This window comes from Pituophis catenifer, unplaced genomic scaffold, assembly GCF_029215685.1.
Source record: "Pituophis catenifer annectens isolate HBS135680 unplaced genomic scaffold, rPitCat1.0.hap2 SCAF_2, whole genome shotgun sequence".
Lineage (NCBI taxonomy): Eukaryota > Metazoa > Chordata > Lepidosauria > Squamata > Colubridae > Pituophis > Pituophis catenifer.
The window spans coordinates 108,735,885-108,854,900 of NW_027256882.1; the positions used below are offsets into that span (position 1 = coordinate 108,735,885).

Here is a 119,016-nt window from a genome sequence, read left to right on the forward strand (position 1 = left end):
TTAGGGACTCTATGTCAGTAGACTTTTTAGATTGAAAAGGATGTTTTAATGGTTATTTGGGCTCTTTAAGAGCATATATACAGATTACATTATTACTACCTGCTATTCTGATCTCACCACCACCAAATAATCTTCCCAGGAATAGAAACACAAAGTAAATGTAATATTTACAAGAGTAAATTATAAATACCAATTAATGTTCTTTTGGTTCAGTTAGATTTAGAAGGGCATCATTCTTTTCTTCTGATGGAAAGAGAATAGGGACAGAAACTTCCTTGTTCGTTAAAAATGTTAAGAAGTTGCTAATTAGAATGTTAAAAGTAGCATTTCCTCTCTTCCATGTTATAAATAAAGTTGGTTAGCCTTTCTGTAAGGGCCTTTTGCAGTGCACTAACCTTTTTCATTTTTTAAAGCCTCAAAATAAAGTTGTATTAACTCTTAGTTGCAGCTGTGCTCCATTGTATCCTATTTTTTCAAAGCTCGATTGATGGACAATAGGTTTTTACAGCCATAAAATTCTAGCATTTCAATGAACACTCTCCCCCCCCCCCCATTTTTAAAACAATGATCCACTCTTGTTTATCTGGTCCATAATGGAGAGGTTGATGCAAATTGTGACTCCAAACCCTGGGAAATTTCCTCTGCCGTCCCACTGTTTTAGATCTTGTTTAGATGCCAAGTCACACTAGGATATGCTCAGATTGTCTGATTTTCAAAGATTGATGTAAATTGCAGAGATAGTTATGACAGCGATTATCAGGATGGTAAATGTTTTAGATCCTGTTTAAATGCCAAGTCACAATGGAACATATTTGAATGAACCACATCAGCAATGATTTAGTCAGCCTTTATGATTACTTGAAGTAGGGTGACGGGAAAAATCCATGGAAAGGCAGCACTAAGCAGACCATTGGGAGTTCAGATTTTGGCAGTTGTTAAGCCATGACAATAATGTCTAATTCATGCTGTTTTGGTAGCAAAAATACTCCCAAATTGATCTTGTACTAGACAAGACCTGGACATTTTACATCTCTCCCTATCTGGCCCACATCAGGTCAATTGGAAATTAGAAATCAAATATAAAATATTAAAATAAAAAATAAAATGTATGCCATGCAGACAACACAACTACATTGTTTTTATTTTGAAGGCAACTATTTTTCAATTTACACATGCGTGTGCACCTTTATCGCCCTATTGGTTCGGTCCTCCATTACAGTCCATTTCCCATGTGGCCTCTTGGGAAAATTGTCCACCCGTTCTAAATTAATCCACTCTCTACTTCAAGTATGGCCTCTCTATTTGGGCAGCCAAAACCAAGAAATTAACCCACCCTGAGCCAATTCAACAGGCCCAATTGTGTTGGTTTGTTGAAACTGAACTTGCCACAGAATAAGACAATAAGCCTAAATAAATTCTGAATATTGTCAGAACATTAGAAAATCAAAATGTCAGAACATTAGGAAAAACAATGGAAAAGCCATAGAAAAGGCTGAAGGGCATATTTAGAGAGCATTTTATTGGAAACCTTTTAGAGCTTTCATTATAAACATTTTGTTTCATAAAAGCAGTATAGCTTGCATGTTAAGCCTCATCATGTATTTTGAATAGCAGTTTCCACTAAAAACATGAGCATTATTTACGTTGTGCAATTTTCCTTAGTAAAACTTCCATAGATTTTTACATATTTTTTTTCAGTAAAAACTCATTGCTGGGCACAGAAAACAATATCTCCTCCAGATAACAGAAAATCAGTTTATCTTTGTCACATAATTGCTCCAAACACACAGCTGTTTGAGATGAGAAAGTCCGATATTTGCTATCTGAATTTCAAAGAATATAAATACATATTTTCACCTTAGTTGTCCCTATCCCCATATTTTAGCAGACTGCTTTTATTTGTTGTTTGGCACCACCATGTGGCAACTTGAAAAATACACAAAAAATATTCCTAAACGATACAAAAACAAAAATAGAAATCTGAATAATTTGAAGTTACCTTAAAAATGGAATTTTCTCTGAAAGAAATGCATCTTTCTATTGAAGAATATTAACATTTACATTAAGTGCATTTGATTCTACAATACTTCTACAAACTAATTAGATTGAGTGGCAATTAAACATTTTTAACCATGTTGTTGCATGGTTGCATTAATTCTAGAACAATCCACAAGAGTAATATACCTGTATACCATTCACAATATAGGGATCAAAAGGAAAAAGTTCTCTTGCTGTGAAAGTAGCAGTAATTCCTTATAAAGTTACCTTACAGAAATAGCAGGAATGAGGCAGGTAAGATTGGGAACACAAGCTTTTCTCTTTTTTGACATCTGACCTTTGTATACAGGTCAGAGACATTCAAAAGATTTTGAAGAGATGTATTTGACAATATATACGACAATAGCCAGGTCTAGACAGTCCTAAGTGGGTGGATGAAAATCTACAGTTTTATTGTAATAGCATGCTTTCAAGCTTTTTTTTTTTTTTAAAGAACTCTTCCCTTCAAAGTGTTACTCTGATAATGGCAGGAAGAAATGAGAGAAAGTTGTTTTTACTTTGCTTGGTACTTGCTTACTTAAATGAAAGCAAGTGCTTTCCAAAATAAACACAATCTCTCAGAGCAAATTAAAAGTGTGTATTCCATTGCTGCAAAAATGATAATCATCAACTGATGGACAATGAAGATATACAAGGGAGGAAGGTAAGACTTGTTCTGCAGTAGACTATCTTTTCAAACTTTAAAACTGAAGTGGCAATTCAACTGATTTGAGAGCTCTGCAAAATCAAAGGCACCCAGGTTTCTCTTAACTCTCTCCACAGTTGGAGGGAGAAATGAAAATACTGAAAGTATCGCCATCAGGCCCTCCTGAGGAAAGAAGATGCTACAACTTCCTTGGGCGAGTCACTAATAACTTTATGTGATGTGAAAACAGACAGCATGGATGGACAGTAAATAAGTTAATGTAAATATCAATCCTAAACTAATTGGATGTGTTTTCCTGCAATCCACAATTGCATCCTTTTTTCCCAATCTGCTTTGTCTCAAAGGAACGGAAATGAAAGAGACACACATTACTTTGTCGAAGCAAGTCAATTAGAAAGAAAATGTCTTTCAATTTTTTATTCAATAAAATGTACGAAGTAATAAAATTTCTAACAAGAAAATGTGATACAACAGAGCCATTACAAAGATGATTTGAGTTTTCCAACAGCCTCATGATTGTTTTGAGGCATCTTTGTCTCATCAGCACTGAGTGGAAACAGAAGAACATGGACACAATACAAAGATCTACTGGCTCCCCCCTCCCCAAATCCACCTCCCACTACCTTGGCCCACCGTCTTCTGCCCCCCCTCCCCATTCTAAACTCCTGGGTTGATTCTGCACAAACACCCTGGCTAAAGAGCTTGCTCATGCCATTCCCTCTTTTCTCCAGCCCCTTTCTTACGAGTTCCTTGCACAAGCACTCACTGTGTACAATTACATATTTTTAACTTAATCACCTGTCAGATTTGCATGCATGTAAAAAAATGGGGAAAATATTAAGGCTATGAATAAACAAAAAAGAAAACCCGCAATATTTTTTTAAAGCTAGGTAGCGAGTAGCATTTTATGAAACATAAGGCTTGAGGCTTATTGATTCTTCAAAATCTGAATTCTCCATTGCTCTTTTTTTTTTTCTTAAATATCAAGGTACCATTGCTCTGTTTTCCCAAATAATGGTTTTCCATTTTCTTTCTTTTCCCAATGACTGGAAGCTTAACTTAGAGATGTTATATTGGAACGCCCCCCAGGAGGGGCTACTATGCGCTTGCTGGCCGAGCGAATACCTTCATCAATCTGAGTACCTGCGGAGCATATATAACAGGGGAAGAGGAAAAAAATATACAAGTTAGAAGACTATTAATATACTGCTAATAGACTATTAATATACGATTTCTCCAGCAGATTTTGAAAATCTGCTGGAGAAATAGTCCTTAGCTTATTATGTACAAACATGCATTTAAGCAAACTTGCTGGTCAGCTCTGGATACATCTGTGATCACCATGTAGAAAGAACTCTACATGTGTAATGTGGATTACACATGTAGAGGTGAGTCACCACTCTTGCTGTTCTTATGAATTGGCTTCCTCACATATCATTTGTTATGTAGGAACGAAATAGAAGGAATGTGATCTATGAGTAGTGTCAGCAATATGCTCCAGAAAGCCATAGCATGCATATAGTCCTCTTTTTCCAATATAACATTTGAGACCTACCAATGTGGCACAGAGGCAAAGATTTTGGAGTAACTAGGGGAAAATATACCAAATATTACTGGGACTTCTCTTCTTGGCTTCTGTTGCAATCAGTGCAATCTTGTCTTACTTACCTGATAAACTAAATCCAGACTGGTGAAGATTCCTTACAGGTGCTGTCTGCCTAGTAGGAGAACCCCGAGTAGAACCTGCAGGGGTACCTCCTTTAGGTGTGGTAGTCAAATCAAACACAGGCCCATCATACATGCCCCTTGGCACAGCATGCATTTCAGCCATCTGTCAGAAGTAATGAAAGGAAGCAAAATTTACAACTGTAATAATGATCCTGAACTTCATCTTATGAGCGATAGATGTTCAACATCTTGGATAGATTTTCACACAAAAATCTCTTATCACCATCTTATACACTTACATGTTTGGATATGGTGGAAAACAGCGTGTATGCAATTAAATATACAAAAGCCTTTTTAATGTCTATTTTGTTGTGATACCAGACATGTGATGGAGAGGGTGGGGTGGGGAGGGAGCAGGCTTATTGCGACAGCTTGCTTGTTGAGTTTCATTCTTATTTATAAAATGAAAAACAGCTAATATAATCCAGACGCTGTTGGACATCTAAACACAGAATCATGCTACCCTCTAAAAGCAATACAACAAGAAGAAAATGAAGTTTACAGAGGAAACTAAAGGTGTAATTAGCTTATGTCTTTCACTAACGATTTTTTTTCTTCTGCTCTTCCATTAAAATGTGTCTAATTGTAAGATTTTTGAAGCACTGATGTAAAGACTAGGGATTTATTAGTGGAGTCCCACTCCAATTTAGGAATCTCCCAAATGCTTTCAAATGAAATGATGAAATATTGCAACGGTCTGAATATTTTTCTTGTCCCTTTCCTTAACACTGTTTCAGACAGTAATTTCATATTACAATCCAGGTTTGTCTTACCTTCCTCCTTGCTTTGATGCGCTTGTAGACATAATCTGAAAATGGGATGCCAGGAATGAATCGTCCTGTCCCTTGTGTTATATGAAGGTTGCCATCTTCAAGCATGATCTTTCCCTGACATATGACAACCAGTGGGGCTCCACGGAGCTCCATTCCTTCAAATATGTTGTATTCAGCTGCCTACAACATACAACCGTCAGCATCATTATTATGCAGTTTATGAAAATCAGTGCCCAATCTTAATTTTATATTTAGGTGAGATGAAAATCTAAAATATCTGGAGCAAAAAGGATGGACTTTATTAGGAGTTAAAGAAATACTTAAATAATATCACATCAAATGTTTTTTTTAAAAAACTATTATCTAAGGGGGATTTTGGTTTTAAGGATTAAGAACACAAAGATTCAAGATCTTAATCTTTCAGGTAAAGAGCATTTTGTCCCCATGAATTAAGCAAGTGAGTCATGCAAAAAAACTTAAAAGTAATCAAATTACAAAATTATTACAGACTTAAAACAGTAATTGTTTCCCAAACTGGAAACTCTTACCACTAGCTTTTTTCCCCCAAAGAGAACCCATGTGAAACAGATGTTCACTTTACTCACAAATTTAGCCCCCGAGTTGTGAACTGAAATTCCAACAATTCACTTGTGGCAGTAAATTAACTGATTCAACCATTTAGACAATTACTGTACGAAAAAAACTTACTGACTGGTGGCTTTTAGCAGATACAATTTTCACTGCATCAGGATCCCAAATGACCAGGTCACTGTCTGACCCAACAGCAATCCTACCCTTCCTTGGATACATGTTGAAGATCTTGGCAGCATTGGTGCTTGTCACAGCCACAAACTGGTTTTCATCCATTTTCCCTGTAGCCTGTAAAAAATGACCCATAGAAAACAGATTGAAGCAGGCGTATGTCAGGAATGGGTAGGACTGAGGTTACATCCATCTGATGTTTCACCTATTCACATAAAGCTCTACACACCAGTTCTCACTTTTGTTTAATTACCTATCTTATGCAAGTGAGTCTCGGTGGACCACAATTAAAATAATAACCAAAAATAATCAATATGATGAATAAACAAAACCATTAACATGTAATTAAATATTCTTCCGTTTATTGATGTTTCTTCCCTTTTCTCATTGTAATCTCTCCTCAACAAACAATTAAAAATTATTTTAGTACAATTAGATATAAGAATTGGAAAAATATATTAACACGAAAGACCCTGCTACAATAGTGGAAGAGGGATCAAGGCAGGTATTATAACGGCATAGGCATAAAAACTGTACTAGGCACATCCATTCCTATATAAAGAAACCCTATCATAATTAAATATTTCAATTTTAAAGGAAGGGGAAAAGAAACAAAACCCAGAAAAATACTCGCTGTTGTTGTATGCAGCAGCTTCTTTTATTGTATCTTCATTTTTCATAGCTGAGTTAGTCTGAGCCAGTTGCCACAATTCACCTTTATTAAGGTCTCACGGGAATTTCCTGTCACATCATCCCAAGCTTAACTATGTGGCTGCCTTCCTCCCATAGCTTCTTTTTCTTACCACTGCTTTGTCCCATATAACAGACATCCGTTCTTCAATGCCATTGGTTCCCTCTGGAATGGCGGTGAAGTTGTCTTTCCCAATCGCTTTCTGTGCTGTACTGAATGTACAATGCGCACTTCCAGAGACTTGGAGGTCCCCGCTGGCTCAGAGACAAACCAAAAGGTTACATATGCCCTTGATCCATTCAGGGTTTTTATTTTGCTCTACAATTATTTGTAATCTGTTAAAAAGTTTTAATAACCACAAACAGGAGAGGCAATAGATAATTAATGTTTTTTAAAAAATACATATTGTTCCTTGATACAAAGTAATTATTATATTGAAATTTTACTCTTCATAGTAGGTAGCCACTTTGTGAAACAGATCCAATTAACTTACAAGGGTCACAATCAGGCAAGGGAAAACAAAAGCAAGAGATTCATAGAAAAGTATCAAGGAAATAACCTTGCTTTTTAAAAAGGAAAACAGGAGTCATAATTTCTTTCTTATTTTAACACTCAAAAAGAAAAAAAAAATGATACTGAACACTCCAGTATCTGAAACATTACAATATATTTTCTACTCATGGCACAATTCTTTTAAGAAAGTTTTTTTTTTGATGTTTTATGAAAGAAATCCTAATAGGAGGATTTATTCTTGCTTTGATTTCAATGACAAGAAATGTTAGGTGTGTGAAGTTGGAGAGGACCCTGTTTTTTTCTGAATCCATATCTAAGCCCCTGCATTGTAAAGAGCAGGCAGAACAGAATTGTTTTTGGTTGTTGCGTGTGAAAGAAAATCAGGATAGAGTGAATGGGGCAAGCTTGATACATGCTGCCCACTCCCTCTCCAAGTTCCATGGCAACTTATTGCACCAGCTCCCCAACCTGCCTAACAATCTTCACCCTGCTTTCCTCACTGCAGCCAAGTATGTCAGGACCCACCACTCCACTGGCTACTCTATCTTCTCAGGGCCTTTTCTCCCTCCCCACAAGTGTTGCTCCTGCTAATATCCCAGCACTGTATATTACACCATTTCACACTTGACCTTCCTGATGCTTCCCTTCCTTCCCCTCAGCCAGTAATGCCTCTTCCTCCTGCTTCTTCCCTAACCATAACAATTCCTGCCCAAAATAGTGCATTTAGATCTGTGCTCAGCACAAACTGACCCAATGCGTTTTATTTACAGATCAAAGATAAAAAGCACAGACATTTTGGTTTTGGCATCGACTCCCTAAACTAACTCTTCTAAACACAGAAGAGTTTCTCCACATAACATGTTGCATATCCCTTAAGTCAAAAAGCTGCATTTAATTTGTCCTTTAGAGTAAATTTACTCTAGTCACATGAGCAACATAACATGAAATGTTTGCATTTCCATGAAAACAAACAGAAAATAACAGTTTTCATATTCAAAAAAGAGGAGCTTCGGCCTATGCTACAGTAGTTCTTTGTTAAACTAGTCCTGCATGTTGACTATGCTGAAGAGCATGTCAAGAGCAGATACAATCATATTAAAACATTGGAGATCCTAAGACCTTGACTGTATCACACAGGTACTTCATAAGATTTATTTTATTTTCTTGAAAAGGAGTGACTCTGTAGTTCAAATAGTTAATAAGCAGAATGTTACACAAATGTTTTACTGTTTTTACCTTGACTTCAGAATGTTCTGAATTTTGTTTGTATCATAATTTCTATGTGGCAATGAAGGACAAGGCAAAGGACAATATCAGCACCACAGCGGAATTTTATAACAGCCACCGTAAGGATGATATGATATGTTCAAACCTTTGTACAGTTCAGTCAAAATAAATATATATATATATATATAACTCTGAAAATCTAGATGATTGTAACAAAATGCAACCACTTGAATTGTTTCAATGTTAGCAAAAGCAGTGGTCAGTTCTAGAGGTGAAGCAGGTTTAAAGCAAACCTTTCACAAAACTTTTCATATTGGTTCCCAAACCGTAAGTTCTTTCTTCTGATTCTCAATGAAGGGCACCATGTGCAGAAAGCAATTTTGAGCAGCCAGTGTTGAAAAACAGCAAAGGAAGCCAAAAATCTAACTATTCAAATGGCTAAAGGCATAATTAATTCTAACAAGCTGCACATCACATAACCATAAATATATAAGGCAAAGAACTAATCCTAACATCCATGACCCAGTTCAAGACGCCAGATGAACCTGTAATGCAAATTGATTTAATATATTTGCTCTTCACTCCCAGGAGCCAACCTGAAGATCTAACAGAAGCAATCCCCAGGGAATTATTTTCTAAATCTCAGCAAGAGATGCTCTTGATCTCTTATAGCGCAGCAGGATAGTGAATAATCCCTCAGTTTGATACTTTTCACAAAATGTTGGCAATAGTTTTCTCACAGGAAATATGGTAAAGTGGGAAGCAGAGCTGACGTGACACATACCTTTCACTGCAGGCTATCCCACCTGCAAAGGAGGACAGCTCAAGCTGGTTTCCTCATCTGATTTTTGCCAATTAGAATTGTGTTTAACTACTTCTGTCCCTATAAAGTGTGATTGGATGACTTTTGCTATTAACTTGCAGATAAAGAACCAGAGGCTTTTCTAACAATTCCCTATGTTGATGATTATCCCAAGCAATGACAAGTGTTTATCAGTGTTGCTATTTAAGTCCCCAAACAGAATTAAATCACCAAACAGAATTTTGAAGGAACTTCAGAAATAAGGTTGGTTTTGGAGTTCATGAAATCTTTGACATTAAATTAGGTCAAAGAATGGCATTCCATAGATACCAGTAGCAGGTCAAAAATACACCTGGGAAGGTCCCTACAGGATGACCCAAGTATAAACACTCCAAGATAATTATAGGATGACTCCCTTCAAGTGTAGACATGCAATTGCTGTGGCCATACATTTGCAAAAGCCATTTGGGATTGAAGAGCAAAAGGCAAAATATAAACAAAACAGTGCACAATAAAGCAGAGGTATTGGCATTGGCATTTTATATGATATGATAAAGATGTGAAAATTAGCATTATACAAATCAGCAGAGGCAAACCATTGATCTTTAAATGGAATTCACAAACTATAGCAAATGTGATGATCCAAAACAGAAAGAGGTCTGAAAAGAACTCAAGTAATGCAAGTTCCAATGTATCCAGTATATTTATTTTTCTTGGGAACAGTGAAGTTCCCTGAATAGAACTCAACAGAAAGCTTGTTATATGGGAAGCCAGTTCAAATGCCTTCCATGTATCTCCTGCTGGAAATGTTATGAAAGCAGCATATGATTCAGCAGAACAGTGAATTAAGAGAATTCAGAATGGTAACTTTTGAAATAATGGAAATGTCCCTCTGTGATTATGGCAAACACATGACAAAAGAAAGGTACAAATGCATGGTGAAAGCAATAGAACATCTGAGTCAACTGCTACTAATCTCTCTGAGGTATCCACAGCATGTTCTTAATCCCTAAAGGTATAACTGTGTCCAATCAGAGCACTTAAACCTGGCCCCACAGCATTGCATCTGGAAAAGAGAATCTTCAAAACAGTACAGTCAAGATAATTTGCAAAAGTTCAACTTCAAAGTTGAAAGTATGTTTAGGAAAATTAGCGGGGGGGGGGGGGGAAGGATGACAAAAGGAGTATTTTGGAGACTCTTTAATGCACTACCACTGTGGAGATCAAAGAAAAGCTGAAGTGATTTGTGGAAGAACATATGAAAACGAAGGTGGTGACGCTCTAACCAAACATACTGAATTCTGTATAGCCATAGAATTCCATACATGTGGATTACAGAGAACACAGCAGAGAAGCAAGACTTTAATCCAGCATTCGGTTTAAAAATCCATGTATTTCTTTAAAAACCAAGTAATAACAAGTGTCTAAGAATTATTTTTATTGACAATAGGGGGCAGCAAAAAATAGTAGTAATAAATTTAAAGGGTTGTGCACAGATTTTTATGGAAACTTCCTGTTTCCTGACATCTGTTAGTTGCCAAGGAATAAAGAACTGAAAGGATGTACTATTATTAAGAAAGGGGGGAAAAATTCTTAAAGCCTTATCTAAACAACAGGAAAATATAGAAAATCTTTGGCTTCCAGATGGACTATTTGTCTTATTTTTCTGAATCAAAGGGATGATTAAATCTGGATCTCTAAACCAAAATTTTAATCCAACAATAATCTTAATCTTTTCTTAATTATTTGGTACCAAATACATTTTCCTGCACAGAGAAATCTGTGTCAGTTAGACCATTTTACTAAATATAAACAGAAGCAAAGATTTCTGTCATAGAAATCTCCTGAGGGCTGTACCATAACAGAGAACAACAGAGTAATTTATCAGAAGCAGATGTAGCTTACTTCACATGCATTATCTAGATAAAATGTATTAGCAAAACTATGCATAGCACTCATTCAGACACAGGAATACATAAAATGTCCCGTGGTTCCCAAGTAACCATGGCCAAGGTTCCATGTGTAATTCCTATTACCAGAATGGCTATGTTTACTATGATAGTCAGTTTTAGCTCTGTTCAAAGAATGCAATGTATTTTAGTTGCCCATTTAATCCTGTGCCAGAATGCATTTCAGTTAAATATTATTCTGTTCTATTGGATTATTTTGCTTTTTGGTGATGTAGTGTTGATAAGGTGCTGGACTGCAACTGGGGAGACACAGGATCAAATCCATTTTCAACAAAGGAAACTCACTGGATGACTTTGGGTTAGTCACTCTGTCTCAGTATAACCTACATCACATAATAATTGTTAATGACGTTGTTGAGAAGGGAAAATCGCTGTCAGTTCTTGAAGACCGAATCCAAAATAATTGTTTCCCATTAATGAATCATTGTGGGGCTCACCACTGTCCTCCATTTATAATATAATACAATATAATGTATTATATTACTCTTTCATATCTAAATATACAGCTTTGTAATCAGGGATGTCTGTGTGTATGCTAGTGCCAAACTCTAGGCAGCAATACATTTTATTTTAATTTTTTTAAAGAAAGGTAGCAAAAGGAGGGCTTTCCCTTTCCTTGCCATTACCAACCTGGCCAATAAGGAGTTGATGTAATCTGGGGTTGTTGGATCTGGACTCAGAGGTGGGGAGGTCACAAATGCAGCAGCCTTCGCCCAGTTCTTACTCCAGTAATGGGTTCCATCTGTTCCAAGACTGGCTGTGATTGGCTCACCAAACACAACATTGCCTGGTGATTGTCATGGAGGAAAAGGGAGGGAAAAAAGGACAAAGAACATTACAGAGAAGGGAGCAGGAAACCAGATAACATATCTTTTTTTTAAAGACAGCAATCACTTATTTCTAATGCCTCTTTTGGTTCTGTTGATCCAAACCATGACAACCAGATTTCAAAGCCATGGACAAAGCACCTGGGCTTAAAAATTGATATGTCTTCCAGTTTGCTTTTAAACTCAGATCAGATAAATTTTTGCCTTTAAAGAAAATGAATTACAGACTGCTTTAAAGGAATGCTCTTAGCGTGAGACCTGCTAAATTGAACATTCTGTGTCAGGTAACTAGATACATCTGGGAACCTCGCAAATAAAAATGTAACTGGAACTAAGACTTACAAAAGTGACTCTACCATATTCTTTCTTACCCTCCTTAATACTCCTCCAAATTCAGTCATTTTTTTTCAGTTCTTCTTACCAACCTTACTGCTTGGCAGCTTCCAAGATTATGAAAAGCTTTTGCAACCTTTGAACAATTTCAGAGATGTTTTCTCGCTTTACCTATGCTCCTGTTCTGTAGAATGGGCAAGGGGCACTTAATTCAGGGTGCATTTTGAGGCTGAGGTATCAGATTGAGTGCAAGTTCTGATGAACAAGAAAATAAGATAGAGTTGAAGATACAAAGCTGAAGCAACATACCTTTTTTCCGGGCTTGTGATATCAGATCAGCTGCACTCTTGCTCATCACTTTAGTTATATACAAAGGGCAGTTGGTCTGGCTGGCAATGGTGATGGCACGGAAGACAGCTTCAGCCTCCAACTGAAAAAGAGGTTAGTGGCTTCATACACATTCATATAGGATAAATAATCTCATAGGACACAATGAATTCATTTTACTGCATAAGGTTTTGTTTTCAAGACCATAAAAAAGATGTCCAAAATTACCCATAATGTATAATTTGTATTTATTTATTTTATTTATTTTATTTGATTTCTATACCGCCCTACTCCGAAGGACTCAGGGCGGTGCAGAGCCGAACAATAAAACACATACATACAAAATTTAAAAGTAGAATAAAATCAAATTAAATAATTTTGGCCCCGTATATAAAACAGACATGATAAAAACAGGTCCAAAATTTTTCTAGCACAATATCAATCTGTACTAAGTGTTTCGTTTTCTCTGTAAATCTGGCACTACCTTGGTTTACAACCATCTGTGCATTTTTGTAATACAAACACAATGCATTACTATATACAGCAGAAGATTTTGGCTTTCAAGATGACACTGTATTTTTACATAATTGTATGAATTGTATGCTGTATGGATCTTGAATGTGTTACAGAGTAATTAAATGAGTTTGTTGGATGGAGAAAACATGGGTCCATAAAACTGCCAGTTATTTAAATCTGGAAAAGCAGTGAAATATTTATGAAAGTGAAAAAGTTTATTATGTTTAGAGAAATTGCACAATAAAGTGAATGGGCCTAAATTATGGAATGGTTTGTATAAATAAGGAGTTGAAGGTTGACTGTTGTACGAAGCAGAGCAGTTCACAATGGAAGCAAAGCATGGCTGAGAATAAATTGTATATTTAGTATATAGTTTCATACTGGGCAAGAAGCAAGGCAAGACAAATTAACTTCCCTGTGATTATTTTGCAATTATATGGCTAAATGTATCAGAAAAGTTTTTCTTAACAAAGTGTTGTTAGGAGATATAAAGGTTTGAACCTTCTGCAGAAAATGTTATGAAATCTGAAAACAAAAATTAATTGTAGTGTATTTTAGGCTGACTGTATGACATAACAAGGACAAATTATTTAAACATTACAGTATCATTGAAAATAGAGTACAAGTTATACATAAATTGTGAACAAGCAAATGAGTTCATTGGCTTGTTCAACAAGTATATTGGCTTATTTATTTATTTGTTTGTTTGTTTGTTTGTTTGTTTGTCGCATTTCTATGCCGCCCAACTCCCTGGGGACTCTGGGCATTTTACAACAAAAAATAATGCAAACAATATACCATTGTACCATCCTATGGTGGAAAAAGGATAGAAAGGTACAGACAGGTATAGTTAGTGAGGTTGGTGGATTTAGATTTTTCTTTCATATCCTCTTATCTTCTGCTTTTTAAATTCATTTTGCTTATTACTTTTTCCCGCAGCATTCTCCATAAGGTTGCTTAGCTTTCAGAGAATAAGTGATGGACATGAGTTTATATATGGAAAACAATATGAAGAATAAAAGAGGTATTATAAATGTAAACCTTGACCAAATGGAATAATATTAATTAATCTTTAATGTAACAGAACAAATTAGTAATTGCTTTTCTTTCTGACATCTAATTACTATATTAATACTTCTCTACTGAGCACACATTTCAATCTAACAAGTAATTTTTAAACAGCCTTTGCCAAGATGATGAAGACCAAAGTGCTAAACTCCCAGTGCTATAATTGCTAACCTGGAAAAAGCTGGATTAAAACACTTCTTCACTAATAAATTATGTATCTTGATTATTATTCTGTCAGAGACTGGGGAAATATTTGCACCTGGGTGTTTATATCTGTTGCGATTATAAGGGTTTTTCTTCCTTTCCTGTGAGCCTGTTGGCCACTTTGGCTTTCCATGACACAGTTGGTCTGTACTGCTAGAACTTTCAACACTTCATCAAGTCAGCTAACTTTGGAACATTACATCACTGACGAGTCAGCCTGACTTCAATGGAAATTGCCTTCTGGCTGGCCAAGTATTTAGCAGAACTGGCTAAATACTGTTACACAGGAAAGGGGAAAAACAAACAAAGAGTATCCTGAAAGGACACTGTCCTAAACACACTAATTATTCAAGGCTCCAAAAATGTGAGGCTTTTAAAAAGTTTAGCTTATAGCTCAGGCAGCTGTATATGAAGACTATGTTTTTCTCTCTTGAAGTATGAACTCTGGTGAAAGTAATCATTGAAACAAATTCTAGGTGGTTTTATTACACATGGTTATCAGTCAACTGGGGCAACATAGTGGAATGCTACAACTGCAATTGTTTTATTAAGCATGTAGACATACTCATACAGAACATGATAGCACAGAAGTCTGCTGTGACATCATCATGTGGCCTAGTTATTTAAATCAGTGAGATGTTTGCTTGAAAAGCTAGAGAACTTGAGAACATATAGATATTTCGGCATGAAGCTAAAAACACCAGCCTGAAGATGACGAATGAGACTTCGTCAAAACGTCGTCAAGACACTTCCAATTTTACGCGGGAGAAAACCCTAATAACCAAAGACCTACATACAAGACCCGCGAAAACCTCAGAAAACATTTAAATAGATATATCTATAAAAAACTTTACAAACCACCTGTGTTGAAATGCAGGTCATTTTTCTACCCTATGTTTTTTGTGTCCTTCTTAGGTTTTAGTTAAGATAGGCATCAGAGGAAATGTTCAACTCTTTTTTCCAATTACTTATTACAACATGTCTTTCACCTAGCATCTTAAATGTATCCAATAATAATATTTTGTGTAGCATTTCTCACAAGCAAAAGTGTGCATCTTCTACATGATTATTATTAGGTGATGGCTGAATTTCAAAACCACCTCTTATATACCATCAGTCTCTTTACTAACAAAGACATTTGCTAATCAATATAATTGTTTCACAAATAAGATTTGAATCAGGCACAATTATGCTACTAAAGAGATTCAGCATCTCTAAAATGGCAACAGTACCACATAAACCTGGGGTAACTATCTGAACAAATAATTTAAATTTCCATTCTTTTCCTTTCCTCCAAATCTTCAACATTAGCTACAAATGTTTAGCAAGAAGAGAAAATGTACAACACTGTACCAAGATGATTGGAGTAAAGTTTCTTTTAAAATCAATAGTAAAAATATGTTATCATTTAATGTCCTCTTAATTTCCTAGTTAGATAAAACTATTACTGTCAAACAATGAATTTTAATTCTTTGTGGATACATAATATTTTATTGTTATACATTGTAATTTTCATACTTCTTCGTGAAGCAGAATCATGTGGCCAGCATAATAAAAGAGCATTAAGAGTATTAACTCAATTTTAAAAAAACAGTATTGTCACAAAATGATTATCCATAAATTAAAATGTTCAGGAATTTACAGACCAAATAATAATACATTAATAATAATTAATCTAATTGACACGTTTATTTCTGCTGCATGAATTTTGATTTAAAGGAACTATGGCTCTTAAACTGAATTGAGAATTTAGCAAATTTCTAGCAACTATTTTTGCAAACATGTGCTCATGGAAGTTTTTTTTTTAAAATTATCCGAATTTTTAATACCCACTTCTCAAATCTAAGCTTTCTACTGCTCACAGGTACATGTAAAAAGTTAAAGGTTCATGAACAGATAATGGGATGTGCAGTATATATAGATCCTGTGGATTATTTTGAACACTATTCTGATTCATGTCTTTAACAGGAATTTGCACCACCTAGTTCTTCATATAGTTGTAAATTTGCATTTAAAAATGCATGCATATAGTGTATAATTTCCAACCAATTGTATAAACTATGCTTTTTCATCCATCAGCAATATATTACCTCTTCTGGTCTACTTAGCACATGACCCTCCGGGCCAGTTATTCCCATCTCCAACATCCTAGTTTGCTCCTAAAGAACAGAACAACATTGAGACCTGAATCAGAAACAAGTTTCATTATTTCTTGATTTAACTGTTAGCTAAATGTATTGTGAATAATTTAAAACAAATGTTTTACACCTACCTTTTTTTCTCTTAGTATTAGTTTTAAACATTTAAATAAGAAATTTGAAAAAATGATTTAAATGTATACATATAATTGAACTTTACATAGGTAGCATTCATTATCTATTGTTTTGTTTTTGTACAAATTAGCTTTTAGGAAATCATATGAAGGCAACATTAAAAGTGTGACCGAAGTGTAGCAACAAAGATTTCAAACAATTAATTAGTACAGGTAATCCTCGACTTATGACCACAATTGAGCCCAACATATTTGTTGTTAAGTGAAACATTTGTTAAGTGAGTTTTGCCCTATTTTACATCTTTTCTTGCCACAGCTGTTAAGTGAATCACTGAAATTGTAAAATTAGTAATACGGTTATTAAGTGAATCTGGTTTCCCCACTGACTTTCTTGTCAGAAGGTCACAGAAGGTGATCACATGACCCCAGGTCACTGCAACCGCCATAAATATGTACCAGTTGCCAAGTATCCAAATTTTGATCACATAACCACAGGGATGCTGCAACAGTCATAAGTGTGAAAAATGGTCATAAATCACTTTTTTCAATCCCATTGTAACTTTGAACAGTCACTAAATGAACTGTTGTAAATCGAGGACTACCTATATTTGAAAAATCTGGAGATGGTCAAGCTTGTGTATCTAGAAAGTGGACAGGCCTACAACATTAACTCAGAGATTGCTGCAGCTTTACTAGTTATTGGCAGTGAGAAAGCCCATATTTGAAGCTGAACTGATACAGAATTAAGGCTAAGCATACTGTACAACTCAAGCATTTATATTGTCCAGTTGCGATCGAAGGACTCACTTGACTTGTCAAATAAATATATTCAGGAGGCCCTCGATTTCCGACCACAATTTCCACTGCTAAGCAAGGCAGCTGTTAAATGAGCTGCACCTGATTTTACAGCCTTGTTTGCCATGGCGATTAAGTGAATCACTGCAGTTATTATTAAGTAAAGTAACACAGTCCATTAAGAAAATCTGGCTTCCCTCTTTGACTCTGCTTATTGGAAGCCTGCTGGGAAGATCACAAATGGCAATCAAAGGACTCCAGGATACTATAACCACCGGTTGCTAAGGGCCCAAATTTTGATCATGTGACTGAGCGGATGCTGTGGTGATTGTTAAATGCAAAGATTGGTCATAAGTCACTTTTTTCAATGTTGTTGTAACTTTGAACAGTCACTAAACAAACTGTTGTTAACTTGAGGGCTACCCATGAAATATGTCATAAGGTATTCTTTTCACACAGTACAATATTTCCATATATATCTTTATAGTGTTGCTTGCATGTTTATTTATTTATTTCATATGGCACAGCCAAATGTAGCATTAGTGCATAAAATTCACAGAAACCATGTATCAATTGCTTGCTTGCTGTTATTTGGTCAAGAAAAGGCAAAACATTACCTGTGCAATTATGTCCCCATTTTCAGCATGAACCTGAGCTACTGCACCAAGTTCTCCTAAGAAACTAAATATCTCATACAGCTGAAAAACAGGATGCAATAAGAAAGGCAGTATTAAAGGACTGAAAATTTTCTCTGTATAGTAATGTCTCAAATGAACACATTTTGTTAAAATTATGGGCTTTTAATAAATTAACCATTACCTGCTAGTAATAAAAAAAGAAACTGATGTTTATCCAATGCACTACTGACTAAATCTTACAATTTATAATTACAACTATATTATGTGCAGCATCTGCTTCATAATTAGATGTTTTGAAAAACATTTAAAAATTAATAACAAGATGATTGAATCATTGGGGTTGCAATGTGTTTAGGACTGGGCATGGACTGCAACCCAAAAACCAATAATCTTACTAAAATTGGTCCTTGAAACCAATTTTGGAACCAGTTTTCTGTTCCTGCTTCTCTAACTAATGAATGGAACTTGGGGTCCATCTTCTTTTTTGATTTACTATACTTATCAAGTGCCTCTTTAAAAATTTTAAAGTTATTTACAAAATATATAAATAACCATATAACACTGCAAATTATCATCAAAACTCATCTTCTAAGAGTGCATTGTTTCCACTCATCTTCTAAGAGTGCATTGTTTCCACTGAAGGTAGAAGTATCTTACAGCTCATTTTATCGCCAGAAACCTACCTATTAAATATTTAAAAATCTACCTTATATATTTTAATTGGAGGGCTTGGATAAACAACTTAATAGTTTTGGCATACATCATATTTTTATTAAGGGAAGTTAAATAATTGGAGCTATCGCATTCTGATAAAGTTATGTTGCTTTTGAATATGGGAGTATGATTTCTAATAACCAATAAAATGTCTTATTTTTATCAAGTGTGGCTACAAACCTCCCATGAGGGATTACATACATCATTAGTGTGGTTTTCTTTTCATTTATTTCTAATGCCACTTCTCTTGTTTTTAATTTCACATGGGATCACTAAAATAACATACAGCCTTCCAAATTAAAATACACTAAAAATCTGAATAATTTTTTTCAGACAAATGTTCAATTTTTTATACGAGTACAATAAACCATTTCTTACCTCTGTGTTTGACATCTGGTACAAATCCTTATAGGCCATGTAAACCAGGAAAGAGTTAACTCCTAAAGTACAGAAAGATTATACAACACAAGTATTGGCAAAGAAGTAATATAAAAATATTCTGTACACAGGGTGGAATGGAAGTCTTTTGCAAAAATATCTTAAATGTAATGAAACATATTGCTCACACTCTGAAAAACCAGGGTGTTGTGCAATCCACTGTTCCTTAGTTTATTATTTCTCGTAAGATTATAGAAATAATCCTCACATGATGAGGATCGCTTCTGAAAAGATGAAAACATTATCCACATTTGCATATTATGGTAAACTATAATTTATGTTTATGCAAAGAATCGGTTCCTTTGAGAAGTTCATAATGCTGGGAAAGGGGAAGAAAAGAGAAAAATCAATGGCGATGTGTGTTATTATTGGTAAAGAACCAGATTGATGAAAGAGCATTCTAGAGAAGATTATTAAGAGTCTGATCTGACTTGATGACAATAATTTAGCTTATAGGTTGCTCAAGGATGCTTTCCAAAGCATTGAGTCTATATATTCTCAGTTCTGTTCTCTTCAGATAATTAGGGAGGAAGTAAAACAGACTTATAATAGTTTCTGGTGTAGTAATTCCAGGTAAACCAGGAATTGTAATTTAAAATAAACTTTAGAATTAATTGACAGCCAATCAACTAATAAAAAATAGCCAATTGTTCAGTTAGTCAGTAAATTAAAATTTTAATTATCCAAAAAGCGGGGGACGGGACTTGTGGCTACCATTTATAAAGCTGTTTATGAAAAGATATAGTGATCTGGAATCACTATTTGGATCAAAATCAACATTTGGAATGGGGAATGCATTTGCAGTGCTAAACAATTGATATTGCTCTTTGTAAATAATTGTTTACACTTCATATATTATGAAGCTAAATTCACAGTGAAAAAAAGCTTTCATTTTTAAAATGAAGAAACTGCATTAATTGCAACTAAATCTGAATTGCAAGCTTTTGGTCCCTAAGTCACCCATCCAGAACAGTATTTTAACTCTTGCCACAAAGAACTGAAGATATTTTCCTTGAAGAATGACAAATAAGGAGTTTAAAAAATTGTTGCAAAAGTTATTTTGCACACATACTCAGACTAATAAATAGCAATTAAGTTTCACTCAAAGAAAGCATTAAGAAAACTGGCTGGAACAGAGTGTTAGTTTAGGTTCATTGTTGTATAACTTATTACTCAAGCAGAATAGCAATTAGAATGAGAAAAGCCAAGAGATCTTGGAACTAACAGACCTTTCTCTTTGATGAGTGTTTGCACTTCCTGCTTGACGCTGTCATTCCAGTGGGTGATGTCCACATGCAAGGAGTAGTCACAGCAAGCTTTCCCATCACCCCATTCTCTCCATTTCTCATAAGCTTCTACCAGGCTTGATTCAATTTCAGGTACAACATGGTCAACTGTGAAAAAGAGTAAGCTCTAGCAGAGAATCAAGAACAGATGTCCTTTCCTCCCGAGTTTGTCTGCTAAACTATGTCCTCAGTATCCCAAATCAAATGTCCATTCATTGTGAAACATTGTTACTCACAATGATTAAAATACTATGTCTGGCTAAAGGGTTAAAAAAAAACCTAAATACTTCAGAGATCAGCTAATTAAATTCTTATGGCTTCAGTGTCTTATTTAGAATATTGCTTTTGCAGTCTGAAGAACAGAAGAGGTATTATTTTAGTCCTCGTTCTTGTATAAAAATAAGAAAATTGTTTAGGTCAATTCAGTGAAACTCATTAATTCACTAATCTAAGGGGAAAATATTTGAAGTTAGAAACATTTTATAACTGTGCAGGATAAACTTTGCATTTTCATATTTATTAACTTTTATGCAGCAAACGAGCCAAAAATACATCTTATTCCTTGTAATCTCTCACATAAAATGAATTTGCTGGACAGGGATTAAAAAAATAAGGCCCTAATTTAATATTAGAAATATTCTAGAAGCTTCTACTAGATTTTTGTTGAGATTCCAGCCTTTCTATCCTCTACAATTACCCATTTAAAAAAGTATGTATAGCTTCCTAAGATGCAATCTAAACACTTTCTACTGTGACTGGTGTAATCTTCAATTTTCATTTCATTTTCGTGTGGCAAACAACTGCAACAAGCATTAGAATGGCAAACCAAGAAGGAAACTATTGCATCAACTGTTTATAATTGAAATTAATCCTGATTTTTTTAAATGCAGTAATTCAAAAGGCTTCAGCAAAAGGCTAAGCTGTGGACTAGACTTCAGTGGTGTTAAATTGACTTAAAATGTGAGTCAAGAATTTCTCTTCCATTTTAGTTTGCTCTGAGACATATTTGGCCAAGTGCCTATTTCTTTCTGCAGGCATTTACTATTTGTTAAGGACCATAGCAGCTGAAATCTAGGCATGGGCAGAAATATTTATTAGCTATTCTGAACTATTTAAGGTTATAGATTTTAACCAAAATATGCAGATGACTGAGTACTGTAACAACTGAAGATAATGGCCAGTTCCTAGACTTCTGAAGTAGTTTTCAGAAAATTCTGTCCCATGGACAAAGTGCACATGATCCTAAAAAGGGTTACAGGTGCATATTATATACCAGAAATTTAGCTTGAATAATAATAATAATAATAATAATAATAATAACAATAACAACAACAACAACAACAACAACAACAACAACGGGACTACTATCTAACAACATTGAAAGTGGATAGAAAAATCTTCCTTGCACTTACTGATCATGGTAGTTCCACCCGCCAGGGCTGCTTTTGTCCCCTGGAAGAAGTCATCCACAGCTGTCATTCCTTTGTATGGCATCTGCAAGTGAGTGTGGACATCAATTCCACCAGGGATAACCATCCTCCCATTGGCTTCTATAGTCTTCACTCCTCCAGGAACTATTAAGTTGTCACCAAGTTGCCTGATTGGGAAAAAAAATATCAAAATAGTTATAGATAGGCACATCCATTTATAATGAAAAATGAAAACCCTCTGTAGAATTTAAGCATCATTTTCTCATATATTTGTTATTTGCCTCAGTTTGTATCATTCAAATATTTATTTTTAATTTATTATTAAATGCACAACCCAACTGTTTGTGTAAACTCACAAGGCAGCTTACAAAAATATAAAACATTCAAAATATAAAATATATCCATGACCCCAAATTAACAGAAATAAAAATATAACACTGATATCATTAAAACAATGAACTTTTTAAAGTTTCTTGATAGAGATTCAGTTTTGGCAACAGGTTATCTGAGACCCACCTCTCCCTGATTATATCAGCCCACCCAGGGGTGAAATCCAGCAGGTTCTGACAGGTTCTGGAGAACTGGTAGTGGAAATTTTGAGCAGTTTGGTGAACCGGTAGTGGAAATTTTAAGTAGTTTGGAGAACTGGCGAATACCACCTCTGGCTGGCCCCAGAGTGGGGTGGGTATGGAGATTTTGCAATATCCTTCCCCAGGAGTGGGGAGGGAATGGGGATTTTGCAGTATTCTTCTCCTGGAGTGGGGTGGGAATGGAGATTTTGCAGTATTCTTTCCCTGGAGTGGGGAAGGAATGGAGATTTTGCAGTATCCTTCCCCTACCATTCCCAAGCCACGCCCACCAAACCACACCACGCCCACAGAACTAGTAGTAAAAAAAATATGATTTCACTACTGAGCCCACCTCATTAGTAGTCCTTGGTGCACTCTTCAACTCTGAGCCACAAATATTTTTCTTTACTGGCACCCTATTAGTTCTGGCAGAGAAGGTGTGCTGTGGACACTATCTGCCAGGGACCTACATTTGGACGGTTCCAGTAGGTGGACCTTCTCTACCCTCTGCTCATCCTATTGAACATCCTCCCCACCCCCAAAATTAAATTAGCTTCATCCCTCTTGGATGGCCTTGGAAGTCCGTCAATATCTGATTATGTCATCAGGCCTGGGAGCCCCAGGGAACCAGTGACTTATCTAGATGGCTCCATAATTGAGGGAATGTATTCATTTTCTCTTTGCCGGGGGCGGGGGGGGGGGGGCTTGTGTATATTTCACCTTTAATTAACTTTTTATTTTTAAATGTTAACTTTTTTATTTTCAAATGCCGGTCTGTATGTTATGATTTTATTTAATTATTGTACAATCGCCCCGAATCCCTGTTCTGAGATGTACAGCTTTATACATTTGTTTGATAAAGCAATGAATGAATGAATAAATAAATAAATACATAAAATTATTACTTTGCAGAAGCGCAAAGATATTTCATTCATGCTTTATTCTGCAAACAATGTGTGTCTCTTCAAGAAAAAGAATGTACTTTATTAAATAAAGATATAAACTTTTTTTTTTTACCAGAGGTGTTTTGTATATCGCAACAATAACGTTACACATTAGGTTGAAACCCAACAAAATCAGCAGATACAAAGCTTTTCTTCTGCTTCTTATTGTCTCAAGGAAAAGCAACAGGGAAAAACGTTATGGAATAGTTTGCTTTGGATTTCCCTAAATTGCAAAGTTGTGGGAGCAGGTAAAGGTTCAAGTAAGAAAGTTAGAAGGACCAAGTCAGATGGATGTCTTGACAAGCATTACAGAAGCAATAGAAATGCCAACTGCTCCTCCCTTTGAGAAGCAACTGGTTGTCAGTCTGTTTCAGCACACAGGTGGGAAAAAGATTTGAACTATGGAACTGATATGAATTCAAGCCTGTCGGCAGTTGCTTTTTTTCTTATTTAATTTCAGTTTTTTTAGAATCTGTAATATAATTAGCTTTTGAAAGATAATGTTTTTGAATCTGTGTTTGCTGTCTTCAAGCTCAAGTAACTATGTGGATAAAGCTTACCACTGGATTTTCAAAAACATTAGAAGTACAGGTATTCAATGTTTGGTTTCACCTTATCTAGAAAAACAGTAGGCAATTTTTAATACTGCAGCTGCCATTTGTTTACCTCTTAATTCATCCTTTTTTTGCTATATTGTCTTCCCTTATTTTACTTTATTTATTTGCTTGTATCCCGTCTTTATTATTACAAACAACTCAAGGCAGCAAATATACCCAACATAGCTTAGTTCTATTTTTCCCACAGTAACAAAAGTGAGGTGGCTTGGGTTGAAAGAGAGTGACTGGCCCAAGATTACCCAGACAACTTCCATGGCTAAGGTGGGACTTGAACTCACTGACTCCCGCTCTCTAGCCTGGTGCCTTAACCACTAGTCCAAATGTGGCTCCCCCCTCTTACTGATTGGAGAAGGAATAGCAACAATCCCCAAGTATACTTAGCAAGTCAGGGCTATGCCTAAGGGACACTGAGAGCTTCAAACATAAAATCCTACACTCAGATAAGTGCTCTTCCTCACTTTCAGATTCTTTCCTCCTTTGCATTCCTCTACATCCCTTGCAAGTGTGTTTAGAAGACTGGGCTGGAAGTACTATTGAGGTCTAAAGAGGGAGGGAGCACTGGCAAAACTCTGCTTTTCATAAGCAGGAGGATGCTGAACAAATTTCATTTAGAGCCAATCCAACATATTGAAGTCTTGTGATAATAGCACAACATACAATAGTGTGCACAGAAGCAATTTCCTACAACAAAATAATACCATTTCCCTGAAAATAAGCCCTATCCTGAAAATAAGCCCTATCATGTTTTTACATGTGCACATAATATAAGCCCTAGCCACAAAATAAGCCCTACTTAAGAACCTGTGCCGCTGCCTGCCCACTCCATCTGGTTTCTCGTGGTGACACAGCCACGAAGTGATGCTGGGGGGGGTGGAGTTGCCACATGTGCTCCGCACCAGCTTACCTCAAGGTCCCCGCAGCCAGGCCATCCACACCCCAACACTTGCCTTGTGGGCATGCGCAGCAAGAGCCCACATTGCCATCGGCCCACTTCTGCTTGCTCGTGGCTGCAACAGAGCCCGAGCCCGAGCGGTGTGTTGGTGCCACGGCCCATGAGGTGAGGCAGGTGTCGGGCATGGATGCCCTGGCTTTGGAGACCCTGAGGTAGGTTGGTGTAGGGTGTGTGGAACACACCAGCTGCCCACCTCGCCTCATGGCACATCACTTGGCTTCCTGATCCATTGCAGCTGCGAGCAAGCAGAAGAAGTGGGCCAATGGCCACTTGGGGTCCTGCTGGATGGGGCTGCTGGAGCTGCTGCCATGAGGTGAGGCAAATGTAGGGGTGTGGGTGGCCTGGCTGGGGGGGCCGTGAGGTAAGCAGGGGCTTGGGGTAGCTCCACTGTTCCTGCTTCGCAGTGGCCTCCTGCCCCACTGCAAACAAGCAGAAGTGGGCTTCCTATACATGGAAAAAATAAGACACCCTTGAAAAATAAGCCCTAGTTCTTATTTTGGGCCCCAAAATAATTTTTCCCCCAAAATAATTTTCGGGGAAACATGTATAATCACAATGAAATTTCATTAAATAAGCTGAACTGATAAAGGCATGGCATGACAAAATTGTCATCATCGAAAATAGATAATATCACCGTGAAAAATATTTTTAAAATGTGCATATTACATTTTCTGGAAAGTTGCCTAATATAATAATTCCTTGCTTCAAAATTCAACACCTTTTTTCTATTCAAATAAATAAACAAATTATACAATCATATTTGAACCAATGAAAGAATTTCTGTGGCATCTCAAAACAGTATTAATCTCAGTCAGCATACTATTTCCAACAGCAAGTTATAGTTTCTGAACTCATGACCAGGACTGTAGTGAGTCTGTAGCCCTGTTATTCCTTTATAGATAGTTCTCAGTTAATGACAATTCAAACAGTGACTGTTGAAGTTACAATAGCGCTGACCGAATGGTGGTTACAACTGTTCTGGCTATGCCAGCACCCCTGCAATCACATGATCATGATTTGTGACTTTGTGAATGTGCTTTATGCTTTCATCACTTGCAACAGAAATTCTGGTCCCAATTGCTGTCATAACTCTTAAAACTATCTCTGTCCAATATCAAGTAGCATAATACTTCTCAATACAGAGAAAAAGCTACTACAGACTACTTAATCTGCATAATCTTTCTTTATATTCGATCTGAGATGAAGTGAAACAAAGAGGGAGAATCAACTCATTCAAAGCTGAGCAGGGATATGAATTATGATATCCTTAATCCAAGTACGACACTACTTTACTGAAATTCTCTATAGGGTTAATGATCCTCAACTAAATATTAGGATAGTAAATTTTATTATTCTGTGTATGTATTACTTTACCTTAGTATGCACTATTTTCTACATCAGCATTCCCTATGCTATATTGCAATAAAAATACAATTTTTCTTTTTGAAATTTGTTTTTCTGTGAAACAAAGAATTTTGCTGAAAATATATCAAAACTGAACTATAATTTGTATGTTCTAAATGATAGAATTTTAGAAGATTAAATTTTTTCTTAATATTCTACATGAGACTACTTTTAAAGGGTTTTTTCAAATAATTCAATTAGTGTAAGAATCTTGTATTATAATAGAAACCAATTTTTGAAGATACAGTTTAGATGAAATTGCTTCAACTGAAGTTCTATGACCATTCTCTTTTTTTTAAATGATCTAATACATTATGCCATTAACAACTTTGACTTTCAGTTCACAATGAACTCCACTTTCAAATGCTAATTCTTATTCCAAGGTAGCATTTAAGAATGTTTTAAATACTAGATGGAAAATATGTCAATATTTGAAGCACTGAAAAATTATTTGTAAATTACTAAGTATAGTGTTGTTAGCACAACATTTTTTTTTGATAAACCAGCAGTTACTAAGTTACACTGGACAAACCAGCAGTTAATAAATTACATAAGAAACATGACAGACCTTAGATGTAAAACATTCCATAATGATATTGGGCTTTAATCCTAAATACATATATTTATAGATCAGAAAAATACACAGCTTTTAATCAGTATGTGATTATTAGGACTTGGCAAAGACAGACAGCAGTCAGATAAAAAAACATCAGATAATTGTAGCCTTACTTAAAAATTCCCCTTCAATTTATAATGAAATGGCAAGTCATAACCCTGACATAAATTAATCTTGTCCCCTGTTCTCTTCACCAAAGAATACTTCAATACTATGAGAGTTTAAATCCAGTAAGTATGAAGTAACAGTAGATGATCTAGGATGTTCAGTCAAAACCCAAACAGAAGCTGGTAACAAAGGATTGCTGGATTTCTCTCTTCAATTGTTTTTTTAACAAGCCTTGGAAACTTTATACTTACTTTATAAGACCATCCTCCATGTAAATGTCAGCATGGAATGACTGGTCATCATTGACTATTCTTCCTCCTTTAATAAGAAGACGGTCACTCTATGTGAAAGAAAAACAAAGAATATCTGTGTCATTTTCTATCAATCTATCCCTCTCCAGAGGGAGATATACAAAATTCAAATTTTGAGCTGAATTAAACCCTTCCAAACTTGATTTTCTAGTTTTCTAGATTTTCAGAAAGGATCATTTTACAGGACAGGAACTTCAGCTCATCCAATGGTGGATTTAGGATGACAAATGGAGCAAAATGGAGCAAAAGACAATCATACTGCCCTTAGAAATTTCAGCCATCAGAACTATTTCCTATAAGAGGTTTTCCATTTTGTGTTGCTTACAGTCAAAACAAAACTTTTGAGATATTTAAATTAACTTCATTTACAGTTTACGCATGGCATTGAGAGGTTGAAACATAACATGAAACTCTGAGAAAAAAGATTAATAGAACAATTTGTAGAAAAGAAAAATGACTTATTTTATAGACAGAAGACTTCCCTAGCATAAATATTCCCTGAAAAATATGCATAAAGGATGCTCAGACATGGTTTTGAGCACTGTAACTTCCTTTCTTGTCTACTACCTGTCTAGACCCAAGATTTGTTACTTCTGATATATTATGCGTTTTGGTGTGCATATTTTAATACATTGTTTTAATTAAGCACATTGTAAGCCGCCCTGAGTCTTCGGAGAAGGGCGGCATATAAATCAAATTAAAAAAAAAAAAAATTAGTTATAAATATACTTTGAGAAATCCTCCCATATTCTTTCTATACTCGGTATGGGATATTGGGTTACAAACTGCCCTTCCACTTTCTTTGTCTGTCTGAAGTATTCTCACCGCTGTTATGAACAATGTGTCTCATTGTGTTCCAACTGAAAATTCCTGTTAATTATTTTCTAACAACATTCTTTTTGAATGATGTGTCATCATTATATTAGTACCACATTTTAAAAAGTTAATCATATTCAGAGAATGTGTTACAGAAGCAAAAATCTGAACAACTGATAGACATTAAATCCTTTGCAGCAGAGTTATTGGTATTCATTTGGCAATAATCTCACCACTGAGTCACAATCTTATCTAATGCCACAACAGCAGCACTATATATAGCGAAGAATATAATGTACCGGTTCCCAAATGCATACTTGGACTGAAGGAGGAGCTCAGATTTGAGAAGTTAAAAAGATGATTACCATAGAACAACCAGGATAAGCCTCTGCATCTCATCCTATTGGTAGGCTTATGGCAGAACAATGCCAAAGTAGCGATCTGTTTATTCAGAAAAGTTTTGACTTGTCTTTAGTTGACAAAATGATGGAAGGATGTTCTATCTTTACCAAATATGCATTCAATATTAAAGTGTGGATATTTTGGAGGTTCAGAGTAAGTGTATTCAGATTAACACCAAAAACATATCCCAAGTGCTCTATTCGGCCTGGCTCAAGTATTGTTATAGTATATTTTCTTAAAAGCTTCACTTTCTAATCAGTTTGCTGATTGCTATAAATACATCTTATTTCTGAATAAACATGTATGATTAAATTATAAGACCCCAAGTATGTGAAATAGTATATTTGAATGAAATTTTCCTCAGAAAAAAATGCTATAAGACAGGGGTGCCCGATCTTTTGGGCGCCAGGGACAAGTTCTGTGGAGGGTATATTTTCCACGGACTGGGCGACCATGATTTTGCGCACTGCCTGGATCTTGCGCATGTGCAGATGGGGTTTCATTTGCTTGCATGGCCTGGTTACTAGCAGTCCGGAGTCCAGTACCAGCCCGTGGCCCGGAGGTTGGGGGCCCATGCTATAAGACATTGCTTTATATGTATAAAAGTAGTACAGGATTTGACTAATGTGCCTATACATCTCCCAATCACTTGAAAATATTTCATGAATATTTTGAAAAGATACACAAGGCATCATTTGTAATTAATAACATAACTAAATGATGACAAACCACTGTTTCTCTGAAATGTACCAATTTGCAAGAATCAATTCAGCTGTCCCTTATTTTTTCTTTAGCAAAGCATTCACTTGGGAAGGTTACATTTGGTTTTGTATTCCTTAACATTAAATCTCAATGCCACTATCAGATTTTTCACAAGAGCTAAGGCAATTTGCAAAAAAAATACCGTAGTAAACAAACCCCATTGTTTTATTACATGCCACAAAAAGTTGAAACGACATCAATCAATTCCCATTTCTTGGAAATGCTATTTTAGTTCTATGTAAGTCAAAGAGTCCTTGTTCATATATCATGCAAATTTCTGAATATGCTTTAATGCCAAAGTAAATAATGTAGGACCTCCTTACAAGGAATGCTGTGTGCACTGCAGAACTTCAACGATTACATTGAAAAGCCAAAATGACTGTGTGGTAGAAAAGCCTATTTATTTTAGTGTGAAACTAACCAACCTGAATTTGTTTAGGAACGTTAAATGATTGTGTTTTTTTCTATTTGCAATATCAAAAGTCATTCAGAATTTATAGTTAGAAAGCAATTAAGGTTGTTACCTGTAATTTGCAAGCAATTTAAGAGGTAAAGCCTTCTACTAATCTATCATTTATATACTATTGTGAACTCAGGGCTGAATTATTGGGTAATAAATCAGAGATCTATCATGCTTTGGTTTGTACAAAAAAGGGAAAAAATCTCAAGAGGAAAAAAAAAAGCCCCCCTCACCCATCCAAAAAAGTTTTGAATGAACTTGACAACTACAAATATTAACTCTCCAAAGAAGTTGGGATTGGGGAAAACCCACTAGGTGGTAATGAAAGGGTATATCCTAGAAGAGCCTGCAGATACAGCAGCCTAGCTAAAACAGGAATACTACACATAGCAATTCCTTTGGTGTGTCCCACATCCTATTATTCTTAAGAACCACATATCATTATGCTATAGCCTGGTTTTTAATTTATGGAAATTACACTCAAAAAAACTGTGAAAATGTTCTGAAGTTTGGATCCAGAGGGGTGTGGATAGGTAAGAAAAGGCTCATCCCTAAGAATATTCAGTGGTGATACACCTGTTTCCAGAGATCTCCCAATAAATTTTCAGTGGGACTGCACTATCCCAGGTGGAACTTGTCTGCATTGGGGGCGGGGGGGGGGGGAGGCAGGGAGGACTCCTGGATTTCTTGTTTTTGATCGATCAGCTAATAGCAGCTACAGATACATTTCATGTGCCAATTATATCCATTATGGCCATTTTCACAGTCACTCAAACCTGAGTCACCTCTTGTATTTGCTCTATATGGGGTTGCTCTTGAAAACCTCTCAGGAACTTCAGTTTATTCATAATGCAGTTGTGCAAAAAGTTTCACGTGTATCTTGTTTTGTCCATGTGACATTTGGCCTTCACAAGTGACCAATGCAGTTCAACGTGCTGGCTCTCATCTATATCCAAGCCCTCTTTAAAACCTAGCTACTTAAACAATTTTCCTTCTTGGATGTTTCTGTACATCTAGTTAGATATGGAAAGTATATGCTGGATCCCATCAGCGAAGTAAAGCCATCTTGAAGGACCCAGAGAGATCCCTTGTCTGTAGCTGCACCAGCCTTTGGAATACTGAGTCTGCATAGCCCTGGCACTATTGCCTTTTAGGAGAGCCTTGAAGACCTTGATTGACATATGGCATACAGACCTGTGATCCCACTTAGTCCTTGTTGTTTTGTACTATTGTTTCCTTGATATCAATGTATTAAAGTTTTATTATTGATGACTATGTTTATGCCTCTTTTACTGTGGATTACGTTATTCCAAAGGTTGACACAGCTATAGACAGGGAACCTCTGGGCTCCTTCAAGATAATGTTACTTCACTGATGGGACTCCAGAGCACCACAAACTTGCCAAATTTTACTAGATGTGCAGAAAGTCTTCAAGAAAGGAAGTTGTATAGATATCCAGTTATAAAAAGGGAGGAAAAGCAGTCTAGGCCAATCTAACAATATAATGTTATTGGGGATAGCTATGGGAAGGAAAGGAAAGGAAGGCACTGGTAAAATGTTGGATTATCCAGTGGGATATGCCATGAATGAAAGATCAAGAACAGCTAAGGGGAGGCACAAAAGGGATAGAAGGAAATGCAGGAAAGTCATTCATATATATTGCACATCAACTATTGTAGCGATTGTTGACAGGAGAAGGAAGGGAATGTGTTGGGAAGATTAGGGGTGGATAGACTGATGGGATACGCCATGCTGGAAGCTACTGAGGAAAAGCAGATGTTATGCACCAGCTTTTCTCTATTCTCTCTCTAAAATCATTCCAATACAGTCCTTGACTTATGACTTGTTCATTCAGTGACCATTTGAAATTACAATGGCATTAAACAAAGGGACTTGAAATCCTTGCCCAAAGTTCCAACTTCCCGAAGTTGTAGCACCAAATTGAACAAACGTTGGTGCTTGACAGGGCATCCACTCTTACATTATAGGAATGTTGCAATTTCCCCTCCCTGACTGTGGGCCAGGAGACCTTGGCCAGCTAGGTGTACTGGTGTGTGGAAACCTGCCAGGGGCTGGAAGGTTTGGCTAGCTAGGCCCAACGGCATGTGCGCTTCCTTTCTTTCCTCCACCATGGATTTCTCTTTACTTTGCCATGCCCGGAAGTCTCAGCAGGCCACTTGGTAGTGGTGGTGAGGCACAGAGAAGACCGGGCCTCTCAGGATTTGGAGGAGGGAGAGGCAAAGAGAAGGTCCACACACTCCTGGGCTAGCTGGGAGAGGCCTTCTGACCCATAGCAAGTTTCCACATGCCGGTAGGCACTGGGCCTCCCAAGACTCCCTTATTCTGAGGCACCTCTTCAGTTACTTAACAACCGCAATGTGGAGAGTTCAGTGATAATTGAGTGAGGCAGCCATGTGGGTGTGTCACTTAATGATCATAGTGAGTTATAAAAATTCTGGGCTCAATTGTGGTTGTAAATTGAGAACTACTTGTATTTGTGGGCTTTATTTCAGTCAAAACCTAGGAAAATGAAGGTACTCTGGATTTTGTTCCTGCCACTTGACACTTGAGAATGGTTCAGCAGAACTTCCAGAAGTTCAGGTGGTTATTTTGGCTAAAATCCATTGTATTACTTGTTTTATAAACAAAATGTAAGTTTTGGGTATGTCAGATTTATGCACAATCTCTGAATTGTTCTCAGAACTGGATTTTTAACATATTTTCAGCACCCAATCAATGGTGAGGTCTGCTCCTCTTAGTGGTGATACTGCCCGCTGAGCTGAACATAGACCAAACCGATGTCAGGCTCCGGCAACAAGCCAGTCAGGTTTTATTTTCATCACAACCAAATTGATCAACAGTCTCATACATCAAACTTGGTTGTTAGACGTTTCTCTCCCTGACCATGTCAGCAATCACACAGTTCAGAAGAAAATGGGAATTGTGCTAATATCAAAGAGAATGCTTAGATCGTGCAAAATGGAGCTTGTTGACCTGAAAAGTGGACCCCGCACCTGAAGAAAAAAATGCTAGGATGATCATGATGATGACTGACAGTACTGAACCATGGACAAACCCAGGAGGGTTCAACGCAACCTGGACTGTTTCCTATTCTTGCTTGTAACAAAACAAAAAAGGTCCATATTCCTCTTTTGTACAATAAGCTTATCTTTTTCCTTGAGGAAAGCTATCTGAACCTTTTTGCCCTTTCAAGAAAGGAGTAAATGATAATAATATGAAGCAGCAATAAAAGCTAAGGAGCGCATTTCCTTCTGTATTAAGATATGTACGCATTTTTCAGGTTTCTTTTTCTAAAAAGTGAATATGAGTTTATCACCATTAATAATTTCGAAAGCATAGTATGTACCAGATCAGGAACAAAGCATTCCCATTTTAAAAATATTGCAATTATAACATAAAGAGCTTGATTGTGAAATCAGATGTATTTATCCATTGAAATACAATGGATAATGGAGGAAAAAATCAGCATCAAACTCATCCCAAGCATTAACTGTGAAGCAGAAGGAGAGGATATGTAGAATGACATCATGTCTATTTTAAAATGGAACATCCTAGATACATTCATATACAAGAGGAACTGAAGAGGAAACTAAATCATTTAGAGGAAAAGGATTGAGTAAAGCAAGGACTTCAACTTGCTTATTGAGATCCTCTGGACTATTACAATAAACACACTGTTCATTCTGCCAAAACTCATTTAAGCTTCCCCACACCCAACCACGTTTTCCTGCCAACCCTGTGTCAGCTTGGATCATTAGCCATTATTAGCCTGAGACAAATACTAACTACAGAGTACAGATAATAAACTCATTCATGGAGTCTACATAACTAAAGCACAGCCTCCCCCAAGTCTTCTTGTGTTTTCCACTGACTTAAATAGGACTTAAACCTTCTAAATCCCCAGTATAAAATGTTATACTCTACTGTTACACAAAATTTTATTGCTTGTGAATTCCCACACAAAAGTAACAATATACTGTAAGTCAATTTTTTTTCCTAGAGAAAGGGAGAAGACTACCTTCAATACCAACAGGTTGTGAGATAATGTTCATGATTTAACATTGTAAGGTTCTACAATATGACTAGTGTTACTGTGTTATTAGTGTTTTCAAATACCTTGATTCTAAAATCATACAGGCCAACAACAGTTGAATGCCATCACTTCTAAATCATCCTAATATGAAGGTTGGTTATTTGTTCGTTTGTTTGTTTATTTATATCAAATTATATGGCTGCCCATCTCATATGCAAATATGGGTGGCTAAGAATTAAAACATCAATATAAAATAATAATTTAATAACACCTAAAAAAATCAATCTAGACCCGTGATGGCGAACCTATGGCACGCATGTCAGAGGTGGCATGCAGAGCCCTCTGTGGGCACGCGTTGCTCTTCTGGTTTCCGGCGTGCACATGTGCGCCACCCAGCTGAGCATCATTGATCTAGGTACTACAAGTAAGATTGCAAAAAATTAAGGCATTTGGATTTATTTTTTTGCTGGGGCAAAAAAGAACTCACAAAAAAAAGGTTCAGTCCAGAGATAAACAAAACAGACTTCCAAAAGAAATCCTATCTGATCCCAAAAGGAAGACTTCTACCAGATTCCTTAAAAGAGACAGCTTAATTGATCTCTATTAAAAAATAATATAGAACATATAGACCACTATTAGATTAATAAGAACAGATTAATGAAAATAAAAGTCATTTCAGAATATTTCAATTACTTAAGGTAGTTTAAACCTGAATTTACGATAAAGTAAATGCCTCTCTTCAATTCAAATTCCTTTGAATCAAAAGTAATTTTCTTGGCAACAACACAGCAGTGGCTTGTCATTGCCTTCTTCTGGGATATTCTTCTTTTTTTCAATTAATATTATTATTTGATTTCCCAGCCTAGCCTAAATCTCTGAAATCCCCTTGAGATCTCCTTTCCAAGTGTAAACAGGGACTGTCACTGCTTAGTTTGGGTTGGCTAGCAGCTAAGAAATACTAAGATACTGTAAATATGTTTAAAAAGAGAAAACATTTGATCTAAAACTAGATGCTTAAGATTAAAAAAATAACCTGAATTCTATATAAAGTATGAGCTAAGGACAAAATTATGCACAATGTATGATATACTTAGTTATGGTATGATATGAGATGATATAAGACAGATTTGTAAGGTTTCAGCATTTCCACATAACCAGGAGGAGGAATAAGCCCAAATTAATTTTCAATTGAGCAGATAACACTATCACTATATAAGCCAAAAATTATGGTTTAAAATAAACATTATTGTATTTATTTGTATCCTACCATTATTTTTACAAATAACTCAAAAGATGGTGAATATATCCAACATGGCTTCCTTATCTTATTTTCTTCACAACAGCGCTGTGAGGTTGGTTGGTCTGAAAGAGAGAGACTGGCCCAAAGTCCCCCAGCTGGCTTTCATGACTAAAGCGGGACTTAAAACACAGTCTCCTGCTTTCTAGCCTGGTGCCTTGATCACTGCTAAACAAAATATGAAAACAGCTTTCCAGGTTTGCTAGAAATGGTTCAAAGAGTTTATTTGCTGAATTTTATTTCGTACATAATGTCAAACCATGAAGCTGCTTTTGAAAACAAGATTGAATTTATGGGGCATGTGCAAGACTGGCATACTAAGCAGTCGTCTGCAGTGCTTCTCTTAACTGAAAACAAGCTAATTTAGTGCAGAAGTATGAGCAGCAAAGGCATTTTTATAGTTAGTATATTACATTTCAAGAGATAGCCAAAGTTGTGCCTCATGGACTACTGCTGCTGCTATATTGGCATGTAAATTGACTGGATGAACCATCGCTTGGCAGACCTGTGTAAACTGTCCTGGATGGGTACAGTAAAAATGCATCTCCTTGCACGCTGTCACTTCTCCGTAATTAATTTTCTTCTTATTTGAATTAAAAAAGGGAAGTCCTGATACACACCATATTTGAGCTCTTATAATTCTAGTAAGTAAATAAACCAATAAGTAAAGTTGATCCATATTCAATCCCTATGTCTGCAATATTTAGCATGTCATAAGACTGACACTCAAAAATAACTAGACACATATCTATATTGAGGTTGAGAAAAGAGATGATTTACCCTTGTCAAAGCCCCCCAGTACTTTCCATGTTTATAATACTCAAGGCACATTTGTTGGAAGAAAGTCAACGTTTTAAAAGTCATTCCTCTTACTGAAAGAAACATCAGAAAGATAACGCAATGACAGTATTTCTCTCTTTTGAGTTGTTGCATTTCCTCTTCTCAATAAGAATCACCACAGCTGACAACTATAGGGGCAAACAACTGCTGTTGTTCACAGTACACAGTGGTTTAGCCCCATGCGGTGTAATCTGGCAGGTGTGTACACTGCCAGAATGCTGCCCTTAGTCTGATCTAAGGAGTGTTTTTCCAATGTGTTCATATCTATTATAAATATAGTTCCCTTAAATCAAGATTAGACAATTAATAATCTTGCCTATCCCACAATATGTACCCCTAGCCATTTGACTTGGGATGGGTGGATGGCAGTTAATGCCAGACTTGCCTCATGGTAACTACATGGACAAGTCCATGCACTTTCCTAGGCAACATTTCCAGAAGAGGTTTGCCATTCTCTTCTTCCTTGGGTTGATTTGCTCCAAGTCCTTCATCTGACTTCCATACCTAAGGCAGGTCTATAACACAGATTTCCTGATTCTTTGTCCAGAATCTTAACCACTAGAGTTAATGAGAATTAATTTCAAAACAATTAAGGGGCACTGGGTTGCCTCTCCTGGTCTAAAGCTCCAGTAAGATGGTGCTTCTGAGGACGCCCCCCTTAGCAGGATCTCTGCACTTTCCCTTCCTATTCACCCTGAAAATGAAGTAATCTCAGCCTTGAAATATAGGTAAAGATGAGTTGAACTGTCAATGAAAAGTAGAGATGAGATAAGTGTTACTATCAGGTGCAATAAAACAGGAACCAGATTTGTTCAAATGAGTATCAGTTTATCCATGCTGCTCTAAACAAGAATCTGAACTACTATAGTCAAGGCAAATTGGTGGTAGATAAGAATCAATGGAATTCAAAGAAGGCTGGGATTAGATATCTTGTGAGCACTAAGGGACTCCAAACTGATGATGCGCCTGACCCCCCCCCCCCAGGCTTAGCCTGGTCATCTCCTACATCCACCCTACTTTTTCAGCTAGAGATGACCATCAAAGTAGATAAGTAGTAAACAATTATCAGAGAGTGAAAGCATCCTCCAAAACTGTTTTAACAATTAGATAATTCAAAAAGATAAAGCAAGTGTGATTGTAAAGCAGACAAATTAAGGAGACAAAGCAGTGCAATGGAAAATAGAAAACAAAGAGTAGGGTGTGCCTGTATTTTTTATCTCTAAGTCTAGGTGAATTGTTCTTCTTTCTCTGGATTTGTTCTTTTATTTTGACTATATTTAGATTTTATCTCTCACCTTCTAGATTTGGACCTGAAGATAAAGTGGGGGAAGAGGATATTAATCCCTCCAAAAAGGGCAAATCTTTTTGCCTTTTATGAACTAACACTCCGCTGGATTTAGAGGTCTGTGGTTCAAACCATGATTGCAACATGCCTTTAGTTTCCATAATTCAGTTTTACCAATTTCTGAAATGGCTATTTTGTGAATTATCATGTCAAAGGCAGCCATTTTGAGACAACACCCATAACAGTTTCACAAAATTCAAATATAAACTATGTTATAAAAGAAATTTAAAAATGTACAATAAAGTTACATTAGAAAGATTAATGTATGTTACATATCTTTCCAATTTCCTGAAAACATTTAAGCCAAAAGCAGTAACTAAGTGAGCCAATTGTCACAGTGATGCACTATGGTATTAATTTGATTAATACTCCCAAACACAATTTAGGAAAAAATATAATGTGCTTTTAGGGAGGCATAATACCATCTAAGAAATTAATTCTTAATAATTTTCTATAACCTTAAAGCGTACACAATGAGTTCCAAGATAATATGTTGAGTTAAAATCCCAGGTTCCTTTCCTATACTTTTTGGAGACTTTCAACAGAATCTACTGTTTTTAACATTTCTTCTTTTGAGAAGTTCTCTTGATTTTAATCATTTAACATTAAAATAATTTCCATCAACATTTTCTAGATTGTTAAGAACTCATGATCTTAAGAATAAATTACCACATATATCTGATCTGAAATCAAGCTGGAATTTGACATTATTTTATACAATATATCCTTGATGGCCAGCCTATTGAATAATGAGGATAATATGAATTGCTTTCAACCTGCATCATCTATGCAGCAATCTGCATGTACCTATATATAATCCTGATCCACAGTATTTCTTTCTTCTTTGTAAAATATGTTCCTTTATGGCAATAGGTGCAGAGGGATTTGAGAACTTTACTCAGAAGACACACCATTTGGTCTGCAGGGAATATACTTCTTTAAGGTGGTCCCAGTGTTCTTAAAGAAGCAACTTCTGAGCACTTCCCAGTAGAATTATAGATCCTTGTGTTTTGAGTAAGGAATATTTGCACAATAGTGTAACCTTTGTACATACCTATTACCAATTGTGCATAAGTGCATACACATATTTGATCTAGAAAATTAGTTTCTTTCTTCATCTGCCACCTCAAAATCTTTTTTTCAAATGACCTAATTTAACCCATCCAATCCTCAAAATTTTAAGATTACTTTCTCAGCAAGAATTATTTCTCTTCAGTTCTTCTAGAAAGATAGGCAAGCATTAAAAATTACACAAAGCTATATACACATAACTGCACTTAGAAGACAAGAGTATAAATCCTAAGGCCAAACTCACAAGACTTTTCTTGTTTTGAAGCAAAGGACACATTATTGCAATATGGACCCTGACAGAGGGGTTCTAGAATATGATTTCTAGATACTAGATAAGTGACCAAACCCTGGTGAAAATGGATTTCCCAGCATTTCAAAGAAAATGTTGGCTATGTCGAATACCAAAGTAGGTGTGGCAACTCTGCACAGATTATCAAAGAAGCAGAAGTACTGCAGTCAGGTGCAGCAGCACAAAAGAAAACAACATCATGGAATTTAGCTAATGGATGTGGATCACACCTTGAAGACCTAAGGGGAAAGAAAATGCATCGGTTTCCCAAGGCTGGTCCTTTGTATTACGCTCGGTACATTTGTCTGGTTTCTGGATTGCTCAAACTGAAAAACAGCAGATAAGACTGATTTAAATAGCAAACATATTGATCCATAGTGGGTACTTCATGGTAGTAAATCAATTATGTTCAAAATGATTTTTTGAAGAACTATGAGTGAAGATGTTATGCTTTCTTGAAATAACCAGGGAGTGGGATCCTCGATATTATTGCATCTTAAAATAAACAAACAATACCAACCCCAAGTCTGACCTAAGATTCTAGAAGAATCCTATTTTTATGGGATAAACAAACAAGCTAAAATGGCATATTTTATTCAGTAACTCAGTTATTTAAGATCACAGGGGAAAAACATGCTTCACTCACTGCAAAATAAATCTGTAACTTATATAATCATGCTTTTCAAACGAAAAAAACAAGGCACCCCGATTAACAGAAAATTTGTGACTTTTAACCAAAAACATTTTTTCAGGGAAATTATATATAGATGTTAAGCTTTCAGTCAAGTGTATGTTTTGTGTGTGTGTGTGTGTTTCATTGTGCTTCCTTTGTTTGCTACAAAGATGGAGTAGCCATCCATTCCCCCAATGCATATCCCATCCCACAAAAGATTTCATTAAAATGCATTAGAGACAAAGTACAGCTGCACTCCTTGTATCAGAAGCCAGTAACAAAAAAGCTCAGGCCTATTAAAAACCAAGGGGGTACCCCCAGTGCAAGGCGTTTCATTGCATCAACAATAAGTCAGGGTGGAGTATGAATCTACTGGAAAGGCATCTGCAGAGCACACGCCAAGAAAGATGCAAAATACTGCAATATTTCAGTCTCTCTCTCTCTCTCTCTTCCATGCTTCGCAGCGAATATATTTTTCTTCAGGTTAGCAAACATTGTATTATAAATGAACATTCCTTATATTAGTTCATAAATCTGACTTCTCTTTTTATAAAAGAACCAATTCCTTTTTCCCCTCTTTGGTAGTCAAAGCACATGACGCACCCAAATTTGCAAGAAATAAAAAAATATGCCGCAGACAGCTTGCAGATAACAGCATCTTTAAAAAAAATGAGAAGCAACAAAAAATAAAATGACATAAAATAAAGTGAGGAAGGATCAAGCATTTGGCTCAACTCCTCCCCAAAAAATAGGATCTCAAACTGAACATCTACTTCCCCTATGTAAGTTTGTAAATAGAATGTCTTCACTATGCTATAGACACTTCGGACAACAGGAAGTGGGGGGGGGTGTTTAGCTGATCAGAACAGTTTAAGTCTGTATTGCTAATAAACAACGGTGCTTTTCATAAGCACCCTACATTTTAATAAAACGATAATGTCAGAACACAAAATGAAATCCTTACAATCATCACTTGCGCAGATTAACAGAAATCCCCCATTTGTTTACTTGGGGGCCATTCCTGAAACACTCCCTTCCTTTTCTGCACGCTGACCAGCTACCTCCGTATTCCTACTAAAACGCATTCTAGCACCTCTGAAGCAACGCAGCTGGCCATATTGCTGACATAAACTGTAGCAAATATAAAAAGAATGCATAACAAAACCAAGAACAGAAGACAGGAGAGGTTAAGTCACTTACAGTTATCCTGGGGATATTCTTCTTGCCCTGGTAACCAGACATGATGTGTGGCTGTTGTTGCAGCAGCAGCAGTGCCGGCTCCTACCTTCCAATTCAGAAGCAACACTAGCTTGCAAAAAAGCTCGAGCTCAGGTAGAACAAATGCCGTTCCTCAATTTTCTCTTTTTCCTCTGTCTGTTCTGCCCCCTCCCTCTTGATTCACACAATAGTAAAATTCTCTTTCTCTCTCCCTCCCGCCTCCTTTCCCAGTGACAGCTGGGTCCCTGTAAGACAAGAATGGCTGATGAAGCGACTCCTCCCTTCTTCTTTCCAGTCTCGCTTTCTCTGTGCATTGATTTCTCTCTGCTTGCCTCTTTTGCCTCACCCACTCTTTTATTGCTGTCACTGCAATAAGGCGTGACGGCCACTAGAGGGTAGCAATGCAAAGACTCCAAACCTTCTATTCCAAAGGGAATATATGTACAAGGATCTGTAAACCCTTTTACAGGACTAAATGTCTTTGGAGATTCTCCGTCATCCAGGTCCCAAATATCCTTTTTCAAGAGGCAACTGGACTTTCTGGTTTTTCTTTGAAGACGTTTCGCTTCTCATCCAAGAAGCTTCTTCAGCTTTTGCAAGACATTGCTGGTTTCCAGGACAAATGCAAAGAACAGCTAGGTACACACTTCTAACAATATACGCAACTAGAAAATGGACCCAGGATTAGGCATTACTCATCATAATCCCACAGTGGGAAGTCATTCAGTAAATCCCAAGTAGAATTGAGTCTTGCTGGATCAACCCATAAGCCTAACCAGTTTGGTCTTTGATATAAAAACTCCTTATTTAAAAGAAAGTACATATAATTTGAAGAAAATTACTGAGCTAGCACTTAAAAGGTTAAAGTGAGAACTCTGTAAATACAGTTTAGCCAATTCTGAAATATATCAGTGATGTATTATCACTTTTTCTATTGTGCATTAGTCTTGTTAAATGTATTACTGCTAATATTGCACTCCTATTTTTTCTAAGTAGTTTTTCATACACCTTGAGAGTTTACAATTTTAATATATTTTGGAAAGAGGTAAATTCCAAGGAATTCATCCACATAGTTTTAAAAATCACTTGTAATTTAGGAAATAATGCCACTAGGGGACAATATGAACACAATCTCAAGATTATATTTTTTATGCTGTAAACCATCCAGAGTCGCTTTGAAATGAGATGGGCCGCAAATAAATCTAATAATAAATAAAAATAAAAATAAAAAAATACAGCTACAGTTAAATACAAAGATACATACTTCAATACATACTTTATGAAGGCTTTATTTGGAAATCCATACCTTAAGATTTTTGTCAGATTCCATTTAATCTTTCTATTAAAATATTTTCAATTCATACGCAAGATAAATTCTGTGACGGTATAACATATAAACATAAAATTGAGAAGATACAAAGCAAGTAAAAACCAAACTTTCTAGATATAATTTATTTATTCTATGAAATTTTATTCTATGATTAGCATGTCTATGATTACCAATATGCTCTGTGGACCATACAATGGGGACCCGGATTGTTGGAGGCAATTGAACATTGGACTTATCTTGAACGTTCTTTCTATGTGTGCTGCAGGAAAGTCCAAGCATGGGTTAAATTCGTCTGATTGGTCAGAGACTGAGTTGGAAATTCTTTGGCCATGCTTCTTTCTCCCGGTCGAGCCTGTGTCTTTTTCAATGAAACCAGGAACAGAAGACGATGCAGTCCAATCGAAGAATCGACCACTCCTGGACCCCGGACCACAACAAGCCAGGGTGGGATTGGACTCTCCTGCAGCGCACATAGAAAGAACGTTTAAGGTAAATCCAACGTTCATTCTCCTGTGCGTTGCTTGCTTGCTTGCATATATATATATGCCGCCCTTCTCCAGAAGGACGCAGGGTGGCGAACACAAGTTAAAAACATGTACAACAAAATCCCATTTTAAACCAAATTAACTAATAAATAATAAATAATAAAACCCAGAATCAGAGTCAGCCTATTTGCTTGAAAAGCCAAGTCTTCAGGTCCCGACGGAAGGAGCGGAGATCAGGAGCCGTCTGGAGCTCAGTAGGCAACTCATTCCAGAGAGTGGGAGCACCCACAGAAAACACCCTACCCCTGGGCGCCGCCAGACGACATTGGCTCGCCTTCGGAACCCTGAGGAGAGCAGCCCTATGTGAGTGAACAGGACGGTGAGAGGCAGGCAGGAGAAGGTCCTGCAAATATCCCGGACCTCATGTAGGGCCTTATAGGTGAGAACCAGCACCTTGAAGCGGACCCGGAGAACCACTGGTAACCAGTGCAGCTCACGCAGGAGAGGTGTTATATGGGAATAACGAGGGGCTCCCGTAACAACCTGTGCGGCTGCATTCTGGATCAGTTGGAGTCTCCGGGTGCATCTTAGGGCAGGCCCATGTAGAGGGAATTGCAGTAATCCAAGCGGGAAGTAACCAGGGAATGAGTGACAGTGTAAAGGTCATCTCAGTTCAGGAAAGGGTGCAACTGGCGCACCAAGCGAACATGTGCGAAGGCCCCCCTGATCACGGCCATCAGGTGGTCTTCTAGGGACAGCCGAGCATCCAGGAGGACATCCAAGTTGCGACCCCTATCAACGGGGGCAAGTTTTTCCCCACCCTTCAAAAGTAATGGGGTCTCTGAAACCTGAGATGCTGACATCCACAGCCACTCAGTCTTGGAGGGGTTGAGTCTGAGTCTGTTTCTAACCATCCAGGCCCGCACCGCCTCCAGGCAACGGGACATCACGGAAAGGGCATCTCTGGGGTGGAGATGTATAACTGGGTATCATCAGCATATTGATGATACCTCACCCCGAAGCCACGAATGATCTCACCCAGTGGCTTCATATAGATGTTAAAGAGCAGGGCGGAGAGAACCGACCCCCGAGGCACCCCACAATTTAGGGGCCTCGGGGTGGACCTTTGCCCCCCCCACCCATACAAACTGCAAGCGACCTGAGAGGTAGGAGAACCACTGTAAAACAGTGCCTCCCACCCCCAACCCCACAAGTCGTTGCAGTAGGATACCATGGTCGATGGTATCAAAAGCCGCTGAGAGGTCAAGTAGGACCAGGATGGAGGAACAACCACCATCCCGAGCCTTCCAGAGATCATTCACCAGAGCGCCCAATGCCGTTTCCGTGCTGTGCCCGCATCGGAAGCCTGATTGGTACGGGTCTAGGTATTCCGTTTCCTCCAAGAACTGTGGGAGCTGTTGCGCCACCACAGTCTCAACAACCTTCGCAATGAAGCGAAGGTTGGAGACGGGACGATAGTTATTAAGTGAGTCTGGATCCAGGGAAGGCTTTTTGAGGAGAGGTTGAACCATCGCCTCCTTAAAAGAGGCGGGGAAGACCCCCTCCTTCAATGAAGCGTTGACAATTGCCTGGATCCAGTCTCTAGTCACCTCCCTGGCAGCTGAAACCAACCAGGAGGGACAAAGATCCAATAAGCAAGTGGAGAAACCAAGTTTACCCATAATCCTGTCCACTTCCTTGACAGAAACAGGATCAAACTCAACCCAGATATTACTCTCAAGACCTACCCTAGTCTCCCCATTGTTACATTGTTACAAATTGTTACAGGGCGGGAGACAGATTGGTCCAGGGTCCCCTTGGCCGGCAGGACTCTCTGCAAAACATGTCTCCTGCTCAAGTGCCAAATGGCCAGCTTGAACCACTGGTGTTCTGGATGTTGGAGGGCCCCTTGACTGAGGGAGACCCTGTGTGGTGGTAATATCCAGGGACACGAGATGGACAGTGACATAGGTCCGCGAACCATGGACGTCGCGGCCAATGAGGTGCCACTAACAACACCTCCGCTTCTCCCTCCAAGGTTTTCCTGATTACTCTCTGGATCAGCGGAATGGGAGGAAAGGCATACAGCAGTTCGGTCGGCCATGGGCAACAAAGAGCGTTGGTCCCCTCAGCTGCTGGTGTCCAATTCCAGGAGAAAAACCGAGGCAGGTGGGTATTTTGTGGGCTGGCAAATAAGTCCATGACCAGAGTCCCGAAGCGAACCGTTATGAGGTGGAAGGGGTCTGGGTGGAGTCGCCATTCGGACTGGTCTATTGTTGTTCTGCTCAACCAGTCTGCCATGGAGTTGGACGTCCTGGTAATGTGTTCTGCCTGTAGTGACTGCAGCTGTTGCTCTGCCCAGAGACCCAACTTCCTCGCTTCGCGCATGAAAAGCTTGGAACGAGTGCCCCCTTGTCTGTTGACATGTGCCTTGGCGGTGACATTGTCCATCAACAAAAGGACATGCTGATTCGCCAACTCTTTTTGAAAGTGGCATAGTGCCAGATGGGCTGCTCTCAGCTTCAACCAATTGATGACGTTTAGCAAATCCTGCTGAGACCACCGCCCTTGAATCACATTGGAATTAAGATGAGCTCCCAACCGAAGAGGCTGGCGTCCGATGTTCCACCAGCCTGGGAGGGTCTCGAAATAAGCAGCCCTTGTCCATGGCTGCTGACTTCCACCAGCTCAGGTAATGAAGAACCTGTGGAGGAACCCTGACCTTGCACAGGGAGTTGCTGCATCCTGACCTCTGACTGGGCAGAAGTAGCCATTGCAAGGCCCTGGTATGTAACCAAGCCCACGGAACTATTGCTAAACAAGAAATCATTTTCCCTAATAGCTGGGAAAGAAGCAATAGGGGCACTAACGCCAAGGTCTACACCTGATCTACCATCTCCCTGATACTGTCCTTTTTCTCCTGAGATAGAAACACTTGTGATAACTGAGTATCGATCACTGCACCCAAATGGGTAAGCCTTGTGGACGGTGTCAGATGGCTTTTCTCCCAGTTCACGGAGAACCCGTAGTCCTGGAGTGTTTGGATTGTAACTCGCAAATCCCGTTCTGCCTGCCTGAGGGATGATGCCTGAATTAGAACATTGTCGAGATAACACTGTAGGCGTATGGAGTGCTCCCTCAGATGTGCTGCTACTACGTCCAGCAACTTGGTGAAGGTTCTCGGGGCTGAGGAGAGGCTGAAGGGAAGCGCCCGATATTGCCAATGGCGGCCTGCAAATGCAAATCTGAGGAACCTACTGTGGGCTAGCCTTATGGGAACATGGAGGTAAGCCTCTTTGAGAACTATAGATGTTAAAAAATCTCCCTGTCTGAGACAACCCAGGATTGAATAAAGGGATTGCATTTTGAACCACCTGTATTTTATATGAACGTTGAGTTCTTTCAGGTTCAAGATAGCTCTTTGGCCACCCAAACTTTTGGGAACTAGGAAGAGTATGGAGTAAAACCCCAACCCCCTCTGCCCCACTGGCACCAGCTCTATGGCCTTGAAATCCAGCAAGTGTTGAATCTCGGCCTCCATAATAGCTTTCTTGGTGAATCTCCGGTTATGGGACATTGGATAAATCGTCGTGGAGGACTGGAACAAAATTCCAGGGTCAGTCCAAGGTTTACAGTTTGTAAGGACCACGCATCTGTGGTTATCTCCCTCCACTGGTCGGCAAACATCTTTAACCTGCAACCAATAGGGATCTGAGTCCATGAGTCATTTCGAATGACGGTAAGGCTGTCCCCCGGATCCTCGATAAGGTCTGGATTGCGGCTGTCGAGATCTGTCTCGAAATCCTGACCTGTCTTGTGCCCTATCGAAACTGTGGGAATATTGTCTGTGGAATTGCGAGGCGGAGAATCCCGCCTCAGTATTCCGAAAGGGCTGCCTGCGGTAATAAGGAGTAGATCTCCTGTCTGATCTCCTAGCTGACTGAGGCAGGCCTTCCTTTTATCCTTACCTTCTACCAGGATAGGATCTAACACCTCCCTAAACAGCTGGCATCCTTTAAAGGCCATTTGGACCTCATGTCCGCTTGCCACTGGCGTAACCATAACAAACGTCTGGAGGTGATATTGGAAGCCAGAGCCCTAGAGGCAATTTTTTTTTTTAATTTGATTTATATGCTGCCCTTCTCCGAAGACTCAGGACGGCTTACAATGTGCTCAGCAATAGCCTTCATCCTTTTGTATATTTATACAAAGTCAGCTTATTGCCCCCACAAACTGGGTCCTCATTTCACCTACCTTAGAAAGGATGGAAGGCTGAGTCAACCTTGAGCCTTGGCGAGATTCGAACCCTGCAGTAATTGCAGGCAGCTGGTCTTAAGCAGCTTAATAACAGGGTGCCTTAAACCCTTGTACTACCAAGGCTCTTCAGGCAAATTTTGCCACATTAATGGTCGCATCAGCAGTTGCAGTGTCATGGGTGTTCAAGGATCGAGCCCAATAAATCCACTACATGGGTACTCTGTTGATCAGTAGTCTTTATTTACAGGTATCTCATTCTTGCAGGTACAATTCTGGAACTGAGCCTGGACGCATGGCTGGACCTTAAGTACCCCCTGGGCGTGGCTAAGGTAAGGAGGGGTCAGTGGGTTAGGGTGGACCCTGGGGGCCAGTCTGTCCAGCCCTCTTGCCTCCAGCCCTGGATCTGTGGTCAGTCATTTATCTGTGACGTGCAGCTATCAGTTTACTGATGTCTTGTTGGAGACTGGTATCCTCTGGAGAAGCCCTGGCCTGCATCTGTTTCAGCCATAAGACTGATGTTCTAGAAATGAAAGAAGCTGCTGTAGCAGATCGAATTGCCCAAGCTGCTGCCTGGTGAGTTTTGTGGGCAGCTAAATCCGCTTTCCTATCCTCAGTTTTCAACCCTTCCGCGTTATCAGAGGGGAGAATGGCTGCAGAAGCCAAATTGGCTAGAGGGGCGTCAACAGCTGGAATCTGGAGGAGCTCCTCAAGCTCCTTTTCAGCTGTGTACATACATTTTCTTATCCATGCCACTTGGTGCTGAGACCAAGGCAGGTTGTTCCCATTGCCTTTGAATTACATCAACAAAAATTTTTGGTGAAGGAATAACTTCCTGGGTGGTGACCTGCTCTGTAAATAGACTAGCACAAAGATCCTGAGATTCCATAGTATCTACAGTGGAACTCTCCATCCGCCCCATGTTAGCAGTCATTTTGGCCTTAAGTAATAAGATTTTAAAAAGATGGGGGCGGAACAAACCAGAATAGGTGGGTTTATCTGGGGCAATCCCCTCATCACCTGAAAATTCGAAATCCCCTAGTTCTTCCTCTCCTTCCAGTGAAGCCTCGCTGTGAACAGAAGCAGTGGCATGATGTGATTCCTCAAGATAACCTCTATTTCCATGCAAGGGGTGATGCAGAGTTCAGGCCTTAAGGGTCCTGAATGTAAAGGAGCCATCAACCCTCTTTGTGCCAGTGCCTCATCAGTGCCTTGAGCAGAGCTGTGGAGTCGGGAGATAAATGTTCCGTCTCTGACTCCGACTCCGACTCCTCAGTTTTTTGTACTTCCGACTCCGACTCCGACTCCCCGACTCCGACTCCTCTGTATTAATATGCGAATGTATTTTATACATTCCTTGAAGGAAAGAAAGGCAACATACATGTCATTACCACAGGACTACTGGCTGGGAAGCCAACAGTCTACTGTATTGAACAGTTTAAGCAAAAGACAAACACAATGAAAACAACAAAGTTTTATTAATTTTTTTTTATTAATTTAATTAATCAAGTTGCTGGATAGTAGCAGCAGGCATAAACATCAGGAACAGGAACTTTACCAGTTCAAAAATACAAACCACATTATTTGGTTGTTTTAGAACAAAAACAAAGCTTATCTATATGAACCAAAAACAAAATCTGTAAAACCTAGAAATGGTTTATATTAATCTTGAAATGTAGTTATAGGCTTAGCAAATGCAAATCAATTCAATGTAGAGTTCTAAGGAAGAGAATTGCCTCTGCCAGATCCTCTTTCATAGAGGCTCTTAAGTCAGACTTTATTATTTTTAGGGCTGAAAATAATCTTTCGACACTGACTTGGGTGGGTGGCATTGCAGTAACTATTCTGGCCACATCACTAACGATCTCTGGATAAACAAGGATGGCTTCTTCAACAGTAAGTTTTGATGAGCGATCATACTTTTCAACTTCTTTTAGTGCTTTATAAAACTCCTGTTGGAATTTTTTTATTTGGACATTTACTGGTTCTGTAACGCTTATGCGACGTCGCTTTCCTTTAGCAACTTCCATTTTGTTTAAGAAGGAATCAAAGTCTAATTCTTCGTTTGAAGAAGATGATTCTGAGTTACCACTATTGCTTAAAAGAACTCCATCCTCCTGTGGAGGTATTTCAGGTCGTAATCCCTTCATGCGAACTGCTACATCATAGAGGGCCTTTTTCCCAGTAGCAATCTGTTTACTGTTCAATAAAAGTCGGCTCATTGGGTCGACATAAATAGCCGCTAACAAGATTTCATTTTCCAGCAAAAGACTCTCTCTTTTCATCATTGAAGATGCAATGCCCTCAGCTATTAACCCTCCATTTTTGTTCAGGCGATATAACAGGCTCTTCCATTCCAAGAGGAATTTACCCGGGGTTAGATCATCACATTGCAACCTCTTGGTGACAGTGAAGGGGTGAGAAAGAAGGTTCTCCAGCTCTTTTGTTTGTGTCCACTGGCTTGCAGTTAATGCAAGATTTTCATTGTCCATTTCTTCTATGAAGTCTTTAAGTTCAAGCAAACGCTTCACCATTAAATAAGTGCTTCCCCAGCGAGTTGTTTGATCCAAAATGGCTCCTTTTCCTGCACGTCTTTTCAAAATTGCATCTGTTTTTGGGGCCCTGGCTGCAACAGTTACTTGCCGTAATTTGCCAATTAATGTAGCTGCATGGCGATCTTTTAATCCATCTCTTATGGCAAGTTGCAGTGTATGAACAGCACATCGCATATGATGAATAGTAGCAAGCTTCAATGCTTCTTCAACAAAGTTGTCTAAAAAAATGTCAGCATTCTCTTCAGTTTCTAAACTTTCTCTAATACTTGCAGAGCTGTCTTCCTCTAAGTCTAATATCTGTTTGATACCTTCTTCATCTGCCTTCATCTTCTCAATTGTGCTCAACATGTTAGAAGCGTTATCTGTCACAACACATAAAATCTGTTCCTTTTTAATTTCAAAATCTTCTAGAACACCCTCCACTAACTTCTGAAGGTAATCACTGGTGTGATGTGCCTGAGTGTCCTTTACTCCGAGGGTCCGTGTTATTGTTTTGTTATTTTCATCCACAAATCTAACATTAATAGCGAAATAATTGACTCTGTGACGTGTGCATGCATCCATTTTAAGGAAGACAAAACGTCCTTTCATAACTTTCTGTAGTTCTTCCTTTTTACATTTGGCCTCCTCAATTATAAGTTTCCTTATACTTTCTCTTTCCAGAGAAACACCAAGTTTTTTTGCCATTTCTCCATTTAGGCCTAAAAAGGCTGTCTGTGAAAAGAAGGATAGTGGTACACTATTCTTTACTACCATTTCAATAATGTGGTGTTTGAATTTTTCTGGTGTCATCCTTATGGTAACTTTGTCAGATATAAAGAATTTTCTTATTTGTGATTGTTCTCCAGTAGATTTCTGAACGTTTTTTGTCACAGAAGTAGATGCAATGTTTTCATTGCTATCTTTCTCATTCACGGCTTCTAACACTTTGGGATGAAAACGCTGTAAGTGTCTTTTCAAATTTGATGCTCTTGTAGGTGCATTTTTATCAGGCCCACTGAAACTGCTAATTTTTGCATCACATTGTTTTTCACCATCATCATCTTTTCTAATACATTGGCACACGTAATGTTTTCCATCACTTGATAATGCAAAGTGCTCATAAACAGTAGACTTTGTTGTGTTTGTTGTTAGCAGTCTTTTTGCCATTGTTTAGGATGCCTCTTTCCCTAAAATATAAAATATGTTATACTAACTGGCATATAATTAGATTTTTAATATCAACATACACAGTCTTGTAAGTTGTACGTACATGGCTTTATACAAACAAATAAGCTATATATCCCAGCACTAAACCTAGACATGATTTGTCCTATACAATATAAACACTTACAGTTGAATCCAAGAAGCTGTTCCACCAAGTTCTTCTAAGCCAGTGGTTCTCAACCTTCCTAATGCCGCGACCCTTTAATACAGTTCCTCATGTTGTGGTGACCCCCAACCAGGGGTGGGTTCTAAATTTTTTTACTACCGGTTCTGTGGGCGTGGCTTATTTTGTGGGCATGGCTTGGAGGTTATGTGACTGGGTGGGTGTGGCTAGCTGGTCATGTGACCGGGTGGCCATGGCTATGTGTATAGAGGGCTGAAAAAAGTCATTTCTGACAGGTCCTCGCACTTTTGACTGGTCCTCACACTTATGACCATCCTCACATTTATGCCCGTGCAGCATTTTTAACAACCATGTCACTCATTTCACAACTGCTTCTCTTCACCATGGTGACAAGATAGGGCAAAAACGTAAAATGTGAGGACAGTCGTAAGTTCGAGGACTGGTCAAAAGGGAGAGGACCAGTCAGAAATAACTTTTTCAGCCCTCTGAGTAGTCCATATACATAAAAGGATACAGCAATAGAGAGGGATGAAGGAAGGGAAGGGAAATTAGAGTAGGAGTGAGGGTAAGAGAGGGAGGAAGAGAGGAGGAGAAGGAGAAAGGAAGAGGAAGTAGGGAGGAGAAGAAGAGGGTGAGGAAGAGAAAGTAAGAAGGAAAGAAAAGAGAGAGGTGGTAGGTTTGAGGAGAAAGATTGCTGTACAATAAAAAAGATGAAAGGGAAGAAAGCCAACCCCAAACAAATATAAAGATATTAAGATAAAGAATGAATTGTTAAACTTTAAAGAATAAAAGAGAACAAATATGAATAAATAACAATAATTAGAAACACACATACAAACATACAATGTATTTTCTTTGAACAGAGTATTTGGCCGGTTCATAAATTTAAACAGTGTTTAGTCATGTTTAAAGTTTAAGCTAACAATCAGAGTTACAAGTTTTTATAGCCTTAGCTGAATGACAGCAGTTTTTCCAATGGTTTACAGCTTCAGTCTTGAACTATTGACCCTCCATTCCCTTCACTTATGCAAGTGTCTCTAGTCCTGCAAAAAACATATTTACTTAATCCCTTATCAGTGAGAGGCTAGGTTACCCATGGGCGCTGCGTTCCCTGTAACAGCAGAACACAACACTATGGAAAGTATAAGTATTGCCACTCCTAATTGTGCGTTGCGTGCCTTATAGTGAAGCACATGAAAAGCATGCTTCTTCACGGTCACTTAACGTGTTCATTTTGCGGTTACGTGAGGCACTGCATGCATTGGTCTTTATTCTTACAGTAGAGAAGTCATTAATTATAACTTTTTGTGAATTGGGACATTTAAACTTGCTTTTTTTAAAATTCCAATCTAAATTTAGTAGGAGTCGGAGTCGGAGTCGGTGCATTGTTTGCCGACTCCGACTCCGACTCCAGGTACCCAAAATTTCCTCCGACTCCGACTCCTCGACTCCGACTCCGACTCCGACTCCACAGCACTGGCCTTGAGTAATAGTTTGCACAATAGCATAACGTAACTCTGCAGATAATCCTTGATCTGCCACTTCCATGGGGCGAAGTCCAGCTGCTGTGGGTGTAAACGTGGCAGATGGCACAGAACACCCTTTGCCAGGACCCTGTAAGGAACCTGAAGTAGACTGAATAGGGGTCTGCTCAATCCCTTCCTGAAATGGAACAGCATGAAAACCTGACTCTTGAGGCACAGTAGGAGACCAGTTAGGCTGATCCTCCTGCACATTTGTGTTTGCAAATCCGGAGTTAAGGGCCCACTCTGACCCCTAGAAAGCTCTGGGCCCCCTAAATCCTCAGCAACACGGTTTGTTTGTGTGTGAAACTGCAAACAGTAACAGCAGCAGCAGCAGCAATAATAATCAGGGCACTTCCAGTGCTAAAACAGGCGCGAGACTGGCAACACAGTCACAAACGCCACAAAAACACACCTAAAAACTGGCAACACGGTTTACTTGCATGTAAAGTGCTCCTCAGCAATGTCCAGGCCCGTTAATGAAGACCACTTGCTCCAAATTGCTGGCAGGCTGATCGGTTTGCCCTTTCTAGCTGCTATAAAACTGCATACAATATGGCCATCGCCCACAAAATGGCGGCTATCAGCCTTCCAATCAGCGTGCTTCTCCTCAAGCCACAGGTCTCAGCTGGCACCCAATTGGGGAGAAACCAAAGCCTCAGTTCTCCCAAATGCCTATTATGCTAGCCTGCCTCTCCAAGCCTCAATTATATATCCAATTGCAGAGCCAACTCAAACAAGTCTCTCTCTTCTAGACTGAGTTGAATAAAACTGAGGCTTAGCCATGAGAAGGAGGCATGGCCACAGAATTTCCAACTAAGTATTTGACCAATCAGACGAATTTAACCCATGCTTAGACTCTCCAAGCAGTGCACAGGAGAAATGCTGACTCTGTAAACTGCTTAAAGAGGACCATAAAAGCACTATGAAGCGGTATATACGTCCAAGTGTTATTGCTATACTGTAGTTTACACTTGACAGTAATTTTTTCCATTTGCAAGTCAGGTATCTCCATTGTATATCGAGGTGAAAATATTTTGTATTCAGCTAAAATACATGAAAAAAAGCAAACCACTTTAATTGAATTCTAAAATTACTTTATAAACATCCAATCTATTAACCACTACTCTCATAATCTTGGGCCTAATGTAGCAAAACATTCATGACTGTAGGTGCAGAAAAGTACCACAAAGTTAGTTACATATATTAAGACAGCTGTGGCTCCTTGTAAATTGTTCACAACAGATATGGAAATAGTTAATTGCTTTTACTTTTGTGAAAAGAAAGATAACTTGGCCTGTCATTGCAGAAGCTGTCAGTCCTGGGAGCCATCTTTTACTTTGGATTTTCAGGCCTGCCACTTAAATTTAAATTAAATTAAATTAAATTAAATTAAAAGCTACTTATATTAATCTGCGAATTTGATTTGTGTAAAATAAAGCCCATTCTAATTGTTGAGCAATTAAGAGAAATATGAAATTGAGTCTTTTCACAGTCAACAACTTTTACATCTCATCAATTTGTATCACCCTGCAAAATTAAGAAGAAAACAAAACTCAATCCAGACATAAACTTTTTCCTTTTATGGATGCGTACATATTCCAATTATTCTTCATTCCTCTGCTATACCACTTCTTTTAATTTTACTCTCTCCACTACTTTTACATCCCTTCTCCAAATCTATATGGTGAAATTGCACATTACATTATAAAAAAACCAATCCTGATGTGAAGATTAAAAGTGAACCAAGGGCATCTGTCAACATTCTCAAGATAAGTTTATTCCTAGGGACTGGAAATTAAGAAAAATCTGCCTTCTTCACTCCTGAAGTTTGAGTAGATGGAAAGTTTGCCAAAATCACAAAAGATTATTACCATATAGCTGAAATGCATACTGAGGAATCTTAATACTGGATAAAGCTTCCTTAATTAGAAGAATTAATAAAGAAGAGCTGTGGTAATGCAGTGGTTAGAATGCAGTATTGCAAGCTAATTCTGCTGATTGTCAGAAGTTTGATTCTGACCAGCTCAAGGTTTATTCATCCTTCCAAGGTTGGTAAAATGAGGACCAAGATTGTTGGGGGCAAAATGCTGACTCTGTAAACCACTTAGAAAGGGCTCTAAAGTGGTACATAAGTCTAAGTTTTTATCAGGTTCGCCTGATTCGCCAGTTGCGTCCCTTTCTGGATCGGGACTCGTTACGCACGGTCACTCATGCCCTCATCACCTCCCGCCTGGACTATTGTAATGCTCTCTACATGGGGCTCCCTTGAGGAGCACCCGGAGGCTCCAACTGGCGCAGAGTGTGGCCGCACGGGTGGAAATGGGAGCGACATGGCGCTCCCATGTAACACCTCTCCTGCGCGAGCTGCACTGGCTCCCGGTGGTCTTCCGGGTGCGGTTCAAGGTTTTGGTTACCACCTTTAAAGCGCTCCATGGCTTAGGACCTGGTTATCTACGGGACCGCCTACTACCACCAATAGCCTCCCACCGGCCAGTACGCTCTCATAGAGAGGGACTCCTCCGGGTGCCGTCAGCCAAACAGTGTCGACTGGCGGCCCCTAGGGGGAGAGCCTTCTCTGTGGGGGCACCTACCATCTGGAATGAGCTCCCCCCGGAGATACGGAGGATCCCGGATCTGCGCAACTTCCGCCGCGCTGTGAAGACCTTTTTATTCCATCAGGCGGGCTTGGCCTAATCTCTTCCCTTTTTTAAATATGTAAAATTTAATCTGTTTTTAAATTATTGGGGTGTTTTAATCGGTCTGGGCCAAAATGATTTAATTTGATTTTATCTGGTTTTTAAATTTTTTGTATCTATGTATTTTATTGTTTGGCTGTTCACCACCCTGAGTCCTTCGGGGGTAGGGCGGTATACAAATCAAATAAACTAAACTAAACTAAACTAAGTCCTACTGCTATTAATTGAAGCAGTACTGATTAAATAAAACCTGACTTATGTACACTTTATGCAAAAGTTTCCATAAGTGATATCTTCCAATATGTACTACTTTGCATTATTTATGTAGCACAAATTAGATGAATATTTGGGATGCTCTGTGCTTGGTTCAATATGAACTTACAGAGAGCAGTTATAGAAGTTGGAGAATGAATGGATGAATGGAATTTGAACTCATGATAAAAGGTAAAAACTATTAACTCATTTTATTATTTAACGAGTGTTATTTTATAATTTGCCAGTGTTTTTCCTTGCATTCATAAACATTTGCTCGGAATCTCAAAGTGCATTAGAATGAAGCATACATACACTTCATTAGTCCCTTATTATGAATTATAAACTAAACCAGCTAACTGGAAATCAATTTGTGTAATGAGGGTTTTTTCCCCACTTGTGTTCCAAGTTCCCCCTTTCCAAAATATGTACTCCCCCCAATTACTAATAATCAGAGAATCCTCAGGTATGGAAATGAAATGATTATTGGTAAAATATGGACTGAAGCAGCTTCTAATTGAACAGTACAAAATTGTATTGTTAATTCTGCTGTGAAACAGATCTAGCCTATTAATCCCTCAGAGAGTTGATTTTCTATCTATTTCTAATCATACAGAGTAAAACTGACAAAAATAAATAAATTAGCAGTAAAATTAGAAATAACACTGTTTATGCAGCTTCTCAATCATCCAGGTCATGGTTTTCCCAAAGGTGCTTTTTCAGGAGGCAGCTGGACTTTCTTGTTTTTCCTTTGAAGACATTTGGCTTCTCAGCGAGTCGTTAAGGCAACCTGGAAGTTTATCTGTGTCATCAGGGTCACTACTTCTTTCTCACTTTTCATCTTTCCTATTACCTTCTCCTACTGGTATATTATGATTTATCAATTGTTGTTTATATTTTATGGTTTATGATCTATGACGTATCACAGTTGTTTGTATGTACACTGAGAGTTTATGCACCAGAGTCAAATTCCTTGTGTGTCCAATAAAGAATTGTATTCATAAAAAAAAATCTATTTTTTTTCTTTTCTTTTCTACAGCAACATTTACAACCTTTTTTCTGAGCTGATGAAGAACACACTCCTTCACAATAGGAGAAGCGGGAGAGGAGGAAGAAGCTAGGTGTGTGAACATATGCACCGGGAAAACATGCAGTCAGAGGATTATTACTCAAAGCAATGGTTCCAGTCAACTGAAGGTGAAATGCAGCGTGGGGGTGGGGCGGGGTGGCTCTTCATTTTCCAAAAGAAATAGAACAAGTAGCATTTGATGAGGATGTCAACCTTCCAATTTACCAGACTACAGTTTGTTCAAGCTGTACATTTTCCAAACATGCTATATTCATCAGCAAGGAAAGGAGACATTCTTTTCCACATAGAAGTTTAAGCATTAAGAGATTTTAAGGCAGTTTATGGTTATAACAGAACCCTGAAGTAACAACTGTTTACTCATTTACCTCTTTTTCCAAACTGTTTTGGGGCCTGTTATTACTCAATGTCCCATTTGCAAGGTCAATCATGAGGCTGCAAGGGGAAGGCCAAATACTTTTAACAGATTTCCTTTATATATCTCCACCCCGGACCATCCCAATGATGTCCTTGAAGTGATGTCCCGGTGCCTGGAGGCTGTACGGATCTGGATGGGGAGGAACAGACTCAGGCTCAACCCATCCAAGACCGAGTGGCTGTGGTTTCCGACATCCCGATATAGTCAGTTGGTGCCATCACTGACTATTGGGGGCGAGTCATTGGCCCCCATGGAGAGGGCTCGCAACTTGAGGGTCCTCCTAGACTCACAGCTATCTTTAGAAGAGCACTTGACGGCTGTGGCCGGGAGGGCATTTTATCAGGTTCACCTGATTCTCCAGTTACATCCCTTTCTGGATCGGGACTCGTTAAATACGGTCACTCCTGCCCTCATCACTTCCCGCCTGTACTGCAATGCTCTCTACATGGGGCTCCCCTTGAGGAGCACCCGGAGGCTCCAGCTGGTCCAGAATGCGGCCGCGCGGGTGGTTATGGGAATGACGGGGCGCTCCCATGTGACCCCCCGTACTGCGCGAGCTGCACTGGCTCCCGGTGGTCTTCCGGGTGCGCTTCAAGGTTTTGGTTACCACCTTTAGAACGCTCCATGGCTTAGGACCGGGGTATCTACGAGACCGCCTTCTGCCACCAGTAGCCTCTCACTGACCAGTACGCTCCCATAGAGAGGGGCTCCTCAGGGTGCCGTCGGCCAATGTCGACTGGCGGCCCCCAGGGGGAGAGCCCTCTTTGTGGGGGCACCCGCTATCTGGAACGAGCTCCCCCCGGAGATACGGAGGATCCCGGACCTGCGTGCTTTCCGCCGTGCCATCAAAACATTTCTTTTCCAGCAGGCCAGCCTGGCCTAACCTCTCTTTTAAACTTTTTAAAAAAATTTAAAATTTTTAAATTTTAAATTGTCTTATGAATTTGGGGTGTTTTAAATTTCATTTTCCGGGCCAATTATTTAATTGTATTTTAATGGTTTTTTAACATTTGTATTATATGTATTTTATTTGGCTGTTCACTGCCCTGAGTCCTTCGGGAGTAGGGCAGTATACAAATTCAATAAATAATAATAATAATAATAATAATAATAATAATAATAATAATAATAATGATAATGATAATGATAATGATAATAATATATAGAAAATACAGGGCTTTTGTACATTGTGCTATTTGTTATGTCCATATTATATGATACATAGGAGCAGTTATAAAGATACATGAAAACTTACTTACTTACTTATATATAGAAATATTGTGTTCTAAACATTTGAGAAGCATTGTACAAATTCAAATAATTTAAAATCATAATGTGTAAGCATATTAGTATAAACTATAACTCAGCAGAAAAGTAATATCATTTACACAGATGTCCAGGTAAAATCACAGGTTATTTTCTAAACTGGAGATGGAAACTGGCAGCATACTAATGTGAAATTCTCAAAGCTTTTTAAAAAAGAAAAAAATAATAAAGTATAATTTTGAGTAGCAAGAGTTTTTAATGAAAAGTGGGTTTTTTGAAGAACATTGAATTTTCTGTATTACTAATCCATCAGTTACAAAAGATCTGGGTTACTTCAAATCAAATCACACTCTTTTGTTAGCATTCAGAGTCTGTCCAGTGTATGGAAGAGAACAGTGTATCTATAAAGCAAGGATGCCTCCTTAGAATGAGTGTTTAACTGTTCATTCACATAAATGGGTTTGGTACAAAGTCTCACTGTACACTGAAGAGGTTTGGGTGGGAATCCCATTTTCTATTTTCAATGTGTATGCACATTGGCATGATTCCCGTTTTATTTTGCTCAGTTTTTGCTACCAATTTGTGGCCAGTGGGATCATAAACAAAAAAGGGTGGAAATTAGTACGTGTGAGTTCTCATGTCCTTTTCCTTCATAGGCTCCAATGCAAAATATACGAATGAGCTAAATTATTTAGAGCAGGGTGTCAAACTGGCGGCCTGCAGGCCAGATGCGTCACGAACAGGCCACACCCACCCCAGCTCCGCAAATGGGAAAATATCACGAAATGTCACGTGACGGCAATGTGACATGGTGAGTTTCATACCTGTGATTTAAAGGAAGGGCAAATAACTCATGATAACAGGCCAGAATATACAGGTAGTCTTTGGGTTACCATGATAATTGGGACTGGAATTTCTGTGCTAAGTGAGGTAAAGTGGAATGTCACATTACCACATTGCTTACTCATGGCAATCCTAACAGTCTCTGTTATTGTTAAGCAAGGATTGTGTGGGTTGTTACGTAAGGACCATCAACTGCAACATGAGTAGAGGTAGAAGTCCCTAAGTACTTGCTTATATGTCACTGAAACTGCATCCCAGGCAAGCAGGCAGGCGTTATGAAGTATGGGTGGGCGGGCACATGCTACAGAGTATGAGATCTCCTGCCAACTAGGGGCTCTTTGAGAGAAAAGCAGGATGGAAGTGTCTTGCAATCTCCTGCATTGACTGCTTGTGGGAAGTTAGCAGACGATAAAATAACCTGCAAATGGCAATGAAATAACTGTGGGACCCTAAATCCATTCTAATTCTTAGCTGACAAGCACCCAAATCATGATCACATGTTCACAAGGACACTGTGACAGCTGCAACTTTGAAGATGGTTTTAAATCTCCCTCAATCAGTGTTGTCATAACTTTGAACAATCACTGAACAAGTCATCACTAAGTGAGCATTGCCACTTGATAAAACAGTATGTATCTGTAATCATGGGAAGTAGAGTCTGACAAATATCCTGGAATTATATAGGAACACCCATTATAAAAGTTGTGAAATTATATGTTATCATTGGAATTAAAAGTTTTATCAATTTTGCAGCTTGGCTGGGGGGTCTATAGATGGATGGATGGATCACTAGGATGGATGACTTGGACAAACTGGTGTCAGTATGGAGCAAGAATAGATTTAGCTTTTTTAGCTGCCAATATTTTGCTGCAATGCTTACAGTGAGCAAAAATGAGTTTAGAAGGGAAAGTCAAGTAGAAGTGTGGTTTGCTTATTCATCAGAGGAACAAGAAGATGCAAGGAATTACTCTCACAATATGCAGGGATATATTTTTTTTCTGAAGACAAGAACTGCACATGCTGCAAATGTAGACCGATTCCCTTCCTTGAAAAGAATGAGAAGAAAAGTGAGGAGAAACTGTTCAGAATTCCGGAACTAAATACAGGGAATGCTTTCTAGAACAAAGTCAAGCAAAAGGAACTATAAATTGGAGAATTTAACCAGGAAATCCTAGTCTGCCAAGAAGAGCTCATTCTCTAAGAGCTTAAAAGATTTCAGGACCTCCACACTGGTGCTGTCTCTGGACTCCTGGGTGAAAAGCAACTGCTGCAAGAAGTAGCCGCAGAGAGACTCTATGGCTCTGCAAAGAGAAGGATTGTTGATTTTGCAATCAGCAAAGGAAGGAACTGAGAGCTCCTAAATGAGAACTGGGCATTTTATGGCCCCCAAGCCACATCCTGCCTTTTGGCTCTCCCTGTCCAGCCCATGTGAGGTCAATTGGAAATTAGAAATCAAATATAAATAAGTGTATGCTGTAAGACTAAGCTGAAGCTGCCATACCTAAAGATGAAGCAGGCACTTCAGCTGATGGACCAAAGCCAAGAAAAGATCCTTAGGGAGAGTAGTTAAGAAGGAACAAAGTTGTTAAGGAAACAAAGGAAAAATGTCACCTGAACCAGACAAAACAACTGGGCATGAACACATGAACAACCCTTCCCCAAATCCCATCAACAGCTACCAGTCTTGGGAATCAACAAAAGAAAGACTCTGGAGATAGAAGGGGTCCTGAAGCCCATCCATTCTGAGTTGTCTTTGGATACAGACTTGGTGGTTTCCCTACCAGCCTAGCTGAAAAGCGCATGGGTAAATGTGGATGAGCTTGCATATGCGCCTCTGAAAAAGAGCAAATATGTATCTTGTAACCAGTAAGGTTTTGCTGTTATTTTAAATTCACTGGATCTCTAAAGAACCAATTGTGCTTCAGTGTTTGGTTGAACGTGATTTCAGTGTGCCTATTTCCAGGATTGTGAGTGTGTGAGTGATAAGCCAAACCTAAGCATGTGTATAACACCATGCATGCAATATAACTACATTCCTTTTATTTTGAAGGCAACTGCTATTTTTTTTTCAAATTTCAATTTGAAAATTTATTTATAATTTATTTATAATTTATTTATGTCCCTACGCAACTTCACAGCCCTATTGGTTCAGCCATCCACAATAATCCTAGTTTCTCATGAGGCCCCTTGGGAAAATTAATTACCCACTTCTGTCCTAGACCAAAGCAATCCCCCTCATGATAGTTGATCAATATGAGAGCTACTTTTTAGGACAACAGAAGGCAGAAAATTGGTAGTGATCAATGGGTCAAGAAAATTAAACAACATTTTGGACTGATAAAAAAGCATGCTTCTGAGAATGCATTTAGAAGATGGCCTGCAACCCTGGAGACCTCCATGTGAAGAAAAAGACAACCCAGACAACAGATCAACACCAAGAAAGTAGGAATGGTGGGGAAGTTATGCTTACATGATGGGGAAGAGAGAGGTCCTGCTTTACTTTGGCCTTGTCCTTAAAAGAGAACTATGTTAAAATGGGTTTTAAACAGAACAATTGAGAAAAGGAAGGAGAAGCATCTCAAGGCAAGCAGGAGATGGCTAGAGAGCATCTGGGTACCATGAATGATTTTATAACTTCAGGACCACACTAATTATATACATCCAAGTGTTTGAAGGAGGGTGTAGATGTCATCTTAAAAGTCCCTTTCTGTGATCTTTGAGAAATAATAAGAGGCTGGGTATAGTATCAGAGGACAGGCGTTTAAATGTTCCTATCATTAAAAAAGAAGACTCAGATAAATACAAACACCTGGGCTAACCTCAACTTGGGACAGATTATATTGAAGAGGGCAAGTGCCATGGATGAAAAGGCTTCCCTCCTAGGTCCTGTCACATGGAACTCTTTTGGAGATGGGACCTACAGCATGTGTCTCCTGCGAGACCTTATGAGATGGGTAGATGTAATCAGGAAGAGGCAGTTTCTCAGATAACTTAAGATAACTTTAACATTAAGACTCAGTAAGTGCTGAAGTGAAATTTAGCTTTTGAAAAATAAGTTTAGTTTTCTTCCAGGCTATCCTCCTCGGCAGATCCAACAACCATATTAAATGTATTATAGTAACCAATGCAAGCAAATTATTTAGTTATTACTAGGTAATAGAAAATGCAATATTTTAATGCATTTTAGGGAACAATACAAATTAAAAAAATATTGAATACTAAAGTTGAGTATGGCTGTGAAAGAGCTAACAGTGTAATAGCTGGTGGGGGAGGGGAATTCTGTGGTGGCTCCCTTGCCTTGATGTCTTAAGCAAGTGCTTACTTTGTTTAATGGTTAATCCAGGGTTGGGTGAATGTGAGCCAATGGAGTGATGAAGCTAGCAAAATACAAGAAGTACATGAAGTAAAATAGTAAATCAACAGAAGAATAGAATTAGTATTGGAAGAAGTTAATGTCCCTCTCTATTTTGCACTGGTCAGACCATGGCTACATTCAATGAAACCTCAATTTAATGCACTGTAGATTCTGCCAAAAAAGAGCATTTTTCATTGCTCTGTGAAAACAGAAAGCACTGCATCCTGAATATGTTATCATGTGGACGAGCAAGGGCATCTGAGGATTTTGTGAATTGAGCCAACTCAAGGGAACCCCTCCCTGCTTCATAAAGTCATTTCCTAAATAACAGAGTGAGTAGTTTTTCAATTCTTGTCTGAATTACTGCAATGCACTCTACATGGATCTGCCCTGGAAGACCATTTGAAAGCTTCAGCTGTGCAGAATGCAGTTGTACGGATAGTAAAGTTTATCAAATATTTCATGCATATAACATCCCTACTGTGGTGAGCTGCATTGGTTCCCCACGTGTTGCTGGGTGCAATTAAATGTGCTGATTTTTGCCTTTAATGCCCTTCATGGCTTGGTACCAGGTTACCTGAGAGACCATTTCCTCCCTATTGTTCCTACCTTTCCAATTTTATCTCGCAAGTTGGGCATGCTATGAGTCCTATCAGTGGCAGGGATTACCTTCTCTAGCTCTCTGGAACATCCCCGCTCCAATGATCAGAATGGCTCTCACCCTCTTGGCCTGTCATATGGTCTTGAAGATCTGGTTATGTGCTCAGACTTGGGACCCCAAGTATATTAAGTATCCTGTTTCTTGGTTACATTGAAATCTATGGTTCTAATTTTTCTCAGCTTATATATTTCCCAAGCTTGATTTTAACTGATTTTATATTGGAATCATTTGTCTGAGATGGGCAGCTATAGAAATTGATTGAATGGATGGATGACAGATCTTTTTATAAAGTAAACTTTCTTTAAAAACAAAACAAAAGCAATCCTGACCTCCCTCCCATTGCCTGAAGAACTGGCAATGCAAACAGGAGCCATTTTTAGTGCTCAAGTCTGTCTTTTCATTCCAACTTTCTGATTGCTGTTGCTGTATTAAATGCACATAATAATAATTATTCTCCCAGGCAGTGGGAAAATGGGAAACTGTCCGCAGCAGCCTGAGCAGTTAAGTGGTGAGGAACAAGAGCCAATATTTTCTTGTTTTCTCAATTCAGGTCCAGGAAAAAAGACTAGATGTTTTGGGAGTCTTTTTAGATCATTCTTCTTTCTACCTATCTATAGCAATTGTACTGTCTTCTCCATCCATATGTACAGATTTTTGAAATGTATATAACAAAATATATTTATCCCATTTTAATCACTGGTAGTATATTTCCCTGAATTTGAAACTACTGTAGTGACAATTTCAATTAACAACACTTACCCTCAATTTAGAAATTGTATAATGTGCACAGACTGAATCTCATTAAAATCTGATTAAAAAATTTAAAAATCAGAGAATCATCACATTTGAAGAGCATCATACAAAGCACCTAACCCATGTCACTACTTCGTAAATGAGCAGTTTTTGACAGCCTATAACATAAAGCTTTTCTATGGAAATAGTTAGGTAGTCAAATATGACCATTTACCATATAATTTTCAATGTCAGTGAAACTTTCACCAGAGAAAGAATAGTATATGAGATGTGAACTTAAAATAGATTTTATTAGCAACATCATCCTTCATCCCATAATTATGATAGCCATAACTCTCTTTTCTGCCTAGGCAATGAATGAACTGAGTCCAGCCAAGGCAGCATAAAGGGTGGAGGATTTTGTTTATTCAGGCATGATAAGGGTAATGCAGTAGGTGATTTCTATGAAGGCTTCTCTTTTGTGACACTCTGGCATCCACACTCTGAAAAAGTCTGAACAAGCCCTGATGAAACAGCATAGCAGGATTTGAGGGAGATTACAAAATCTAGTTAGTTCTAAAACTGAAATGGATGGGGAAAGATACCTATGTAAGAGTATAAAGGGCAGTGGTGGGATTCTACCAGTTTAACAACTGGTTCACTGAGCGCCTGTGCAGTTTGAACTTCCGCATTGCTGAGAACAAGGAAAACAGCTGAGGAGCGGCAATCCACTCTGCCACTCCAATCAGCTGAGCTTTGGAAGCAGAAATATAGGTGAGTATAATGCAGGGGTGGGTGGGTGGCCCCCCTTCAAAGAAAGAGAGAACTGGTTCGCTCACGACTGAAAGTCGGAGTTAACGGTTCGCCTGAACCAGTAGAATCCCACCACTGATACAGGACCCTGAGGTGTTTCTATCCACTTACTGTAACAAATTTAATAAAAATTTGTTGTAGATCAGCCATCTAATGTTTATCAGTAGCAAAGATTGAAAAAACTCACTCTTGGAAATCTAAAACTATTCATAATCAAAAGCAAAGTCTTAGTCTAATTAAGTACTGTAACAATGTATTTATTAAAATATCAACATTCAAACATTCCCTTCCTTTCTGATTGAAGTGAACAGTACAGCTACAACTTCATAATCATTCTACAAGTATAAAGTGCCTTATTACTGATCATGATAGGCAGAAGATAAACAATTTCCCTATAAATGTTTAATTTCTAGTATTAATCCCATTACCTTTGCTCTCAATGTCTGTCATGAGTAGTGGCTTCAATTTGGTAAACACAAACTACTGGATGCAAGGACACAAGGAATAATCTAGTTCAGGGGTGTTAAACTGGCGGCCCATGGGCCGGATGTGTTACATGCAGGCCACCCCCACCCCAGCTCCACAAATGGGAAAGATGTTGTGAAACACCATGTGACAGCAATATGATGTGGTGAGTTTGACACCTGTGATTTAGTTGATAAAAAAAGGAACAAATCTGAAAGTCTAATTTAAGAAAATTAACTTGTACAGGCAAAGTGAGATTATGCTGCATGTCTTCACATAAACCTGCTGGTATGCATAGAATGACCTTGCTTTCACTGAATGTTTGCTTCATTGCCTCTGGGTACATACAGCAAAAACAAAAAAGTTTCAAGAGAATCATAAATTATCAATAAAGTTCCTTAACATATAAGCAAGCTAAAATTCTGAAATATGATCATGTAGCCTTAGAAGGGACGTTGGTCTTACCGTGATACGTTCCTTCTCGTAGTGTAAAATGGGAGGTGCCAGTCTGGGTATTCCTTGCTCTAGCTCTATGTCCTGAGCTGAAAAGTTCTGAAGATCCGCCTCCCTGGTGACGTCTCTTCAGTTTTGCCAGCGAAGCGAAAGCGAATGGTACGCAGTTCAAGCCAATGTACGCAGACTGAAAGATAGAAACAACATGCTCCACCAAGGGAGCCGGTCCAGGCAGCCTCAAGCAGGGTGGGGCTGGCACCTCCCATTTTACACTACGAGAAGGAACGTATCACGGTAAGACCAACGTCCCTTCTCCATAGTGTAGAAATGGGAGGTGCCAGTCTGGGATATACCAAAGACTGACCAGCCCTAAGGGAGGGAGCTGTCCTGGGCCGACGACCCCGGATCTTCATGAACCCGCTGCAGAACCCTTCTCCCAAAGGCCGCCTCCGCCGAAGCGAAGGAGTCAAGTCTATAGTGACGGATGAAGGGAGTGGGAGAAGTCCATGTGGCCGCCCTACAAATGTCTTCCACTGATGCCTGAGTAGACCAGGCCGCAGTCGTGGCAGCACTGCGGGTGGAGTGGGCCGTTATCCCTGAAGGCACCGGGAGAGCCTGAAGCTCATATGCAGATGAGATGCACGTCCTAATCCAGCGTCCCACCGTGGAGGAGGTCACCCTGTGGCCAAGAGTCGACGGCTGAAAAGAGACAAAGAGAGCCTCCGTCTTCCGGAAAGAAGAGGTTCTAAAAATGTAAATACGGAGGGCCCTCTTCACATCCAAGGTGTGCCAGCTCTGCTCCAAGGCGTGCCGAGGCCGAGGACAGAAGTCTGGCAGGATCAACTCCTGTGCTCGGTGGAACAATGAGTTGACCTTAGGAAGGAAGGCAGGGTCCAGCCGCAGAACCACCCTGTTGGGAAGAAAAATACAGAGGTCTTTCCGCACCGATAAAGCCGCCAACTCTGAGATCCGTCGGGCAGACGTGACGGCCACAAGGAAAGCAACCTTACACGAAAGGAGACGGAGACTAGTCTCCCTCAACGGTTCGAAAGGTGTCTTAGTCAAAGCCTGAAGAACCTTAGCGAGATCCCAAGTGGGATAACGGTGAAGGGGCGGCGGTCTTAAATTAGTCGCCCCACGCAGAAAGATCTTTACCCTCGGATGGTTAGCAAGGGAGCCCCACCTCCCAAATGTCAAGACAGTGCCTAGCGCAGCCACCTGTCGCCGTAGAGTGTTAGTGGAAAGTCCCATGTCCAACCCGTCCTGCAGGAACTCCAGCACCTCCACCACCGATGCTGAAGTCGGGCTCAACTGTCTGGAGGCACACCACCCGGCAAACCTGTTCCACGTTGCCTCATATATTCGCGTGGTGGAGGGCCGCCTGGCCACCTGCATAGTCCTGATGACCCTGGTCGGAAAGTTCTCCCGTCTCAAGAGGCCCCGCTCAACCTCCAAGCAGCTAACTGCAGTCTCTGTGGGTCCGGATGCTGAACCGGGCCCTGGCTGAGCGCGACTCTGTCCGGGGGAATCCGCCAGGGAGTGGCGACCGACAGGTCGACCAGGTCGGCGAACCAAGGGCGTCTGGGCCAATAAGGAGCCACTAAAACCAGTTCCGCCCCCTCCAGTATCAACTTCCGAATGACGGCTGGGACCAGGGGTAGGGGAGGGAATGCGTAAAGGAGGCCCCTGGGCCACGGGGTCCGCAGAGCGTCCACCCCCGCCGCTCCTGGGGCAGGAAACCGGGAGAAGAAAAGGTGGAGTTGTGCGTTCGCTGGGGAGGCGAAGAGGTCCACTACCGGGCGGCTGAACCGGTCGACTATCTCCGCAAACAAGTTGGGATGGAGCCTCCACTCCGAGGGATCCACAATGGCTCGGCTCAGCCAGTCGGCTTCTACGTTGTCCGTCCCTGCGATGTAGTCCGCCGTCAGGGACAAAAGGTGAGTCTCTGCCCAAAGACAGAGGGTCTCCGCCTCTCGCATTAGAGGCCCGGAACGAGTTCCCCCTTGCCTGTTGATATGGGCTTTCGTCGTCGTATTGTCTGTGAGAAGGAGCACATGCTGCCCCCTCACCTGCGGTAGAAAGGTCTGAAGAGACAGACGGGCAGCCCGGAGCTCCAACCAATTGATCTGATGGAATAGATCCTGGCAGGACCAGCGGCCCTGGGCCACCTGAGACCCGCAATGGCCCCCCCAGCCCGTCAGACTGGCATCCGACGTTACTATCACCCTGCAGGGTTCCCTGAAGAAGCACCCCTTCCGGATGGCCCCCGACGTCCACCAGGTCAGGGATCGTAGGACCCGTGGGGGAACCTGAACCCTCATCTTGGATGAGCTCGTTCCTGCCTTCTGAAAGGGGAGCAAGAACCACTGTAGTGGTCTCGCATGGAACCTGGCCCAGGGAACTATGTTCATACAAGAAATCATTTTCCCCAACAATTGGGATAGCTGGGCTACCTGAACTGTCTGGGATCCCTGAATGGACTGAATCAGCGCCCTGATACTGTCCTGTCTGTCCGGGGACAAGAAGACCTGCCCCGCTATCGTGTCTATCAGGGCCCCCAAGTGAACTAACCTTGTAGACGGTACGAGATGACACTTTGCCAGATTCACCGAGAACCCGTGGTCCCTCAATACCTGTATTGTCGTGGCCAAGTCCTGTTCCGCTCGCCGCTGGGAGGACCCTTGAATGAGCAGATCGTCGAGGTAACACTGAATTCTGATGGGAAGAGACCTGAGATACGCCGCCAAGGCAGAGAGAATCTTGGTAAACGTCCGGGGGGCGGAGGCCAGCCCGAACGGCAGGGCAAGATATTGAAAGTGACGGCCTGAATAGCAAAACCTCAGGTATTAACGATGCTCCGGCCGAATTGGGATGTGGAGGTAGGCTTCGGTCAAATCTATGGAGGCTAGGAAGTCTCCCTCCCTGATCCCGGCTAAAATGGAATGCAGGGAGTGCATTTTGAACCCCTGTAAACGATAAACTCGTTGAGGCCCTTCAAATTTAGAATTGCCCTCCACCCTCCCGAGGCCTTTGGGATGACAAATAGGATGGAATAGAACCCTCGCCCCCACTGCCCCCGTGGAACCGGCTGGATGGCCCGGATATCCAGCAAATGCTGGATAGCCGATTCCATGAGTTCCCGCCTGAGCGGGTCTCCAGAAACGGGGAAGTGGAGGAAACGCCTCGGAGGGGATGAAAGGAATTCGAGGGAGAGCCCTGCTCTTACTGTCTCCCTCACCCAATTGTCTGTAGTGAGGTCGTCCCAGCGGTCTGCAAACAGGCCGAGCCTGCCCCCAAGAGGATCCAGTGACGGATAGTCACTTAGATCTCCTGGCCCCTCTGCCACCGGAGCCCCTAAAGGGCTTGTTGGATGACTGTTGGCGACCCCGGGAAAAGGCTGATCTATCTGCCTGATAATTAGGTCTGGAGGAGTGAAAGGGCCGTTGCTGACGGGAAAAGCTTGGCCCAGCTCCCCCCTGGCGGAAGGAGGGCCGCCTATAGTAAGGGGATGAACGGAAATCCGTTCGCCTGCTCTGGGACGGGAGTACCTTCCTTTTATCCCTAGTCTCGATAAGTAGGGGATCTAAAGCTTGTCCAAAAAGAAACCCCCCTTCAAAGGGAGCGGAAGCCAACTTCCACTTGTTCTTCCCGTCCATACGCCAATGGCGTAGCCATAGCATACGTCTAGCGGTGACAGACGAAGCCATGGCCCTGGCAGAGAACCTGGCAGCTGCTAAGGTAGCGTCCGCCGTGTATTCAGCTGCAGCCAGAATCTTAGAAAGGTCTTGGTGGGCCCGAACATCATCTGGTGCCAAATGGCCTTGTAGCTGGCGAAGCCATCTGACCGACGCTCTGGTGAGAAAGGATGCTGCCGAGGAAGCTCTTACAGCCCAGGCGTCCGCCTGGTGCGCACGACGAAGTGCCGTCTCCTCTCGCCTATCTTCTGCCTTTAAGGCGTCCTCTGCATCAGGTGGTAAAACAGAAGAAGAGGTGAGAGCCGCCACCGGAGTGTCCACCTTTGGAACCTCCAGCAAGTTGATCATGTCCGCATCCACCGTAAACAACTGGTTGTCCAGCCCTGAGGCCCTGGAGGGAAGAGCTGGAGTCGCCCACTGTCTACGGATCATGTCCAGAAACATTCCCGGGATAGGAATAGTATCTGCCTCCACCGCCTGTTCTGTGAAAAGATAATCATCCTGCTCTCCAGCACCCAGGATACCAGAGAGTGCTGGGTCAGGACCCAATCGAGCAGTGGCCCTGGCCTTAATCAGAAGTGGTTTCAAAAGGGCTGGATTAAATAAACCTTTGAAAGCGGGCCTGGATGGTTGGATCTGATCCCCATCCGAAATCTCTCCCTCCTCCAGATAATCTTCTGCATAGTCAACAGGTTCAGAAGGGGAAGGAGAGACCTGTCCAAGGTAATCCTCAGAAGGGGCAAGATATCCCTGGGACTCCACCTCAGGTCTAAGGGCATACATTTGGGCAAACATCTGTGACTGAAGCTGCATCCCTTCTGCAATGCCCTGCCTAATAGCCTGCTCCACCCAAGACTTCATGGAATTCTGAACCTCCTGCTCCCCCCCTTCATCCTGGCGAAGGCCAGCCGCTGTGGGGGTATAGGTGGCTTCAGGGCGTTTGTTGGTACCAGAAGGCCCTGGACATTGCTGGGGCTCGGCCTGCAATTCTGGAGACCATGCCCTGGATGGCCCAGCCAAGGTAGGAGAATGGACAGTCTGAGGGACAGAATCTTCCACAGGCTGAACTGATGGCTGAAGCGCAGGCACAGTGGCTTGAGGGGGATCAGCAGCCATATTAATGGCAGCGGCCTTTGCAAATTCTCTGTCCAAAGCACGGTGCCTAACTTGAGCTGACTTTTCCTCAGCCTTGGAACGCCCGGGGCGAGCTCTAGCCTTGGCCTTAATTTTATTGGCTGCAGCAAGGCTGGCAGTTCGTGGCCTAGAGGCCCTACCCCTATCAGGTAGAGGTGACCAGGAGCCCTCAGCAGAGAAAGATGGTTGCCTGTCAGCATCCCCCATGATGGTAAGTCAGATGGCAGTCACAGGAAACCAAATTCCAAAGACTCTGCAAAAAAAAAAAAAAAAAAAAAAAAAACAAAAATACAAAATGGCTCCCAGGTCTCAAAATGGCCGCTCCTCAACTGCCCAGTTCAAAGAAAGGCTCTCTCTATAATCAGAAGCAATACCAGATCAGGCCGCCAAGCAAACCCGCAGATAAAGTTGCGCTGGTCAGAAATCCACTCTCTCCTCTGCCTCCCAAGGAAAGAAAAAAAAAAACACCAGCTCTGTATTCAAAGGTTGCCAGGGGATCACAGCCGGCTGGATTAATTCGCGCCAAAAAATGCGCGGGGACGAAGGCCGCCGCGACTTACAGGCCGCCATTGCCCGCCAGGGAGTAGCGTGGCCCAGCGCCCGGCCCACACTCCTCAGCCAAGGCACCTTCTTCCAAACCACCAGCCAATTCCGGCTGGTGCGGCTGCAGCAAGATAGAGAAGGCCTCAAACCGGCAAATAAGGCCCAAAAATGCCGCTCCGCCTCCCAGCTGACGAGCGGTGATCAAAGGGAGGCCGCGGCCCTTCAAAATGGCGCGCGCGGCTCCCGCGGCTGTCTGTGAAGCCTGAGAGGCTTCCGAAGAATTTTTGGAGGGACCGGGGCGAAAGCCAGCCGGCTAGCCCCTCACAGCCGCCCACACGATAAGGGAGATTGAGGGGAGAACAACAGCCACCCCCCCCACGCTCAATCCAAAACCGGAGAGCTTCCCTTTAAACAGTACCTGCAAGCAACGAGGAGAAAGCAGCTTCCAAAATAAAAAGAAAGTAAAAAGAAAGAAAATCCAGGGAAAAAAGAAATTATTTAAACTGGCTCAAAGCTCAGGAGCTAAAACTTTGCAACCATGAGCTGTGCTGAGCTGAAAAAAACTGAAGAGACGTCACCAGGGAGGCGGATCTTCAGAACTTTTCAGCTCAGGACATAGAGCTAGAGCAAGGAATACCCAGACTGGCACCTCCCATTTCTACACTATGGAGAAACAACCTTCCTAATAAAATATTTGGGACTTTTGGTCATAAATAAAATTGATTTTGTCAGAAAAGTATAATTTTTCTCTTCATATTTTGGCCTTTGGAATTACATATTTTTTTCTTTCACATCACAATTTATCTAGGTGCATGGAAATAGTGTACACTTTTAAAACTCAAACTATCTCAAGGGAAGTCTGGAAGTTGAGTCATGGCAACTGAACTGAAACATTTTGCTCTTATCCAAGTAAAAATAGATAAGTGTTTAAATATTGTTTAAAAATTCCTTATCTAATAACTTTGATAGGAACCATTTAGTATTATTTGCCAAATTATTAGATTTGGCTCAGCAAATCAGTAAAGGTCTCTTCTGAATCCATCTGTTTTTCCAACAAGTATCTCTTAAGTAGTGAGCACTCAACCCCTACAAGTAATGTCTAGATTTCTAGATTACCTCTATTATTAAACCATAACAAAACAAATATCTAATCCAAGAATGAAAATTAGTATCCCCATTTTGATTCTGTCAAAGACAGATAAATGCAGTGTCTATTTCTAAAACAGTGGAATTGTTCCGAAGCTTAGAATTACACAGAAAATTTAGTAACCTACAAAAATTTCCATCAAATCACCATATTTTCAAGGAATTTAATCCAGATAATAATTCAACTTCCTCTGTTTCATACATGGTGACATGCTTGGGAGCATGTGTTCAATGTCTTGAGAATTAACATAAGAATTCCTCACATTCCCTCAAAAAAAGAAAAAGAAATAAAGAAATAAAATGGCTCCTTAGCTATTTTCTCTTTGCTAATAAACAAAATAAAGAGCACTTTCATAATTGAGCCATTCTGAATCCACTATCTGTTTAATATAAGCCATTTTATGTTTACATTTACCTAGACTGATGCTATCTTAAAAGGCTTTTTTTCTTTTCAAGCTGCTTTCTATTTATCTTCCTAAATTGTATTTACTACCATACATTGAACAGAAAAATATCCTGAAGGATATTTTACGAAGAAGTGTGCCCACAGTACAAGGTAGGTTCATTTGACCATGTGCAAAATCTCAGTACCTATAAAATGGCCAACTAGATACTTATCCACTCCCCCCCCCCCCAAAAGTTAGGAAAGTAAAGATTGGAGAATGCAAGAAAATCTGGATTGTGTGCAGTGGTGAAATGTAAACTCGTTCTGTGAGCGTGGCTTGGTGGGGGGTAATGTGACTGGGTGGGCGTGGCCCTTTTTTTTTTTTTTTTTACTTTTAAAAGCATTTTTTCTACAATCTCTTCGGCTGAATCCCAGATGAGCCGCGCGAGGCTTTTTTTTAACTTTTAAAAGCATTTGTAGAAAAAATGCTTTTAAACATGAAAAAAAAAGCCTCTGACGATCGCGACTCATGGGGGGAGGGGCTGGAATTTCTGCTACCGGTTCTCCGAACCATCCACCACCATCGCTACTGGATTGGGTGATCCGGTCCAAACCGGGAGCATTTCACCCGGGTTGTGTCTGAGGGGATGATATGTATGTGTGTGTGTGCATGTATCTATCTGTGTGTGTGATCTTAAACAAGACAGAAAGTAAAATGTGGCTTCATGTTTATGGCTCTGTCCCCCCTTTTGTCCACACCTCAGAATCATAGGACTTACTGCTTTTTTCTATCTTATCAATTTTTCTGTAAGATTTAGTTGCAGCAATCATATTAGCTATTTATCATACTATTTACAGTATCTTAAAATTCCTAAAAATAAAAAGTTGGTGATATATATTTATTACTGATAAAATATCTTAAAATGAACTATCATATACTCCTGTGGGTATCTGCCACTTATTAAAAAAGAAACCCAGTCTATAAATAATAAATACAATTTTACTAACAGCTTTAAGCTTTCAATTTAATCTCTTTCAATATAATCAGACTGAGACCAAAGCTGCTCTTCCTCATTCTATGGGCACTCTTGGTATAAGAAATTACATATATTATTCTTCCCATAAATTAAGAACCCATGTATGTCTTTCTTGCTTCTGAAAGATATGCTTCATAGTAGTGTCTGTGCAAATCAATCATCTCTATTCAAACATTAAAGCAGCCACATCCTTTGCAAGGATTGGCCAGGCTATCTCCCACTATCTGTACTTGTGTGCATGGAGCTTGTTGAATCTTAAAAAGGATGAAGCTGCTTTTACAGTCTAGAGAGAAGTATTACAATGCAGGAACATGCTTTAAGGAACATCTCTTTCAAACATTTTGCACAGCCCTACTGTAAATTACTCAAGCCTCTGCAAATAAGATTATTTCTTGTAGTTTTAATTAAGTCTGTTTTATCAGTAATAGACATGTGAAATTTAAACATAAAGAAAAATGATAAAATTACATATTTGGATGATTAATGAACAATTTAAGTGTGGCAAATTGCAACAGATACTGTACTGGCAAAAGAATGGATTTATAAAGTATGGTAACTCTCATGTTAATGAAAGCTATACTTAGCAACCATTGTGTTTTGCTGACAAAGATAATTTGTCTCTACAAATTGGATCATTCCTGGGCTTAATACTATGAAAAGTAATTTGCATCTGTAATAAACCCATTTTGTAGCATAAAAACAGCTGTCATGGGGGGAAAAAACATTGTGCAGAAGAATTACATAAATTACATAAAGAAAAGGCCAAAAACAGATGTGGAAGAATAAATATTTCCCTGATTTGGTTTTGAAATAGAGAGGCAACACTCAATGTAATAATGCCAATTTTGTCATGTTTTCAAATATTTACTAACATTCTATTTACTATTCCAATTTCTAACAGTTACTCATTTAGATTAATAAGCCAGAATTATAGCTTAATATTAAAAAAAAACAAATATCCTTTGCATAATGCCCAATTCACTACTCTTGACTGTGGGAATGTTTAAATAAACTAGAGAACATCTATCTGTGATATTTTTGTGTTTTGTCTGAATTATGATTCCTAGATTTTTTGTACTAATACAACTGAACACGGAACAGGACAAAACTAAGAGAGTTCTGCTTATAGTACAATCCAGTATCAATTCAAATATAACACCATTTCCATAAAACTATCAGGAAAGTATATTTAGAACTTCTGCTTTAAATACTGTATTTATTTTGACCATTACATCAATTAAGCCATGTATTATTTATAATTCTAAATATTTATTTATTGGATTTAGACCACCTCTTCCAAATAGAATCACTGTTATTCAATAAATGAAACATACAAAGGTATTACATAAACACCTATAAAACAATTTAAAATAGTTTATTTAAAAGTTTAAGTGAAAACAATTAGTCTCTTGCTAGAGCTAAATTTTGCTTTTGAGTTCAGAAGCAAATCCTGTTCCTTACTGTGAAATATATGAACATAACAAATGTTTGTTAATTTTTTTCTTTGTGCAAAAAAGCCAATTATCTGTATTCTGGTATCATTATTGGTATTGATTAGTGATTTTATCATTTCTGATTCCTTGTTATATGATGGAACATTTCACTAGTTCTATAAGCTTATGTTTACAAGAATTGCCTCATCAGTGATGGTATCTGACTTTGTTATCCTCCTGGCTTCTTTATTGATTCCCTTTGATTTTTATGGATCAGAGTGTTCACCAAGATTCTTGCCTTCATATTATGTTAAAATTTAGCTTTATTATTGCTTTCAACAAATGAATCATCTTGAATTATTTAGCATTTGATTCATTATTCTTCTTGAGATCTAAGGTGTTCTCCTACTCCATTATTCAAAGGGACCATTATTTTAATTCAGTATTTCTGTCCTGCTTTTAGAGCTATGTTATGACCAAGAAAAACAATGAAATTGACTGTACATAGCTTTACTGTCAATATTATATGTTAATACTTTATCTAAAACAGTCAGAAATTATTTTTCAAGTATAAAATATATATTTCATAACAACTGTTACCATCTCTATGAATTTTTGAACCTAGGAAGATAAATAATTCTGTTATTACTTTGACAATATCTTTGCTTATTTGCACAGATTTGGCATTGCATGCTGACATTTTATTTTTTAATATTGAGGAAAGCTGACTTCTTTATTCTAACTTCCCACAGATTTCTTAAATCTTCCTTGTTTTCAGCCATCATATGGTATTATCAGCATATCCAACACTACTGGTGTTTCTTCCCACAACTTCTGATTTCAATTTCAATTTCTTGTAGTCCATCATTCCTCATCATATATTCTGCATGTAACATTATAAAGAGGGTGACAGTGTACAACTGTGTTCTTTTTTTCAGATTTTGAACCTCTGAATAGCTCCATATTGTTTTAATTGTTGTTTCTAGTCATGAAATAGCTTCTGTGGGTAGATAAGGCAATTCAAAACATTTTAAAGGGCTATTCACAACATCTCTTGATTTACAAAGTAAAATGTTAGTATAATCAATAAAGCACAAATAGACATATTTTGGAACTTTCATGCCATTTCCATTACCTATCATGTTAGCAATATAAACTCATGTGCCTCCCAAGCTTATCCACCTGACAGTTTTCATCCTATGTACTAATGAAGTCTAGACTGCAAAATCTTGCTTTGGTAAGGTTTGATCTTTTCCAGTCCCTTGACCACTGCTGCTTCCAAATCACATATATAACTCTAAATGCATTATCTGGTAAAAATTTAAATAGTTCATCAACTCCTCCAGGTTCATTAGCAGTGTTTTTATAATGCCGTTATAATAACACATCTGATTCTGGTTCAGTGATCAAATTTGAGGCAATTTTTTTCTTGTTTCTTCTTTTTTCAGTTTTTTTTCAATGTTATCATCAGATTGCCACTACATTTTTTTTTTACATTCCAGGATTTATTTTTAATCATGACACAAATTGCAGTCCAGAGTTTTTCAGTTATCCATTTATTCATTCAATATATTAATTTCCCCATGTAATCACTCAAAGTAATACTGAGATTGCAACTAGTTTGTATGGTAAGTTTTAATTTTACAGGAAGTTTACAATTTGAACCACAATCAATCTTGGCTTTGTTGAATGAACAGAGAGCTTCTCCATCTTTGTAAGAGTATATAAGAATACATATGTTACATATCACTGTAGAATACTATATTCAAACTTTGGAAAGTTACCAGAAACTTCAACTGATTTAGCAGAGGAGCAATTTAAAGGCCAAACATAACACAGTAATATCTTTTCATTTATTAAGGAACTACTATAGTGGCTGGCAGTTTGTTTTCAAACACAATTCAAAATGCTAGTGTTATCAAGTATTAAATCAAAAAGAGATAATCTGGTTTCCACCAAATATTTGGAAGTAAGAATGACATGGAGTAAAAAAAAGGTGCTGAAACAAGAACAGAGGCAGACTCAAGTCCTACCTTCACTAAAGAAACTCTCTTTGGGACTTCTGACAAGTCATTTTTTACCACGCCATCTACCTAGTTGTGACAGATACTTATTATTTTTTCATCCTGTTACAATAATCTTGTGACTCTTGTTAGTTCTATATGTGCTTCCTTGAGCTTCTTATAAAAAGTTATGATTTTCAAATCAAATACTTTTCCCATAATGCTACAGTATAATTACAATTTTTTTCTGTGATGAAATGATACAATACTTGCATTCTATTTAAATAAATTAAAGGTTAATTGGATATTTCCATGTAGGGAAAGCAGATAGAAATATAAGTACCTGGAGGCAGTTGACAAAATAAGAAAAATAAAAGCAGATAATCTATAAACACATGCACACATAAATAAAACAAACAGACAATCCCATTGATAGCCTTCATAATTGTTTTGCCAGGAAGCCTTGAGGGTTTCCTGACTCACGCCTAAACAGAAATACTACCTGTTCATCCTTTTATTGTTAAAGTATTAATTGTTCATAATCAACTGGTTCTCTAAGTAAATAAGAGACAGAATCTAATACCTTACCTCCATGTAAAGTATAGTAACACTTATAGAAGAATCAGCAAAAAAGATAACCTCAATATAAGAACTGTGGGAATGGTGGCTGTTTTAAAGTTTTAAAAAGGCATTCATCTCCAAATTAAAAACTGCCATTTCTGACTAAATAGATCTAATTTCACCATACTGTCCCTAAGCAATTTCATCCAATATCTTTCTCTTCCAGCTGGATGATTTTTACTCTTCTGTTGCAGTGATTTGAGCTCTTATTTCCTTTTTTTTAAACCCACAATCCAGAAACTATAGAATGCTTTTGATTTTCCACTCTAAGAGCTGAGAGAAAGTTCCATACTTAGATGAGAAAATTCTTTTTCCAATCTTCCTGCTTTTTTCCCCCATGATGTCAAAAAGGTGAGAAAGGAGGCACTGAGCAAAGGTCATTCAGAGAGACCATAGAGCCTACTGTTTCTAAGGCCACTGGCCTCTCTATAGTCCATCTGAATAGTATGGCTGTACAGAGCTTACAATGATTCAGTCTTTGTAATAGCTTTAAGAATATTTTTCACTGTTTTCTGACAGCCAAAGCTAAAATAGCTATTTAAAAAAAAAATGTGGACTGCAAACCCTGATACCCAGCAATACATTTGAGCCACAATCAACACCTGAAAAAGCTATCAAGAGTACTCAATCTGATCTTATGGTATGATATTTAAAACAAATCTATTTTAATGATATGAGCCTAAGGTCAAGAGTTCAGATTTGATTTTCAGGCCTGTGATTATATAGGAAGTCCATTGTCATTATGGAAAAAAAAATCCGACTTTAAAATAACCAAACCTGGCCAAGTTTATGCTACTGCCTTCTGGCAGTTAGTTATTTGACCATTCTTGGAAACTGGGCATGCAGCTTTTCAGTTAATCACTTGAAAAACCGCTGACACACTTTGTTACAAGCTGACAGCAAGGGGGGAAAGAGCCTTCTTCTTCTTCTCTTGAAAAGAAACAGAAGAAAGTTAAACAGAGCCTCTGTTCGGTTATTACTTCTCTCGATTAACCCCAATCCTACGGCAGTAAGGGAGAAAGGAAGGCGCAGCATAAGCCCGGCTAGTATGGAGTAACGGATTTATTCACAAGCCGATGGGGGTGAATAATTAGACCGGGGTCACGTGACCCTCCGTACCATTAAAGCCTGGGCCGCAGGAAACTTAATTGAAGGCGCTGCAACACGCGAGGGCGAATCTGGAAACTGCCAGGAGAAAACTCAACCCTGTACCACAAGATTCCTCTGAAACGCTGAACTTTTATTAAAAGATGCCTCAGAGCGTAAATTAAGTTATTGGGTTTTTTTTTTTTATGCGTCAAGAGGAAAGAATTTTAAACCTTGGAAAATAAGAGCGCCCTGCCCTTGCTTGTAACCGCCACTAAGCAGAGCCCCCCTTCGCCACCGCCACAACTTTGGGACAGGCGGGATAGAAGTGGAGGCCACATCTGACCCCGGCATCTTCTCCTCTCCCTCCCCCGCCCCCCTCGAACCACAAGCTCTTTTGCAGCTCTTTAGGAGGACGCGTCGTCGCCGTGGTCGGAAAGATGCTTTTTGGGGCGGAGCGCGCCAGTCTCTCCGCGCTCCCGTCTAGTGCACATCACCCCGGGGAGGGCGGGATTGACTCCCCGGCAAACGGCCCGAGCATCCCACCCCCCGTGCATCCGGAGCAAGGCGGCGTTTCTCCCTCTCCTACACCCCCCCCCCCGCCTTCAGCCACGCTTCCAAGGCCACCCACCTCCTCCTTCTCCTCCATCCCTCGCCGAGACCTCCGGGGGAGGCTCCCCTCCTCCGCCCCTTCTCTGACCTTGTAATCCTCGTGGTCGAGGTTTTGCAGCCGCTGTTTGCCTGAGGGGGGCCGGATTTCCACGCCGCCGGCCGGGGGCTCCTTCGGGGTTGCCTCCGCCTCCGCCGGAGATTGCTGCTGCTTCTGGGGCTCCTGGTCCCGTAATGGGGCGCGGCGGGCTCCACGCTGCCCCACGCTGAGAGCCCCGAAGTCCAACGTCTTGCTCTCGAAGGCGCCCTCCACGTTGCAGAACATCCCGCCATACTTCTGGCGGGGCACTTGGTCGGCGGTGCCCGGGCGCGCCAGGTAAACGGGGAGATCTTCCTCCCCCGCCGCCGCCGCCGCCGCGGGATCCGGCCGTTCTCGGCCTCTCCGGCCGCTGTGGGAAGCCATGGCCGAGGCCGGCAACCGCGTGAGTCACTGGGGTAAGTCAAGCCGGCGACTCCGTCTGCGAGGCAGAGAAAGAAGGGCGGGAGGGAGACTCCCCGGGCGCCGCTGGCTCGACTCAGGCGCGGAGTGACTGATGACTGAGAGAGAGAGAGAGAGAGAGAAAAGGAGCGCCTGCTGGGAGGGAGGGAGGGAGAGAGAGGGAGGGAGGGAGGCGGCGGCGGCGGCCACGAGGACTTTTCACACCCGCGCCGGCGCCGGCCGCAGATTTGGCTGGGGAAAGCTGCGCTCATGCACGCGCTGCGCTGCGCTGGGCAGCGGCGAGTCTCTTCCCTTCGAAATCCCGGGCGGGATAGGCTTGATTACTTTCGTTTTCCGCCCCTAGCGGATTCCTGTCGGCTGCCAAGAGAGGCCGACTCTCTATCCCATCGTCCCCGGGCCTCCCTGGCAACCGTTCGTAGTCCCCCCACACGTTAGGAGGGTGCTTGCTTAGATTGGGGAGAAGCTTTTGGGGACAGTGGGGACAATTCCACGTCAAGAAAACATGGTCTTTTTACTGCGTTGTTTTGCTTAGGTTATAAACTGGAGAGGGGTGGGAAATGAGAAGTAAAACGGCCATTTTAAGAAAAAAGAAAAAAACTTTGCCTGTATGCTTAAATATTTAACAGGAGGCGCGTTCCCAGAAGAAACATTATTTTCCCGGCTTTACCTGTGTGGTTGGGTCTTTGGTTCATTGGCAAAATCTACATTTAAAGAATAATCAGGTAAAAAGGTAAAAGCAGCAAAGTTCATGCCTAAAAGTTTTCATCAAGTTGAATTTCATTCCTTAGGACTATGTGGCGAGATTCCTGTGTTTCTTTGGCAGTCTATGGAAGTGATTTGCCATTGTCTTCATGATTTTTATTTTAACTTTCCAGTCTTCAATAATTATCTTCTGAACATGGGACCACAAGGAAGGCCTTAGGTCAAACAAAAGAAGATGAGCCCAAAGTCCCACACGGTTTTTAACTCCTTTTTTTATCAAACCTGTCCCTGACATCAGCAAATTTCATGGACAAAGAAACTTTTTGGATTATTAATTAGGGTACTCATGAGATTCACATTGTGCTGGTTTGGAGTCTAAAATGTAAATCATGATAATAGTTATGTGTTTCATAATAAAGTATGTGATTCAAATAAAAAAAGTTTGTTGGTTGGTTTAATTGCTAAATGTATATAGTTGCCAATCTCATCTAGGTGAACTTGGGCATTGTACTTTGTTAAACGGTGCCACAAATATAACAACCATAACAAAAAGCATTGTAAACATTAAAAGCATTAAAACCACAAAACATAATTTGTGGATGAGTGCAATCAGTTTCTTTAATAATATAACCAATTTAACAGATTCCATATCCACATTACTAGATCCCTAGGCCAGATGGCACAGCCATATTAACAGCAGTTCAAATGAAATCTCTACAAGTATGTCCAAGATGATTAACATTTTAAGGTACAGTCATTCCTAATTGAAAAAAGTTAATATTAACACTAATCATATCTTGGTAGATTCACATTCAAATTAGCACAACCTAAAAAATGTAGATTGTTCTTGAGCAGGGGTTCCCAAAATCCTTAGCTCATCAACACTTTCATGAAGTTTCAGATCGTTCACTGACCTGCCTCAAACATTTATTATATGTTATAATTTAATAAATACTGTTTTAACTAATAGCATTAAGAATCATAATATTAGCAACCCCAATGGCAGTCCTACCAATTCTTGTGCATTGATATTGACTACTTTGGGGAAGCTTGTTCTAAAGCAGGGGTGTCAAACTCAAAGCCCACGGGCCAGATTCGGCCCACAGAGTGCTTAGATCTGGCCCTCAGGGCCGCTCTGGAAACAGCTAAGGACCAGCCCGCGGTGCCTCTGCCAGTGAAAATGGAGCTCGAGAGGGCCGTGTGCAGCCCCAAGTTCTGTTTTTACTGGCAGTGGGTTGCAGGGGGCCGTCGCAGTCTAAAACGGAGCTCAGGCTGGCAAAGCAGTAGGGCCACCACAGGCGCCCCCCAACAGTGATGTTGAGCTGGCCACGCCTACCCCAGCCTACCCCCCCCCCCAATGTCAAACACAACCCTGATGTAGCCCTCAGTAAAATAGAGTTTGACACCCCTGTTCTAAAGCCCAGCAGCAGTTCACTTTCAATTCTAAAAAGATTATTTGAAATGCACAGAAAGGTAATTGTACCACAGGTTTGCCATTGTTTAAAGCAATTGTATTTTTCTAATGATTGCACAGTTGCCACATGATTCCAGAAAACTATGTGGCTACTTTAAAGAGTGGCACACTGATACTGCATTCAAACTCACATATTGCAAAGAATCTTCAGGGCCTGAAATCCGTAGGGCCTAGACTGTTCTTTATAGAGTAAGTAACTTTCTATAATTTAAAAGCTATTACTTGGCAGATTCTCATGAAATATGCTGATGCATAATTTAGGACTGCCATATAGAAATGTAATTACAGAATATGCAATAACAGCAAGATACTAAGCTGGAGCTAATATGTTAGGATGTTGGTTTTTTGTACAATTTTCTCCCTTGATTCCTATTTGGAAATGAGATAAGCGGATTTTGTTGTTGTGAGCCAGATACTTAATAAAATTGAATGTAGTATACTATGTATTCTAAGTGTGTAAAGAAATTAGGACAATTCAGAACAAAATAATCCACTTCATAATTGTTTTCAAGTCAATGGAAGAATGTTAAGAGCATGTGCTTCAATCTCCATCGTCTGGTTCAATCAGGCTCAACATGGTTAGAATAAAATTTTATTTTGTGCCCTACATTTCAAAGATGATCCTGTTACTCAAAGAGTGTTTGAAGTTTTGAAAATATGTACATAATTTTGCCATATGTTGTTAAAAAGACATATTTCATCCACAGAATTATCGAGTTTGTTTTTCCTCTTAGCAAAGATTACTGTCAACTTTGGAGAAATCTGCTGAGAGAAGGTAGCTTCAAGGGAAAATATATTTTGAGGTTGGATATAGCGCTTTTCCTAATTTTAAATTGTGCTCACTGTTTTATAGAAATTGAAAGCAATTCAGTTTTGACATAAATTGCACTATTATAATGCTTTCTAAGTGCTTAATACTAACCCTAACCCCCCAAAAAATCAATAGGTTTGGAAATCATGGAAGAAGCTAGGTTGAAAAAGTATCTGAGCACCAAACCAGATGAACATTAGCCATGTGTTTAGTCTGTATTATTTCTTTTTCTGTCTCCTGCCCCATATTTTTATAAACATAATACAAGCTATTTTAATAGGAGCAACCTGAGGGGGGTAGGTGCATAGCCTTTGGAACTGGCTCAGTATTTTACAGCTGATTTTTGAAAGGGAAGGGGAGAGGGAAAATTAAGACTGATTTATAGTGCTTTGGGGAAGGAGAAAGAGTTCTTTAGTAAATTAATTCCATGGAGAATGGAAATGAAACCAATGATTTCCAAAGCTGTGAAGAGGTTAGAAAATGAAGGAAAGACCTGTCTCTTAATTTAAAGAAAAGTGACCTATTTGGACTGTAACTAATAGAATATACTACCTCCAGGAAAGATCTTTCAATAGTTTCTTAGCCAAACTAGGCACACAAATCACAATAGAAAAGCTATGAACTATGTCATGTGGACAGTATGCAAATGTCACAATAATGAAATTCTGTGGTACTACTTAATACAATCATGCAGAACATACTTCTACCAGATAAAGGCACCATGGTTTTCAGATGTGACATTTTATATATATTCAAAAACTGGATTTTAATTGTGTCTATTTCCTGGCAGACATGGGAAGAGGAAGGTTACAAAAGGCATGTTTTTGTTCACTTTTTTCTTTTTCCCTATGTAGTACCAGCCTGCAGTCTATTATTTAGCTGTCTCTAACAGCTAAAGGTAAAGAAATATAATCTTCAATAGAAAAAAGTGGCCCTGTTACTGCACCTGATATTATCTATTTTGTTTATTTATTTGTTGGATTTATATTGTGCCTTTCTTTCAGGCACTCAAGTGGCATGCCTATTGTTCCTTTCTCCATTTCCCTCATCCTATAATATGTAACCTGAAAGAAAGTGACTAGCTCAAAATCATCCAATTTCTGTAGCTGAGGGTGATCTTGGGCCAAAACCTCAATCATATCTTACGTGACTGAACATTTTAATACAATAAGTATCTAAAATTCCTGTCTATAATTTTATCAGAAATATACCTAATTGTTACAGTAATGGGTAATATATTCATATTGTTAGAAATTCTGTAATTATGTTAACAACTTTCCTATTTAACTTTCTTTTTATATCAATGTAAATTTCCACTGTTGTCATGCTGTTTCTTTGATTGTTAATCAGACACCATATGCATGCCAAAAGTGCAGTCATCATTGTTCATTAATAATGGTAGATGATTTACTGAACTAATGTCACTCTCTAATTTGTGACTAAAATTCTTAACCATGGATGCTGATAGAGCAGGATAAGGCTTCAGTAGGTAGGCAGAATAAGGTTTCAGACATACATTTAGATTCAACAAATACTTGGATTGGACAGGCATATCCTTCACTGAATGATCTATTCAACTCAGGTTTTGCTATACAGTTCTGTGAATTTTGGACTTGTACTTTTATGGAGTCTTCATCTATGCCAAACAAAAGCTTCCCCATCAATAAATTCAGCAATAAAACACTCTTAGATTCCTAGACCAACTACTCCATCTCTGACTCTTATCAGTTTATTGATTATATATGAACATCTGCTTACTTGGCTCCATGACATAAAAGAATAGTCCATATCAGCTGCTAATGCAATTTTTATTTATCCGACAGTGCTGATATGCAGTAGCTTGTTTGGTTTTTCTTTTCCATTCCACTTGCTACCCTGTTTTCCCGAAAATAAGACCCTGTCATATTTTTTTGAACCCTGAAATAAGTGCTTGGCCTTATTTTTGGGGAGGCCTTATTACTTTGGGGTGCATGGACCAAGTTGGGGCTCCTCTTGCTGTCTTACTTGATTTCCAGCACTGTCTCTCTAAACCTAACCAGAGGAAATGGCAGGGATTGGCTGCATATATGTTTAAATATTTACGGGGAGGGCTTATTTTTGGGGAGGGCTTATTTTCATGGGGGGCTTATTTTAGCGCATACGCTCAAAAGCCCGATTGGGCTTATTATCAGGGGATGTCTTATTTTAGGAGAAACGGGGTACTAAAATGCCTGACTCATTTTTATGAATGAATCCTACCTGTAAAAGAGATGTCCAAATCCATAGTGAATTTTGGGTAAAAAAAATCTTAGTTATTGGGGTATGCTGAAGAAAGCTCACTGCAATAAAAGATTGCCCATCACTTTGAATGTATGCACACATACACATTAATTTATGTGACTAAATAAATCATAATTTTTAATGATTTTCATTTTTAACTATAAACTCCTTGCCAGCCAACTTCTACTTTTTATGAGTTTTTCAACCTCATTTCTGAAAAACTCTTAAACTAGCAAAAGTTAATATTAGCCTGAAGCATTTACTTTCTGAAAGAAAGTCATAATTTCAGTCTGTTCTGACTCCCTCTCAATAATGAATCCTGAACATACACTTCTGGAAGAGTTTGGAAGACAAACTCGGCATTCTTACTTTTTGCAGGACACTCAGAAATGTTAAAAGAAAGTGTCATGCACCACTTCAGTTTTGACTGAGTCCTCTAACATAAAAGAGAGTGATTTTTCTGTTGCTCAGCCTCATTTGCTGATCAAGTAGACACTTTAGAGACAGAAAGAAGGGAGCATTATACAGGATATGGAGTAGAATTAAATAGTGAATATTCCATAAGGGTTATTGAGTGGAATTTAGCAGGGAATATCCAGAACTAGCCATGATAAAGACAAAGAGCAGCATTTTAATTGAACAGACATGCTGAAGTTCCTAATGGCATTGCTTCAATGCTACATTATTTATTTACACTGCTGAGTAATGATAAAGCTCCAATTGCCTGTACAATAATTATTCCTGGCATACTAATAACATCCAAACTATATTACTCAATAGTGTATGATTCAATTGAGAGAAGCAAATATTTTTCAAAATTAGCCTCATTGTCAAATGGCTGAAAATTTGAGGATGTTATAGAATAATGCAAGAATGGAAAGCTGATAGGCTAATAATTAACCAACTAAATAAAAATTGTGCAGTCATGTCCTAACATTCGCAGATTAATTAGAAGTTTTAATAGAAATAATTATTAAATTATTACTTTTAAAATGGATTAATCTAATAATTAGTGATATTGAAAATGGAAACGAAAGTGTTAGTAATGTAAAATAATGATAATAATAGGAGAAGAAACAGTACCTCATATATTGATCTTGTGCAAGAAAATTTCCCAAACTTATTATAAACAGTGAGGTAATAGTCATCAAAACAATTCACGGAAAGACCTGTAATTATTATCATGTGCCAGTAATTTAAACATTGGTGGAAACTTAGAGTTGAAAAAGTAGTTGACAATGAGAAGGTTACAATATTGTGGGATTTCTGCATATAAACTGATAAAGACTTGTCTCATAGATTTACACCAGATTTAACTGTGGTTGAAAAGAAGAAAGTGTGGATAATTGATGTGAATAGCAGAAGGTAGTAGAATAAAAGACAAAGAATTGGAGAAGATCACAAAGTCCGAAAATCTGAAAAACGAAATTGAAAGATTGTGGCATAAACTAGCCATGGTAGTCCCAGTATTAGTATGCAGGGTGCCATACCAAAAACTCTTGGAGGGCACTAAAAAATATGTCTATTGATAACATTTCTATCTGTTAATTAAAAAAGACATTACTGCTTGGATCCACACATACACTATGCCTATATATTATGACATCCTAGGTTCTTGGGAAAAACTTGATGTATATGAAGGGCAATACCAGCTAAAGACCTGGCAGCTGTAATTTCACATTTTTGTGTAAATAATACTCATAGTAATACATTGTAAATGGACATATACAGTACATCATTTTTTCAGCCATGTATGATTAACAATTACAACAGAAATAGTAAATGCAACTGTATTTACTTAATTCCATTAAAATCAATTTACATAATGGTGAATTAAGTACATAGCATTGCTCTCAATTTACATAGCACATAGAACCTACCTGTAACATATACATATCTGGAGTAACAATAACTTGAAAGAAACCAACAACAAATAAAATAGTCCTATATGGATATAATGGAAGGGTTGAAAATCATATAGTCCAACCCCACAGCTTCATTTCTTGTTCTTCAAGTCCCTTTGGTTTCTTGTGGCTGTCCTTTGGACATGCTCCAGCTACTTAAAGGGCTGCTTAACTGTTGTGCTTGGTATTGCATACTGAATTCTAGATATGGTCCAACTAATTCAGAACTGAGAAGAATGATGGCTTCTCTTCATCTTGACATAACAGTTCTGTTAATACAACCTAAGATTGACTTGCTGTTTTTGCAGCTCAATATTGGCTTTTATCCAACCAGATTTCCAACAAGAACCCAGACTTTTCTAGATGTACTGCTGCCTAATATAGTTACTCCTGTTGTCGTCCCCAGCATATATTCATGCCTTTGATTTTTTTCTTTACAGATCTGTTTATACTGAGAGAGGATATCCAGTGGTATCTCTATTGTAGCTCAGTATTGTTTAAATCACCTGGCAGCGATTTTCAGAGTTTCAGGCAGAAGTTATTGTGAGAGAAAAAAAGAAGTCGTTTTGCAACGTGAATTATTATTTTGTGCCTTTGCACAATAGGGTTTTCCCCACAGAGACTATGATAATAACTTCGTTAGAGATTAAAAATAAACAACCGCCCCTCATTTTTGTGTTAATATTTACTGAATAAAGTTGTGGATAATCTTTTGCAGTTCTGCAAATCACAGAAATTAAGTTACTAGGATAATTACAATGTCCTACTACCTTAATTGTAGATTATCCCCTTGCCAAGGTAGGATAAATGCCACAAAATATTTTCTATTGTTTACTTTTAATTTCATTATCTTCCCCAAACATTTGGTTGGATGACTCATTCAAACACATGCTGTCAAACACCTTTTTATTTTTAGTATGCCTCTTTTTCCAAGATCTCCATGGAAAGAAAACTATATGATAAGAATTGAATGAACAATGGGAGGAAGTGGAAACACTGCAATCATCAGCCTTCATTTATTAAGCTTTCCTAACAACTGATGCATCTAGGTATACTGGGTATTCTGTGTATACACGTACAATGACAATAAAGTTATTTATTTATTATTTATCTAATGGAGTCCAGTCTTCTGCAACATTAAGCAATTAGAAAAGACTTTAAACCCCCTCCCTCCCTCCCCCCATCTCTCTGAAATACTTAAAAAATGCTTGCTTGGTCCTGTTAGTTACTGATTTCATCAAAAGCCTTCAAAATTGAGGTCGCTAGTAATACCAAATAAGCAGAGGTGGGCATCATTGTAACAACCCATTCGCCCAGAAACGAAAATGTGAGTGCACGCAGCATTGAAAAAACGGCCATTATATAGAATGAGATAGTGGGTGGATGGGCCCAGCCGCTGGTTGGAACTACCGATTCACCCGAACTGGTCTGAACCGGCAGCAGCCCACCTCTGCAAATAAGTTTTTTTCAACCAAGTTTGTGATTAAGTGAAATCAACTTTTATTTAATTGATTGCTATTTCAGTTCTCAACTTATCCTTAGCTTTTCTTCTCATTCTCCTTTTATTTCATATACATTAGATGATGTATATGAATAAAATACTTTATATTTCATCTAACTTATATATTATGGAAGACCCAATTTTGTGAAGTGATTAAAGCACTAGGCTAGAAGCTAGAAGACTATGATTTCTAGTCCCACCTAAAAGTGAAAACCACTCTTGGAACTTGTAGACTATTAATTCAAAGTTATTAATTTTTAAATGAATTTATTCCATTGTATGGTATCTTGTCTACACGAACCTTAGAATGATATGTAATACTTGCTATGAATATCAAGTAATACACTACCAGTAAAGACCAGCTCCTTTTATACAGTGCTGGTATCTATTATTTACTTCAAAATATGATAGGTTAGCTAGCCCTGTAATATTTGGGAGTCCTGCTTCACATTCTACAGCCCTAGACTTTGCCCTAAAATTTTTCAGCACTGCTTGTTTATTTTGTTTGTGTATTTTATGCTTACAGCTGTCTTCTAAGATGTTTTGCAGAGGAGACTTTCTTTGCTGAGCAAAGTTTGAAATTTGACCTTACTCCAATATTTTGACCACTATATTCTTTCACCATGCTTCATTCCTTTACAATTCTGTAAAACGATACATGTTTTATAATTTTCATCAGCCTTTCTCAACCTTGGCAACTTTAAGATGTTTAGACTTTAGCTCTCAGAGTTCTATGCTTCCTGGAGAATTCTGGGAGTTGAAGTCCACCCATCTTAAAGCTGCCAAAATTGAGAAACGCTACTCTAAAATAATATAAATTGTTTAAATAAATAAATGAAGAAAGCATTTCTCCATCCTTGAGGAGAAATGAGCCAAAACTAAAATCCTTTCCCTTTGCCTTGAAGAAAACAATTGTCTGCACACAGCTTATTCCAAGAAAATAAAGTCCTCGGGGAATAAGTCTTCTTTTCCCTGCAACTATGTTGATGAGAAATGATATTAAAATGGCTTTCTGGTAGACTTGGAAACCACATGTTTCTGTAATTATACACAAAATGAGGGACTAACTAAATTGGCAAAACTGATATATAGTTAATTGCCCAGATAATCCATTGAAAATGCAATAAAGGAAACCACAACAGGAAAGATATTTCAATTACATTTGTCTTCCAAAATATAATTCTGGCAAAAGTGAAGCTTGCTCGATATGATTCTTAATAAAGATAAATGTTGAAAATAATAGATGAAAGTAAGCAGATTCCTTTGACATTTCTGTATGCTTGCGATATTGCAGTTTATTGCTTAAAGTAGTCTGAAAACACTCAAGAATTTATTTTAGAGGGAGATTTCTTAAGTATCTTGGAAATCCATTTTTCCAAGAGGATGTTACTCTGAAAGTTTAGTTGCTCCTCCTATTTGCACCAAAAGGCAGGATTGTATTAATCCTTAGAGTGGGACACAAAATGCTCCAGCCATTTTCCTGCCTAGCTTCCATGGATATTTTTTATGGAATTCCTTCATCTCTCTCTCTTTCTTTACATCATATGCCGGTAGTTCTATTCCTCTGTATCACAGTATAGATGAATATGATTTCATTGGGACTGCCATGAATTGATGCTTCTTTGAGAACTTTACACAGTATTCAAAACTGATGACAATTCTGGATCATACTCCCATCTCCAAGAAATCAAAGACCTAAAATTCCATTAAAGATAACCAAATAAAAAATAATGCCAGTTATATACAGGACTGTCTTTCTCCTCCTATCCCTGCTCAAACCATTATGAACTGGAAGCGATGTCACACCTCAAGCACTCTCTTCTTGTGGTTCTTCAGAGGCACACGTCATAAAGCTGTGTGTGTCCTGTGGGATAGCATACACCCTGAACTTTATTTAGCCTTGACTCTGTTGAACACGATTGAACAGTAACTTGCTTTCTGATTTATTTTGTTATAGTCCTCAACTTACAACCATTTGTTTAGGAACCACCCAAAGTTACAACTGTACTGAAAAGTGTCTTACAACTGATCCTCACACTTGATCAAAATTTGGGTGCTTGACACCTGGTATGTATTTATAACAGTTGCAGCATCCTGGAGTCATGTCATTATCTGCAATCTTCCTAGCTGGGTTCTGACAAGCAAAGTCAGTGAGAGAAGCTGGATTCACTTAATGACCACAAGATGCATTGAACAAGTGGAGCGATTCACTTAACAGCTGTGGCAAAAATCATAAAATTGGACACAACTCACTTGACAAGTGCCTTTCTTTGTCACAGAAATTCTGGTCCCAATTATGGCCATAAATTTAGGATTACCTGGAAGTGTTAGATTCTGTCATCAACAACATACTACGGTACGATTGGGTCCAGAAAAGGTAGGATAAAATAGATATATGATGATGTATATATATATGATGGCAAATATGTATGTATAAAGGAATGATTTTATATTTATGGACAATGTAATCATATTATACCATGGTGGCAGGATTGTATAAGTTCTTGGGCCCTTTTTCTGCTGACAAACTGCAACTCTGTGCTAGAGAGAATATGCACATAAAAGCCTATGAAAAAAGAAAAAAGATACATTATGCCTTTACAGGGAGGATAATTGGGAAGTGGGTGTGGCCCACCGAGGACGCCTTAAGAGGCAGAAATAGCTATCTGGGTCTCCCAGGAAGCAACACAGAGTTGCAGTTTGTGGACACAATTTTTGTCACAACTTTGGAATACAACCTAGCATGCACATTGCAGAATTGTTCCTACCGCAGTTTCTTCTGGACAACTTTGAAGTTGTCCAGAATGCTGTGGTAAAACAGAAGTGGAAGAACCCTAAAATGATAGGATGTCTTTTTGAAAAATGACAGGATGTCTTTTAGAAAGAAAAATGCTGGCACAGTCTACACAAGGGAACTCTGTAAGGTCCTGATTTCCAGGGGGAGAAAACCTGGATATCTTGCAAGATAGCTGAGGGAGTTATGGATTAAATTCTGTGGAAAGGGAAGATAAATGACAGTTCTCTTGGATTTTCTCAAAGTTCATGCATCTGTCTCTATCAGGACATGTCTTGTATTCATTAAATCTTGAAGAGCAGGAAATAACTGAACAGTGAAAGATATAATCAGTAAAAATGTTTAGCCTTGAGAGTACATCCGAGTTTAGTCACTGCACAAATATCTACTGTATCCTGTAGATATAAATATAAAATTGTAATTTATAACTTATATGTCTTAAGCCTACCTTGCCTTTTTTCCCTTATTGAGGGGAAACATGCTCATTTTTTGGAAATGTTTTTATAACTTACATTATTTATCTGATAATAGAAAAGAATTTCTAGCAAAATTACCTCTAACAACTGGATGACTTCATTATAGCCAAGAACATAAGAGTATAAATTACTACGGTAGTATTAGATATATGTAATCTTTGTTGTTAGTGTATATTCTAGGTAACTATTTCAGTTTCCAAACAATTTAAATTTTACATGCTATTGCAGAACTATAGGTAGTCCTCAATTTACAACAGTCCATTTAATGACCAAAGTTACAACGGCACTGAAAAATGTGACTAATGACCATTTTTCACAATTACGACCTTTGCAGAATCCCCGTGATCATATGATCAAAATTCAGATGCTTGGCAACTGGTTCATACTTACGACCATTGTTGTGTCCCAGGGTCATGTGATCCCCTTTTGCGACTTTTTGACAAGCAAACTCAATGAGGAAGTCAGATTCACTTAACAACCAGGTTACTAATCACTCCAGTTGTTAAAACTGGAGTGATTCACTTAACAACTGTGGCAAGAAAAGTCATAAAATGGGGCAAATTCACTTAACAAATGTCTTCCTTAAGAACAGAAATTTTGGGCTGAATTGTCGTAAGTCAAGAAGTACCTGTATTTTTTTTATATCTGCATTGGTGCTAGATTTCTTTTTAAAGATAAATTCTTCCATAAAAACAGACTAATATTTGGGTATAGTAGTTTCTTTTGTCATCATATTGTTATCAGTGTTCCTATGTAATTCAGTTTGTAGCTGTTTGGGGTGTGTGTGAAAAATCTGCTTATATAAAATTATGTCATGTGTTTGTGTATTAAGGAAAATGTATGAAAGCAAAGTACAAGTAGTCCTCAATTTATGACCACAATTGAGCCCAAAATTTATGTTAAGTGAGAAATTTGTTAAGTGATTTTGCTCCATTTTACAACTTTTCTCACCACAGTTTTTAAATGAATTACTGCAGTTCTTAAATTAGTAACACAGTTGTTAAGTGAATCTGGTTTCACTATTGACTTTGCTTGTCAGAAGGTTGCAAAAGGGAATCACATGATTCCAGGACAATGCACCTGTCATAAATGTGAGTCAGTTGTCAAGCATCTGACACATGACCATAGGGATGCTGCAACGGTCATAAGTGTGAAAAATGGTCGTAAGTCACTTTTTCAGTGCCGTTGTAAGTTTGAACTGTCACTAAATCAACTGTTGTAAATTAAGAATTACCTGTACATCAGATTTATTCAACCATAGTTGTAGAAATCATCTGAAAAGTTTCAGTTGATACAGAAGAAAAATTTCTAAGACTATACAACAGGATTTCTAAGAGGCTATAACAAGAAGTGTTTTTCAAAGGAAGGGATCGTTCTCAAGCAAACTCAATTAGAAAAGTATCAAAAGGCATGAAGAAAGAACTAACTGAGCCTTGATAGTAGTTATAAAAGTAAATGAGAACTATAATAGTTTGGAATTATCTCATAGATTGGTACATACTAAGTACATGTTATGTACCTGCCTTGATCACTAGAGAGTGGATACTGAAGCTGGCCTACCAGACTTTGAGTTGGGAAGGTATCCATGAGCATGTGGATGTGTGAAATCTGCTTTTCCCCCTATGTATTGGACTCTCTGGCTACATAACAATAAGTAACACTTAATATATGACTTATTTCCCAAATGATTCAGAGTATAGGCAAATTTCCTTTATACCTAATTTAATAGTTCAGCTGATCTTTATTTCCTAAAGATATTCAAACCGCCCTGTACTACAGTATTCCTTAACAATGAAAAACCTATCACAGCTTACAGTTGGAGCCAATATCTCATACTAATACACAAGCCAATATTTATATAATCCATTAGGCTGTAGATCAGACATCTTGGGTAGTTTGAAAAATTCCTTGAAAAATTCATCTCTGAAGTCAGTTTTTATTCCACCCTATAGAATGCACACCCTTGGTCTGCATTCCGAAGGTGGTTTCAGTTTTTGTTTTTGTTTTTTATTTTATTTATATGCCGCCCTTCTCCGGAGACTCAGGACGGCTTACAATGCGCTAAGCAATAGCCTTCATCCTTTTGTATATTTATACAAAGTCATCTTATTGCCCCCACAACTGGGTCCTCAATTTACCTACCTTAGAAAGGATGGACGGCTGAGTCAACCTTGAGCCTGGCGAGATTCGAACCTGCAGTAATTGCAGGCAGCTGGTCTTAATAACAGGGTGCTTTAGACCACTGTACTACCAAGGCTCTACCAAGTTTGGGGTCGTACCATTCACAGCGTAATGACCATGCTTCCAGATCACTAGAATGGAAACTAATCAAGCAGAGAAGCAACCTGGAATTAAGGAGAAACTTCCTAACAGTGAGAACAATTAACCAGTGGAACAGCTTGCCTTCAGAACTTGTGGGTGCTCCATCATTGGAAGTTTTTAAGAAGACTGGACAATCACTTGTCTGAAATGGTATAGAATCTCCTGCCTGAGCAGGGGGCTGGACCTCCAAGGTCCCTTCCAGCTCTATTCTGATTCTGTTAAAAGGAAATCCCATTTACAAAGAACATAAATATTTACTTACAGGGGATAGCAGTACAGGAAGGCAAATATTATTTAGTAGGTACAATAGAGTCTTGGTGGGAAAACTCTTGTGATTGGAATATAATTACAAGATATTTTACTCAGCTGCTATGTACTTCAGTGTTTGCATTTGTGGTTGTAATTGTTTTTAATTTTAACATTTGCTACCCAAAATCACTAGTTGAGATGGGCAGCTGCTCTATATAAAAATTATTAATTAAATAAAAAGATACTTGTTTTAGTACTTTTGACAAACAGAATCACACCACCAAACATTTATTTCTCATCAAATTTAGGCATTGAAAAATGGGGGCAGGGCATATGAAACCTGCAGATCATAGTTTGCCCTCCCTGATCCAGGTAACCATGTAAGCTTCTGTATGCTTTTTAAAAAATAAATCAATATGTTTATATACCACCACCTCTCTATTCAAAGCAACTCTGGGAAGCTTACAAAAAATAAAATAATAAATATGAAAACATTAAAGTTAACAAGAATTAAACAAAACTATGACTCAAGGGCACAAGAGGTTGTAAGATGAGGTCTCTATTACTCCATCAGTTACCTCCAGGGTAAAGTGCCCAATGACTGTTGTTTCTTGACCCACATATAGGTTTCTCAAGAGACAAATAAGATGGTCTGGTACTCCCATCTCTTTGAGAAGAATTTGTTGTGATCCACACAATCAAAGGCTTTAGCATAGTCAATGAAGCAGAAGTAGATGTTTTTCTGGAACCCCGTAGCTTTCTCCATGATCCAGCATATGTTGGCAATTTGATCTCTAGTTCCTCTGCCTCTTCGAAATCCTGCCTGCACTTCTGGTAGTTCTCGGTCCACATACTGCTGGAGCTTAGCTTGTAGGATTTTGAGCATAACTTTGTTAGCATGTGAAATGAGTGCATTTGTTGTTTATTAGTTTGACTCAAAAAGCAAAATTCAAAGTACAGTAGTGCCTGGAATGAAATAGAACTGTCTATTAAACATTTGGTTTTGGTTTTTTCTTTAATGCCAGCCATATGAAAGAAGGAAAGTCTACAGAGACATACTTTTGGCCAAACAATGAGGCTAGATATTGGCAGAAGTTTGTTTTGAGAAACAGTTGCTGCTGGACAAAGTAATAACAGATGAAAATCTGTTTTAGTCTTACTGTTCTAAAATAGAACATGCTGCATATCTAGAAAAACAGATGCTCTAAATTTTGGGCACTAAATTTAATTTTTTAAAGTTTTAATTAAAAAAAAATCCTGTTTCTTTGTTTCAGCTGCTAAAGGTATTTATTGAGGCAATACTATACCCTTTTTTCTTTTTTTAAATGACTACTGATAGAAACTGTCAATATTTCCACTATGTATCTCAACTTCTCCATATGGATAATCCAGATTGCCGATTACTACATGTATGATACTGACATAGCATGTTATCTGCATTATTTGCTGGCAGAAATAATATAAAATTACAAGATTACTGGGAATAGTTCAGAGGTTATAATAAAACTCCATGTAATCTGAAGAAATATAGTTTCTTATGTAATACTGTGTTCTTGATTTATTTTGTGTTAAAATTAGAAAATAGTTTATTACGGTATCATCTGGAAAAAGGAACAACAAATATTCAATAGAATAAAAAAAGATAATGCCTTTAAATAGGATCCCTGCAAAAATCAGCTGGTCCAATTCATTGATTTTACGGAAAAGTAAGGTCATCACTCCAGTACATGAATTAAAATTAGGGAGCATGAATCTTAATGGAGATGTTCGCTTGTAGAGTGCTCAACAGCATCTTATTATACTAGCCAGAGAAAGCTGTCCACCTTCATCAATCAAGAAAGACAGTTAGGCTCCAGGATTTAGCAAGGGAAGCTGAAAGCATGAAATGAATGAGTTCAAAGCCTTTGAACATTTGAAGAAGCTGTTATGTGGTATTGTGCTGATGTAAAGCACAAAAGCTTCCTAGCAGAATGGGAAGAAACAAGCAACTTGGCAAAAGCGAAAGAGCTCCCACAGATGCTCCATTCACAGCCAGCAATGACTTATTTAGAGTAATGCATACTTAAGTACTTGATATATTTAAGGTTATCATTCATATCAGTTCTGCATTCATTTGAACTTGTTCTCTTCCTTTGTAGTGGCTGCCAAATAACATTATGGGAGAGAATGTAAAGAAAAATCTTGTCAGCAGAAACAACCACATCAGGAGGACAGTCAAAACCCCTTAAATTAACCAAAGCAGAGATAAACAGAACACTCTATTTAGCATTATTCTCAGACCCATACTACCTGGCATTGTAAGGTTTTACTTGCAAATTCAGGCTAACATTATGCACATCAACATCAAAGATCTTAGAGAAGATTTCTGTGACTTTTGATTTGAAAAGTGATAGCAGTCACTTGGAAAATATATCAAGACAAAACCTTCTCAATAAAGCTGAATTAGAATGGATTTTCACATTTTCCCCTTGGGAAATTCATGACTGTCAAAACCAAGCTGGAGTATATCTGCACCTGGGAGAGGATCCTCATCTCTGTCTTCACCGAAACAGTATTGGAGCAATACTAAGGATAAGAGGTCGCAGTCTGTGTTGACAGGGGGACAGAGGTCGACCCCGAGGCCCCTCATATGTGGGGTGCCGCAAGGGTCGGTCCTCTCGCCTCTCCTGTTCAACATTTATGTGAAGCCGCTGGGCGAGATCATCCGTGGTTTCGGGGTGGAGTACCATCAGTACGCTGACGACACCCAGCTGTACATCTCCACCCCGGATCACCCCAACGATGCCCTTGAAGTGATGTCCCGGTGCCTGGAGGCCGTACGGATCTGGATGGGGAGGAACAGGCTCAGGCTCAACCCATCCAAGACCGAGTGGCTGTGGTTTCCGACATCCCGATATAGTCAGCTGACGCCATCACTGACTATTGGGGGCGAATCATTGGCCTCCACGGAGAGGGCTCGCAACTTGGGCGTCCTCCTGGATTCACGGCTGTCTTTAGAAGAGCACTTGACGGCCGTGACCGGGAGGATTTTTCATCAGGTTCGCCTGATTCGCCAGTTGCGTTCCTTTCTGGATCGGGACTCGTTACACACGGTCACTCATGCCCTCGTCACCTCCCGCCTGGACTATTGTAATGCTCTCTACATGGGGCTCCCCTTAAGGAGCACCCGGAAGCTCCAACTGGCGCAGAGTGCGGCCGCGCAGGTGGTAACGGGAGCGACATGGCGCTCCCATGTAATACCTCTCCTGCGTGAGCTGCACTAGCTCCCGGTGGTCTTCCGGGTGCGCTTCAAGGTTTTGGTTACCACCTTTAAAGCGCTCCATGGCTTAGGACCTGGTTATTTACGGGACCGCCTACTACCACCAATAACCTCCCACCGGCCAGTACGCTCTCATAGAGAGGGACACCTCCGGGTGCCGTCAGCCAAACAGTGTCGACTGGCGGCCCCTAGGGGGAGAGCCTTCTCTGTGGGGGCACTTACCATCTGGAATGAGCTCCCCCCGGAGATACGGAGGATCCCGGATCTGCGCACCTTCCGCCGCGCTGTGAAGAACTTTTTATTCCATCAGGCGGGCTTGGCCTAATCTCTTCCCTTTTTTAAATATGTAAATTTTAATCTGTTTTTAAATTATTGGGGTGTTTTAATTTGTCTGGGCCAAAATGATTTAATTTGATTTTATCTGGTTTTTAAATTTTTTGTATCTATGTATTATATTGTTGGCTGTTCACCGCCCTGAGTCCTTCGGGAGTAGGGCGGAATACAAATCAAATAAACTAAACTAAACTAAACTAAACTATTAGCAAAAGGTAATAGAAAAGGTAAAAGGTAAAACACTTTGCGTCTTGATGTTTAGAACAGGAATAGCTAAGGCTTCAAAAGGCGTGCCAATTTGTCAAACTCTCAAATTATGGGTTATGATTTTCATTTTTTAAAAAAATCTCAGAGTTGCCTTTTTTGCAATAATGGTTATTTCAACATAGTACATTGATGTTGGGTTCATTCATTGGCAACCTTCAGTCTCAAAAGACTGGTATCATGCTCTGGAAAGAGGTCCTAAAACAGCATCTGGTGTGACTAAAAAGGCCAATTTGAGAGTAGCAGTCTCTTCCACACTGTGGGCATATATATTCTGTTCCCTTCCCAGCCCCCAGAGTTCGCTGGTTCCGGGACTGCCTCTTTGCCTCAGCCTGCCGAACAAGTGTCTCTTCAAATTGGAGAAGGCCATGCTGCGTCTTTAGCCTCCAAACTGAACAATCAGAGGTCAAGGTTTCCCAGTCGTTAATGTCCATTCCCAAGGAATGGGATGTTGGGTTATGAACATATAAAATGGTTAATGGAGAAAGGACTGTGTGCTCATTTCATCAGCACAAATTGAGAGTTTTGCAATAAAGGTATTAGAAGAGGCCATCCCCAAAGACACAAATAAATAATTTTGGAAGTTCCATTAAATTCTTCTGTACATTCATCAGTGCAGGATTGTTAGATTTCTATTTATTAATCAATCAGGTCACTGGGATAGGAAGATCTGATGTGTATACGTGTGTGTGTGTGTGTGTGTGAGAGAGAGAGAGAGGGGGGGGGGGAGGGAGAGAGAGAGAGAGAATAGACAAGATATCCTCATCCCTTTTTACAAATGTGCAATGTCAGTACATGTCCAACAGAGGTGGGACTTAAATGCCAATGTTGTGCCCACCATCTTGCCTGTTTTGACCCCTCTTGCAGATGTCATTGATTGGGTGAATTTATACATTCCTTTCCATGTTCTCATCTATGTAACAAAAATAACTTGCTCCATTTAGCAAATCATCATAGATTATTATTCACAGATTGCTCATGTATTTTTGTCAGCTTGCATCCAGCAATACAATTTTCAGTGGTGCAAGTTTCAATATTCAGTTTAAGTCAAATAGTGAAGATTGTTTGATTGAATTCAATTTTAAACAAAGAAAAATCAAGGAGTAGCCATATGTTCATGAATAAAAAGTCTCTTTGTTGAATCAAATTCGATTCATGACTAAACTTTCACATTTTCTACTAAAAGAAACCATTTCCCTGAGAATTTGGCCAACAAGAACAGGAATCCAGCTGAATTAGAATACCCATTTTGCTCATCATCCATTTTCCATGGAGGTCAGCTAAACAGGAAGTTGTCAAAAGGGTATCAGGACAATTGTGCTTAAGGATGCTGGAAATTGTAATTCAACATCCACTGGGATGTCAAAGGTTGCGCATCCTTGGCCTGAGGAACAGAGTGGAATGCAATTTAAATAATTGTTTACATAGAATGGGTTCATCTTTCTAGCCTACAACTAGAGGTTAATAGCTTTCAATACTTTCAAAAGCTTCTCAAAATGCCTGTCTTTTCCAGTTATTAAGGAAATATGAGAAATTAACCATAAGTGTTCAGAGACTCAAAGCTTCTGCTGGAATATATCTCCAAAAAGAATGCCTGGATCCCAATGATGGGAGACAGGTTGTTTCTTCAAATGTTAAGAGTCCAGCATGCAATTAACTGGGAAGAATAAGATCTATTATTTAGCAAAAGAATGCATTATATAGAAGCTGCCTCATTACCCTCTTGCAACAGAGAAAGCACTTTGAGAGAGAGACTTCTTGCTAATTGTTCCCAGGCTGCATTGGAGATGTAAAGACATAGTAGAAGAGTTAGGTCATCACACTGTGATTCAGAGATAGGAAGAAACGTGAACTGAACAAGGTAGTGGTGATGTGTGTGTGTGAGCGAGTTTTGCATCTCCAAAAACTGAAGACAAAACTAAGAAGTTGCCAACAAGGATTTCCTCCCAATCTTTAAAAGACTAAGATGATAAAAGACAGCTTGGCATAGTGATTAAAGACACCAAGCTAGAAACCAGGCATCTGTGAGTTCTAGTCCCATTTTAGGAAGAAAGCCAGCTGGGTGACCTAGGGCCAGTCACACACTCTCAGCCCTAGAAAGCAGGCAAGGGCAAAGCACTTCCAAAAAAAACCTTTCCAAGAAGACTGCTGAGATTTGTCCAGGCAGTTACGAAAAGTCAACACTCTTGAAAGTGTGTTTGTGTAGAAACTTTGGCAAATCTGATTTTGGGAGTAAGGAGTATTCTTCCTATTTAATGTAACTGTCTGCAGGGGCAGAAGGCTACCGAACACTTATCTGAAAGTGTATCAATCCTTGTCACAAGAATCAGCTGCTTGAGTTGAAGGAACAGGAAAATGTTTTATTACTATAGGTCTGTGATGGTGAACCTATGGCACGCGTGCCACAGGTGGCATGCGTAGCCATATCAGTGGGCACAGGTGGGACCAGAAGTTGGCAAACGGATCATTTTCGGCCTCCGGAGACCTCCAAGGGGGGGGGAAGGCCGTTTTCACCCTCTCCAGACTCCTAGAGAGGCTCTGGAGGCTGGGGACAGCAAAAATGGGCCTTCCGGTCTCACCGGAAGTTGGCAAATGGGCTGTTTCTGGCCTCTGGGTGGCCTCCAGGGGGGTGGGGAAGGCCATTTTTGCCCTCTCGAGACTCCTAGAAAGGCTCTGGAGCCAGGTAAGAGAGAAAAATGGGCCTAACAGGCCATCACGTGCCAGGAGTGGGGGGAGCAGGGGGGTTGTGCATGCATGTGTGGGGGTGGGGCACATAGAATTATGGATTGGGCACAAGCGCACGCGCACGCGACCCCCCAACCCGCTCCTGGCACATGATGGCAAAAAGGTTAACCATCACTGTTATAGGTAGTCCTCAACTTATGACCACAGTTGGGATCAGAATTCCAGTCATAAATCATAGTGGTCATACGGTGAGGCACCACATGAGCAGACTCAACTTTGACTATTTTTATGGCAGTTGTTCAGTGAATCCTGAGGTCATAAGTCTGAGTCCACTCTCCCAAATGGGCATTTTTTTTTTTGCCATTAAACAACTGGTCATAAATTGAGGACTGCATGTACTTCTATTACAGATTTTGTTTCTTGATCTAAATCCTAAATATGATAATTTCCATTACAAAATATGGGAGGCTGTCTTGGCAATGGTACTATTAACTTTCCAAGTCAGGCTCCTAGAACAGAGCTGTTAGTATCAACCAAGCAAAAATATAATTGAAAAAAACAAACAAACAGGGAAACATAACCTTATTAAATAAATTATAATTAAAAAAAATTAAAATAAGAATACACACATTAAATACATCCAAACCTACTGCATTTAGGTTAAACTTACTTTAAAACCGTGATCAAAATGGTTAACAAACCGGAACTAGTTTACTTTTTAAATTTTATTCTCAGTCATTCTAATCAATCAAAAATTGATTTTTAAGGCTGGAAGAACAGGAAGAAATATTTATCATTTGACCTTATTGAAACAGCAGTTTTAGTGTGAGGGGGATGGGCCTTGCCACTTGAAGGATTCAGTTTTTATTGCAAAATGCATTATTGCATTTTATCTGTATATTTCTCTAAGGATAACAACCTAACCATTGATTGGAGCATAGGATTTCTAATAAGGAAAGGTTGTTCCAAATGGACAGAAGGTCCTTCAGGTTAAAAGGCCATCTGGTACTCCTTTAAAGTAGGTATGATAATGTCTGCTTGTTTCATCTGCCCTCACAATAAAGCTGTAATCAGCATGTAATTAGGGAATCCTTAATCCCACAGATTAGGAAGTCTTTTCTCCGAGGACTCCATCTGTTGTGGTGCAACTCATAAAAGAAGCTTTACATCTCTGCACCTAACCTTGACTTGAGCTGTGCTGCAGTTTTGGTGCAAAATGACTTATGGTATGTAGTTTGCTATTGGAAATCTTCTAAAGCCATTCATTATTTATTTGTTTAAGACATCTTTATCCCCACTTTATTACTTTGCTTTTTAAAATAATAGGTTGTTTTTTTTTCAACTCTATAGGAATTTTGAGAGTGTTGGAAAACCAAGGTATAGAATTCTACTTAAGAAAAAGAATGCGTGAGTGTTTCTTCAGAGGGATGTCATTTCTCATTGCAGGTCAGATTGTCCTTTCAGTATATTTGATTGCAACATGCCAAACACCTTTAAGCACACGATCTTTCGTTTCACTTCTTTTGAGACCCTTTCTTCACTTGCATGGCGCTAAACGGTTTCTTTAAAATGACCAGTCTTTCAGATTTTAATTTTATTCTGCACAGTTCAGCATGCACAATGGAGGAAGCGAAGCTGAAGGAAAATACTTTCTCTTGGGCCATGCAAACGAACTTTTGTGAATTTGATCCTGATATATATTTTTTATAAATATAAATTTATTTCAAATTTTACTGATTAAGCAGACTGTTTGACTTGGTAATGTTATGTTTAGAAACTGTCAAAATTGCCTTTATTTATGAATAGATACCTTTTTTTCCTATAAACATCTTTTTGGAGTTGACAATATTTTTTTAAAAAAGTGGTACGGTAGTCTTGAAAAACATTGGTTTGAGTTGGTAATCTCAAAAACGCTTGTTATGTGTTTTATGTGTTCTCACTAATATCCAGTATTCAAGAATGTCTTACGAGGCCTTACACATTAGTTTAAGAATGTTTTACTGTAAAGGCCAAAAGCACCCTTCCAAACATTTAAGCTTAGATCAGCTCCAGATCCCATGTTATGTATTTTATTGCCTTAGCAACATACACAGCAATATGTTCTTGTTCTGACTCTTAATAAAGTCAGAGTATTTGCATCCATTTAATTGTTTTAAGTCCATAAGAGTTCCTTCTGATTTATACTGGAGCAAACTTTTGGAGTGGACTTTCCCACTGTGAAGTGAGTCATAGAGAACAATATTACACATGCAAAACCCCCGAAGATACAGTTCTTTAAAATAAAAAAAAAGTTTTAGCAAGATTGTAACAATAAAATATTTATATTATTTGTGAACTGAGTTTGAACTTTGAGAAAGCAAAGCTATGGGTTAAAGCTTTTAATTAACCAAATGTAGTTATAAAATGTATATTCTGTTTCTCTGCTGAGCCTTTCTGGATTTTTTTCTTTTTCTTTTTTGCAAACTCCCTCTTCAAGAGGCCTCTATTGTGGAATAGCCTGTCTGTAGTCTTGTATCATACTCTTCTACCTACGAGATTACACACTTAGCCAAAAAAGACATAATATTTTGTCTCTTTGACAACAGATGCAATAAAAGCAAAACTCAGCTGCCATCTCAGGAAGAAATGTGAAAAGGACCTTTTTGTTTTCTCAGCCGGGATTAAAATTTCAACAAAAACAGCATGCGATTTAACTCTTCGTTAGAAGAAGCTGAAGTTTTCATCATCCATTTTTCTTCAATGAGCATTTATCTTAGTTGACAGTTGTCATCCAAGCAGGAATCAAGAGAACTCTATCTCAGTGGTGAAATCTATTTTTTTTACTACCGGTTCTGTGGGTGTGGCTTGGTGGGTGTGGTGTGGCTTGGTGGGTGTGGTTTGGTGGGCATGGCAGGGGAAGGATACTGCAAAATCTCCATTCCCACCCCACTCCAAGGGAAGGATACTGCAAAATCTCCATTCCCACCCCACTCTGGGGCCAGCTAGAGGTGGCATTTGCTGGTTCTCTGAACTACTCAAAATTTCCGCTACTGGTTCTCCAAACTGCTCAAAATTTCCACTACTGGTTCTCCAGAACATGTCAGAACCTGCTGGATTTCACCCCTGCTCTATCTACCAGAGAAGGCAAGGGGCAAGACTAGAATTTGTGCCTACACCCTTGTACGAGGCAACCATAGGCTGGAATTCTGTGGCATTACAGAATAACAGAGTTGTAAAGGACCTTGGAAGTCTTCTAGTCCAACAACCAGCTCAGGCAGGAAGCCCCTATACCATTTCAGAAAAATGGTTGTCCGATCTCTTCTTAAAAACTTCCAGTGTTGGATCATTTACATCTTCTGGAGCAAGGTGTTCCACTGAATAATTGTTCAAACTCTCCTTAGTTCTAGGTTGCTTCTCTCCTTGATTAGTTTCCATCCATTGCTTCTTGTCTTGCCTTCTGGTGCTTTGGAAAATAGGTTGACCCCCTCTTCTTTCTGGCAGCCCCTTAGATATTGGAACACTGCTATCATGTCACCCCAATCCTCTTTTCATTAAACTAGACATCCCAATTCCAGAAACCATTCTTTATATGTTTTAGCCTCCAGTCCCCTAATCAACTTTATTGATCTTCTCTGTACTTTTTCTAGAGTCTCAACATCTTTTTTTACATTGTGGCAACTAAAACTGGATGCAGTATTCCAGGTATGGTCTTACCAAGGCATTATAAAGTAATACTGTATCAGTTGCTTCAGACGGTGGTGGATTCACAAAGATATTTCATTGATGGGTGTGTTAAGTTTTCCGAAAATTACCATTATTTCTTTACATTCTTTACATACACTGTACATTCTTTACATACCTCTGGAGCTCCTCTTAAACTGCTTGGAGTGATATATCCGGGTCTTTCGCCGTGCCCTGAAAACTTTTCTTTTCCATCAAGCAGGGCTGGCGTGAAACCCCCCCCCCCTTTTTAGCCTTTTTTAGTCTTTTTTAGTTTTTTAGCTTTTAAATTGTCAATGGGTTTTAATTCGAATTGTTTTAAATTTGGACCAAAGTTATGTAATTCTTTTAATAATTTTAAATTTTGTATTGGTATGTGTTTTAGTTCTGGCTGTGCACTGCCCTGAGTCCATTAGGAGAAGGGAGGTATACAAATTGAATAAAATAAATAAATAAATAATTGGGCTGCTACACTGGTAAAAGGGTTGTTGATTCACAATACTATCCAGGTGGGTTGGAACAACCTCTTCTAGACTTACCTCATGCCTGTTTAAACCAAGGATGAAATCTAAAAATTTTTGCTACCGGTTCTGTGGGCGTGGCTTAATTAGTGGGCGGGGCTTGGTGGTAAGGTGACTGGGTGTGCGTGGCCAAGTCAATGTCACCTCTTTGCCCTTTTTTAACCTACAAAACACAATACAACACAACTGGCTCACCCACAATGTAAAACCAGCTGTGCTAGACTCAAAATGGCCCCGTAACAAGCAGGAACCTCACACAGCCACAAAAAGCCCAAAAAACCAACTTTCACACTTCACACACACAAAATTCCACATACAGCTTTGTGAGATTTTGTGTGTTTGTGTAGTTAGAGTGAAACACTAGAGAAACACACTAAACCTAAGAAAGCTGCATAAATATTATTTTATTTTAATTTATTTTTATTTTTATATAAAAGTAGCTAAATTTAAAAGTTCCTAAACTTTAAATGGCTAGGTCTAAAAAAAGAAAAACTAAAAAAAAACCCAATTAACTATTTTTTTAAAATTTTCCCTCCCAAAGGGGAAAAAAACTTACCCAATAGAACAGGGGTTTCCAACCTTGGCAACTTTAAGACTTGTGGACTTCAACTCCCAGAATTCCTCAGCCAGCTTTGCTGGGAGTTGAAGTCCACAAGTCTAGGCAGGAAGGCAGGCAGGCAGAAAGAGCTGCTCACTGATAAGCTTGATTGCAGGCAGGGAGATTCAGTTGCTTGCTGATGCATGGATTGCGATCGTCATGCGATCAGCAGCTAAGGTAAGCAAGCTGGAGGCTGGGTGGGGGGGAGAAAAAAATAAACTTTTTTTCTTTTACATGACTCTGGTGATCCAAGCTGAGTTGCCTGATTAGCAGGCAACTCAGCTGGGATCGTCAGAGCTTGGCTGGTCAGAGCCATTTAAAAGGAAAAAAAGGCTCTTATGATCGCGGGGCTTAGCTGGGCATGGGGGGCAGGGGCAGGGATTTTTGTTATCGATTCTCCAAACTGCCCACCGCCATCGCTACCTTCTCGCCCGAGCCGATCTGAACCGGGAGCATTTCACCCCTGGTTTAAACCCCATTACAGCCAAAATGAACATTTGATCCCCTGAAAGAAATAGAGCATTCTCAGCCTGCCCTCCTTGAAATATTTAATCGATGATTTTCTAAGCATGTTGAAAACACTGTTGGAATACCAAGATGTTAGCATAGATTCATGTAGAGCAGGGCTCCTGGATGCGTCACACGCTGGCCACGCCCACTCCCGGTTTAGCGAAGGGGGAAAAAGTCCCGATACATCACGTGATGCTGCCAAGACGATGTGAGTTTGACATTCCTGATGTAGAGGGCTTTACCACATGTGCCTTCCATCAACTCTCCCTCCATCATGAATTCCCCATGCCAGTGGATTACATGAAGTAGAGGGTCATTTACCAAAGCCAGTTGATATGGCTGGTCAATTTTGCAAGGGTGAAAGGGTGTGTGGAAACCCACTACTAAGAATATGGGATTAAGTGACTATGTTCCATGGAAGTACACTCCACAAAATGAAGGACAGGGGGAGGCTTTGTACTTGGCTAGAAGACCTCTCCTAAGGCTTACTTAGCTATACTTGGAAGGATTGAATTCATGGTAGTAGAGCCTCTTCCCTGAAGTCAAGATGAAAAGAGTATGTCTCCATCAGCTGTAGCACTGCAAATTTCATGTGTCTTTTCATGAACATCTGCCCAGCTGGTAAGGCATATAGCTGCTCATGGATTTTCTTCTGCCCAGATGTTTTGATCACCTATCCCCTTTCCTTAGTAACTGCATCTCATGTTCCCTAGGGATGATTGTCTATGGAGTGGAGTTCCCCTAATTTTCCTCACCCTCTCCTCCTTCTCTCCTTCTTCTGCCTAATCTACAAAGTGTGTGATGCACAGGCACTCTTGCAAGTACATAGTGGTGTTGGGATGAAAGCCTCTTGCATAGCAATGCCTGTGATGTTTTTAGGGGGAGGTATTTAGGGGGAGGCTTTTCCTGTTTGATTATTGCATCTCTTTGATCTTTTACTCTTTGAACCTTTAAATCGTGACATTACTTTTCTGCCGGCACTCAGGGAAAGGGTTGGATGAGACTATGGTTGTACGTTCACACCACTGACAAAAGCATTGCCAGATGGCATATGAAGCAGAAGGATCATGTGGATCAGACAGACAGCATGCTGTCCCTCCTATGGTTTTGGGCATTCCCGTCCTTTATCTTACAAATGTAGTTTGTTAACAAATATAGTACAAGCAGTCCTCAGGTTAAGAACGAAATCAGTTCCTAAGTTGGTCTTTAAGTACAAATTTGTACATAAATCGGAACTTGTACTTACAAACAGGTTGCCTAATGAAGTCGCGTTCTCATTGTTCAAACCAAAAAACTGTTGAAGCTGTACAATATTTTCACGAATCACTGAAAACTACACTGAAAACAGCCTGGATATTAAAATGCATGGGCTTTAGTGGTATCCACCATTTTTTAGAACTAGGCAGCTATTCGTAAGTACGAGTTGTCCATTAAGTCAGATGCTCTTAACTGGAGATCACCTGTAAATAAATACAGGAATAAATAAATAGCTTCTATAGTTTCTCATGGATCTTTGTTGCCTTTGCAGCCAATAAGTAGTAGAGGTAGCATGGGGTGTATTTCTTGACTGCCCCGGTGGGATTCAAAAGGCCAATCAAAGCTTTTCCCATAGCACAATTAACAAGATAAAATTTGTTTAATCATGAGTATCCATGATGAGTCAGTTCAGTTTTGAGCTAAACTGATCCCTTTTGGAGTCACTTTTCTTTGTTTAAGTGTGTTCTTAGAGCATGCTACCCCTTATATCCTAGCCCACATTAGTCCATATAAACATGTTTGGCAACAGAGTTTATGAATCTTTTTTTCCTGGCTAGCTCATGGCTTTTCTTCTTTTTTTGTGGTGTAAGTGCATCATTGTGTCAGCATGAAGAAAACCATCCAGAATATCCTACATATATGTGAGAAATCCTGTGATAGCAGAGCTTATCTAGTGCTTTTTGAAGCAGTTTCAGTATGAGGGCCAATAAGGGGACTTGACTTATCTAGAGATGAAAATAAATAATGTGTAGATTTAAAGGATATAACATGGGAAATTCTGCTTAAAGCGGGATGTTTCCTTAATCCTATGAGAAATAAACTAGAACTGTGATGCATGCGTTGAATAAACAAGAGCTATTCTTTCATTTAACTTTCAGTTTGACCCAGTTCCAAGGGTCTCTCTCTTTCTTTCTGCAACGTATTTCATTGTTTCACTGTCCTTTCGCTGTCTCTTCACCCCTTCTCCCCTGCTCCATTTCTTAACTGGAATAGAAGAAGCACAATGGAAGCTGTTCACGGGCAGATTAAAAGGAGGTGCATTTCTACTGAGCTAAATAGCTAATTCCTGCCTTGGAAAACACTTCACAACATTTTCATTAAAAAAAAAGAAGCCAAAGGATCACAACTAGTTCAAGGAGAAATATGTCTATGCGTGTGTGCTGTAACAAACAAAGCCCTTCTCTAAGAGTGTAACTAAAGGCTGTAAGATGAGATAAGGTGAAACATTTTTTTAATGTTTTCCTTTTGGTCAGTAGTAGATAATAAAAGGAAGGCCAAGGAGGGACTAAGAAGGCATCAAAGTAACTGTAATGTCTGGGTTATATTTTTGCAATCAAGATTGGCATTATACCAAGTGAGATGTTTTTCTTCTTATCTAGCCCTCCTCAGTCTACCTGACCTCCTGCCAACTCATTCCCTTTGCTTTAGGAAGTAAACTGTTGGCATATCTCTTGCGTTAGGCTTTACAAGGTCGATAATTCTGGAGGGTTCAACAGCATCTTTGGAAAAGAACATACAGCAGTGTTTCTCAACCTTGGTAGCTTGAAGATGGGTGGACTTCAACTCCCAGAATCCCCCAGCCACCAACTAGTGTGGTATAGTGGTTAAAGGACCAAGCTAGAAACCAGGAGGCTGTGAGTTCTAAGCCAACTGGTTGACCTTGGCCCAGCCACTGTCTCAGCCCTAGCAAACAAGCAATGGCAAACCACTTCTGAAAAACCTTGCCAAAAAACCTGCAGGAACCAGTCCAGCAGTGGTGGGATTCAGCCAGTTTGCACCACTTCGGGAGAACTGGTTGTTAATTTTCTGAACAGTTTGGCAAACTGGTTGTTGGAAGAAATCATTAGGGCAGAGAACCGGTTGTTAAATTACTTGAATCCCACCACTGCAGTCCAGCCAATTGCTAAGAGTCAAGAATGATTAAAAAGAAGGGCTCTGTAAATATGTATTGTATTTTTCGGAGTATAAGACGTACCTACCTTTTTTAGTGAGGAAAAGAAGAAAAAGAAATCTCCCTCTGCCTCTGAGCAATTTTGCCTCATTGCAGCAAACAGCAGCTTGCTTTACTTTCATTTTCGTTTTCAGCATAGCTTGATTAGCACAAGGAGAAAAAAAATCTGCTCCAGCAATTTACCTCTTTGCAGCAAGCAGCAGAGCCCTGCGCAAAACAGCTGAGAGCAAATCAGCTGAGAGTTGGGAGGCTGATCCATTCAACTTGTGCTAATCAGGCTGTGCTGAAGCTGAAAGGAGCTGTTTTTTCTTGCTGTTTGCTTGCATGGAGCAGAGGCCAAAGGGTGGGGGCCAGTGGGTGGGCAAGGCTACATTTGGTGTATAAGATGCACCTAAATTTTCATCCCCTTTTGGGGGGGGGGAAAGGTGCATCTTATACTCTGAAAAATATGGTAATTATTTTCCCACACTTCATATATTTATGAAAGGGATAGTGACTATGAAACATATATAGTTTTGAACTCCATTTCCCCCCTAAAGATGATTAAGTTTGTATCACAAAATTATATAATTCAATTATTTTTGGGGGAATTTAAAAAGAAATCTTTTTGGACACTGATTACTTCAACTACATACATACATGTTAGAGGTGTGGACGTGCATGCACGCACACGTGTGTGTGAGACATCATTTTCAATAGGGGAAAAATAGATCCATAATCCTTTCCGTCCTATCTGACTGCATTATTATATATCAGCCCTATCATTGTAGTCCTCAGGCACTATTTTTTGGTTTCTGTTGGGCTTTGTTTACATGTGGCTCCTAGTCGCTGAACATTGTCTGCCTCTGTTTTGAATACACCCACCCTCACATGCGCACTGCTGTGAAGAACTGGTCCTTTTCCTTTTGACCAGCCTGGCTATGAAAGGAGTGCACCACATTGTATCCCCAAGCACGCACAGATTCACTCACTCACTCACCCACCCACACATATGAGGTTATTATTCCTGCCCATGATTTGAATTACTGCTGATTCATGTTATTTATTAAAGTTCCCCAATCACAACAGGGTGGAGGAACAGAGGCAGAAGGCATATGGACACAATAAAATCCTTTATTCCACCTTAAAACAGAAGCAAATGCCTCCAAAGGTTAGAAGTTAGAAAACGATTCCGACGGAATTTTATTCTTTTTGTGATGGCTGAACTTGAGAGTGCAGTTAATTAATTCCAAGGTTTTATATTCTGAAAGATGAGCCACTAGGATATGGAAATTAAACTAGCGTGCCTGTCACACAGCAGGCTTAAGTATTAGGCAGAGAAGTTAAGACTTCATTGCAAAGACCAATCTGTCGAATAAAGAGTTTTCCCACACTCTTTTGAGACACCACAAAGATGCTGGCACTGTGTCATATTTCAAATAATTTAGGATTTGGGGTTAATTTGGACACAGAAGAAAACAGATAATGTCTAGATAAAGAGAATTATAAGAATAAAACACTGGATTCACAAAAATCTCTTGATTTTCCACCCAAATCTGTTTGTTTGAATGACAGCAAATGGCTGCCACCTTGTGGATAGAATCAGAATCAGTATTAAGGCCAGGATTACAGTATATGTGGGTGCTGAACTACTATTCTTTTAACTATCCGAGTTATCATTTTGTTAAAAAATATCTTTAAATATTATATGGTAGGCAAATGTGGGAATGTTTATATTTTGAAAAACATAGCCAGCAGGATATTTGGAAAGGAGAACACATGGTTTGCTTAACCATTTTTATCTAAGGCATATGTAACACACTGAGCCAAACCATTGAGCTAAGACAGGTGTCTGCAACCTGCGGCTCCGGAGCCGCATGTGGCTCTTTCGTCCCCCTGCTGTGGCTCCCTGTCCGCTGAATCCACCACTGGCTGGCCCCACATCTCGCCCTCCCCTCCCAGTCACTCCTCGCCTGGCCTAAGAAGGTAAGGGCGATTGACTAAGGTAAGATCAGGAGCCACAAAACCTGGGTAAGTGTGGCTGGCGGGCGGTTCATGTGACTGGGTGGGAGTGAGTGATGTCGAGTTGGCCATGCCCACCCAGGTTGTGTGGCTCCCCCGGTAATTTCTTTTCTGTGGGAAACGGGCCCAAATGGCTCTTTGAGTGTTTAAAGTTGCAGACCCCTGAGCTAAACACTTTATCACATGATACCAGCCATTAATGAATAATATGCATGTACATTTATGCTTACACACACCCACACAAACATATATATATACATGCATATGACACTATCCTGTGTTTGTTTGTGTGTGTGTGTGTATTCTTGTATCCATGTGTGTGTTTACACACAAACAGTACATACATGCACCCAGGGTAGTGATTGAAGTTGATAAAACAGCTGGTTTTAGCAGGTGGTCTTGCTACTTAATGCCAAATGCACTAAAATGTTTGTTTGCTAATGCTAATTACTTTCCTATATAAACACTCAGCAGAACTTAAAATTCTCCCTTCGCTCAAGAATGCAAAGTTCTATCATTCAAGCATCAGAAACAGTTTTATATTGAAGTAGAGTACTGCTCTTCTAGTTTACAATTGCTTATACTTCTAACTGTGGTTTCTTCGGTCTTTTAAGCATTTGGGATCTTTTGTCACTAGTGATGCTACAAAGGAATCGTATTCATGCACGTTGGGTGCACTTTCTTGTACAATGGTATATCTCTTGTTGTGTCCAGCGACGTGTTTGACTTCATCAAGTTATTTTACTTAATTGAAGCATCCTAGGTTTTTAAAACTATGTAGTTGGTTTAGAAGGCATTGTGATTTGTCTTCCAGTCAGAAAAAGCCTGCTGGGGCAGGAAGATGCCATTGCTTAATTCAATGTTTCTCAACCTCCATAACTTTAAGATGTATGGACTGGACTTCAATTCCTAGAATTCCCCAGCCAGCAGCTGGGAGCCAAAGTCCACAGATCTTAAAGTTGCAAAAGTTTAGAAATATTGGCTTAATTTCTGAAAAGAAATTTCAAAGGGCTCAAGTGCACTGCTGTCCTCCTAAATTTTAAAGGTAATGTCTTAATGGTGAATAAAATTAACTTAGCACATATTCAGAAGCACACAACTTTATTATTACTTCATATATACCAGGATGTTGCCCTGATCATTCCTGGTAAGAATACAGCTCCAAATCTGCTCATTTTGTGATTATAATTTGCATGTGGCAGGAAGCAGATGGGATTTTATTGCTCTCTTGCCCTCTGTATATAGTGTTCTAGAATCAGGTTTTAAACAAGATGTGGATAATGCATCCATTAATGTAAAGTGAAGTTTTAAAAAATGCTGCAGTTTTATTATTATTTTTTTTATACAAACTAAAACACCAGTGGTCATTGAACCCTATATTAAATACATAAATTAAAAAATAACCATCCATAAAACTTTACATACAGTAAGGATCCTCATCTACACGTTAATACATACAGTACATATACATGGGTCCCAGTGTTTATCAAAGAGTCGTTCTGTCAAATAATTTACAATTCTCTTCTGGAGGTATAGACACAAAAAAAGGAAGGAAGTTATATACAAGGAGATGCAGTAGAGAAAGTAGAATTGCAGTCAAATAGATTAGCACTTTCCTGAATTTCAATTCAGAGAGATAAAAAGGGGTCCGTTAGCAGAGTCCAAATAGAAAATAACAGAGGAAAATACTATGTTGATTCACCGGAGCAATCGGTTCACAGGTGGCTCGCTGCCCTTGAGAAATTGGAAATGTTACCACACTTGCAAGAAAACTATGCTGCATTACCTTTCCATATGTCAAAAAGGGAAAGCTTGGTATGGTGAGTGTTGAGAAAACTAATACTGCTGAGTTGCACATGAGGCTCTTTTGCTGGGTATTTGCCACTCCAATGTACCCCCTCCTCCCTTTCCTTTCGAAAAGGCTAATTTGAGACATCTTCCTCAATGGTGATGTCAATGGAAGCCACATGGTGTTGATGCTGAAAAGAAAATACTGTGGGGTTGTCAGTGAAATGCCAAATTGAAAACACAAGGAGCCAGTTGTGATGGTTTAATCCATCTGGCTTTATTTTAGGAAAAAATCAGCAGGGAGGTCCTTCCAGTGGGCCTGACCAGCGGGGTCTAGTGGGTTACAAATGCTTGTAGGGTTAACTACATACACACAAAGGCTTCCTGCGCTAGCTGGTGCTATAGGGCCACTTTCATTAGGATGAAACTGCAAATTCACCATCACCTTTCTCAGAAGATTCTTGCCTCTGAAACACCTTCTTCATCCCACGAACTCCTTCTTGGAAATGGAAGTACAGTTTTATAAGAGGTAAAAGCATTCTATTATGTACACAAAACTATATATATATATATATGTACACAAAAATACTAATGTATTGACATACATATGTATATAAGGGAACTAATTTTGACTTATGGAGAGTTTGAAAGTCAGTGTCAAGAGGTGGATATTAGGCACAGATTGGGTTTCACTGAGCAGAGGGGAAAAAAAAGCCCCTCCAGGGTCCAAGAAGACCACTGAATGTTCTCCATAGTAAACCTTCATGTATGGAGCTGGGGTTTAACTGTCCTCCTCCACAGCTTTAATCAAAAATCTGGTTGTACATATCAGAGAATGTGAGCTGAACATGCATTTATAAAGAACATATTGCAACACTAAAGGCAGAGCTGAGAAGGTTGTAGTTCCTTCAGTATGCTAAGACTGCTCCTTAGCATTTCCTTAAGCCATATCATCTTTTCATACTTTTCAAAGGATAGAGGAGAAATTGAAATTAAATTCCATGGGAATAGCAAAACACAACAAGGGACAAGTGTGACAAAAGACAACAAGCCATATGCTATCAAAGCAACTTTCTTGCCCAAAAATGAACAACCTATTTTTCTGAAATGTTAAAAGGATGAAATCTCAGTTACTCCATATAGAGGAAGTCAAATGACAAAGGCAAATTACGTACTGCATTGTCTGATGATGATATTTGCAGAATAGAAGATTTACAGGGGTGGGCATACACAAGAGCAAATATATCAATAATATCAGCCGTTATTACCTAATAAAGTTATATGTTTATATTTGGATGCAGTTGCATTTTGACATGGTCCTTTTAAGAATAATCACTTCCATCCAGTTAGTGGTCACAAGCAAATTTTCATGTTGAAAACACAACTGAAATATAGAGCTAGGTATTTATTTATGACTCAATCTTTATAAGAAAACCAAGACATTTGAAAAATGGTTGCTGTGGCTCAAAGTCCCAGTAGTATAAAGAAACCATATTGCTATATTCTAAGTTTCATGGAAGGTGTTATGTGGGTCCTGAATATTTCTTCTTTTAAATATCACATTGTGTATGTCTTTGCCTATGTCTGTGTATCTGTGTATGTGTGTATGCATCTGCATGTTTTATTTCAGTTTCATACTGCACTATATAGAGGGAAAATGCTAAACCAGTGTTTCCCAAACTTGGCAACTTTAAGCTGTGTGGACTTCAACTCCCAGAATTCCCCAGACAGCAAGTTTAAGAAGCACTGTTTTAGACCGTCATAAGAATTCACTGTGCGTATCTCATTTCAGTCTGTTGTAGTTGCACGTATCAGGACTGAGGCAATCTATAACACTCTTACAAAACAGGAAATAGTCTGCAAGCTGAATATTTCTTCCTCAGTTATTTTAGAACCACAAAGGACTTGAACATTAACATACACAGTATAAGAACAGCCTCTGTTCCACTACTGTATCTGATAAGAAAATGAAAAGGAATAGTGTAGGGTTCTTTTTATCAGCAGGTTTCCTTTCTATTTTCATTTATTAATAAAACTCCATTTAAAGCAATTTATCAACTCTGTCATGTACAGATTGTACAGATTGCAGGAAACACTCTGCTACAAATGTTAGTCTCTTTGATAGAGCTGTGGTGACGCAGTGGTTAGAATGCAATATTGCAGGCTAAATCTGCCCACTGCCAGGAGTTCGATCCTGACAGACTCAAGGTTGACTCAGCCTTCCATCCTTCCAAGGTTGGTAAAATGAGGACCCAGATTGTTGGGGGCAATATGCTAACTCTGTTAGTGCTTAGAAATGTTATAAAGCACTATGAAACGGTATATAAGTCTAGGTGCTATTGGTATTGCTACATGGATAAATTTATTTGGTTCACTTTCCTCTACTTCCTGGTAGATGGACCAGAGCAACAAATGGTATATCATGTCCATGGTCCCTCCAGGCTGTAGCAGGCAACTTCACCAATTTGCTGTCCTCCACCTTGGCAGCAAAAATACAGCAATAATATGTTAACTAGCAATTAGGATCCCAAATCATATACTAAATGGTACAGGTGGCAAATAGCATGCTACTACTCTCTGTTTTGTATAGATATCAGTCATCATGAATTTCATCCGTAACTTCTGGGATTTTCCTGACAAAGACTAGGGAATTATAAAAAAAGAAATGAACATAAGTATTTAAATATTAGCAGATGTATGTAAAGATAAAATTATTAAATATAATTCGCTTGAAAAAGCCTTCAAGTGATGATGATGTAAATGATTTTTGTTAATCACAGCACAATTGTATTCTTGAGAAGCTTCATATGCTTTTTCTTAATCTTGTGCTGACTGACAGAATTTATGCATTTTGCGGGAAGACAAAAAACAATATTTAGGTCAGCATATTTTCCTATATGCTCATATGTTACAAAGGATTAAAGTGGTTTATTCCTGAAGTTCGCTGTGATGCGAAGAACACTCAACCATTTAAGGCCTTTGAGACGGACTATATTTGGCCCATGGAAGTCATCATCATCCTAATTTTTTTACTGGAACTATATGACAATGGAGAACAAAAGGCAGATGAAAAATGTCAGTTACTAGATAGAAAAAAAATTTTTTTTTGGAACATCATCAATTTTGCTGGATAAGTTATATAAATAAATTATATAAATAGATCATCTTAAACTGCTTCATATAGAGTTGTTCTTTGGAAACCTAATTATATTCTGCAAGGTATATTATAATAAACGCAGAATGAATAAACTGTTTCTTTTAATATTAATATTAGGAAATCCTCAAGGAACAAGATCAGAAAAGGAAGATATTTTACTTTTCAGTACTATTGTACACACGTGTGCTGTGTGTAACCTACAATGTATTCTCAACTGACAAGGACAATTTCATGCCTGGACATTTCCCAGCCAGCTCTAGTTGCATGCTTAGGTTCAGAGCAGACTGGTAGATGTGGAAGAATTTTCCTTGAAGTTGGAGTCCAAAAAGTAATTTATTATTAAGCAATTCAAAGTTTGACATGTACCTCTTTTCTCTTTATTCTGTTTTTTGTTTTAGTAGTCTTATTCAATGAAAGTCTGAAAGGAAGAAAGTTTGGGTCTAAGTAAGATTTTTGAATTATGTGATGTAAATTTATCAAAGTATATGAAATATATACTTTGAGACATGTAATATGTATCAAAATCTTCAACATACCAACTGATCGACTATAAGGGCTGAATCCTTGTCTCCCTTTGGAATGAGGACAAATTTTAGAAACCAACCTGATATGTTCTTTGGTTGATAGAACAAAACTGATTACACAGACTCAACTCAGAACTGTACTTGAGAAAGAACAGACCATGAGACTGCATTTAGTAGTCCAGGTCTGCTATTACCACTATTGTGTGATAAATAACAAGCCTTTTCCTGGATGGCTAAATACTAATTGTGTGGCCTATATCATTAGCTTAAAATCTAAAATCTGAAAGGATCCCGTAGATAAATATTTCCAAGGTTTGCCTGACCCTCTAATGATTTCTCAGAGGCAAAGTCCACCAAACTACCTGTGACCCAAGCAAGTACTAGGAACGGATGGATTTTTAAAGAACAGATATGAGGCCAGGTATGTGAATATAGGGCTAAGTAATGTGCTTGGATTATCAAATTAGGCATGATGGTGACCAAGCAGTAGATGCTCAAAGTTTTAGGCATTCCAATCTTGGATTGGAAGAGTTTTTGTTAGATGTTCAGATTGATTTTGAGTGCCAAGCAGCACATAAAGTACATCTTTAAAGATAGATGCTATTGTTATTGATATGAGTTCAGGAACAAACATCCAGAAGAAAAGTAAGATTCGTTCTTTTATTTTTAAATGCAATTAAATTATGCAGGTTCATGGGTGACCATCCAACCCTTATTATCTATAGGGGGAATAAATAAGTCTACCATATCTGGGCTGTAGATAACAAAAGAAAAAAGAAGAAATCCAAGCAAAGAAATGCAGAAGACTCTTTGTTGCCATCTAATTGGTCATTTGGATTTTTACAGCCCAGATGTGGTAGCCTAAGAGGAGAGTACAAATGGAAAAATTGGGCAGTGAGAATTTTTAGGAGCAGAATTGGTGGGATACTAATCTCCACTAAGCTCTCTTGCTGCCTTAAGTGCAGTGACCTGATTGCCTTGAATGCATGGGACTAGTAAATGGGATTTCCTCCCCCACCCCCAAATACAAGCCAGTGATTTCAGATGAGCATTTGCATGACCAAGAGATACTTCCACAAAGAAAACGATCAAAATTGAATGTAACACCTTGTCACCTAGAAAAGAATTGCTGCATTCAGGTAGACCTTAATGCTAATTTCAGACCTATTCTCACAAAATAAATTTGCATTTTTACTGTGCAGGGTTGCTAATCAAGAGGTGTCCCCATTATGATTCTTGCAGCCAGTGAAGAAAATAAACACGATGAGGGAAAACAAAACGCTTATTTCATTAGTACATTAACTGCTGAATGAATTCAAGGATGAAATTTTGTGAAGCTGAAGTCTCACTAAAGGTGTTTGCTTCTTCTCAGATGCCATTGTTTCTTACCCTTCTATCCCAGTTCCTGAATAGATATTAAGCAGCTAGTTAAATTAGTGTGGCATTCTCGGAAGAGTTTTTCATTTGAAAAATGTAACATACATTTCTAGCACACAGTTCTTCATGGACGGTTTTCATAAGACTACAGCATGGGTCCTCACAAGCACTGTCAGCCACTCTCACTAGGCCTGATCATCCTTGATCTAGCAGGCAGCAGTAGGTTAATGTCAATTATATCTATCCTGTTGTCCACCCAGTTTGAAACAAAAACAAGAGTCTTTTGTTCACATTGCAGCTGTCATTGTTCCTGAGTTTAAAAACAGAAAAAAAGTGTCCCTGTATTAAGAAAGCCAATTTTTTTTTCCAAATGGATATTATCATAATGGTCCTCTTAGAACTCTAAATACTTTGTCCCCTCAATTATTGAAGACTTTCATGGGAAATTGATGTTTTATGTTTAAAATAATCCCCCTGCACAGCAGGGATTGATAGTCTGTAGTCACTTTGGTTCCTTGCCTGACATACTATTACTCAATCTGCTGAATGTGGCTTCTTGCTGATTTTTTTTTTAAAATAAACCCAGTGATGTATGCTGCTGGGATATTCTCTCCCTCCTCGCAGAATTTCCTTAAGTGCAGCTGATATTGTAGCTTTAGACAGGAACTGTCAAGTAACAAATCTTGAATAATGGCTTTAAACTGCTTGGTGGGAGTGGTCTTGATTGCAGAGAGTTGCTTTGTTTTAAAGTAGTTGTAAACAGTGGGTTGTTGGTTTTTTTTGTGGGTTTGGAAGCATCTGCCCTCTCAGGACTTTTTTGTGTTGGTGATCAGTCTGGAAAATGACCAAAAAAAAAAAAAAAAAGCATAGTTGAAGAAGTCTGCATCAGTGAAATTTAATTACCCATCTACTGCAAGATCCATGAACTCTAGAGTACCTTATATTGGATTAAAATAAGTTCTCATCTATTCTTTAAAAACTGATTATTGCATTACCCAACCTTTGCTCTTCAGAGCTCAAGGATACATATCATGGAGTTGCTATCAAATTTATTCCTCCTATTATAAATAGAAATATGAGGTTGCAGAGCTACAAAAGTCACTCACTGAGCTCTGTGATCAA

The 119,016-nt window shown here is 39.1% G+C and overlaps 1 protein-coding gene across 2 annotated transcripts; it reads right to left on the reverse strand.

The window, feature by feature from the left end:
• Nucleotides 1–3,666: 3,666 nt before the first annotated feature.
• Nucleotides 3,667–79,548, reverse strand: DPYSL3 (dihydropyrimidinase like 3). 2 transcript variants are annotated; one of them, XM_070937354.1, is made up of 14 exons: nt 79,071–79,548; nt 27,480–27,568; nt 22,001–22,185; nt 20,532–20,696; nt 19,243–19,304; nt 18,130–18,210; nt 16,536–16,604; nt 12,640–12,760; nt 11,801–11,957; nt 6,771–6,912; nt 5,914–6,084; nt 5,206–5,385; nt 4,373–4,535; nt 3,667–3,847 (listed from the first exon to the last, which is right to left on the reverse strand). In XM_070937354.1, the coding sequence occupies exons 1-14, from the start codon at nt 79,440–79,442 to the stop codon at nt 3,759–3,761; spliced, it is 2,046 nt and encodes a 681-aa protein (XP_070793455.1). In that variant the 5' UTR covers nt 79,443–79,548; the 3' UTR covers nt 3,667–3,758. The 2 variants fall into 2 exon arrangements, with proteins under 2 accessions (XP_070793455.1, XP_070793456.1); XM_070937355.1 differs by lacking the exon at nt 79,071–79,548 and adding an exon at nt 40,749–41,067.
• Nucleotides 79,549–119,016: the final 39,468 nt, after the last annotated feature.

Excerpts from the sequence above, each read along its gene's own strand:
- DPYSL3 (XM_070937354.1), bottom strand. The coding sequence starts at position 79,442 with ATGGCTTCCCACAGCGGCCGGAGAGGCCGAGAACGGCCGGATCCCGCG. Across the intron at positions 16,605-18,129 it reads ATGGGGACATAATTGCACAG|GAGCAAACTAGGATGTTGGA; the intron begins GTAATGTTTTGC and ends TCTGTTCTTTAG. Across the intron at positions 6,913-11,800 it reads ATCAACTCCTTATTGGCCAG|CGGGGACCTCCAAGTCTCTG; the intron begins GTTGGTAATGGC and ends TCTCTGAGCCAG.